The 105,069-nt window shown below is 38.5% G+C and overlaps 1 protein-coding gene across 1 annotated transcript; it reads left to right on the top strand.

Moving 5' to 3' along the window:
* Positions 1-5,925: 5,925 nt before the first annotated feature.
* On the top strand, positions 5,926-70,381 carry HAO1 (hydroxyacid oxidase 1; the record flags this gene model as incomplete). Its single annotated transcript, XM_079945928.1, has 8 exons — positions 5,926-6,062; positions 13,002-13,153; positions 31,627-31,882; positions 40,119-40,294; positions 61,472-61,563; positions 68,051-68,209; positions 68,325-68,394; positions 70,311-70,381. The coding sequence occupies 8 exons, from the start codon at positions 5,926-5,928 to the stop codon at positions 70,379-70,381; spliced, it is 1,113 nt and encodes a 370-aa protein (XP_079802054.1).
* Positions 70,382-105,069: the final 34,688 nt, after the last annotated feature.

The raw sequence follows: 105,069 nt of genomic DNA, 5'->3' as shown, positions 1-105,069 counted from the left end.
AATTTTTATTGACAGGGTTTGGGAAGAAGTAGCATCTGCAAGCCTTTCAAATCTCCACATTTCTGGACTCTCTTTTTGGGAATCTTTTTTTCCCTGTGCATAAATCAGTCAAGTCTTTGTGAGCTTGTTTTTCTTGTAGTAATGCACCCAACACAGCTAAATAGTAGCCAACACATGCTATATATTTGCTTTCCAACTCTTTCCCTTAGGGGTTCATTAAGTAGGTGATCTGCCTTCCAAGTTATTGCTAGTGATATGAATAATAATGGTTTTGCCACTGCATGACATGAAATTTAATCCTTCTTAACTTTAATAGTTTTCCTACTACTCACCCTCTAACCAAATACCCAACATTTTTTTCTTTTTTGTTACTCTTTCTCTAATACTATTTTTAAGTCAGTCAGGGTGTACTGCAGTAGTAAAAAACTTCAAACTGTCAGTCTCTTAAAACAACAAAAGTTTATTCTTGCTCACACTCTGTAACCATTTTGTACTGGCTAGAGGCTATGCTCCATGATGCCCACATTTGGGAACTCAGGCTGCTGGAACAGCCACTATTTGGAAAATTGATGCCGAAAGCTCAGCTTCTCAGTACACCAGTGCCAAATTGAATCTTGGAAACAGAGTTTTGGGTAAAGAAGAAAAGGAAAACTTTGTCACTTTCCCAGGCAAAGGGGGACACAGTGACCTCCTGCCTCAAAAAACTATGTGTCCCCACTTGGAGAGGATAGTGAGAAGTTCTATAGTAATGGTTCAAAGAGGGTGTGATCCACTCATGGACATTCTTCTGATGGGTTGATGGTGAGGTAAGTAGGAGTCAGCATCATCAACCTTCAGGTTCCAACTGGTCTGGGGACTACTTGCTTGTGGGCAGCATACCATTGTTAATCGTTAACTTTTCCCACCTGGAGGGGGTTTCAGCATCTGTAAAACAGCTCAAAGATATTGTTGTGTATATCCTTTGATGGGAAACAAGGACCTTGCCCCAAGGCTGCACTATTGTTTCTCTTGACTGTCTGTTTCTCCCCTATCTTGCATCCCCTCCCTTCCCTAATTAACAACTGCTTGAATTTGCCCCTTGGAACTCAGGGAAGGTCACGGAGGCTGAATGAAGGCTATTTCCAGTAATCAAAGAAAGGGGGGACACAGAAAACCTTTGTGCCCAGGAGCTCCACAGGGCCCTGTCCGGTATTAATACTGTTAGTTATCATGGCAGAGGAAACAACAGGCCCAGAGGGTTTCAGTTCCTATTAAATTCTCTGTCCCAGAATTGACACACTACACTTCCACCCATGATTCTTTGGCCAACAGGTTTTATGACCCAACCATACCACATGTAAATCAGGACATGCAATACTAGGATGAGCCTGGAAGACAAGAGATCTATTTGCTGAAGAGCAATAATGAGTAACACAGTGCACAAGGCATCGGCATCTTCATAAAATAGTAAGGAATAAACAGACCAAAGTTGAATGAGAGCAAGAGCCCAGAGAGGTAAGCAGACCCACTTTTCCTCCAAGGGCATGTGCTGAACCCTTGAATTGGATTTCTATTTTAATTGCTTCATGGACCTTGGGGAACAGAAGACAAACCATATCACTTTCAAGGTGGATACTCAAAAAGATGTTAACCAGTGTAGTGGAGAAGCACAAGAAAACTCTTTGCACATCATCTCCATCTTCAGACCACTGCCAGGGACTGTTACAAAGTCCTGCCTTTTTGCACAGAATGAAAGAGGGAAACTTTCCAGAAGCTTGCAACAGTTGTGCATGCTTTCATTGCAGCTCAAAGCCAGGACCTCAAAGGGCAACACATTTAGTGGATGAACCAGAAAAAAAAAAATTCACCTGGCTAGAGGCAACTTGCCCATTTAGAACTTGACTCTAATTAGAATGAGAGGGATAAAAGAGGAACAAAAGTAAGAGAATGAGGGGGATGAAGAAGAGGAAAGGGAAGAAAAAGAAGAAAAAGAAGAGAAAGAAAATGAAGTTAAAGATGAAGTCAAAGAGAAGGAAGGGGAGAGGGAGAAAGAAAAGGAGGAAAGAAGGAAGAGAAAGAAAATGGAAAATGGGAACTATCTAACCACTTGCCCTCAATCAGGCAGCTTTGAGACTGACATTGGCATTTTGTGTGTGGGAAAAATGTCAAGAACTTAGTAAAAATGTACCTTATATATGTATAACCACAAAAGATGTATCCAAAGTATATAAAGAAATTCTACCTGTCAACAATAAATCTAATATAAAAATTCACCAAAGACATGCGCAAGCATTTCACAAGTTGGGAAACATAAAAAGCCAATAAACAAACATAAAAGGATTATCAAATTCATTAATAATCAGGAAAATGCAAAGTAAAACTGTAGGCAGATAGGGTAGGAGGGTCCCCAAAGGAAAAGACCACATTTGGCTTCTCTTTTTCTGGCATAAAAGAAGCCATTTTGGCCTGAGCCATTTTAGTGATCTAAGCATGGCTGCAATGCTTGCCCTTGAAAAGGTCTCGTAATTAATGATCTCAAGGGAACAAAGGAATGCAGGAACAGAGAAAAGACAGTCAAACAATAGTGCAGTGATAAAGCAGAGTCCTAGTTCCTCCTCAAGGGATATATGTAATAAAGTATCTTTGAATTCTGTAGGAACTAAGCCCCCCTCCCCCCAGGTGGAGGATGGAATGATTAAGTTGACCCTCCTAACTTCAATCAACTAAAACTTGGACTCTGTCGACCTTTGCCCTAATTCTATGCTGAATTCTCTGCTCCAGCTCCTTCATGAATATACATTTACCCTTTGCTTAAAACTTACCCAATTTTTGGGAGATTGGGATTGACATATATACACCAACATGTATAACATGGATAACTAAGAAGAACCTGCTGTATAAAAAAATAAAATAAAATTCCAAAAAAAAACTTCCCCAATTTTGCTGTTAGGGGAGACACTGCTTTGGGAAAGACCCCCTTACTTTCCACAAGTAATAATAAATCTTCCCTTACTTTCTGCAAGTAATAATAAATCCTTCCTTCTCCAGATCGTTGGCTTGATTTTGTCTATTTTATCAACACCCACCAAAAGGCAAACCCAGTTTCCGGCTAACAAACTCACAATGAAATATTTTTTACCCTTATAAGAGGCATTATTCTGCTGAACATTTTATTGGGATGTTAAGAAGCGTTGACACGAATAAAGAAAGTCCAGTGTAAAAAAAAAAAAAAAGCAAAAAACCCCTCTATCTTTTAGCTCAAATCCAGCAGCAGAGGCCATCTCCTGGCCATTTACCATCCTGATTCCCAAACTGGGTGGTCGGCAGCGATGGGCAAGTGCAACCTTTAGCAGCTTGAACAAGCTTCTCACTTCACAGAGGCCTAGAGCGGAGTTTTACAGAATGTATTGTCTCTGAAAAAATGTGAGATATTTAAACAACGTAATTATCACAAATTAACAGAAGCCGTTCTAAACTCCACCCACTTCTTTTAGTTCTCTCCACCAAGAGATTCATGAAATGATTTGGGGACTATATTTAGTTTATCTGCAAAGATGGTTTGTACACCAAATCAGCTGCCGCTGCAATAGTACAGATGAGAGTGGAATTTTTTCTTTTTCTTTTAATTCGAGCTTCTTAAAGTAAATCCTCCTTTACTCTCAATCGAGCCAGAGCAGTGGTTCTCAAACCATACTGTACATCAGAGTCACCTGGAAAGCTTGTTACAGCACAAAAGGCTGTAGAGTTTCTGATTCAGCAGGACAGGGGTGGGGCCTGAGAACTTGCATTTCTAACAAAAGTTTCCAGGTGAGGCTGACATCGCTGGTCTAGGGCCACCCTTTGGGAACCACTGGCCCTTATCTCCTTTAGTTTCTCAAGCACTTGACCTGTTTAAGGTTCATTCTAGAATGATAAATTGCCTCTGCATCAAAATTACTTTAATTGCAAGGTGTTAAAAGTTTTAATATGTCAAAGTTGCAAATAAATGAATATGTATATGTAAATAAAAGGTCTTGCTTTAATATGCAACTTTTGAATCAGTTCTCGCAGCAGGTAAGATCTCAGATCAATTTTCATAATGATTTTGTTAACTGTGCGATGGAGTTACTTCTTTTAGAACTCCCCTAACATATTAACAGAATTTCACATTCCAATAGTATTTTTAGGGTCAATTTAGTTATCACTACACTGAAGCAAAAAGTAAGCATTTGTGAACTTTAGGAATAAACCTATCTATAATTCAAAGTTAATCCTAACAGCTCTTTGATTAAATTAAAGGGTAGGGGAGTGAGATTGTTAGGGGAGTGAGATTGTAAGGGAAGGCAGCCAACACAGGGTGGCTTAGCAACCTACTAACACTTGCGGGCAACTGAAGCCTGCACTGTAGAACACACACCTACGAGTTAACCCCCAGAGGAGTGAGGGATTTGGTATTTATATACCAGTTCCACTAAGCCCTCGGTGGAGGATTATTCCGGGGGCATTGATTCCATAACACTTTAGCATGCCACGTGGATGGAAAAGCAGGCTCCAAATTTAAAAGAGCATTCTCAGAGAGGTGTAGGCAGTTGGAATTCAGCTGCTGGACAGCACGTGAGCAGTTTTAAGTGGGGGCTCCCAGATTGAAAACCAGGTCTAACTGATGTCAAAGCCATTGTTTTCTGAGTCATTTCTTACTAATAGGAATCTGCCCCAGGTGTTCGTTCCATGACTGAGTGAAATTTGGATTGAGATCACATGATCTTTTGGACTGGCACTTGCTTGCATCCTCTCCAGAGCAAGAAAAAGTTCTAAGAATTAACTGTAAATTTGGCCTTAATGTTCCTTGTTAAAGCCAAATGTTTATAATCGGCTGAGTTTCATATTGTGTAGACACCCTGCATTTACTGGATGTGTAAGGGAACCACGGACTGAAACCTCCTGCTTTGGCCAGGCATGATGATAAATGGCTTGCGTGAGCTGTCTCAACAGGAGGTCCTGATAAGGAACACAGTGCTGTTGCCGAACACTAACCAGGAGAATTCGAGAGGGGCCAAAAAGAAGGAGGAGACTCCAGCCCATAATATGTTCTGCCACACTCCCAGAAACCTTGCACTGGAATCTATCTTGGCTGAGAGGTGCGAGCCAAGAAGGCAAGAGGAGAGTTAAGAAGGATGCTGAGTCAGACCAAATATGGGTACAAGCAAGATGACTGGCCAGAGAGTATCTGGAAAGCTAATGAGATTATCATCATCATAAAACGAGACTGAGAGTCACGTGGCAGAGCAGTTCTCCTGGGTTCCCCTTACCCTGCTGCTTTCCCCCTGGGCGCCCTTTCTCAATAAAGTCTTTTGCTTTGTCAGTACGTGTGTCTCCTCAGACAATTCATTTCCAAGTGTTAGACAAGGGTCTACTCTCGGGCCCTGGAAGGGGTCCCCCTTCCAGTAACACATGCCCCATTCATTTCATAAGCTCTTTTTCATATATGTGCATGATGCTAACATGGAATGAAAATGAATGGGCAGCCTATTCCAGTACCAGTTAGGCAGCAAAGGCACATGCCCCGGGGAAGAAGCAGCCTTAGGCAGAACTGAGTTAAAAGTGGCTTTAGGCAAGTACTTCTCTAGGTTTTTAATTTTTACTCATTCTTCTGCCTTTTTTTGTTTGTTTGTTTTTTCTTCTGCCTTTTTAATGTGACAAACACCTAATCCCCTCCTGTTGCCTCCTCCTGTTGCCTCCCCAACCCAACTTCTTGTGGCTTAGGTGTACTACCTGTTCTTTGGCAGACAGCTGCAAATAAAATTTCAAAGTCTAAGCATATGTTTGCTCTCTTAATGTACACAACAGAAAACTAAATCTGAACTTTGGAAAAAGTCTATTAATAATTGACAAATAACAGAATTGTCAGGATGTAGAAAGCAACACAGGGAAAAAAAAGAAAAATATCCCAGGGTTCGCAACAGGAAAATGTTCACCCGGCTTGTTTGCATCAGTGATTATGAACAACATGCTAAATCCATACTTCCAAAGTCTATATATGACTATTATAAATCTGGGGCAAATGATCAGGAAACCTTGGCTGATAATATTGCAGCATTTTCCAGGTAAGAATTTTTTTAAATCATATTTAAAAATTACACAGAGACATTCTATCAAAACAAGATCTTTCAGCTTTAATGTTGATGGTGTGGAATTATTTGTCTAGATATTATGCTTAGTAGAGAGGCGAAATTCATAGCGCTGTGAGAAATGTTGGGCTTTAAACTTGTTTGAACATATTCCAAGCCTGGGAATCTTGAAAAAAGCTAACCCTAACTTTCCTCACTTGGAATTATGTGGATACATACATTTTTATACACTTAACTGTGTATAAAAATGGTGACAAATTCTGATGACTCCATTTCCTTTTTCTCTGAGTATGACAGTGATGGTCTATTTTATGGTGTAGGAAACTATTAATATTAAACATAAGATAACCATCTTATCTGGTCAAACCAGATCGGATGGTTGCCTCAGATGTTCCCATCCTGCTGGCTTTCCACTATCATTCATTTTGATTACCATTGTCTAAATTTTCACCTTAGATTCCAGTTTGTCCATATAGCATTACTCTTTCAACTTTGCTGTTTCATCTCTCCTTCAAAGTGCTTCATCTCTCTTCCCAAATTAGTTTTCCCTTGACTTTCATATTTCAAAGCCCAAGATGGTAGATATCATGGTTTATGTTTTCTATTTGTAATAAAAACAAGAAACAAAATAACTTTGAAGGAGGAAAACCCCTTTTTCTCTCAGCAATTAGGAAATGGTTTATTTGCTGGAGCAGGGGAGGCGAGCCCTCCATATACTATAGTCTTTGGGGCTCATTCATCTTATATAATAGCTTTTAGTGAAGCCAGCAAATGTCGCGGGCACTCATGGAGGATGAAAAATTAAAGAAAACAGGCAAAAAGTATCCAGGGGAAAGAATCTGCCTGCCTTCCTCATTTCTTCTTTAGCCTAGAGCAAAATCACTCAAAATCATTTTTCTATGTGTAAGTTAGGAGAAATGAAATCATTCTAACCAAGGTGGTTCCTGGCAAGCAGCACCGATTCATCTGCAAATCCATACAGGAGCCTGAGAGTGGGGTGAAAGGGGGTGGGGGGCTTCCCAAAGCTCCTTCAAGCCTTGGCTTTGTCTCAGATCTTTTCTGGGACGCTGGGAGAGCTATGGGAAGGGAAAAGCTGGCAAAGAGTGGAGCGGCTTAAAATTCTGCATGATTTTTTCCAACTGTTATGTAATATTTTGAGGTCCCTTCAACATTTTCTGCTCTTGGAAGATGCCCCTTCTTGGGCCCATCTCAACTCATCACCAGGTGATGTGGTTTGCCTATTAGTAGTCTCCTGAAAGCAACACTTGAACACAAATAGGTAACTTTGTTTTTTTTTGTTTTTTTGCGGTACGCGGGCCTCTCACTGTTGTGGCCTCTCCCATTGTGGAGCACAGGCTCTGGACGCGCAGGCCCAGTGGCCATGGCTCACACGCCCAGCCGCTGCGCGGCATGTGGGACCTTCCCGGACCTGGGCACGAACCAGTGTCCCCTGCATCGGCAGGCGGACTCTCAACCACTGTGCCACCAGGGAAGCCCACAAATAGGTAATTTTAACCAAGGAAATTTCAGGGCCTTGACAGGATGATGGAGTTGGTGTCCCTCAGCATTCCTTGGGGCACAATGCTCAGGTGACCACCTACTCCACTTATACACAGCCTTCCTCACCCCTTACCACCCTTCACCCCATGCTAGTTGATTAATTACCTCACACATTAAGACTCTCAATGGGCTCAATTCAGTATTACATGCTGAGGATAGAGCAGTAAGCCAGATGAAGAAAATTCTTGTCCACAGGAGCTTACATTCCAGTGGATGCACATTGACCTTGGGCCTCCATAGTGCTGGTGGGTTGAATTGATGCAAACTGGACCCAAAACAATTGGCCCACTGGAGGCCTTTAAGAGGAAGCAAAGGGGTGTAGCAAAGCAGACAGAACACCTCTTCAACCCTAGAAATTCTAGAAACCCGGTGAGACACAGAAGACTGTGGTGACTTCCAAGATGTGGACTGGAAAAGTACCTCACAACTTCTGTGAATTACCTGGTTCTGCAGTGAGTATTCTCAGCTTACTCAGCCTAAGTACTGAGTAATTTAGGGTCAAGACACAGATAATGAGAATGAGGTTTCAATGCCACCTTTTCCACGAACCTTGATCATTCAATTTTGTTCAGGTTTAAAGAAGGGAAAAATGTATTAATCAACTTTCTCTGGAGGAGAGAGGATTATTATCAACCACCTGAGGAGTTTTTATTGCAGCACACATTGCCTATCTAACATCCCAGCTCCTCCTTTGCTGTGTAACTTGCTGGGTGGCCTTTCAGTCCTCACCCTGTGTCATCAAGCTGATCACGTGGAACTAAAAATAGATGTTCTGCAGAGGTGGTGGTGGCTTTGGCTTGATGGGATGAAGGCAATCAGTCGGAAACGTCTCATTTGATTCAAATGAAGATGGCAAAATAAACAAACTCCAGATAACCCCTTGTGACACAGTGACAGAGTATTTTAAAGACAGTTATGACATTTATACCCCTCCCCATGCCACAAGTGTAGCAAATGGTCATTCACAATGACACCTTTTATCTCTGTACCAGCCCTGACAACCACGATTTGGAGTTCTGGGGACACAGGCCACTTATGTGACCAAATGGTTGCTTGGAGGTATTTCTGGCTAAGACTTGGGGCTCTAATCCTACTGTGTCCACTCCCCACATAAAAAAGGACAAATAAAGTCAAATAGATAGAACCACCCAGAAGAACAGTTTCCTATTGCAATTATAACAGGAACAGAGAAAAATGTCAGCTTGCTAGGTTTCATGGGGCCTGACCTGATTGGAGTTAATTTTCAAAAGAACAGTACTTTGTTTCTCTTACACATTAACTCAGGGTATCTTTCTAAACCGTGATCTGCACATATTTTGCGGCTTCTTGTGAAATTATCATTGACGGAATATAATTCTCTGATTTGGGTATTTAGAAGTCCTGTAATATTAGAAAAGGAAGCTCTCCTCGTCCCTCGCAGATCACTTAGCGACCCGGAAAATTGTGTGGTTTTCTTTCAAATAACAGATGGTAAAAGTGAAATCATTCCCTCTCTTTAATATTTGAGAAGCAATCTACACTTACCAGTGGCACTGGCAGTGTTCTTCTCATAGGTGTAAACGTCACAGGATCATTCAGCTCATTTGCACAGGTAAGTAAGCTGCTTTTTCTCTTGCATTATGAAAAGCAGCTAATTGTCTCTTGTTTTTTGAAGACACACACACACACACACACACACACACACACACACACACACACATATACCATTTCAGGAGATTCACAGGCCTTCTGAAACTTAACTACACACGGAGCCTTTCCAAAAATGGCTTGACTATTTAAATATGTTTACCATACTGTGTTTTCTTCAGACTTAAATTCCTGCCCTCCTTCTTCCTTTACCAGGGTGCCTCAGAGGTTGATAGTAATTCAGTTAAATAATCTTAAAGATCTCTCGATATTACAAATGAATGGTAAAAAGTATGGTTACAAATACTGTGGTGTATTTTATATACATATATACACACATTCTGTAGGTTTATACATATATTTCATGTGTTTTTAATGCTTAGAATAACTAATTTCGAGAAATTAAGATGCAATATGATCATCTTACTGGACTTATTAATTCAGTGTGTTGAGTTGGTGGGATTCAATAACAGCACAGGACTTCAAAGCTGGGTGATGAGCAGGTGTCTTCTTTCATCAGTGTACTCCTCTTGAGGACTGTGTGTATCACCTGATTTATGATAAATTAAAATCAAGGTCCTTGTTGGATGTGAAAATGTTGCAGGAAGGGGGACCCCTTCCAGGGCCCGAGAGTGGGCTCTCGTCTAACACTTGGAAAAGAATTGTCTGAGGAGACAATCATGCTAACAAAGCAAGAGACTTTATTGGGAAGGGGCGCCCGGACGGAGAGCAGCAGGGTAAAGGAAACCAGGAGGACTTTTCTGCCACGTGGCTCGCAGTCTTGGGTTTTACGGTGATGGAATTAGTTTCCGCGTTGTCTCTGGCCAATCATTCTGACTCAGGGTCCTTCCTGGTGGCGCACGCATCACTCAGCGAAGATGGATTCCAGTGAGGAGGATTCTGTGAAGTTGGTAGGACAGATCACTGGAGTCTCCTCTCCTTTCGACTTTTCCTGAATTCTTCCGGTTGATGGTGGCTTGTTAGTTTCGCGTTCCTTACCAGGACCTCCTGTTTAATAAAACTCATGCAAGTGTTTACTATTGGGCCTGGCCAGGGCAGGCTGTTTCAGTCAGTGGTTTCCCTAACAAAATGGATCGCAACTTTTGCCCCACTTATTTTAACTCAGGAAACTATGAAAGAGGTTTATTATTCAATTGGCTCGATTATTTTGTCAATCTTCATAACTTTTTCCAAAGTGGAGGTCCTATAAGAGCAGAGTCCAAGGTTATAGTCAGCTACTGTTTTATGTAAGACTGTGGAAAAAAAATCTCTTAAATTGGGGGATGGGATTGGGTGGGGCTTGGAGAGCTATTGGAATTACCTGACAAGGTTAGTTGTAATCGCTCTTTGGAAGATTTCAAAATATGGAGGACTTTCTAGAGAACATACATTTCCCACTCCATTGATCTCATCTAATTTGGCCTAGGAATTGCATTTTGTGCATTGGTTGACGGGTGTCTGTAATGCCATCCTCAAGGCAGGAAATAACGTGTGTGGGAAGCAAGAACAGTTATTTAAGTGACTGCGCCACCTAGTGGACAAGCCTAAAGCTACTGCCTGGAGATGGAAGTAGCTTGCCTTAAAAGGGGGAACCTTGCCTTAAAAAGGGGAACTGGATATTTGAAAATGTTCTTTCTGCCACACACACACACACACACACACACACACACACACACACACGGCTGATGCCCCGCAGCTCTGTGTGTATGCTTCATAAAAGCTTTCATTGTTTCCTCAGCTCTATGTAAATATTAATGCCTTCCAAGGCCAGCGTGCCAACGGCTGCTATTAAATCTTTTTCTCTCATTCTAATAATACACTTAGAGATGATTGGTAGTAAAAAACTCTCTTCAAGGCTTCTGCCTCTCCCCCATCAGAATGGAGATCAAAGAATTACGCTGTGAGGGTCAGTCGAGAAGAACAGACTTCCAGCAGCAGAGCATGTGGTGTGACAGAAAATCATGACAATTATGATGTTCAAAGGAATTGCAGAGAAATCACAGTTAAACTTCTTTATTATGCTTACAAGGGCTGGATGTTTTTACTTTATTATGTGAGGAAGGGTTATATTACAGACCCTTAGCTATTCCTCAAGGCAGCACGAAGACAGAACTTCTTCTTCTGCTACAGGAAGTAGGCTTCAGTTAAGACTTGGGAGGTCTGATTTATTTTGGTGACTCCCTTACTAAATCACACTTCACTGTATTGATAAAAAAATCTTGATCTATCTAGAAGCAGAGTTAAATCTAGGTCCTGAAAGGTAAGTGCTAGTTAGGTACGTATGTGTGTGTACTCACATGTTTATTGCCTTAGTGCTCATTAGGAATGGGGCTGTATTTTTTTCAGTTTTAATCAGTTACTAATGAGGAGAAAATAATCCTGAACAAATAAGAGATACAAATTTTGCTGAGAGAAAAGAGAACTAGTTTTCCTGTAAAATTTACTAGTTTGATTCTTGGTTTGTTAGTAACTTTCATTGCTACACAAAAGTATTACAGAAAAAGTAACTTAAGATAATGTTCAGGGGTCAAAAATTCAAGCCAAAAACTCGTCTTTGCCAAATAACATTGTTCATGAAAATGCTCAATTAAACTAAAATAAAAACTTCCCTTATCATCATATTTCAATGGATACTGAATTCAGATCAAGGATTCTGAAGAAACCACATCAAATTTTAAAAGTAGTTCCCTGAAGCTACTGTCTGTAAGAAAAAATACTGCTGAAGTAGACATAGGATATCTTCTTAAACTGTAATCTAACCTCCATGCCATTCTATACCATCTTGAAAATGGCTTGGAAGAAGTGAAATGAAAGCTATATTCACACAAAAACCTTTAAGTGAATGTTTATAGTGGCATTATTTATAATCACCCCAAGTTGAAAGATTCCGAATGTCTCTTATCTTGAGAATGGATAAACAAACTGTGCTACCTTCTTACAGTGGAATACTAGTCATCAACCAAAGAGAACAATTATTGATGCATGCAGCAATATGGGTGAATCTCAGAAGCATTAGGCTAAGTGAAAGAAGCCAGACTCAAAAGTCTACATACTAGAGCTGACCTTTGAAAGTGGGTTTGAACTGAGCAGGTGCACATATACAGAGATTTTTTTCACTGAATCGGTGCTACACGATCCATCTTTGCTTGAATCCGTGAATGTGAAACTGGAGATCGGGAGGGTCCGACTGTAAAATTTTTTCACTGTGCAAAGGGCTGACCCCCTCCACCCACCCCGCCCCCCGCCTTGTTCAAGGGTCGACTATATATGATTCCATTTGTATGATATTCTTGCAAAGTAAAACTATAGGGACAAAAAAAGAAAAAGATCAGTGGTTGTTAGGGGATTGGATGGGGGAGAGTTCCACTACAAAAGGAAATGGGGCAAATATTCAGGATGACTGAACTGTTCTAGATCTTGATTGTCTGGTTACACAACTTCATGCGTTTCTCAAAGGGCAAAAAACCATACACTCAAATGGTTTAATTCTATAAAATGTCAATTATACCTACTAAGAATAATGGCTTGAGAAGTTTATTATTCATCTTATTGTTAACTCTCCATCTTAACAACTATTAAGATTTACCGCATTTCCTTGAGCTTTGTAAAGGACTTTGCTTGCTGGGAAAAATAGAAGAATGTTTTCTCTTTCTAACTCAAATGTAATGTCAAAGCTTTGGTTATGCTTTTGAAATTCTAAAACCTTTTTTTCTTTTTCAAACATTCTAGGTGGAAGCTTTATCCACGAATGCTCCGGAACGTTGCTGAAATAGACCTGTCGACTTCTGTTTTAGGGCAGAGAGTCAGCATGCCAATCTGCGTTGGGGCTACTGCCATGCAGCGCATGGCTCACGTGGATGGGGAGCTTGCAACTGTGCGAGGTAGGAACAAGGTTCTCACTCAAAGGGACAGAAATGGGCTAATATTTAGTGACTCCCTTCTCTGTATGCATCAAGCAAACACTTCCCTGGATGTCTTTATACTCACAAAAGTTAAGCTCATTGACTGGCATCAAAATGCCTGTTCTTGCATGTCCTGCTCTTCTACCTTCTAGCTGTACGACTCTAGCAAGATACTCAGTTTTATCAGCTGTAAAATGGAGATAAAAATAGTACCTACCTCCTTGGGTTACTGTGAGGATTAACTGAGTTCACATATATAAAGTATTTAAAACAGTGCCTGGCACAGAGTAGTGGCTCAATGACTTTTAGTCGTATTATGAGTATCAATATCAATATCTCAAAATATCGAGGTCTGAGAAACGGACTCACCCGTGGTCACACAGCTAGGCAGTACAGAGATGGGCTCAACTTCATGGCTACCTAATTTCAAAGCCCTTGCTGCTTCCCCCAAACCACATGATTCTCACCATCAAAGAGCAAATGCAGTGACTTGGTTGTGTTTCCTGCCATGGTTTTGGACCATGATTCATTTACTGATAGGTTATATTCCCAGTAGAGCATTTCCAACTGCCTTAGGAGGGAATGATGAGAAATTCAAATATGATATGCAGAAATTCCTAATTAGGGCTAATTTATTAACTTCCTAGTCCCCTAGCAACTATGAATGTTTGAAAGGATATGTGCAGTGATAAATCTCCCCACATTCTGCTTCAGAAACACATATAAAACTTGGTAATGAAGTCTATCTGATTTTTTTTTTTTTTTTTTTTTTGATGCTGAGCAAGGCAGGAAATTCAGGACCAAAGAGCAGGAACTAAATACTATTTTAAAACATTTTCATTTTAAGAATTAAGGATCTTGTGGATTCGCTTCCCTCCTTGAAATGTCTTTCACAAAACACTGCCTGGACTGTCAGCATGACACAGTGAGGTTGTGCTAGAGAGACTTACGTTAGAGTCTGGAGTCGCTTTAATTGTAGGACCACACACAGATAAGTGTGGCCACAGCCATTTGTCTACAGTAATCCTGAAATATTGAGAAGGAGAGGGAAAAAAGGGAAATGTATCGGTCTATTTAAAGTTAGGATAAGAGAGGACTTTCCAAGAATGCTATAGATAGCAACCAGTGAAACAAAAGCAAACAAATCAGCACACACACAAAAATGGAAATTTCCACACTCTCAAATATCTATAAAAGTTTAAAACAAATGACCAACTAAAATGAATTGAAAAATGAGACTGCAAAGAGTTAATGTCCTTCCTGTGTAAAGAGCTCTTTTATTTGAATAATAAAATAACATATAACCCAAAAATGGAGTAAAAGATGCAATTGAAAAAAGGCAGATAAGACATTCACAAATGGAGGCATAACAATAACAAATAAATGTATGAAAAGCATTCAATTTTTATCCCATCCATAATTATCAAATATAAAATTATAATTTTATTTTCTGAATATCAGATTATTATTTTAAGATTACATAGGGTGATTAGGTTATACGCATGTTGAAAATGTGCATTTTCAAATACTGGTAGGAAGAGTGAAAAATAGAATAATCTTTTTAGAAAATAATTTGACACTATGTATCAAAGCTTTGAAAATATGAATTCCAAGTGATGTTATGAATTCTCTTCTAGGAATGCCAAGGAAATAATTATGATTTTGAGGAATGACATCTTTGCAGGGATTTTCATGCCTGTTATTTTTAATAAGAAAAAAGTCAGGAAAACACTCGAATGTCCCATATTTGGAGATTGGTTGCAAAAAATAGGATGCATAAATATGGGCTAAACACTTAAAAATCATATTATAGAAAGAGTTGAGTGGCATGGAAATATGTTACAATATAATAATTTTTAAAAAGCAGTTACAAACAATAATAAGGTCATATAATATATTTATTTTTGAAGACCAAGAACGTAGACCACACTTTACAAATTTTTATTTATGAGTGATGGGACTATTCCTGACTCTATAGTCTTCTTATTTTGGTCCATGTGTATACAGTTTTCTTTGAATTATTTTGCAAGAAGAGACCAATAAAAGCTAAATTTAAAAGAAGAGAGAAAACTGGAGAAGGAACCATGGAGTGGAAGCTAACGAAAGGAAGTGAAGAAGGCAATAAGCAAAGCTCACTTGGTAAAATGCCCTGGAGCCTGTAAAGTATTTTTACATATATCATTTTATTTGCTATTTGACAGGTGTCACTGTCCCCATTTTATGGGCAAAGAGCTAGTTCCATAGAAAGCAGGTTTTCATAGTTAGTAATTGATAGGACTTACTCTCCAAATCACCTCTGATGGCTCCTTACTTTTTCTGGAGGTGGGGTGGAAAGAAAAATGAGAAGAAAGCTTACTTAGAAACTATAATTTGACAGCCTAGGCAGTACTGTTTTATCTAACATTATTTCCTTCTAGCATTAACCATGAAACATTATTAAATGCCTATTGGAGTCTTATCCCTTTAGATTTATTTATTTATAAAATGATTACCATGTTCCAGGCACTTTTCTAAGCACATTACAAGTATTAAAACATCACATCCGGGCTTCCCTGGTGGCGCAGTGGTTGAGGGTCCGCCTGCCGATGCAGGGGACACGGGTTCGTGCCCCAGTCCGGGAAGATCCCACATGCCACGGAGCGGCTGGGCCTGTGAGCCATGGCTGCTGAGCCTGCGCGTCCGGAGCCTGTGCTCTACAACGGGAGAGGCCACAGAAGTGAGAGGCCCACGTAACCCCCCAAAAAAACAAAAACAAAACATCACATCCCCTGAACAGTCCGAAGAAGTAGGTACTATTATTAAGCCCATTTTATATAGGAGAAACAGAGGCACACGGCAGATGCCCAGGGTCACACAGTTCATAAATGATAGAGATGGGATTCAGACCTAGGCAGTCTGGCTCCAGAGTCTGGGCTCTTAACCACCTTGTGCTGCTTTTAATTTCCAGAAAATCCCATAAGTATCATGAAGGGAAGCCCATGTATCTGTAAATCACATTCCCTAAAAGTAATTAATTTGTCACTTAAGGTGCACGCAGAGCAGACCCCGCCGGGGGAGTGCAGGAGACTGAAATACTTGATAGACATTAGCATAAGGTAGAACAGGCAGAACAAAGAGGATGTGGTGACACTGAGGACGCAGAGGAACTGACAATGAAAGGTTATACACACCAGGTTGGAGAAGCCAAGATCCTGAACACATTCCTGTCAGGGCAGTGACATGACTGTTTATATTCCAGATTTGTGGTAGAATCATCCCTCAAGGATTTCAACATTCTTAAGGTTTTCTTCGACCTTCCAATTACTGTCTATGGATTGATGGTCTTTTTAATATTAAGATTAATCCCCCAAACAGGTGCTGATCCGCTCATAACAAAGAGTATTCCTTGGCTGATACATTTTGATGGCAGGTTACTTGGAAGGAAAGAATGTGTGCCTGGAACAGATGCTATTGGTGCCCAGGATATATTCCCTTATTACTTCGCATTTTTATCAGAACCTGCAGCTTTTTGCCTAACATTTTCTCTGGCAGCAGGAGCTGATGAATGGGGGTGGTGGTTGGAAGTGGGTGAGTGGAAGGGCATCCCTCTGGCTGGTGGATAAATACCTCAGCTCTCTTTGATCAGGATAACTGAAGCATCTTCTAATCCCATCACCCAGGGTTTCCCTAATAAGACTGAGCCCCAGTTGCCTTCAGAAGTTACCTGCCCATTAGCACACCCTTCACTGGCTGCCTCCCATCCCTCTTTCACTTTCCTACTCCGTCAGCTCACCTTGCCATCATTCCCAAATACAAGACTCAGGCTCATAGCATTGTCTCATTGTCAGTTTCTGGAAGAATGCAAACCAAGACAATGACTAACTGAGTATTTGTACAGCCACAGGCAAATTTAAGGAAGAGTGGAGGAACGTACGTATTTGGTAGACACTGCTTTCTTTTCTCAAAACTCAGAAAATCAACATGGAATTATGCAGCTGATATTTGATTTACTCTATCATTTCCAAATATGGAAACTCTCTCAAGCTAGCCTGATCCTTGGGGAAACTGTGAGATCTATGCATGGATGTTGCTGTGGAGGATTTTTTTTCCCCACCCTCCTAATTATCTGGCCCCTAATCAAGTTTTCTTTTTTCCAGGGTCTTTGTCCTTAGCTAGAAGGAGAAACTGGGGCCAAGTTCAGAGGGTAGGGGTTAGTTAGAAGCCATCTCTGGAGAAAGTGTTCCTGTTAGCCTGGTCAGTAAGAGTAGGTGAAATAAAATCCCCAGGGAATGGTCTGGCCTGAATAATTAGAATGAGCATCTAGAAAGTTCTGGAAGTTGCTGTGGTACCATGGTCTTGCCTTCGCAGCTGGTTCTCCAGACTTCTTCATAGAGACTTGCTTCAGGGGTCATTTGGTCTTTCTCCTTACCACTGTAGGACATGTCCGCATTTTGAACTAAGCCCAAGAGCAGAGCTTTCTTCTTTACATGACTGTGTGGTTGTAGAGTGACCAATGGAGCTACTCTTCCTTCATTTTCTAAATGGCAACGAGTATAGGGTTGCCAAATAAAATACAGGGAACTAGTTATAGTTGTATTTCAGATAAAAACCAAATCATTTGTAACTGGTATCCTATGTTTATTTGCTACAGCCGGCAACCCTAGTTAAATGAGAGATCTTACCTCTAGAGGCTCTTGTGAGGGTCACATGAGATAAATACTAGGAAAAGCTTCCCAAAATGGGGCTCAATTTTTATTTGCCCCTGAGATTCCAAGTCCCTAAAATATTTCTCTCCCATACATTAAAAACTCACTTTCAGAAAAGTATACTCCATTTATAATATCTTAGTGGGAGTAAAAAATTGCTCTTTTTACTTTGTTAAAGATGTTTTTGTTTTAAGCTTTATGCAGGAACCTCAAAAAATGACTTTAAGGGCCAGGCTGGTAATGTAAATATCCAAGGAGGGATGAAGTTAAGAAAACAATAATGCAAGCTCAGTGGTGGGGAGGGTACCAAACCTAGATTGCAGGTTCCATCGAAGGAGGGCAGCCACATCTTGGCACTAGCTAACTGATGCCCCATGGGAGTGAGGATGTGGGGTGGTTGCCAAATCTTCAAAAATTTAAGAGAAGCCAGAAATCTTGATTTTAATGTGCAATGTCCTGGTTTTTAAATGTTGGCAAATAAATCAAAATTCTTTAAAACACTGTTTGGAGCAACAATGTGTGGGCCAAGGCAAATACTTTTGTGGGCTACAACTGTCCCCTGGGCTGTCCAGCTGGGGCATCTGATTTATGTGGAAATTCACCACTAACTAGTTTCACTCTCTAGGATTATGTTTCCTCACTGATAAAGTGAGCTGCTTACATGTGATCAGTGGTTCACTTCTGGTGTCGCAAGGAGGCTGGAGTTGTTTCCAATGATCTCAAGGAAGTTAAGTGTGTCACTGAGCACACAGCTACTTGTGTTGCTTGTTGGGACTGAAAAGAACGGTGCTTTAAAGAAAAAGTTCTGCTGCTAAGACAAAAACAAAAAGAATACTCAAAAACATAAAACTCCCAACAGGAGTAGATGATCTTTACAATTTTTTTCAGCATACAAATAACTGGTTTTGTGCCCATTTAAGATGACATCAAATACAAAAAAAGAGACCAAAGTCAAGACCTGCCCCTCCTGACATTGCTGAAATCCCCCCTCTCTCCTTTACTTTCCACTCTATGCCAGCCCTGGAGGATATAGACTGTGGAGTGAGCATCTGCCTACATTGGATTTTCATTTCTCAAAACTGCATTCTTGGGATAGAAGAGAACGATCAGATAATTACTGATCTCTAGATCTCGCTGAAAACAAATAGGTGTTTAATAAATGCTTACATAAATTTTAAAAGTGATACTTCAAAGTCTTGTGGAAAATGATGATAACGACCATTTATTTAGCAATTAATGTGTGCCAGGCAATTTGAATTTATTAACTCATCTATCCCTGACCACTGTCTTAAAATGTGTGAGCCCCAAGCCCTGAGGATCTTTCTCTGACTCCTGTGCATGTGGAAACTGAGGCTTGGAGAGATTAAATACCTTGCTCAAGGTTATTAATCACTTACACAATGCTGTCTATAATACCCTGGTCAGTTGCTGATATTTCCAAATGTCATTAACTGCAGCAAGACCCCTAAGGCAAGCTGTATGCTATAGTCTTGTAATATTTACTATAAGTGTTTTATGTTTTTACAGTTTTATCCTTTTAGTTTTGAGAGTATGGAATAAGCCACAGAATATGAAACTTATTAGGAAATAAGAGCCTTGTGCAAAATTCAGGAGCATAAATAAAGGGGCTTGAATTTTAAACAAATGAAAATTAAAACTCTTTTAAGATGGAAGGAAAATAACCAGAAAACACTCAGTGGAGAGCAGTTTGCTATGCATTGTTTTATGAATAAGAGATTTATTGCAGTGGATGATTTAGTCAACATTTTAATAATTGACAATTATTATAATATTTAAGCAGTCAGATAAATGCCTCTACTTATAATGGCATATCGTTTGAAACTCTACTAGATTGGTTTTTGATTTTTTAAGTTTTATCCTTCACATAAGCCTCAGGGATGAATACAGAATCATTTCTCCAAAATATTTAAAATATTGAAGAAAATAGCAATAATAAACATAAATGCTAGTAGCACATAAGGGAGGTGGTCTCATTAGGTTAAATTTCCATCTTGCAAAATAAGTAGAACATTTCTGATTTCTCAAAGAACCAATTAACAAAATGCTTACTATAGCATTGAGGCTTTTAGGACATTATGGTGAAAATCTCTCTGGTTTTATGCACAGTAGCTGTAATAAAATTTTATTTTGTACTCCATGGAGGTATGCATTAGCTCTTTTGCTCCATTTAATCATGGGAAATCAAAAAGAAAGAGAAAAAAGGAGATTAAATATTTACTTATCCTTTTGCTTCTGACTTGTTATGTGGACAAATGCCACATGAGGGAGTGCTGGGACCTCAAATAGAGAAAAATTAAAACCCACTTAATGCATTCCAGGAATGCTCGGCATATTAGTAAATTCTTATTAAACTGTCAAAAAAAAAAAAAAAGATTTAAAAAAGAAATTCCTGCCCCTGGATGCAATTAGAGGCTACCACACAGAATTTGATGGGTCATAAAACCATTAAGTCTAAACACTTTCTTTTTGAGCCTAAAAGACCAGAACATTCCAAAGTGAAGTTTGGGGACTCAGCTATGACTTGGCCACCTATTAAGGTGCAGGTGGAACAGATTGCAGAGTAACACAAAGACCCCAAAGAACTGAATTAGGGTGTAGGTGAGAGCTTTAGCTGTTGAATTTTCTGGATTTTCCGAGATTAAGTGATCAGCCTTAACACTGAGTGAAAGACCATTCGGCAGGAAAAATTGTCATTTCCTTTACTCCAGACCCAAACGATGTATTTTTGAAAGCTTTATTGATATATTTATGTGTTGTACTAGGTGATCAAGTAGATATACATTTCAGCATACCTACAAGGAAAATATCACCATTATTCTTAATTTTATCTAAATCCAGGAAAAGCACCAGATTTGCTTTAAATGAAATTTTACTCTTTCTGAGGTGAGTGCCTTTTATGCACCAGGTGCTTGGACTTTTCATCCCTATTATTAATCCTCGCAATAGATCTGTGAGGTCATTATTATTTATCATTCTCCTCAGCTGACAGTGGAGGAGAAGGACACCTTTGACCAATGTCTAGTGTTGGTGAGTGGTTAAGATGAGGTTGTTGATCTGTTTCACTCTAGAGTTTAACCCAGTTATTTGTCTTCATCCATTATTTTATCACTTTTACAGAGAAGAAACAAAAGTAGGGAGGAGTAAAGGAGAAAGGATAGTTCACTAAAACTTTGTTCAAATTACATTAGTTAAACATTTGGAAGGGGATATCTCTTTGCATCATTGTAGTAAAAAAAATCAATTCATACCTTTTCTTGCTTTTATTTTCAAACTCTTTTATCTCAGTTTTGTGTTCTGGACCTTCTTTTTCAATAATCAAAAGTCAGTAGGGGCTTCCCTGGTGGCGCAGTGGTTGAGTCCGCCTGCCGATTGCAGGGGACACGGGTTCGTGCCCCGGTCCGGGAGGATCCCACATGCTGCGGAGTGGCTGGGCCCGTTAGCCATGGCCGCTGAGCCTGCGCGTCCGGAGCCTGTGCCCCGCGACGGGAGAGACCACAACAGTGAGAGGCCCGCGTACCGCAAAAAGAAAAAAAAAAAGTCAGTGGACATGCTCTTTCTGTACATACACTCACACATGTTACATCTACATACACATGCATATATATTAATGATTATGGACATCTTATATATGCATATATATAAATGTATAATTCATATATAAAATTTTTCAAAAAGTGATAGATTCAGTGTTGAAATCACTTTGCAATGAGACAAACTTCATTAATCCAAAACAGCTATTAAAAAATTAGACTCCAGCTATCTTAAAGACCAACATCAAATGAAATAATTTCTAGTATTTTGCACCAGAATTTCAGCTATTGATCAGCTTTCTCAAGAGCATGAGAGTGCTTCTTCTCAAATTATTAGTGTGCCTGATGACCTTAAAGATGTGACAGTGAGAAGTCAGAGGCTGACATATATATTCCAATACTGAGGTTGTTAAATTGAGAGAGGTTGATTGAAGTCACCACGTGCAAACCTGATACTCCTTGAAACCATCATTAAAAGGCATCTCACTGTGGTGTCATCTCCATGCCATCAGCCAGTTATGACAGGACCTGACGACTGAATAAAATGACAGAATAATAACCTGGGAATCGGTATAGTAAAGCTACTGTTTTTGTCTATTGCAGAATTCTGCCCCAGAGATAAAGTAGGAGCAAGGAAGGGAGGGCTAAGATGTCATTGGACTAACTGTTCCTTGAAAATATTTCCATACAATGAAAAAGAGTTCTTGAGGTGTAGTGACATTATGACTGCTCAAGGTTACTGTTCCAAATTCAGACAATGAACCATCATGAAAACACTGGTTTCTTGGCCTTTTGGGGCAGTATTTAAATCGGTTAAATTTTCTAAATCATACATGAATATTTGTTTGACCACTTCTAAGTATTTCACTCATGATTATAGTAGAAGTTTTGTTCTTCCCTTAGATGACTGACTTCAGAACATTCTTCTTCTGGGTAATCTCAATGATAACTTTAGACATTAAGACAATAACGTTAATTGTGTCTTTAACAAACCTGTGTAATAATAGTTCCTGTGCAAAGAAAGGCTGACCCACTCACTGGCTGGTAGGGTAAACTGGTAGGATGAGAACACTTCAGTGTGTCAGACCCTGAGTTTAGAACCACACAACTGCTTGGTACTTTGTCATTGCATATTTTCCCCATTACATAATGACTTCCTGTGCAGAGGACAAAATGCGTTTTCTCAGCAAAATTTTCAGCACAGCTGTTTTGGTGACTAAGTTTTGCAGGAGCTTTTTAATCAAATGTACCTAAAAAAAGCCCCTTTGGGCCCTTTCATCATATTATCCCCTTTCCTTTAAATACATAATTTTGGAAGCTTAACTCACTTTTCCCATATAGGAAAGTTATTTTCAAGGAAATAATTTGTACCCAAAGTAGCACATTGCTTAGTTGCTCTGCTCTAATCTGGATATATGACTTATCCCACATGAATTAATGTTCCAAATATCAGACATTGACTCCCATTGATAACTAATAGTTTACATTTTCTCTGTTGTTGTTTTTCTTTTTTTTTTTTTTTGTGGTAGTGAATAAACATCGTTCTCAAATATATTATAATTCTCTCCCTTGTCAAGCCTAGCATGATGATCTTTAGTTTTATTTGATGATTCAGCAGCTTATTTATATGTGTAAGGTTGTTGGTGCTGACATTAAACATTTGGAAGCTATTTTATATTGGTAAATTGTGCCTTCTTAACTTTGAGAAACATCTTCTTTTTCCTCTTCTTCTGTCATTTTATTTTTATTCTGTTGCTTAATTTTGCCTTGAATTTGAAATCTAGGAAGCTAGGAAAATCTTGGATAAGCAAGGTTATAAAATATGTCTGATAATGGTTAAGTGTGCTGAGAGGTTGTTACTGTAATGCAATTTAGTTCCTTGACTTTAAATCTAGCAAAAGATGAATGCATAAGAAAATGTTGCAAAGGTACCTGCGCCCCTCTCCAGAGGGACAACAATGGAGAAGAAAGATTCAGCAGTATGTGGCTGGCAACTGACAAGACAGGAGCCAGCTGCTATCCCCCGCCCCCCTCCCGCCCCCCCGTAACACCACTGGTCAGTTTCTCCCTCCTGTTTCCTATAAGGTCCTGTCATTACTCAGGCCATCAGATATATCCAATTAACTTGCATGAGTCCTTGTGAAAGAAGATATCTACTTCATTCTTCTTAAAGTATAGTCCATGAAACAAGCATCAGCATCACTCGGGAGCTTGTTAGAAATATAGAATCTAAGTCCTATCCCAGACCTATTGAGTCAGAATCTGAATTTTATCAACATCCCCATGTGATTCCTGTGTATGTCGAAGCTTGAGAAGCCCTGGACAAAGACTTGGAATGAAAGTTTGTGGTGGTTCCCAGCCAAAGGCATAACTTAAATCCTCGAAGATGAAACAATTTTGGGTGTAGCATGAATATCATTTCCATCCGAAGATCCTCTAAGACCTTCTGAGAGCCAGCTGATTTCGTGATGACTGCCTGCAATGAGCAGGAACTGCGAAGCAGACTCTAAGATACACAAGAGAGACGTGTACAAAGCAGTTTTCAATTAAAGAATTGGGACAGGCAGACTTAGCATCCCTAAAATTTAAGGCCATGATAGGTTTCCTGTCTTCTCTACTTCACATCCAGATTACCTGGATTAGAAATAAATGTTGTCATTAGGCTTGATGTAAAATGAAACCTTGGCAAAATTTAGAAGTACAATTGCATTCCGTAGCCACAGGGAGGATTTTGCCAGCTCGTGCTGCTTTGCAAAGCTATTTACCTGTTCTAGCCCAGCCAAATCGCTAAACATCGGAGTTTAGCATTTGCATCAACCCCAGGGGTGGCTGAATTCATATCTAATATGAAGTGATGTAAACCTTGGTAGTTGATTACAGGTTTCATAGTGTAGGAAACTGAGTTATTTCTATTGAATGGTGGTCTGGGGAGGAAGAATTAACTTGATCTTATGCCAGATTATTGCAAACCCTGAAGCATTTCCCCAGCCTAGGGCATGTGATTTAATTCTAATAAGAAACTTCATTTGGATAGGTCTGAGGATAACTTTTATTCTGTTAAACACAATGCACCAACATTTCCCACTAGCCCATAGCCCACTTTGGGGTTGGGGGAGGGGTTATAGCTGATAATAAACAATGATGCTAATCTCATTATTTCCATATCATTATATTTGCAGTTGTATTGCAAATAAAAGAGGAGAGAAACCAAAAAGTGTAGGGAGAATTTGAAACCATTGCTTCTAGGTATTACTGCTTGATGGCTGGACTTAGCAAAAGCTGGCAGCCACATAGATTTACCACACAGTTCTCTCCATGGAAGTCTGTAGGCAAATAAAGGGTAGGCATGAGGAGTGGGGAAATGCATGTTTTTGTTACACCTCTTAGATTATTTGCTTTTGTTTTGTCCCTGACTTTCCAAAAAGATGTACACCCTCGGAATGTATTAATGGAAATGATCGGCCCTAGCCCAGAATTCCTTGGCCTGGAGAAATTTCCTCTCTCCCTTAAGTGCTTTCTTGCTTCAGGTAGTGAGAATTTGCCCATATATTTGCAAGGATAAATGAGTGTCTTACACATCAAAACCATTGCAGAGGAAAGCTGTGTGTTGAGAAGATTGTGAATAATGAGGAGAAATCCAGGTCCTCGGCAAAATTCGGAAAATTTAAAAAGCTATCTAGAACTTCTTTTCCCAAATAGTATTAGACATTCTCTCACTTAACCCTTTACAATTGTTTAGCTTTAGAGTTTACCAGAAAACATCCACAAACATTGTCTCAGTGGACCATCTGACAACACTATGAAGTGGGCAGGGCAGCAGCTGTGGTTAGACAAACTTTGCAGATGAAATGTGCCTCAGTTGGCAAAGCTGGGACTGTAGCCCAGGCCTTCTGACTCTCAATCCATTGGATCTTGTCTTTCTGAGAGATAGATGTTATCACGTAGGTCATTTATAGGGTTTTATCTTTGATGTTTCAAGGTCCAAAACCTTACTAGTGTCTCATTTAGTGGTGTGTGTGTGTGTGTGTGAGTGATATGCATTTTTTAATAGCAATGGCATAATGTATTCCTATTGCCTCTAAATAAAGAAGAAAAAGAAATGTCAAATATAAACAAAGTCTGAATATATCTAGAGCATTTAAAGTTTAGGTGTCTATCCTTGAAGATATATCTTAGGGATGATGAAACAAAGAGCTTGTGGAAGTAAGGAAATAGTCATATGGGATCAATGTTTACTTAATGGTGTAGCCTCCTGGGTACGTTGTTTCTAGGATACCCTCACTATTATGAAAGCCAAGATTTTTAGACTTGGATAAATACTGGGGATCCTCATCATGGGCAAGAGCCAGGCCTTGCCTTTACAATAATATCACCTCAGAGATGATCTCCATTTTGCCAGGTGTTGGGAAAAGGCGACATGCTTTGGAGTTTTCTGTTGCTGCACCACATTTTGGGAATGGAGGTCTATGAAAGTTGACCCCTGCCCTTTCTAAAATGAAATCTGACAGTTGCTACTTTTGAGAGCAGGTGAGAGTTTCTTTGTGGAAAATGAATAGGGAGAGAAAATGGACTTCAACCATTTTGAGCTTTTGACGCTAGACTAGGATAACTCGAATTAGAATTTCTCAACAAAATCTGACTATGCTAGGTGGTTTACAAAATTCAAAAGCTTATAATTTTTGCCCCCCAAAGAATAATATGAGCTGGAAGGACACATGTTTATCTCTGAGGCCAAGGTGATATTTGAAATATTTAGCAACCTGTAGAGCAAAGACTTTGACCAATTGCAAGAGATGCTCAGATGTTTTTCTCTAGTGCTCTAATGGTGGTCTGGATGTACCCAGCTCTGCCACGCACCAGCCTTTAAATTGCTGGATTGTGTGGGTGTGTGGAGATTGGGGAATCCAGAGACTCCTTAGTGAGAGAAAAGAGAGATGTCACATTGAAGGGACTCAGGAAGAGGGGTCATTTACTTTGGAGCCATGGTTATTTACAAACAGGAATGGAAGTATTTCAATATTTCAACAAGCTGAATTGTCATGCTGGTATGTACCAACGGAATCTTAGATCTGTCCTTAGTGGAGGTAGGAAAATTTTTGACTGTCTCTGTGAGTGGTCCTTGCAAATCCCAGGCTCCCTTATCTCCTTCTAACATAAAACTGTGTTGAAAACAGTGGATGTAATTCATCAATGTTTTTTCTTTTTTTAAACATGTTTAATGGAGTATAGTTGCTTTACAATGTTGTATTAGTTTCTGCTGTATAACAAAGTGAATCAGCTATATGTATACATATATCCCCATATCCCCTCCCTCTTGCATCTCCCTCTCACCCTCCCTATCCCACCCCTCTAGGTGGTCACAAAGCACCGAGCTGATGTCTCTGTGCTATGCAGCTTCTTCCCACTAGCTATCTGTTTTACATTTGGTAGTGTATATATGTCCATGTCACTCTCTCACTCGTCCCAGCTTACCTTTGCCCCTCCCTGTGTCCTCAAGTCCATTCTCTATGTCTGCATCTTTATTCCTATCCTGCCCCTAGGTTCTTCAGAACCTTTATTTTTTTAGATTCCATATATATGTGTTAGCATATGGTATTTGTTTTTCTGACTTCACTGTCTATGACAGACTCTAGGTCCATCTACCTCGCTACAAATAACTCAATTTCATTTCTTTTTATGGCTGAGTAATATTCCATTGTATATATGTGCCACATCTTCTTTAATCATTTATCTGTTGATGGACACTTAGGTTGCTTCCATGTCCTGGTTATTGTAAATAGTGCTGAAATGAACATTGGGATACATGACTCTTTGAATTATGGTTTTCTCAGGGTATATGCCCAGTAGTGGGATTGCTGGGTCATATAGTAGTTCTATTTTTAGGTTTTTAAGGAACCTCCATACTGTTCTCCATAGTGGCTGTATCAATTTACATTCCCACCAACAGTGCAAGAGGGTTCCCTTTTCTCCACACCCTCTCCAGCATTTATTGTTTCTAGATTTTTTGATGATGGACATTCTGACCAGTGTGAGGTAATACCTCATTGTAGTTTTGATTTGCATTTCTCTAATGATTAGTGATGTTGAACATCCTTTCATGTGTTTGTTGGCAAACTGTATATCTTCTCTGGAGAAATGTCTATTTAGGTCTTCTGCCCATTTTTGGATTGGGTTGTTTGTTTTTTTGATATTGAGCTGCATGAGCTGCTTATAAATTTTGGAGATTAATCCTTTGTCAGTTGCTACATTTGCAAATATTTTCTCCCATTCTGAGGGCTGTCTTGTTTATGGTTTCCTTTCCTGTGCAAAAGCTTTTAAGTTTCATTAGGTCCCTTTTGTTTATTTTTGTTTTTATTTCTATTTCTCTTGGAGGTGGGTCAAAAAGGATCTAGCTGTGATTTATGTCATAGAGTGTTCTGCCTGTGTTTTCCTCTAAGAGTTTTACAGTGTCTGACCTTACATTTAGGTCTTTAATCCATTTTGAGTTTATTTTTGTGTATGGTGTTAGGAAGTGTTCTAATTTCATTCTTTTACATGTAGCTGTCCAGTTTTCCCAGCACCACTTACTGAAGAGGCTGTCTTTTCTCCATTGTATAGTCTTGCCTCCTTTGTCAAAGATAAGGTAACCATATGTGAATGGGTTTATCTCTGAGCTTTCTTTTATTTTTTGGTATGCGGGCCTCTCACTGTTGTGGCCTCTCCCGTTGAGGAGCACAGGATCCAGACGTGCAGGCTCAGCGGCCATGGCTCTCAGGCCCAGCCTCTCTGTGGCATGTGGGATCTTCCCGGACTGGGGCACGAACCCGTGTCCCCTGCATCGGCAGGTGGACTCTCAATAACTGCACCACCAGGGAAGCCCTATCTCTGAGCTTTCTATCCTGTTCCATTGACCTATATTTCTGTTTTTGTGCCAGTACCATAATGTCTTGATTACTGTAGCTTTGTAGTATAGTCTGAAGTCAAGGGAGCCTGATTCCTCCGCTCTGTTTTTCTTTCTCAGGATTGCTTTGGCTATTCAGAGTAATGTTTTTCTTTATCACAGCAAATAATCACAAGCTAATGGGGATCATAGCACATTGGTAATATATGTTCCAAGAAACATGGAGCTGTCTCAGTTTTGCTCCTGTTCTCTCTTGGGAGTAGCATCTTAGCCTCAACTCATAATATGTCAGCACAGACTCTGATATTCCCCCTGCATCCAGGAGACTGTCTTGGAGTAAACCTATTAATTTACCAAGTATTTACTGAATGCCTATACCTGGAAACAATGGTAACTTAGAATTTGGGAGGACCCTGATTCAAAATTTCAGTCCTGTATGATTTAATCTTGGAAAATGAACCTCAAGCACCAATAGCATCAGGAACCATTAGTATCAAAGCCAGAAGACTCAGGAACCAGATGGCACAGACTGGCCTTACCTTACTCCAGACATGCTTACCCAAGGGAAATGGGCAAAATACTTGTTAAGGCTGAAGCCTCCTGCTAATTTAATAGTTTAAGTAAAGTAAATATTATTGGTGTATTGGTTTGTAGCGTTTTAACAATCTGTGTGGAATGTCTGTAGATATTTCTTATGAATTCAAGGAGATCTGTTTGAGGATTTTTGATCCTTATTAGCAGAGCTGCTGTTGCCTGCATGATGCTTTTTCATAAACTACAAAAAGGTGCCTTATCATGTGCTAGTCCTCTTAGCTGGACCACTTTGTGCAGCCACAGTCTGCACCTGGAAACCAATGGCAGGCCTTACCCACTGGTTTCCAAGTTCCCATGCTTTCACAGAACTCTGGCCATGGTATTGTCCCTCAGGCATATGGAAAACTGTGGGTGTCCCTTGGGTGTCATGGCCCTGAAGGATTGGAGGAGTACATTTATCCATATTTGATACCAGGGGAGTCTTCTGAGCATCTGGGAATTCTAGGAAAATCATTGCCTTGCAGGAGTGGTCAGACATGCTGGATTCTTGTTTCACTCAGTTGCCCATCTCTCTGTGACCTTACTTAGGCCACATCCTCTTCAGGACACATTTTCTTTGTGGTAAATTGATGGTTAGGAGATTCTGATCCCAGCAATCATTGTCCTCTAGTGTTTGTTCCAAACAGCACTGGATGACCTAGAGTTATTTTCCATATTTACAACTCAATGAAAATAACACTATGGTTCAGGATGTTCATACATATCACTACTTATTATTACTTACTTAAAATGTGGTATTTTTGGACAATATTTTGCAAATCATGAGTCCTTATGAGAGAAATTCTCAAAGGAACACTTGGGGGAAACAGATTAGTGACCCATAGATAATATAATCTCCAGCTTAAGTCTTCTTTATTTGACCTGTGACCTGAAAAATAGGGATGAAAAACACCTTCAATGACATAGGAAAAGTAACATTTATCAAAAACAAAATCCACTTTGTTACCAGGTGAACTTAGAGTTTTACTATCAAATGACAATGCTATTTAAATGTCAAAGTGTGGTCCAGGGACTGGCAGCATCAGTACCGCCTGGAAGCTGGTTAGAAAGGCAAATTCTTGGGCCCCATCTCAGACCGACTGAATCTGAAACTCTAGGGGTGTTTTTCACAACCTGTGTTTTCACAAATACTCCAGGGGATTTGGTTGCCTGCTAAAGTTCAAGAAGCATGAAAGCATTTTAACCTCTCAGAGTAGCTTTATAAACAGCATGTCATCTAATTCTTATCATCACCCTGTAAGTGTCACTTGGATGACTTTTACTCACAATTGATATATGGCAGGGACACAGGTAAGTCGAATGACCCAGGGTCACACAGTCAGTTTTATATATTTATTATTTATCTCTTGGTATGTTTGGCATTTGGCATACAAACATTTTATCAGTTTCTCCTGCACTAAAGCTGACCCCAATTTGACTACCTATTTTTGGAAAAAAGCCTGTCACTCATGTTCTTTCAAGTTCTCTAAGACAATAAGTTACATGATTTTATCTAATTTTTCAGTTATTTGCTCATTTTTTGATATCTTGTTTAAAAGATTGTGAGGTAACTGATTTCTGTTTGAAATGTCTAACATATGAATTGTATAAAATTTTAAAAGACAACATAAATGGTAGATGCACCTTTAACAAAAGCTTAAAAGATAACATTTAAAAAGTTAAAAAGGAAGAAAAATTAAACTTCCCCACCTATAATTAACAATTAGTTTGTTTAGGTTCATACACCAATAATCACATTTGTACAAATCATGTTATATATGTTATTTTGGAGGATTTTTGCTTTCTTTTTCTTTCTTTCTTTCTTCTTCTTTTTTTGGGGGGGGGGCTGTGCCATGTGGATCTTAGTTCCCCGACCAAGGATTGAACCTGGGCCCCAGCAGTGAGAGCGCAGAGTACTAACCACTGGACTGCCAGGGAATTCCCTGCTTTCTTAATATACCTTGAAAAACTGTCTATGTCTGTCAATGTTATTCTTTTGTAACTGTCATAGTCAGAAAAAGAAGAGGGGTGGAATGAAAGGGGGATTGTGCGTGCGCGCACGAGAGAGAGAGAGAGAGACAGAGAGAGAGACAGAGAGAGAGATTTAAGGAATTGGCTCATACAGTTGTATAGACTGGTAAGTCCAAAATCTATGGCTGGCATGTTAGAGACCCCAGGAATAGCTGAGCTGGTGTTGAGTCTGGAGGCAGTCTGCTGACAGTATTCCCTCTTCCTCAAGAACAATCAATCTTTTTCTTAAGGCCTTCAACTTATTAGATGAGGCCCATTCACATTATGGAGAGTAATCTGCTTTACTTAAAGTCCACTGATTTAAATGCTAACCTCCTTTAAAAAAATATCTTCACAGCAACATCCTGGACATATTTGAGCAAATATCTGGCACAATTGCTTAGCCAAGCTGACACATAAAATTAACCATCACAAAAATATTACTTTCCATGGGTGTGTATATTTCATTTTATTTATGAACTATAGGTTATCTAATCCCCTAAAGTTGGAGATTCAAGTTGCTTCCAATTTTTTTATCCAAATACATAGCACATCTTTGGCTATTTGAGTCATTTTTGTCTTCAAGATCGGTTCACAGAGTGAGGAAAAGAATGCATATTTCTTACTTTTAAAGACTTAACTTCTTATTTCCAAATTGCCCTTGTAGATGGCTTTACCCCTGGAACCATAACTTGAAGACTTTGGAGTAGGGAAAATGCCAGACTGACCTTGATCTTCTCCTTTCTTCCCAAGCTTGCAGGTCACTGGGAACGGGCATGTTGTTGAGCTCCTGGGCCACCTCCTCAATTGAAGAAGTGGCAGAAGCTGGTCCTGAGGCACTTCGCTGGCTGCAGCTGTACATCTACAAGGACCGTGAGGTTACCAAGCAGCTGGTGCGGCGGGCTGAGTGGATGGGCTACAAGGCCATATTTGTGACGGTGGACACACCTTACTTGGGCAACCGCTTCGATGATGTGCGTAACAGGTTCAAACTGCCACCCCAACTCAGGTAATAATGGGTCTCTGATCACTGGGTCCCTGAGCTGGTTTTCTAATTCTCTTTGCTCTTGTCATGATCCAACTCTAAAGACTTTCTCCAGTTTCTACGTGGGTGCCCTGGGGAATTAGATCTTCACAAAATGTTGGTGCCAAAGTATGGTTGACTGGGATTTGTCTAGCGATGATAAGGTCTGGATTCTAGAGATGGTGCCATTGTCCAATATCCACATAATCCTCAGCAAATCACACCCCTTATATGGGTGTCACGTACTTGAGCTATAAAAACAGAGATAGGAATTGCCGTATACTTGTAAAAGTCAAAAAAAAATTATGTCTCAGAGTGCATTAAGGGCTTTGAGTAAGATGAATTTCCATATAGACAGAAGATATTTAATTTAAACTAAACAACAGCTTGTTATTGTGATCCTAATACCCTATTTCTTTGTCTGCTGAAATAAAAAAGCACCCTTTTAATTTTATTTTTATTGTATTTGGAACAACTCTGGCAAGGAAGATTGAAGAAAGCTAAAAGAATGGAGACAAAAGAAGCCACACATTTGCTCCTTCATCTACTACTTCTTCTTTCAGCAATATTCCTCTTTTGTTGTGGTTCACCCATGGATCAAGATTCATTAACTTATTCACTGGTTCATTCATTCTTTGATCCATTTACTCATTCATTCATCTTAGCAAAAACAATGTATCTAGTAATCTAAAACTAAACTGTGAGCCCATCCATCAGCAGGGAATTGTTGTCCTTTTCTCTGTAAAAGATTAGAATCATCTTGAGTTAAAATTAGAAACTCAATGGAGTTTATTGAGAAAGACCCCCAACCTCCTTAAGCTACAGATCTCCCCTCCCCTTCGTTTTTACCTTCCCTCAGTTCCCACCAAAATCTGCCCTTATGTTTTTCATAGGGCTAAAACTCTTTGACCAGGAACTCAAATCTTAGTTTTAATGGAGGACATTTTGATGATGGGATTTCAAAGCATCCATCAGAGTACAGGAAATGAGGGATGCCTTCTTTGGAATCCTAGACCTCACTTCAAACGGACTGTTGCTTATTTTGTCTACATATAAAGTTAATCCTTTTAAAAGATCCAAAATCTAAAAGATTCAAAATCAAATCAGCATTCCACATAAGGACAATGATTGTTGGAAGCCAGGAATTCCATATGTATTAGAGAATGGGATGTCTCTCATGCATCACATAAGTCCATAGCCTTATGTAAGTGTCACATAACTGTCATATAGCTCTGCTGTATGTAAACTTATTTAAGTATAAGCTACTGTGCATAAAATCTTGCTGTTAAACCATAAGTAAATGAGCTGTGTGATGTTATCTCCGTGACACTTCTAGGTAGGTTTAAGATATTATTTCTGTATGGGATACTGTCAATGGCCCAATGACAAAGTGCTCCCCCGACAGCTGTCAATCACCCCGCTCCATGCATCCCAGACACTGAATTGCACAAACATCCTGTCTTTCTAAGAGAACAAAAACAAAAACAAACGTCCCTGACATATTCCTACTTCTTGCCAAATTCGTCAGAAAGTAGATGGTTTCAAATTTCCTTAATATGAAACCTGTATTCACATTATTTCTCTATTTTGGTTGCTTTCATTTTTAGATTTTCTAAAATAATTAGTTTCCCAGTATTTAGGCTTCTGACAGGAAGTGTCCCTCATTGTTTTGCTTTGGCCGTTTAAAAAGGAATTTACTATTCCTTTTCCTCCTCCTCTTACCACTTCTACTAGCAAGAACAACAATAATAAATAATACAGTAGGTTTTCTTTAAGCTTAGGAAACAGTTTCTTGCTCAGGATAACAAGTGGTTCAGAGCGGTATCTACTTAGATGGGGGATGACATGTGTTAATTCTGGCCGGTATCTCTTGCTCCTGGGTGCCAGGGCCATTTAGCCAGGAATGGGAAGGCTGCTTTGCTTTTTCCCCCTTTTTGCTCCCAGGCTCCTGCCCAGATGACGTGAGGGACTGGGAGACAAAGGCCCTTTTCAGCTGTCAATGTGCACAGGAGTGGCCACGGCTCCCCAGCTTGTCACATCTCCCGTCTGAAGATGATCAAATAATGAGCCACACATCCAGGCTACGGGGAACACAGGAAACACCCCTTGCTGGTGCCCTGGCCCCCAGTGCATACACTGGCCCTGCTTGTCCCTGTGGGCTTCAGGGGGGCAGCACCCTGGGGCCCACATTCAGCAGTGAAGGCAGAGCACATGATGGGAGGCCCAGGCTTCCGCTGGAGGCCACATGCTACCAAAAAGCTCATCTGTTACAGCCTGATATGAAATCAGGTTTCTTTCCTCAACTGACCTGACTCACAGAAGGTGAAGCCGGGCTGTTCAGAATGAGGTTTGGCAGGCAAGGGAGGCAGGAAATCCAGAGGAGAATGAGTCTGTAAAGCGGCGGCTCCTTCCAACCCTCACGGCTTCCTCTGCCTGGAGGGGAGGGGGCGGGACCTGACTCCTGGCGTCTGGGACCAGCCAGAGTTCAGGAGTTTGGTAATCTCTGCTTGGTCCATATGCAAAACACACATATGTGTGCAGTATAAGTGGCCCAGAGGTCCCCGAAACTCAGGGGGAGTAAAGCGAATTCTCGTCTGCTCTCGGCAGAGGAGAGGATTGAAGCCAATTCACCAGGCTGGTTCCTGAGGCTCTGAGGCAGGGACCTTCTTCCATCTCCATGCCCCACAGAGGTGGCTCATTTATCCCGGGTTAAGATTTGGCTCTTCAGTGCAGCATCAAGGCAGTTAAAAGGAAAGAAATTTCCAATCATCGACTAAGATCAAGGTAAATCATAACACCTACACTTTTGATGATTTGCCCAGGGACATGCTTCCTTATGCCCTGAAATGATGTATTCATCACAACAGCCAGAGCACAGCCCACAAAAAGAGATCAGAATGCACTGTCTTCCCCGGTCTCTCTGGATAAAAGTGGCCAGTGAGTGTCCCCCTTGCTTCTCTGATCTCATTGCCCAGCTCCCTCAACTTCATTCACTCTTCCTAGAACCTCTGGCTTTCCTACTGTTCTTTCAACATGCCAAAGACACCTGCCCCTTAGAGCCTCAGAATTGACTCTTCCCTCTGCCTGTAAAGTTCTTTCCCCAAATCAATGCATAACTAACTTCACTTCCTTTACATTTTGACATCAGAGGTGACTCTACATGTCTTTATGTTGGGAAACAAAAATAAAAACTAAACAGTAGAGATCAGAATAGAGACACAATATGTGTGGGGATCCTGGGTTGTGGAGGTGGAGAGGAGAAAAGGATTTGAAGGAGGACTTTGTACATGACCCAACAGCCTCTGAATTATTTGGTTAGGAAAATGTTCACAGTATAATTCACATAATATTAAGCAGAATAATGACCTCCCAAAGATGTCCATGTTTTGATCCCTAGAACCTGTGAATATGTTATTAATATTTTACATGGCAAAATGGACTTTGCAGATGTGATTAAGTCAAGGACCTCAAGATGGGCTAATTATTCTGGATTATCACAGTAATGGAAAGCATTCTTATAAGAGCAAAGCAGGAGGGTCAAAGTCAGAGAAGGAAATGCAATGAGAGAAGCAGAGATATGAGTGATAGCATCGGGAATCAGGGACTGTAGGTGGTTTCTAGAAGCTAGACAAGGAAAGGAAATGGATTCTCCCCTACAGCTTCTGGAAGGAAAACAGCCCTAACGACACCTTGAGTTTAGTCCAATGAGATACATTTTGGACTTCTGACCTCCAGAACTGTAATATGATAAATTTGTGTCACTTTAAAGCCTCTAGGTATGTGTGTGTTATAGCGGCAACAGGACACAACTACAAAAGCACAGATCTGCCAATTTCCTCTATATCTTCTCATTGAGACCATGTTTACCATATTTAAACTTTCAAGTTAAGCATCTACCAGATTGCATTCCTCTTATTCTGCTCTTTTTTTTTCCTTTCTTTTGTATAGCACTTATATTCTAACATGCTCCATAAATTACTTATTATGTTCCTTGTTTAGTTTCTGTCTCCCTTGCTTAGAATATCAACCCTAGGTGGCCAGGCATTTTTGACCATTTTACTAAAACACTGGCACATAGTAGGTGCTAAATAAGTAAGGTTGAATCAGTCAATAAAAATGTGCTAAATCATAAGAGATTTACCCAATAAAGCAAGAAGTTGAACAAGGGTTTGGGCTCATACTTAAAATCCTTGACCTGAACCTTTCTTCCAACTGCCCAGCCACATTGAAGAAGAAATTAGCAGGGCTATGCAATCAATAGAGATGTTTTCCTAACCACAGAATTAAATGCTAGTATTCCATGCACCAATTTCTATAATGTATCATGAATGTCCCTCTCTCATATTGTGTTGATACCGTGTGTTATACCGTTTGTTATTTTATAGTTTGTTTCCCACAGTGGAGACATATGGCTTTATCTTTATATCTTTAATGTCACATTATCAATACTTACAATGCAAAATATTGTATATTTCTCAGTAATAGTCATCTTTATCAACGTTACAACTGGTTATTTAATAAAGTTAACTTTCTTTAGTAGTTGTTACCTTTTTATAATACTAACTTACTAAAAACTAAGATCATTTTTATATTAGATTAAAAAGCATATTTGGGGGCCATTCAAGGCACAATGAGTCTCTTACAAAGAAGAAATACTATCCCTTGCCTTTGGATCATTAAACAGATTGGGATTTGGAGAATTAAGTCCCAAGTAATCATGTTATTATTTTGATGTTGCCCTTTTCCTTCCTTATGAAATGGAGTACTTTGGTTATCAGAAGCCGCTTTAAGTGTTTTTCTGTGTATATGTCATAATTCTAATAAAAATAGCATTCATGGAGGTTTCCTTCAGAGCCATGGGTAAAACACTCCATCGTGGGTCTCTGTCAAGATATCTGAAAACTTTTTCTTGGCTTCTGGCTTTGAACAACGTTTTAGAGTAACAACAAGGCTTCATTGTGCCCTGAAATTTCTGTAAGGCAACATTCATTCAAGTGTTGATCTGCATTTCACCATCCAAGAATAACAACAGTTATTTATATAATTTTATCCATGTTTCTGTTTTTTCCTATCCATTTCACCCTTTCACCCCACCCCTGCTGAAACACTGCAGCTTGTTTGGGATGGGGGTGGGGTGCTATGCAGAGAATATACACATACAGATATTATTCTTATTTTTCCCCCTGGTTTTGCTATAGGATAGACAGACTGGACCTTTTTCTTATTAACAATATTATTTAGGAGTTTGGCATTTAATATCACTTAATATCATTTCTAAGTAATGGAATAGCTCTCCATAGTAAGGGTATGTTTATTGATCAGAAGGTTAGCTTAATTAAAGTTAGGATGACCACAGAAGACCAAAGTCTTTGATAAAATGTACAACCATAAGTGGGTTGATTAAAAAAAAAACCAAGTATTTCAGCTAAAATCCAAACCAAAACTCAGCAAATAGATGGATACCAGTATGACTCTCATGGAGTTGGAATTTTCTGTGATATTTAATGGCCACCTGAGTCAATGAAATTATTAGACTAACTATTCAATCCTTATTGAGAAAACTTTGCCAGTGGTTGAAAAGAGTTACTTGGGATATGAATGTTCATGTCCTTATGTTAATAGATGCCACCCAAGCTACACAACCAGCTATTTTAGCTGAAAGCACACTAAAAGCATTAAACCTAATTTTGTATTGAAGTCTTATGATTCACTCTCTTTTTTTTTTTTTTTTTTGGCTGCACAGTGCAGCATGCGGGATCTTAATTTCCCAACCAGGGATTGAACCCATGCTCCCTGCAGTGGAAGCATGGAGTCTTAACCACGGGACCGCCAGGGAAGTCCTGAAGTCTTATGATTCTCTTAAAAAATTTAAAAATAGTGTGCCTATGTGCTTCTAAGTTTATATAAAAATTGCTATAGCCTTGGCTCCAAGATCCTTTCTGTGTTCAGTGGCAGAGCCAGTGGAAGGGAATAAAAACCTATGACTAAGCGAGAGATACAGTTGTACTTTTATGCAAAGAAGACATTTGCTAGCATGGTAATTTATAATGTGCAGAACAACAAGGTGAGTCCAGATCATTGTCATCATTCAAAATCAGCTTTTTAGAGAAATGAAGTAGGTAATTGGATTTGGGTCTGTAGGGCAGGTAAGTCACATGGATGGTGCCATTGTGTATCCAGATGGCCATCAATCCAGTTAGTGGTCAGAGGTGCAGGCAGGAAAGACTTTATCCCTAGCTTGGAGAACTGCCAAAATCTAGTCAAGATATCAGTATATTAGACTAAGAGAAAAGACTTCAGGTATAGAGTAAGCCAGTAGCAGAGTCTTACAGGTGAATTAGAAAAATACTGTTCTAAGCTGGGTTAACAAAATTAGACATAGGAGAAGGCAGCAACTCAATGGGGTGTGTCTCAGTTTGGGTTCCTTTAGGAGCAGAGTGAAAGGCACTGTTTTAAGTACAAGTAGTTCTTTTGGAAGATGAAAGGAATAAGGAAGAGGTGCAAGGGAGGGGAGGTAGTGAACAATGGGCATGTTTTCAAGACAGCTACAGCTATGGGCAACTAAAATTTAACCCTGCTGGGAAACTCTGGGAGATCTTGTAGAATACTTCTCAGAGTTAGTCTGCCTATGTGTGAAGAAGCTGGGGTATTTATATACCAACACCCTTGACAAGTTGAGTCCTCTGCGTAGATGGTGACTCAGGCTCCAAGAGCAAGAAAAAGTCATATGTATTAGTCAGGTTCTCCAGAGAAACAGAACCAATAGGATATCCATATCTATATATTAGTATCTGTATCTATAGAAAGATTTAGTATGAGGGATTGGCTCACACAATTATGGAGGCTAAGAAATCCCACAATCTACTATCTACACGCTGGAGGCCCAGGAAAGTCAGAGTAGTTCAAGTCCAAATCCGAAAGCCTGAGAACTAGGGGAGCCAATGGTATAAGTCCCAGTCTGAGTGTGAAGGCCCAAGAACTGGGGGCCCATAGTGTAAGTCCTGGTCAAGCCAGAAGGTTTGACAACCAATAGCTCCAATGTGCAAGAGCAGGAGATGATGGACGTCCCAGCTCAAACTGAGAGAATGAATTTGTCCTCCCTCTACCTTTTTGTTCTATTTGGGGCCTCAACAGATTGTAAGATGCCCACCCACATCTTTCCTCAGTCTACTGATTTAAATGCTAATCTCACAGACACACCCAGAAATAATGTTCTACCCAGTTACCTAGGCATCCCTTAGCCCAGTCAAGCTGACAAAACTAACCATCACATCACAGGCAAAGTAAGGAAGGTCTTGATAATTGGAAAACTCATGTCTTGTTCAGGATTTTCTGGAAGATTTGGGAGTCTGAGTCAGCAGGGAGAGAGCCTCAGAGAAAGCAACTAAATGGCGGAGGGAAAAGCAAGAGCTGACAACTCATTTGCTGGGAAACACTTCCCAATTCTCCCTATGCCCACCACCACCACCACCACGCTAATAGTAGGACAGGGAAAAGAGTCTACAGCAACAACAGATAGAAGTTGTTAACACATGTTACTGCAGTTCCAGTCTCCTCTAGAATTTTCCACAAGGACTTTGAAAGATTTCTGAAGTCAAATGCAATTGCCAGAATGCAATTGAGATCTGAGTGAAGAAAATGTAATTAGGAGTCAAGAGACCCAGTTTGGAACTCAAATGCTGCCTTAGCTAGTTTTATACTTGGGGGCATCTCATTCTGCAGCTCTGGTTTTATTTTCTACATAAAATAGGAATTATAGAGTATCAATTTTATTTTCCAGAAGCTTTTAAAATTGTGGCTATACGAATGCCCTTTGTAAATTGAGATGCGCCAAGCAAGTGTTCATCTTTATGCTTAGTATGCACTGCTGGCTGAAAATAGCATCAAATTTATTGTTTATATTCATAAAGTGGCTTAAAAATGTAGAGATATTTAAACTTGGCCCAACATTTCTCCTTTAAACTGATTTATTTATGTAAAAAACCTAAGATGTAAAATAAACTGTAAGTGACCAATTAAGTCCACTCGATTGTCACATTTAGCCTGGAATCATCCACCAAAACATGGAAAATGTAAATGCAATCAATCTGTAGATGGTTGAAGAGTGAACAGCCCATTGATTTGAAAAGGGAACCCTGTTTTTTTTTTTCATTGAATGAGTCATTGTAACGATATCTTTAACTTTGGGAAATATCTCATTTTATGCAATTCTTTATTTCAGAATGAAAAATTTTGAAACCAATGATTTAGCATTTTCTCCCAAGGAAAATTTTGGAGACAACAGTGGACTTGCTGCATATGTGGCTAAAGCAATAGACCCATCTATCAGCTGGGAGGATATTAAATGGCTGAGAAGACTGACATCCCTGCCCATTGTTGCAAAAGGCATTTTGAGAGGTTTGTTTATTTCTCTACTTGAGTTCACCATGATTTTATGATTCTTTATGGATATGATCATAATACTTTTTCAGGGAAAATAATCAGGAAAAATAAGTATGGAAATAGAGACATCTTATCTCTCAATTCTCCCTTTTGGTGTTAGTGAGTAAATATTTCCTTCTTCTTAGGTAGTATTCTGAAGGAGAACAGGATTCTCATGAATTAAGAAGTTACCTTTTCTAAAGAATTGGGATGCCATTGCCTTATTTCGGAACTGTCATCAAATCACAGAGCTTGGCAAAATCTAGGTAGAAGGTCTTGAGTTCATTGCTTTGGTTGAAAGCTGCCAACAGCTGCTCTAAGACAACAAAAAGCCCCAAGGATGATATTATGACAGCCAGACCTTTTTAAAGAACATTTTCTAGTTTTGTCCTGTTCCCTCCCAGTACCAATGACTAGAACTGACTTTCTGAGTGTGGTGAATCCCACATCACCTCCCTTTAAAGAAAGGCTGACAAGAACATTAAAATCCTCAAATATCAAGCCATAAGTATTAAGGAACTTGACCACTTCCCCAGTATCCACATGTATGCAAATCCCGCAGGGAGGTACCAATGACTATAATAATTTGGAGTGTAAATGTGTTCACCCACAAAAATGTTTTCTTGCCTTTGAAAACATTCCTTAAGTACTGTTATATGAATAACTGCCCCAAACATATTATTTTAAATGGAAATGTTTAAGTTAGTGTCTCTGGGTTGAGAGATTCTATTAACTTATCTCAGGGTTAACAACGACATAGAATCAAAACTTTTTCATAGGCTTTACTTGAATATGTATGAGTCCCATAGCCCCTATTTATAAAACTCTATGCATGTCCTCGACTTTATTTAATATTCTGTACACAAAAATAAGCTAATACAAGTAAAAGAATGGACCTAATGAAGCTTTTAAGTAGTGGAGATATGTTTAAATCCAGATCTGTCTTAATCTGTGATTTTAAAACAAAATTGTCACATTATTTCCTGTTGACCATTGTCTTAGTTTAAAATTTCTGTGGATTATACTTCATTGAGCATACCCTGATATTACAGACACCTTTAAACAACAGTTTCACTGACCTTGCTTGCATCCATATTGTAGTCCATGATTGTTAGTGCTACTTCCTGTAGCTATATTCAACTGTAGATACTAAAGTATTAACCTGAAGATCTGCCCCATTCTTCATTCATCCATTCAATTATTCACTCACTTATTCATTTCACAAACATTTATCATGCTTACTGTGTGCTAAAATAAAATAATTTGAGGTCCTTGGCCTAAAGGACACCCCATTCTTGTGAGAGACAGACATAAAAGCAAGAATTTGGGTTCAATAAGATGTTAACAGGTGCTGAGATTGAAATCTATGCAGCATAAGGGTGAGGGTGAAAATAGGGTTTAGACAATTATAAAAGTGAGTTAGGGAAGGTTTCATTACAGAATGAAAGCTGATCCTTGAGTTTTGCCATGATATCAGGTCAAAAGACTCTTTTTCAGACTTCAATCGTGACAAAACACAGCAGTCACAAGTTAACAATGTTAAAACATATAAGCCATATTAGAGAACGTAGACTTTAAGATTGTTGAGGACCACTAAGAATACTGACCAGGGAAGCCGCCTCATCAGATTAGCATCTTAGAAAAATCATGCTTTGTGTCATGGACCTTCTCAATGGAGGTGGCAAAGCTGTGGTCAAGGAGGCTATTTAGGAAACTGCTGTTGCCCAGACAAGAGATGATTGTGGCTGACCTCCAGTAATGGCAGTGAGGAATCTGAGAGAGTGTAGTTATTTTACAAAATTAGTTCTGTTTCAAGTATTTAATTCACTCTCATCACAGAAGCTGGCTTAAAAACACCAAGGTCATTTAATTTTTTTAACCAACTTTTCAATTTTGGATTCCCAGTATATATAATTTTCTACAACTTTGTCCTCTAGGATATGACATAAATCTATTGAATTAGACTTTACTATCATGTGTTATTTTAAAAAAATACTTTGGGGCTTCCCTGGTGGCGCAGTGGTTGAGAGTCTGCCTGCTGATGCAGGGGACATGGGTTTGTGCCCCAGTCCGGGAAGATCCCACATGCTGCAGAGCAGCTGGGCCCGTGAGCCATGGCCGCTGAGCCTGCGCGTCTGGAGCCTGTGCTCCACAATGGGAGAGGCCACAGCAGTGAGAGGCCCGTGTACCGCAAAAAATAATAATAATAATAAAAAATAAATACTTTGGCTTCTAGAACTTCATTCTATGGTCATTTTTACCAAGGACCACCACCACCACCATCACCTCTCTTTTTTCTTCTTATCCATATGTATTATTTACTTGCTTGTCATATTTTCATTATGTTTTGCACCCAGTACACAGTCCAAATGTTTGTTAAGTAAAATCCTCAGTGAAAACTGCATGAATGTCTGTAATTAGAGAGAGCACAAAAGCAAGAGAAGGAGAGATAGGGCATTTGGCATTTGAAAGGAAATAACTTATCTATACATGTACAGTTTACATTGTCTAGTTTCTCTGTAACTATTCATTTCATTTATTTAACAAACAAGGATCATCACTATGACAACAGCTACATCAGGTGGTACACATGCTCAATCTGGGTGGAGGGGAGACAGGTGTGGCAAGGCCAGTTGTGGGAAATCCAGGTGTCAATATTTCACAGATCTTCATCCAGAAGTCACATGGACTGACTGAGAGTCATCTATCCTCCTTCATTTCCATTTTCCCAGAAAGACACAGATTATATTTGTAGGAACATGAAATCATGGGCAACTGAGAAGATCTCAGTGAAACATCCCCCCTTACCACCATTTTAAGAATTGCATTCTAATGAATGCAAATTGGACTGCAAGATGTAATCTCTTGCTGTGGTTAAACTCTGCCTTTGGAAAACTAACACAGACTCCAAACATGTACTTGAAGCAGGATTAGGTCTTTGCCAGAACTCACACTAACAAATGGCATTTGAGCAGACATATGCTTTTTAGAGTTGTGGGTTTTTTTAATTAAAAAAAAATTAAACTAGGCTGTCTCACTTCGGTAGTGGATTTTGGTCTCTCAGAAACTTCTCTAACTCATTATTTTCCTATCTACAGTTTTTAAAGACATTTTCAAAGAATATTCAGTGTTCCTGGATTGTGTTTAAAGCTGCTGCCATGGAGCTAGGATTTAGTTACTAAACTCCTGTTGAGATAGCACAGAGTCCTGAGTTAGAAACTCCAAGGGCTTGAGGGTAAATCTTGAGTACTTACATTTCACTTTGGTATTTTAGATTAAGTATGGAAATAATGTGTTAATAAGATAGGAAATAGTGCTGTTCACTATTGACTATTGTGTTTGTCGCTCAATTAGTGTATTAACTGGCAAATCAACAAATGTGGAATGGCATACCAGTAAACTCTAGGGATTAATGAAAATATCAAGGATTCATCAACATTTTGCTAAAGCCATTTTGACTCTCTCATTAAGGAAACATTTTTTCTCTCTGGGTTAAAATAAAATGTAAAACTATGGACAAGATTTCATAAGCAAGTAGTGAAAGGGGCTCGTATCTGGTCCTAAATGATTACTTTCTTTTTTTCTCTAGATACTCATGATCCTATCTTCTGAGCAAATCACTCTGTCATTTCTCCCTACATTCCCAGCATTGCCTGGAAGGACACAGAAAACCACTTGAAATGATAGAAAACAACAAACTATGACTTAAGTAGCACTTACTTCAAAATGAAAGGCTCATAATAACCATAATCCTCACTAGGATGAAAATTTATTGTTATAAACAAAACTCAAACAAACTTGCCAAAAGTATCCAGCAAATGAATCTTCTTCTATCTACTCATCTTCTTAGTTAACGCTCCCTGCACCATCAGATGAAAATAATAATAATAATAGTGCATATTCATCTGAGTGCTCAACATGTGTCAGGCACTTTCGAAGTATTCATTCAACTCCTTTAATCCACAAACCAATCTTATGTGCATCTTTATACCCATTTTGTAATTTAGTATACTGATGCACAAGAAAAAGTTAAATAACTTGCCACTTACACGGCAAGCAAGTAGCAGATACAGGATTCAAATATAAGTGGTCTTATTACAAAGCCTAAAGTGTAATCTCTTTTTCATACTGTGTAGGATCAGTTTATTGACAGTATTCAATATCTCAAAACACAGGTTATAGCTACATGGTGGCAGGTATCTGCATATACATAGGAGGATTTCGTACATCTTCAATCACGGGGTTCATATATAGTTCATATATTTTGATTTTTTAACTTTTGATTTTATGTTTGGTATCACATACACAACTAGATAACCAGGGCAATTCCAAATACATTTTACATTGTTCATTAAGGTTACTTATGGTTATATCTAGACTTTTAGAAAAATACCACACTACATCTCTTTATCAGAGTAGTAAACTCATGCAGACATTAAAGCTGAGCTAGCCAATATGGCAGCCACTAGCCAAATGTGGCCATTCAAGTTAATTAAAATTAAATAAAGGTAAAATTCCAGTTTCTCACTTACACTGCCACACTCCCATTACTCTATGGCTACATGTGCTATTTTATGGAATCACACAGATCTGGAACATTTCTATCATCACAGCAAAGTTTGATTGGACTGCACTGTATTAAGGCTGTGTCTTTAGAGAACCATTTTCCAAACATGTTTTAAATGATAGTATATTGGGCTTTTGGTTCAAAAAACTCTTACCAAAACTAAGACCCCACTGAAATTAAAGTATAGAAGTCCAAAAATACATAACACTTATGACAAAAAAGCAAAGGAAAATAAGAGGCACAAACAGCAGAGAAACCTCAAGAAATTTATGAAAGAAACAAAATGTAAGAGGTCGGGTTGACAGGAGGAAAATGAAAAGAAAACTACCTCTGCAGGTAGTCTTTATGGGAACCCTGACAGCAGGAGCAAGTCATATAATGGGATGCCTCAAGGGGCTCTGGGTGTCTAGTGTGACAGAGATGGGGGATGAAAAGTGGAAACTGAAAAGCAAGGGGATTAATTGGACTTCTGTTTGTGAAGCTCACATACCAGCCAATAATCCTGTCCCCCTAGTGCAATAATAGGCAACTTGGCATAGTAGCTTGCTCCTTTTTAATGAACTAAATGGGTGCTGGGACAACCTATGGGTGGATGACCTTCACAACATGCCATGATACTGTCCTTATTCTGACACTGAAGTTCACAGTCCAGTAGCCCCTCAGTTGACTTTCCTTGTCTTGTCCCACATGGAGTTCCAAGAATTTCTTCTCCAGGCAAAGACTTGGCAGGAATAAAATTGATTTGCAAAACAGCTCCAGAAGACTATATTAGCTCCCTAGTCTTTCTTCTTTGTATATAAGTGGAAAGTTTAACATCACAAGGCATTTCAGAATGCCTTGATTTAATATACAATATTTGTTTTTCTCTTTCTAACTTACTTCACTCAGTATGACAGTCTCTAGGTCCATCCATGTCTCTACAAATGATCCAATTTCATTCTTTTTTATGGCTGAGTAATATTCCATTGTATATATGTACCACATCTTCTTTATCTACTTGTCTGTCAATGGGCATTTAGGTTGCTTCCATGACCTGGCTATTGTAAATAGTGCTGCAATGAGAATTGGGATGCATGTGGCCTTTTGAATTATGGTTTTCTCTAGGTATATGCTCAGTAGTGGGATTGTTGGGTCATATGGTAATTCTATTTTTAGTTTTTTAAGGAAGCTCCATACTCTTCTCCATAGTGGCTGTATCAATTTACATTCCCACCAACAGTGCAAGAGGGTTCCCTTTTCTCCACACCATCTCCAGCATTTGTTGTTTGTAGATTTTCTGATGATGCCCATTCTAACTAGTGTGAGGTGATACCACATTGTAGTTTTGATTTGCATTTCTCTAATAATTAGTGATGTTGAGCACTTTTTAATGTGCTTCTTGGCCATCTGTAGGTCTTCTTTGGAGAAATGTCTATTTAGGTCTTCTGCCCATTTTTGGATTGGGTTGTTTGTGTTTTTTTAATATTGAACTGCATGAAATGCTTGTATATTTTGGAGATTAATCTTTGTCCGTTAATTCGTTTGCAAATATTTTCTCCCAATTTGAGGGTTGTCTTTTCGTCTTGTTTATAGTTTCCTTTGCTGTGCAAAAACTTTTAGGTACCATTAGGTTCCATTTATTTTTTCTCTGTTTTTATTTCCATTACTTTAGGAGGTGGGTCAAAAGATATCTTGCTGTGATTTATGTCAAAGAGTGTTTTTCCTATGTTTTTCTCTAAGAGTTTTATAGCATCTGGCCTTATATTTAGGTCTTTAATCAATTTTGAGTTTATTTTTGTGTATGGTGTTAGGGAATGTCCTAAGTTCATTCTTTTACATGTAGCTGTCCAGTTTTCCCAGCACCACTTATTAAAGAGACTGTCTTTTCTCCATTGTATATCCTTGCCTCCTTTGTCATAGATTAGTTGACCATAGTTGTGTGTGGGTTTATCTCTGGGCTTTCCATCCTGTTCCACTGATCTATATTTCAGTTTTTGTGCCAGTACCATATTGTCTTGATGACTGTAGCTTTGTAATTTAGTTTGGACTCAGGGAGTCTGATTCCTCCACCTCTGTTTTTTCCCCTCAGAAAATATTGCTTTGACTATTGCTTTGACTATTCGGGGTCTTTTGTGTCTCCATACAAATTTTAAGAGTTTTTGTTCTAGTTCTGTAAAAAATGTCATTGGTAATTTGAAAGGGATTTCACTGAATCTGTAGATTACTTTGGGTAGTATAGTCATTTTCACAATATTGATTCTTCCAATCCAAGAACATGGTATATCTCCCGATCTGTTTTTTGTTTGTTTTGTTTTGTTGTTTGTTTGGTTTTTTTTAACGTCTTTATTGGAGTATCATTGCTTTACAATGGTGTGTTAGTTTCTGCTTTATAACAAACTGAATCAGCTATACATAAACATATACCCCCATATCTCCTCCCTCTTGCATCTCCCTCCCACCCTCCCTATCCCACCTCTCTAAGGGGACACAAAGCACCAAGCTGATGTCCCTGTGCTATGCAGCTGCTTCCCACTAGCTATTTATTTTACACTTGGTAGTGTGTATGTCCATGCCACTCTCTCACTTAGTCCCAGCTTACCCTTCCCCCTCCCCATGTCCTCAAGTCCATTCTCTACATCTGAGTCTTTATTCTTGTCCTGCTCCTAGGTACATCAGGAACAATTTTTTTTTTAGATTCCATATATATATGTGTTAGCATATGATATTTCTTTTTCTCTTTCTGACTTACTTCACTCAGTATGACAGAATCTAGGTCCATCCACCTCACTACAAATAACTCATTTTCATTTCCTTTTATGGCTGAGTAATATTCCATTGTATATATGTGCCATATCTTCTTTATCAATTCATCTGTCGATGGACACTGAGGTTGCTTCCATGTCCCGGCTATTGTAAATAGTGCTTCAATGAACACTGGGATACATGACTCTTTTTGACTTATGGTTTTCTCGGGGTATATGCCCAATAGTGGGATGCTGGGTTGTATGGTAGTTCTATTTTTAGTTTTTTTAAGGAACCTCCATACTGTTCTCCTTAGTGGATGTACCAATTTACATTCCCATCAACAGTGCAAGAGGGTTTCCTTTTCTCCACACCTCTCCAGCATTTATTGTTTGTAGAATTTTTGATGGTGGCCATTCTGACCAGTGTGAGATGATACCTCATTGTAGTTTTGACTTGCATTTCTCTAATGATTAGTGATGTTGAGCATCCTTTCATGTGCTTGTTGGCAAACTGTATATCTTCTTTGGAGAAATGTCTATTTAAGTCTTCTGCCCATTTTTGTATTATGTTGTTTGTTTTTTTGATATTGAGCTGCATGAACTGTTTGTATATTTTGGAGATTAATCCTTTGTCAGTCACTTCGTTTGCAAATATTTTCTCCCATTCTGAGTTTTGTCTTTTCATCATGTTTATAGTTTCCTTTGCTGTGCAAAAGCTTTTAAGTTTCATTAGGTCCTATTTGGGTTCTTTTTGTTTTTACTTCCATAACCTAGGAGGTGGGTCAAAAAGGAAATTGCTGTGATGTAAGTCATACAGTGTTCTGCCTATGTTTTCCTCTAAGAGTTTTATAGTGTCTGGTTTTACATTTAGGTCTCTAATGCATTTTGAGTTTATTTTTGTGTTCCGTGTTATGGAGTGTTCTAATTTCATTCTTTTACATGTAGCTGTCCAGTTGTCCCAGACCACTTATTGAAGAGGTTGTCTTTTCTCCACTGTATATTCTTGCCTCCTTTATCAAAGATAAGGTGACCATATGTGTGTGGGTTTACCACTGGGCTTTATATTCTGTTCTACTGATCTATAGTCCTGTTTTTGTGCCAAAAACCATACTGTCTTGATTACTGTAGCTTTGTAGTATAGTCTGAAGTCTGGGAGCCTGATTCCTCCAGCTCCGTTTTTCTTTCTCAAGATTTCTTTGCCTATTTGGGGTTTTTTGGGTTTCCATAAAAATTGTGAAATTTTTTGTTCTTGTTCTGTGAAAAATGCCATTTGTAGTTTGATAGGGATTTCATTGAATCTGTAGATTGCTTTGGGTAGTATAGTATTTTCACAATACTGATTCTTCAAATCCAAGAACATGGTATATCACTCCATCTTTTTGTGTCACCTTTAATTTCTGTCATCAGTGTCTTACAGTTTTCTGCATACAGGTCTTTTGTCTCCTTAGGTAGGTTTATTCCTAGGTATTTTATTATTTTTGCTACAATGATGAAATGGATTGTTTCCTTAATTTCTCTTTCTGATCTTTTGTTGTTAGTGTATAGGAATGCAAGAGACTTCTGTGCATTAATATTGTATCCTGCAACTTTACCAAATTCATTGATTAGCTCTAGTAGTTTTCTGGTGACATCTTTAGGATAATCTATGCATAGCGTCATGTCATCTGCAAACAGTGACAGTTTTACTTTTTCTTTTCTGATTTGGATTACTTTTATTTCTTTTTCTTTTCTCATTGCCGTGACTAGGACTTCCAGAACTATGTTGAATAATGGTGGTGAGAATGGACAACCTTGTCTTCTTTCTGATCTTAGAGGAAATGCTTTTAGTTTTTCACCATTGAGAATGATGTTTGCTGTGAGTTTGCCGTATATGGCCTTTATTATGCTGAGGTAGGTTCCTTCTATGCACACTTTCTGGAGAGTTTTTATCATAAATTGGTGTTGAATTTTGTCAGAAGCTTTTCTGCATCTATTGAAATGATCGTATGGTTTTTATTCTTCAATTTGTTAACATGGTGTATCACATTGTTTTATTTGCATATATTGAAGAATCCTTGCACCCCTGCGATAAATCCCACTTGATCATGATGTATGATCCTTTTAATGTATTGTTGGATTCTGTATGCTATTATTTTGTTGAGGATTTTTGCATCTATTTTCATCAGTGATATTACTCTGTAATTTTCTTTTCTTGTATTATCTTTGTCTGGTTTTTATGTCAGGGTGATGGTGGCCTCGTAGAATGAATTTGGGAGGGGTCCTCCCCCCACAATTTTTTGGAAGAGTTTGAGAAGGATGGGTGTTAGCTCTTCTCTAAATTTTGAAAAATTCACCTGTGAAGCCATCTGGTCCTTGACTTTTGTTTGTTGGAAGATTTTTAATCACAGTTTCAATTTCATTACTTGTGATTGGTCTGTTCATATTTTCTATTTCTTCATGGTTCAGTCTTGGAAGGTTATATTTTTCTAAGAATTTTTCTATTTCTTCCAGGTTGTCCATTTTATTGGCATAGAGTTGCTTGCAGTAGTCTCTTAGGATGCTTTGCCAGTTGTAACTTCTTTTTCTAATTTATTGATTTGAGTCCTCTCTCTCTTTATCTTGCTGAGTCTTGTTAAAGGTTTATCAATTTTGTTTAACTTCTCAAAGAACCAGCTTTTAGTTTTATTGATCTTTGCTATTATTTTCTTTGTTTCTATTTCATTTTTTTCTGCTCTGATCTTTGTGATTTCTTTCCTTATACTAACTTTGGGTTTTGCTTGTTCTTCTTTCTCTAGTTCCTTTAGCTGTAAAGGTTGTTTGTTTATTTGAGATATTTCTTGTTTCTTGAGGTAGGAATGTATTGCTATAAACTTCCCTCTTGGAATTGCTTTTGCTGCATCCCATAGATTTGAATCATCTTGTTTTCATTGTCATTTGTCTCTAGGTACTTTTTTATTTCCTCTTTGATTTCTTCAGTGATCCATTGGTTATTTTGTAATGTATTGTTTAACCTCCATGTGTTTGTGTGTTTTACGTTTTTTCACCTGTAATTTATTTCTAATCTCATAGCATTGTTGTCGGAAGAGATGCTTGATATGATTTCAATTTTCTTAAATTTACCAAGCCTTGATTTGTGACCAAGATGTGATCTATCCTGGAGAATGTTCCACGTGCATTTGAGAAGAAAGTGTATTCTGCAATTTTCAGATGGTGCGTCCTATAAATATCAATTAAATCTATCTGGTCTACTGTGTCATGTAAAGCTGTGTCTCCTTATTAATTTTCTGTCTGGAAGATCTCTCCATTGGTGTAAGTGAGGTGCTAACGTCCCCCACTATTATTGTGTTATTGCTGATTTCCTCTTTTATATTTGTTAGCAGTCGCCATATGTAGTGTGGTGCTCCTATGTTGGGTGCATATATATTTATAATTGTTATATGTTCTTCTTGGATTGGTCCCTTGATCATTATGGAGTGCCCTTCCTTGTGTTTTGTATCATTCTTTATTTTAAGGTCTATTTTATATGATATGAGTATTGCTACTCCAGCTTTCTTTTGATTTCCATTTACATGGAATATCTTTTTCCATCCTCTCACCTTCAGTCTGTATGTGTCCCTAGGTCTGAACTGGGCCTCTTGTAGACAGCATATATATGGGTCTTGCTTTTGTATCCATTCAGCAAGCCTGTGTCTTTTGGTTGGAGCATTTAATCCATTCACTTTTAAGCAATTATCGATATGTATGTCCTTATTACCATTTTCTTAATTGTTTTGGGATTGTTTTTGTAGGTCCCTTTCTTCTCTTGTGTTTCCCACTTAGAGAAGTTCCTTTAACCTTTGTTGTAGAGCTGGTTTTGTGGTGCTGAATTCTTTTAGCTTTTGCTTGTCTGTAAAGCTTTTCATTTTTCTGTTGAACCAGAATAAGATCCTTGCTGGGTAGAATAATCTGGGTTGTAGGTTCTTCCCTTACATCACTTTAAATATATCATGCCACTTCCTTCTGGCTTATAGAGTTTCTGCGGAGAAATCAGCTGTTAACCTTATGGGAGTTCCCTTGTATTTTTGTTTATTTATTTATTTATTTTTACATCTTGATTGGAGTATAATTGCTTTACAATGGTGTGTTAGTTTCTGCTTTATAACAAAGTGAATCAGTTATACATATACATATGTTCCCATATCTCTTCCCTCTTGCGTCTCCCTCCCTCCCACCCTACCTATCCCACCCCTCCAGGCAGTCACAAAGCTGATCTCCCTGTGCTATGTGGCTCCTTACCACTAGCTATCTATATTGTGTTGGGTAGTGTATATGTGTCCATGCCACTCTCTCGCTTTGTCACAGCTTACCCTTCATCCTCCCAATATCCTCAAGTCCATTCTCTAGTAGGTCTTTGTCTTTATTCCTGTCTTACTTCAAGGTTCTTCATGACATTTTTTTTCTTAAATTGCATATATATGTGTTAGCATACGGTATTTCACTTTCTCTTTCTGACTTACTTCACTCTATATGAAAGACTCTAGGTCCATCCACCTCATTACAAATAGCTCAATTTCATTTCTTTTTATGGCTGAGTAATATTACATTGTATATATGTGCCACATCTTCTTTATCCATTTATCCAATGATGGACACTTAGGCTGTTTCTATCTCCAGGCTACTGTAAATAGAGCTGCATTGAATATTTTGGTACATGACTCTTTTTGAATTATGGTTTTCTCAGGGTATATGCCCAGTAGTGGTATTGCTGGATCATATGGTAGTTCTATTTGTAGTTTTTTAAGGAACCTCCATACTGTTCTCCACAGTGGCTGTACCAACGCACATTCACACCAGCAGTGCAAGAGTGTTCCCTTTCTTCACACCTGCCCAGCATTTATTGTTCCTAGATGTTTTGATGATGGCCATTCTGACTGGTGTGAGATGATATCTCATTGTGGTTTTGATTTGCATTTCTCTAATGATTAATGATGTTAAGCATTCTTTCATGTGTTTGTTGGCAAACTGTATATCTTCTTTGGAGAAATGTCTATTTATGTCTTCTGCCCATTTTTGGCTTGGGTTTTTTTTTTTTTTTTTTATTGAGCTGCATGAGCTGCTTGTAAATTTTGGAGATTAATCCTTTGTCAGTTGCTTCATTTGCAAATATTTTCTCCCATTCTGAGGGTTGTCTTTTGGTCTTGTTTATGGCTTCCTTTGCTGTGCAAAAGGTTTGAAGTTTCATTAGTTCCCAATTGTTTATTTTTGTTTTCATTTCCATTTCTCTCGGAGGTGGGTCAAAAAGGATCTTGCTGTGATTTATGTCATAGAGTGTTCTGCCTATGTTTTCCTCTAAGAGTTTGATAGCTTCTGGCCTTACATTTAGGTCTTTAATCCATTTTGAGGTTATTTTTGTGTATGGTGTTAGGGAGTGATCTCACCTCATACTTTAAAATGTAGCAGTCCAGTTTTCCCAGCACCAGTTATTGAAAAGGCTGTCCTTTCTCCACTGTACATTCCTGCCTACTTTATGAAAGATAAGGTGACCATATGTGCGTGGGCTTATCTCTGGGCTTTCTCTCCAGTTCCATTGATCTATCTTTCTGTTTTTGTGCCAGTACCACACTGTCTTGATTACTGTAACTTTGTAGTATAATCTGAAGTCAGGAAGCCTGATTCTTCCAGCTCTGTTTTTCGTTCCCAAGGTTGCTTTGGCTATTCGGGGTCTTTTGTGTTTCCCTACAAATTGTGAAATTTTTTTTCTAGTTCTGTGAAAAATGCCAGTGGTAGTTTGATAGGGATTTCATTGACTCTGTAGATTGCTTTGGATAGTAGAGTCATTTTCACAGTGCTGTTTCTTCCAATCCAAGAACATGTTATATATCTCCATCTATTCGTATCATCTTTAATTTTTTCATCAGTGTCTTTTAATTTTCTGCATACAGGTCTTTTGTCTCCTTAGGTAGGTTTATTCCTAGATGTTTTATTCTTTTTGTTGCCGTGGTAAATGGGAGTGTTTTCTTGATTTCACTTTCAGATTTTTCATCATTAATGCATAGGAATGCCAGAGATATCTGTGCATTAATTTTGTATCCTGATACTTTACTTAATTTATTGATTAGCTCTAGTAGTTTTCTGGTAGCATCTTTAGGATTCTCTATGTATAATATCATGTCATCTGCAAACAGTGATAGCTTTACTTCTTCTTTTCTGATTTGGATTCCTGTTATTTCCTTTTCTTCTCTGATTGCTGTGGCTAAAACTTCCAAAACTATGTTGAATAAGAGTGGTGACAATGGGCAACCTTGTCTTGTTCCTGATCTTAGTGGAAATGCTTTCAGTTTTTCACCATTGAGGATAACGTTGGCTTTCGGTTTGTCATATATTGCCTTTATTATGTTGAGGAAAGTTCCCTCTATGCCTACTTTCTGCAGGGTTTTTATCATAAATAGGTGTTGAATTTTGTCAAAAGCTTTCTCTGCATCTATTGAGATGATCATATGGTTCTTCTCCTTCAGTTTGTTAATATGGTGTATCACGTTGATTGATTTGCGTATATTGAAGAATCCTTGCATTCCTGGAATAAATCCCACTTGATCATGGTGTATGATCCGTTTAATGTGCTGTTGGATTCTGTTTGCTAGTATTTTGTTGAAGATTTTTGCATCTATGTTCATCAGTGATATTGGCCTGTAGTTTTCTTTCTTTGTGACATCCTTGTCTGGTTTTGGTATCAGGGTGATGGTGGCCTTATAGAATGAGTTTGGGAGTGTTCCTCCCTCTGCTATATTTTGGAAGAATTTGAGGATAGGTGTTAGCTCTTCTCTAAATGTTTGATAGAATTCACCTAGGAAGCCATCTTGTTCTGGGCTTTTGTATGTTAGAAGATAGTTAATCACAGTTTCAATTTCAGTGCTTGTGATTTGTCTGTTCATATTTTCTATTTCTTCCTGATTCAGTCTTAGCAAGTTGTACATTTCTAAGAATTTGTCCATTTCTTCCAGGTTGTCCATTTTATTGGCATAAAGTTACTTGTAGTAATCTCTCATGATCCTTTGTATTTCTGCAGTATCAGGTTTTACTTCCCCTTTTTCATTTCTAATTCTATTGATTTGAGTCTTCTCTCTTTCTTTCTTGATGAGTCTGGCTAATGGTTTATCAATTTTGTTTATCTTCTCAAAGAACCAGCTTTTAGTTTTATTGATCTTTGCTATCATTTCCTTCATTTCTTTTTCATTTATTTCTGATCTTTTATGATTTCTTTCCTTCTGCTAACTTTGGTTTTTTTTGTTGTTGTTGTTCTTTCTCTAATTGCTTTAGGTGCAAGATTATGTTGTTTATTCAAGATGTTTCCTGTTTCTTAAGGTAGGATTGTACTGCTATAAACTTCCCTCTTAGAACTGCTTTTGCTGCATCCCATAGATTTTGGGTCATTGTGTCTCCATTGTCATTTGTTTCCAGGTATTTTTTAATTTCCTCTTTGATTTCTTCAGTTATCACTTCGTCATTAAGTAGTGTATTGTTTAGCCTCCATGTGTTTGTTTTTTTTTTGCAGATCTTCTCCTGTAATTGATATCTAGTCTCAAAGCATTGTGGTCGGAAAAGATACTTGATACAATTTCAATTTTCTTAAATTTACCAAGGCTTGATTTGTGACCCAAGATATGATCTATCCTGGAGAATGTTCCATGAGCACTTGAGATAAATGTGTATTCTGTTGTTTTTGGATGGAATGTCCTATAAATATCAATTAAGTCCATCTTTTTTAATGTATCATTTAAAGTTTGTGTTTCCTTATTTCTTTTCATTTTGGATGATTTGTCCAATGGTGAAAGTGAGGTGATAAAGTCCCCTACTATGAATGTGTTACTGTCGATTTCCCCTTTTATGGCTGTTAGTATTTGCCTTATGTATTGAGGTGCTCCTATATTGGGTGCATAAACATTTACAAATGTTATAGCTTCTTCCTGGATTGATCCCTTGATCATTATGTAGTGTCCATCTTTGTCACTTCTAATAGTCTTTATTTTAAAGTATATTTTGTCTGATATGAGAATTGCTACTCCAGCTTTCTTTTGGTTTCCATTTGCATGGAATATCTTTTTCCATCCTTTTACTTTCAGTCTGTATGTGTCTCTAGGTCTGAAGTGGGTCTCTTTTTGACAGCATATATATGGGTCTTGTTTTTGTTTCCATTTAGCCAGTCTGTGTCTTTTGGTGGGATCATTTAATCCATTTACATTTAAGGTAATTATCAATATGTATGTTCCTATTCCCATTTTCCTAATTGTATTGGGTTTGTTATTTTAGGTCTTTTCCTTCTCTTGTGTTTCTTGCCTAGAGAAGTTCCTTTATCATTTGTTGTAAAGCTGGTTTGGTGGTGCTGAACTCTCTCAGCTTTTGCTTCTCTGTAAATGTTTCAATTTCTCCTTCAAATCTGAATGAGATCCTTGCTGGGTAGAGTAATCTTGTTTGTAGGTTTTTCTCCTTCATACTTTAAATATGTCCTGCCAGTCCCTTCTTGCTTACAGAGTTTCTGCTGAAAGATCAGCTGTTAACCTTATGGGGATTCCCTTGTGTGTTATTTGTTGTTTTTCCCTTGCTGCTTTCAATATGTTTTCTTAGTATTTAATTTTTGACAGTTTGATTAATATGTGTCTTGGTGTATTTCTCCTTGGATTTATCCTGTATGGGACTCTCTGTGCTTCCTGGACTTGATTAACTATTTCCTTTCCCATATTAGGGAAGTTTTCAACTATAATCTCTTCAAATATTTTCTCAGTCCCTTTCTTTTTCTCTTCTTCTCCTGGGACCCCTATAATTCGAATGTTGGTGCATTTAATGTTGTCCCAGAGGTCTCTGAGACTGTCCTCAGATCTTTTCATTCTTTTTTCTTTATTCTGCTCTTCAGTAGTTATTTCCACTATTTTATCTTCCAGGTCACTTATCCGTTCTTCTGCCTCAGTTTTTCTGCTATTCATCCCATCTAGAGTATTTTTAATTTCACTTATTGTGTTGTTCATCATTGCTTGTTTCATCTTTAGTTCTTCTAGTTCCTTGTTAAATGTTTCTTGCATTTTGTCTATTCTATTTCCAAGATTTTGGATCATCTTTACTATCATTATTCTGAATTCTTTTTCAGGGAGACTGCCTATTTCCTCTTCATTTCTTAGGGCTGGTAGGTTTTTTTCTTGCTCCTTCATCTGCTGTGTGTTTTTCTGTCTTCTCATTTTGCTTATATAACTGTGTTTTGGGTCTCCATTTTGCAGGCTACAGGTCCGTAGTTCCTGTTGTTTTTGGTGTCTGTCCCTATTGGCTAAAGTTGGTTCAGTGGGTTGTGTAGGCTTCCTGGTGGGGGGAACTAGTGCCTGTATTCTGGTGGATGAGGCTAGATCTTGTCTTTCTGGTGGGCAGTTCAACGTCCAGTGGTATGTTTTGGGGTGTCTGTGGGCTTATTAGGATTTTAGGCAGCCTCTCTGCTAATAGGTGGGGTTGTGTTCCTGTCTTGCTAGTTGTTTGCCATAGGATATCCAGCACTGTAGCTTGCTGGTCGTGGAGTGAAGCTGGGAGCTGGTGTTGAGATGGAGATCTCTGGGAGATTTTCACCATTTGGTATTATGTGGACATGGGAGGTCTCTTGTGGACCAGTTCCTGAAGTTGGCTCTCCCACCTCAGAGGTACAGCACTGACTCCTGGTTGCAGCACCAAGAGACTTTCATCCACATGGCTCAGAAGAAAAGGAAGAAAAAGTAGAAATAAATAAAGAAAGAAAGAAAGAAAGAAAGAAAGGAGGGAGGGAAGGAGGAAGATGAGAAGGAAGAAAGGTAGGAAGAAAGAGATAAAATAATATAAATTAAAGTAAGATAAAATAAAATAATTAAAATAAAGAGTAATTATTCAGAAAAAATTTTTAAAAACCCCCAAAAAACAAAACAAAACAAAAAAAAAACACGGACGGATAGAACCCTAAGACAAATGGTGGAAGCAAAGCTATACAGACAAAATCTCACACAGAAGCCTACACATGCACACTCACAAAAAGACGAAAAGGGGAAAAAATAATAAATCTTGCTCTCAAAGTCCACCTCTTCAATTTGGGATGATTCACTGTATATTCATGTATTCCACAGGTGCAGGCAGGGTACATCAAGTTGATTGTGGAGCTTTAATCCACTGCTTCTGGGGCTGCTGGGAGAGATTTCCCTTTCTCTTCTTTGTTCTCACTGTTCCCAGGGCTCAGTTTTGGATTTGGCCCCGCCTCTGCATGTAGGTCTGTTCTTCGCTCAGAGAGGACGGGGTTAGAGGAGCAGCTGCTTCGGGAACTCTGGCTCACTCAGGCCAGGGGGATTGAGTGGTACGGAGTGCAGGGCGAGCCTGCGGTGACAGAGGCTGGTGGGACATTGCACCAGCCTGAGGCGTGCCATGCGTTCTCCCGTGGAAGTTGTCCCCCCTGGATCCCGGGACCCTGACAGTGGTGGGCTGCACAGGCTCCCTGGAAGCGGGGTGTGGATAGTGACCTGTGCTCGCACACTGGCTTCTTGGTGGCGGCGGCAGCAGCCTTAGCGTCTCATGCCCTTCTCTGGGGTCTGCGCTGTTAGCTGCGGCTCGCGCCCGTCTCTGGAGCTCCTTTAAGGAGCACTCTTAATCCCCTCTCCTTGCACACGAGGAAACAAAGAGGGAAGAAAAAGTCTCTTGCCTCTTCAGCAGGTCAGGACTTTTCCCCGGACTCCCTCCCGGCTACCCATGGTGCACTAATCCCCTGCAGGCTGTGTTCACGCTGCCAACCCCAGTCCTCTCCCTGCGCTCCGACCGAAGCCAGAGCCTCAGCTCCCAGCCCCGCCCGCCCTGGCAGGTGAGACAACAAGCCTCTCGGGCTGGTGAGTGCCAGTCGGCACCGATCCTCTGTGCAGGAATCTCTCCGCTTTGCCCTCCGCAGCCCTGTTGCTGTGCTCTCCTCCATAGCTCCGAAGCTTTCCCTCTCCACCACCCGCAGTCTCTGCCCGCGAAGGTGCTTCCTAGTGTGTGGAAACCTCTCCTCCTTTACGGCTCCCTCCCACTGGTGCAGGTCCCGTCCCTATCCTTTTGTCTCTGTTTATTCTTTTTTCTTTTGCCCTACCCAGGTACGTGGGGACTTTCTTGCCTTTTGGGAGGTCTGAGGTCTTCTGCCAGCATTCAGTAGGTGTTCTGTAGGAGTTGTTCCACAAGTAAATGTATTTCTTGTGTATCTGTGGGGAGGAAGGTGATCTCTGCGTCTTACTCTTCTGCCATCATCCTGTTCAGCCTCTTCCCTTGTATTTTGTTTGTCATTTTTCACTTGTTGCTTTTAATAATTTTTCTTTGTCTTTAATTTGATTACTTTGTGTCTCGGTGTGTTTCTCCTTGGGTTTACCCTGCCTGGGACTCTCTACACCTCCTGGACTTGGGTGACTATTTCCTTTCCCATGTTATGGAAGTTGTCAACTATAATCTCTTCAAATATTTTCTTGGGTCCTTTCTCTCTCTCTTCTGCTTCTGGGACCCCTATAATGTGAATGTTGGTTCGTTTAATGCTGTCCCAGAGGTCTCTTAGGCTGTCTTCATTTCTTTTCATTCTTTTTCTTTATTCTGTTCTATGGCAGTGAATTCCACCATTCTGTCTTCCAGGCCACTTATCCATTCTTCTACTTCAGTTATTCTGCTATTGATTCCTTCTAGTGTATTTTTCATTTCAGTTATTGTATTGTTCCTCTCTGTTTGTTTGTTCTTTAATTCTTCTAGGTCTTTGTTAAACATTTCTGGCATCTTCTGAACCTTTGCCTCCATTCTTTTTCCAAGGTTTTGGATCACCTTCATTATCATTATTCTCAATTCTTTTCTGGAAGGTTGCCTATCTCCACTGCATTTAGTTGTTTTTCTGGAGTTTTATCTTGTTCCCTCATGTGGTACATAGTCCTCTGCCTTTTCATTTTGTCTATCTTTCTGTGAATATGGTTTTTGTTCCACAGGCTGCAGGATTGTCGTTCTTCTTGCTTCTGCTGTCTGATCTCTAGTGGATGAGGCTGTCTAAGTGGCTTATGCCAGCTTCCTGATGGAAGGGACTGGTGGTGGGTTCAGCTGGGCATTGCTCTTGTGTGCAGAGCTCAATATAACTTTAATCTGCTGGTCTGCTGATGGGTGGGGCTGAGTTCCCCCCTGTTGGTTGTTCAGTCTGAGATGACTCAGCACTGGAGCCTACAGACCCTTTGGTGGGGCTAATGGTGGACTCTGGGAGGGCTCACACCAAGGAGTGCTTCCTAGTACTTCTGCTGCCAGTGTCCATGTCCCTGTGGTGAGCCACAGCCGCCCCCTGCCTCTGCAGAAGACCCTCCAACACAAGCAGGTAGGTCTGATCCAGTCTCCTATAGGGTCAGTGTTCCTTCCCCCTGTGTCCTGATGTGCACTCTACTTTGTGTGTGCCCTCCATGAGTGGAGTCTCTGTTTCCCCCAGACCTGTCAAAGTCCTGCCATCTAATCCCAGTTAACTTCAAAGCCTGCTTCTCTGGGAATTCCTCCTCCCATGGTTGGGAAGCCTGACATGGGGCTCAGAACCTTCACTCCTGTGGGTGGACTTCTATGGTATAATTGTTTTTCTGTTTGTGAGTCAACCACCCAGAAGTTATGGGATTTGATTTTATTGTGATTGCACCCTTCCTACCATCTTCTGGTGGCTTCTCCTTTGTCCTTGTATGTGGAGTATTTTTTTGGTGAGTTCCAGTGTCTTCCTGTCGATGATTGTTCAGCAGTTAGTTGTGATTCTGGTCCTCTCACAAAGGGGAGTGAATGCACATCCTTCTACTCTGCTATCTTGGACCAATCTAGAACATGTGAATTTTTAAGGACACAAATATTCAGTCTATACCACATGGGTTTACATTTCCATGTACCTATAATTTTAGAAGAAAAATATTTCTAGCATTATTTTGAAAAATGGGAACATTTAAAAAGCAGTATTCCATGAAACACAGTTTGGAAGATGGTGATTTAGCATAAAACTTTCAAACAACCAGAATTATAAATTCTCCTGTGAATCTTTTTTTATTATTCTTGTCAGGTCTGCCTTTGATCTCCATTGCTGAATTTATGAATATATACAATGTTCTGTATCTATCTGCTTAAGTTTCCAAAATCTGATTTCACTACAACCTTGGACTATCTTTGAGTGTTAAATTGGAGAACCAGTGTTATTTTTGTAATTCTGTTAGAGAATGTTTTTTATTGGGAGAATATTGAAAATAATAGTTAAAATATAAAGTATAAAAAAAGTTGGAAACTGATTTAAGAAAATGTTAATCTATTATTTAACTATATTTTCAGAAACCAATATATTTTGAAGCATGATTAGAGGTGTAGCATATAATTTTAATATTACATTTTTGTATATTTCAATGGGAAAAATACATTTAATTATAGAACACTATTACTTAAAATAATTATTAAAGTTATATCTTTATATTAAGGAATGTTTTGGAAATAGACTTGTTCATCACCTGTTGTACTGAAAGTGCTTGCTACTTGGATGTTCTTTTATGTTATTAAATTGTAGAGGAATATTTATATTAAATGCTAAATAATATGATCTTGTTAATAACAAAATTACTTAGCAAGAGTATTTACTTTTCAGGATAAATACATTTTTAACTGCATGTCAATTTTCTGTCTATTGATAATTCTATTTTATCATTAAATTGTTCTAAGTGTTAACCTTTTTTGGCCAAAGAAGCCATCACTATAATTCCAGATTTAACCCTTGAGTGTATTTCTGTGTTAAAATTTCCAAGCAAGATACGTATGTATGAGGTCAGGCTCCCTTTGACTGGGATGCTTTGGCCTCAGAACTCAAGCCTTTATTAAGTTGCCTTTTCCATACAATGGTTGTCTTGCTCTTTCTAGGTGATGATGCCAGGGAGGCAGTTAAACATGGTTTGGACGGGATCTTGGTGTCAAATCATGGGGGTCGACAGCTCGACGGGGTGCCAGCCACTGTGAGTTTTGGCAAATGCCTCAACTGGTATTCCCATTTCTATCCCACTTTTGGCTATCTCTATGACTGCCTTTCCTTGTGTATATATTTTTGTGTGAATACTCAAGGTAAAATATGTATGAATATAGGTAAGAGCTCAGATTTTAAGTTTAGTGGCAAGTAACTACCTAAATTAGATCACTATTCGGTCTATTTATTTGTAAACTTATAAAAGTCTGTGTTAAATACCAAGCCATTAGTAGGCAGGGATTATTCCTGTTTTCATAAATATACCAATAAGTATATTATAAATTGGAGTATGAAAGAAAATATTATGCCATGAGTTTCCTGGAGGTGGGAGTTGAAGAACTGCAGAGTGAGGGCAGGTGGGGAAAGGAGGTAGAAATCCTGTGGTCCAGGTGAGGAGATGTCTGCTGCAAACAAGCTACTCTGTTGGAGCTGTGAACTACCTTGGCTGCATATTGGAATCACCTGGGAAACTGTAAAGAATCCTAATTCCCAGGCTGCACCCTAGATCCATCCATCAGAATCTTGCAGGACCAGGGGAGGCAGAGGCACTAGTATTTTTGACAGCTACCCAGGAGATCCAATGTGAATCTATGTTTTGTATACACTGTACACACTATGCTAGGCAAATAAGAGTCCAGAATCCAGATATAAAAGTAAACTAAGCTGGTTGGAATGATTTGGGATGGAGTTAAAACTGTAAAGGAGAGCAATTATCTCCAAAAAGGCCAAGAGCCAAGGAGTCCAACCAGGGGTTGATTTTAAGATCAAGGATTGGTGGGCCCAGAAGTGGACCAAAAGTCATGGAAGCAGACACATATCTAGGGGTGGATTTCATGGATCCATGATCTAGAATGGAGGCCAGAAGCTGTAGGTGGAGTGGGGTGGGGTCCCCTTACAGGCTGTCCACTTGTGGGAACATGACCAAGATTCTTTTAGATGAGGCAATGGGACTGCAGTTGCCTTTCACCTCTGCTCTGTTCTCATGTGGACCCCTGTTTTTACGAGTGTGAGTCTAAAAGTGGAATGGGAAAGAGTGAGATGTGTTTGGGGAATACCAAGGAATCCATTTTGTTTGCACTACCTGGTGGGAGTCGGGAGTCCTGGGAAATACACCTGCTAGGAGAGGTCTGGGAGGAGGTCCTTTAATATTATGTCATTGAATATGCAATAGCAAAGCCCTGAGTTAGCAGCAACGAGTATCACAAATTGGACTGTGGCATTACAGGGGACAGGAAGATCAATGAGGTGGCCCACATAATTATGAGAGCCAAGGAAAGAGAGAAGGGCCTGACCTGCTATGGGGCAGAAGGACTCAATAGTCCCTCCGAATTTCAGTTTTTTCATCTTTTAAAGTTTAAAAATCAATTAGATTACTTCTTTGGTGCCTTTAAACTTTAGTGTTCTATAATCTCAATTATCTATCATAGGCAAAGTAAGCTAGCATCATGTAACAAAACTTAAATAAATATGTATCTACAAAATAATGTGAATGGACTTCCTAGGCCATCATTTCTGAGCTGGATCATCATATGCATTTCCCCCTTTTGTCAGAACCATTTAGTCATAGTTAATAGTGGATGGCTTTAATTGGGATGAATATTTGAATTTATTCAAATAATTTAGTAAAGTAGTAGTGGAATACTGTTGCATTAAACTAGCAGGCTGATTTAGCTAAAGCCACGGATGCTGTGTAGGTTAGGGCAGATTGAATGATGACAGGGAGCTATTGGGTATACGCATTTGCACTCAGACTTTTTCGTGAAGCACTAATGGGCTAATGATAGGAATGAATCAAGTCTTTGCACGCAGTCAATAATTAAAATCATAAAATTGGAAGTTGTCAGCTCTTTCCAATTCAGCATTACTTATAAAGACCCATCTTTTTAGGTGATATTAAACATTACCTGCAGTGGAGGGTGAAGAGCTCCTTTGGGCAGGGAGAAGATGGTCACAGTTCAAGGCTTTTCCGCTGATTTATGACTCTCTTTTGTATGAAGATGTAGACTTAGTGTGCAGGCCAAATTCAGTTTGTTTTCTAAAAATAAAATTTAAATCTACTGAAATCAAATCTAACTAGATTTTAAGGGGAAAATATCTAAATGGTGTGATTTATTTCCTTCTGGCTGAGGGAATATGGAAACTTATCTAAAAGAGTTTTTTGAGTTGTGGTCTCAGAGACTATTTTAAGAAAAACAATTACCCTCTCCTTTGCATGATGTGTACATGAGAGGAGATGCTTGCTTGAGTTTTGCCTCCTACTTTAGAGCAAATTTAAGGTGCATGACAATGAGAGGAATGTGAAACAGTATTGAGTTTATAGTGAAGGTGCTTTTCTCTCAGTATGGTGATTTTGAGGTGTGTGGCAAAAGGCTTGGAGGATGCTGTGGTGTAGAACTTTTCAGTAGATACACAGAAGGACTTGCTCTCCTGCACATTCTGTGACATCATAATTCAGAGCCAAAGAGGCAACATGATTTCACTGGCAGAGCATTGAAATGAACCCAGAGTTTTGGGTTCAAGTCCTTGTCTTGCCTCCTCTGAGGGGTGAGAGCTGGGTGAGCAAGTTGCTCAAACTTTTCAGCCTGAGCCTCTTCATAACGTTGTGTTGGTTGCAAAAATAGAACATCTGGATTATATGATTTCTACATTTCTATAAATCACAGAGTTTCTTTGTATGGAGAAATACTTATCATTAGGAGTCCTAGAACAGGAGTTTGACTTAAGTCCATCTTAATGCAACGCTACCAAGAACCACTGCCAGACCCCTGCTACAGCAAAGAGTTTAAAAATAAGTTCATGTTAAGATCCTTACCCTGAAGGTAATAATGTGGCCAAGACTTGTCTTGGAGTAATTAGCGAATGATATGGCAGAATCAAATCAATTTCCAAAATCCACAGTACTGGAACATCTCAAACTGGGGTCTAAAGACAAATTCTCTGGAGTCTTTGAACCCTAGGAGAATTCTTTTTTCATTTTTGTTTTGATGCTAACTGGACCCAAAATACCTTAAACTTAAAAATATGACATTCCTTTCTAGTCAAAATTCTCAACTGTAAAACCTTTTCAGAAAATAAACTTTGAGTTGTTAAATCAGTGTTTCTAAAGTTGAGTCCTTGGGCATATTCTATGAGATCTTTCATTTTTCCTTCTGAAAGGAATTCATGAAATTCTACCTCTGAGAGACACTTGATATATCAGTTAGCTTTTGCTGTGTAACAAACCACTCTGAAATTTACTGGCTAAAATCCAACAGCCATTTATTCATGTCACAACTTTGTGTGTTGGCAATTTGAGCTGATATCCACTGGGAGGTTTTTCTGGTCCTGGCTGGGCTCACTCATATGCGTATGTGGTCCATTGCTGGGTCTACTAGGGCAGACTAGTGTAGGATGACATCAGCAGGGATGACTCTGCATCGTCTCACATCTAGCATATTAGGTGGCCTGGTTTCCTAGAGAGCAAGTGGAAATATGCAAAGCCTCTTGAGCTCTAGGCTTAGAACAGGCACACTGTCACTTCTCTCTTGTTCTATTGGTGAAAGCAAGTCACAAGGCTGGTTTAGATTCAAGGGGTGAGGAAGTAGACTCTTCTGGCCCCATTTCTCCCTCATGATGGGAGAAGCGGAAATGTCATGTTGCAAGGAAATGGAGATAGGGAAGGAAATAGTTGCAGTCATTTTTACAGTTGCAAACAATCGCCAGACCTATATGGACCAGTGATTTTCTAAACGTGCTTAGTAGAACTCACATCCCCACCCCCAGGCAGGGCTGCCTGGTGAAGCGTGATGGGTAGAGAGTCAGAGGAGGACTCGTGGGCAATGGCCTGGAATCTGTCTCCTTCACTGTTAACTAAAGCACCTCTGGCTTTTCTGTTTTTGTTTGTGCTCAACTGCTTTGGTTTGGAAATCAAGAGTATAGGACTGGATGCTATAAGAATGTAGAAAGATGGAAGCCCCCTGTGAGTGGAAGTTTTGTGGGACAGGGGGGACCTGGAAGTGTGTACCTTGAGCAGGAACAGGAAAGAGGGGAGCTCTTTGGGAGTCAGATCCCTGTGGGATTCATTTTGGATTCCTTAAACTGCCTGGCATAATGCCTGGAATCTGCCAGGTAATCAATAAAGTGTTTGATAAATCAATGAATGAGATATATGTATATGTATAGCTGATTCACTTCATTATAAAGCAGAAAATAATACACCATTGTAAAGCAATTATACTCCAATAAAGATGTTAAAAAAAAATCAATGAATGGATGGATGAGTGAGTAGTAGTACATTGGAATCTTACCGTATTTTCCTGTAGATTAACTCTGCTGGAGATAAGCCTAAAATTAGTTGTCTAAAGAACCTTTAAGGAAAGAAAAGCTGAAATGAATTGTCTCTTAGATGTGTAGCAAGCTGAAAAAAAGGGAAACAGAACAGTCATAAAATAGTGGATTTTTCTACTACATTTACTTATTTAATCTGCTCTGATCAGAATTATTCTGCATAATATATACACAGTAAAACTGCAGCTCCAGAAAGAAGAAAGGGAGGATAGAAATGCTCAGCTATGGATAGAACATCCTTGTCCAAGGACACAGGAAACACCAATCTGGACTAAATTTTATAACCCAGGATTCACATTTTAAGTACCTTATTAGTTTATTTTTTAGGCTAGTTTGGGCATTGGAAATATCCTAAACAGACTTGATTTGCGTGACTGTGAAAATGTGTATTGAACCCAAGCTAGCTAATATTTTTCTTTGGTTTTGGTTTCAAATGGGGAAATATGCTTAATTATAGCTTGCATCATCACTTGGAAATTGTAGCATTTATATGTTGATGTAACTTGCCTGACTGTAAAAAGAGGACTATGTATAGGTAAAGGGACGTATGTAAATGGATCCAAAGCATGTTTGGCCAGGCAGAAAAGCCAAAAGGAAAAGGGGAAAATCACACTACCTGCCAAACGTTTTAGGGGCCCTGCTCCAACTGTTGCCTTCACTTCCTCCAAATCTGTAGTCAGGTTTGGTCTTCAACCTTTTACACAAAACTCTCTTTAAGTTGAGCCTCTAAAATTTTAGGGGAGAAGTGGGAAAGCTTTTGAGTGATTTCAGCACAATTATTTCTAGAAAAACTGCACTTGAATGTATGGACTTAATTTTATATTTAAATACTTGGGGATGAAAGTGGATAATTTCTACAGATTTTGATCTACAGGTCACCTTGAGGATTGTTTCCACCCTCAAGTGCAAAGATTCACATCAAAGTAGCCAATTGTATCAGTTACTAGCTATTAAAATTGTTGGCTATTAGCCAACGTTATGAGCTAGAAAACAAAGATTAAAAACTCAGTGATTTAAATCAACAGAGTCTTTATTCCCATGAATCTTTGTGTCAACTGGGGGTCTGCCGATCTAGATTTGGTACTGGTTAGATGGCTGTGCTCCAAGTTTCAGGTCCAGCTGGGCTTGGATGGGGCAGCTCTGCTTGCTGAATATTTTCTCTGGGTCTAGCTAAAGGGAAAGCACTGCCTGGGGGATTCTCCTCCCATGCAAGGTGCAGGAGAAAATTGAAATGCACGAGGTCTCTTAAGGCTTATGCCCAGAAACGGCACTCTGCCACCTCTGCTCAAGTGTCATTGGCCAAAGTAGTTGCAAGGCCAAGGCCACTGTCGAGTAGTGGCAAGTGCACTCTGTTTCTTTTAGTAGGAAACACTGCCAAGTGGTCTTGGAAAAAGTGGGTTCAAAGTGGTGTGAAGAATTAAGAACAATAGTGCAATATACCAGATCGACCTCAATGAGGATCTTATATTCTCTAGTGCTGATATAAGCCTATCATCAATTGCCAATCAAGATGAGGATCTTCAAGTTTCATGTGGTCATTTTCCTTAAAGGCAAGAAAAATGTTATCAGGGAGAATTCTCTAATGTACAGCTGGATGTTTCCTATATTATTATATATATTTGCTACATTATTGTACATATTCCCGTATTTTGGATGGGAAAATCAGAGACTAAGATTTTCTGTGACTGGTGGTGTTTGCATTTTTATATACCATTTCTTCTACCACAACCTGAGTATGAATTTTAACAACTCATTTTTCAATGAGTAAATAATGTTCAGAATAATTTATATGAGCAAGATAATTCATTTATATTTATGTGTTTAATGAAAAAACAGCTCTGTGTCTTTTAAGATCATTACGTGCTTTTAAATTGTGTTTATATATTTTTTGGATCATGATATTTGAATTTGAATATCAGGAATAGAATAAAACCCTTGGATTTTGATAGAAAAATAAGTCAGTTCCAAATTTAGTTGGTTTTTTATTACTAGCATTTGCACCTCTTATTTTAGGAGGGAATAGCTTTACTGTTGATTCTAAACCTAGCCTCTTTCACTCTAAGCCCTGTCAGGTGGTTGGTGGCCTGAGGAAGTTGAATTGGAGAACAATTCAGCATGCATAGTATCACTTTACTGACCTCTTGTCTCCACAGATTGACGTTCTGCCAGAAATTGTGGAGGCTGTGGAAGGGAAGGTGGAAGTCTTCCTGGATGGGGGTGTACGGAAGGGGACCGATATTCTGAAAGCTCTGGCCCTGGGAGCCAAGGCTGTGTTTGTGGGGAGACCGATCATTTGGGGCCTGGCTTTGCAGGTAATGAGAGGACAAAGCAATAAATATATAAAACAGGATGACTCAACTGTGAAATAAATCTGTGAAACCATTCAGACTGACTTACTCAAAAGATCTGTGTCTTCTATTTGCTTAGGGAGAGAAAGGCGTTCAGGATGTCCTTGAGATACTGAAGGAAGAATTCTGGTTGGCCATGGCTCTGAGTGGTAAGGCTTGGTACTCTCATTTACAACTTCTTTTCTTCTGGGTGTCTTTAGGCCAGGCTCCTTGGTGGAGAGAAGTGAATTTGAAGGGGAAGAGGATGGAATCATTTGGAGTGTAATTCAATTTAACGTTGGCTGCATACTCACAGCTGTAGTGCAGAGTGCTCTCTGGACGGAGAAACTCCACAGTGTGTGCTGTCTGGAGTGGTCACTTAGCCTTTGACAGTCTTCTCAGGGATATTTTGGTGAGTCTTACTAGTACCTTAATGGTGAACACTACATTGAACCCTTCCTCCTCTCTTAACACATGAATGAGAAATCTAACTGGCTAGTCAACAGCTCCATCTGGATGTCTAAGGGGCATCTCAAAGTCTACCTGTCTAAAACTAAACTGCCAACTTTCCCCTTTAAACCTGCTCTACCTTCCAACTCTCCAGTCTCAGTTCATGTTAATACTATTATCTCAGTTGCTCAGATCAAAAATCTTAAGTCACTCTTGACTCCTTTTGTCTCTCATACCCTCACATCCACAGAGGTGCTTTCTGTAAAAGAGACCTACTCACCACCTCCTCTGCCACCAGCCTGTCTGGAGCCTTCATGATCTTTCTTCATCTTGGATATTGTGATGGTCTTCCTGTGTATCCTTCCCATCGTTGTCTCTCTTTCCTAGGGAATTTCGGGTCAGCCTGTCTATCGTTGCTTCCATCCCTGTCCCAGTCTATTCTGATCACAGCATCAGGACTATCCTTTTAAACATGAACTCAGGTCATATCACTCTTCTGATCAGAACTCTCCAATGGCTCTCAATTTATTCAGAGTAAATGCTGAAGTCTTTACGATGGTCTACGAGGTCTTATGTGATTGACCTCTGTCACCTCTCTGACTTCAGCTCCTCCCACTCTCACTCTTGCTTATTCCACCCAGGCCACATTTGCCTCCTTGATTATCCTTGACCATGTCAGACATATTTCAGCCTTAGGGCTTTGGCCTTGGCCGCGCCTCCTACCTGGACGCTCATTCCCCAGATATCTACGTGGCTAACTCTCCCATGTCCTTCAAGTCTCACTTACATCCTACTTTCTCACAGTGTCCCATCCAGACCACCGTATTTAAAATGGCAATTTGTCCTCCACCCACTCAACTTCCAGTTTTTTTCCCTGTTACTATTTCATTATTTTTCCATAACACCTAACACCTTCTATAGATAATCTATCACATAATTAATTTTTTAATTACATGCATTATGTATTTTCTGTTTCCTCTCTGGAAGTAAGAACCCTGAGGCAGGGATCTTTGTTATCTTTACTGCAGTATCCCCAGTGTCTAGAGCCGTGCATAGCACGTAAATAATAAGTATTTGCTGAAGGAACGAACAAGTAAATAATCACCATTATTCCTAGTGACTGAATTTGACTCAGAATGGACCTCTAGATGCAAAGAATCACCATGAGTCAATTATCACCTCCCCCACTTCTGAAAGTAATGAGGGCTTCCTTTTCTGTGATTCGTGTCACTCAGATTGTCCCCACAGATAGAATTCTGGAGATCAGTGGTCTACACTCTCCTGAGCTGAGGCTGTGTGGACACAGCATCAGTGAGAAGAACGCCATTCTCTGAATCCTCACTCTGCATTTTAATTTGCTACAGACATATCCTAAAAGAGAGCTTTCAGCCACTGACTCTCTATTAAATGTGGCAGAAAAGAATATACTCTTTGTGTTAATAAAAATATGTGCCAGTCATTTTGTGTTAAGGACTGTTTAGGTAATAAAAATGGTCTCATGCCACATAAGATTTGGCAAGCTTACCTTGAATCATAAACCTTACATTTGTCAAGTTTTACATTCCTTGGGAAAACGATTACCTGCCTGATTATTATTGCATTCATTTCATATTAAATGTATGCATTATTTTTTCAGGGTGCCAGAATGTGAAAGTCATCGACAAGACATTGGTGAGGAAAAATCTTTTGGCCGTTTCCAAGATCTGACAGTGCACAATATTTTCCCATCTGTATTATTTTTTTTTTTGGCGTGTATTACTTGACAAAGAGACACTGTGCAGAGGGTGACCACAGTCTGTAATTCCCCACTTCGATACAAAGGGTGTCGTTCTTCTCCAACAAAATAGCAATCCCTTGCTATTTTAAGTTCATTGCTTTTGACTTTTCAATGAGTGTCCTAGGAACCTTTTAGAAAGAAATGGACTAGCATCCTGGAAATATATTAACTGTTAAAAAGAAAACATTGAAAATGGATTTAGACAACGTCATCCCCTGGCAGCCTCACGTGCTACAAAACAAAAGATATCCTTGGGTGAAATTGGACGTAGCTAGTGCAGAGGTAAAAAGATAATGATCTCCCTGTTTATTAACCTGCATTGTGTGTGGATATCCCTAAAACTGTGTTCTTAAAATCTAAGCGCAGGTTCAGAAGGCTGGATGTGCCTGGAGAAACAGGAGATTTGAATTCACAACACTAAGGAGATAGCACTTGAGAGAATTAGGATAAGTTGGTGGTAATTTGTGTTTTTTCTAGATACTTTTTAACACCCTGGGCTATTCTACTTCTTTGAATGTAGATTTCCATTCACAGCTTTAGTATCAGAATATATGAGTATTTTATGATATAGATTGCTTCTTATTCAGAGAGAAATAAAGCATTTTTTGAAAAGAAGATATCGGGTCAATTTGTAACTGTGGAATTCAACTATTTTAATCTCTGAGCCCGAACTACCTCTCTGTTCCCTGTGCATACCCATTCATTCTCTTATACCTCCTAGTTCCTCTTCTTTACTCGTTTGCTTCTTTCCACTCATAGTCATGTACCGGGCCAGCTACATGCTTTGTGAGGGCCATGTCAAGTGAAGATGTGGGCCCCCTGTTCAAAAAAGCAGGAAAAAGGCCTTTTCCTTTCTTTCAAGGTTTTTCTCTTAACCTGTCAAGGTCTCTTTTCTTTGCTATTTAATGTCATGTTTCCTTGGGCACGGGGATCCTCACCGGTGCCTGAATACCACCCTGTGATCTGTCCCAACTCCTGCTGGGGGTGGATGGCGGCACTGCCACTGGGCCGGTGGTTCAGCCAGCAGCCAAGGACTCGTTCAGGAAATGTGGGGAGGTGGTGGCAGGGTGGTAGGGTGGAGGGGGTGCGGGGTGGGGATAATGTGTGATTCTAGACTCCCAGGCCCCAGCACGTGTTCCATGGTCCCATCATCCTTTATTATAAAACACAAACTTAAAGATAAGATTATTAAGAATTTCAAGCCAACAACAGAACACTAAACTTACGCTTGAGGCCCCCTTTGGAGCCTGGAGTCCTGTGTGACTGTATTGGCGAACTGTCCAGGAAGCCCTTGTCACGTGACTTTTACATTTATTCCCCAACCAGGTATTTGACAGATTATAGGTAAACTTGGTAATCAAGGTGAGTCTGAAATTGTCTTTTCACCATCTCTCTGGTTGTTCATTTAGTGTGAAGTACTGAATGAAACAATTGAGAGAATCACTACCTTGAAATATGACCATGATATTATGTCTTCTTGTTTTATTATACTGTTTGATCATTCTCAGATCTCTCTCTTTGTCTCTCTCTCTCTGTGTCTGTCTCTTTCTCCTTTCTTCCCTCCTTCTCTCTTTTCCTTTAAATGCTAAGATATTTGTAAATACTATGATGGACACAAACATATATCTTTCTTTTTGAACTTATATCTAGGTCTGATAAAGAAGAATCATTTAGCAACTTCCCTGGTGGTCCAGTGGTTAAGATTCCATGCTTTCACTGCAGGGGCCACGGGTTCGATCCCTGGTTGGGGAACTAAGATTCCACATGCTGCATGGCATGGTCAAAAATATAAAAAATAAAATACAATAAAAAATTTAAAAATAAATTTTAAAAAAAGTTAAAAAAGAATCATTTTATCTGATAAAAAGAAATTAAATTTTTCTCCAAATACTAAGAAAGAATATGACTGTCATATCACGTAATTGTTTTGTGCTTTTCCAATTAATATTGATCAGTTAATAGGTCTATAATAAGCACTTCTTTGATCCCACCAACTGATTCAGAAGTGCCTTTGCTGTTTGCAAAGAATGTCCACTTTGGCTACATTATAGTTTGTGGCTGCTAAAAACTTGATAGCTTTCTCAGCAAATGGAGATCTTCACAATGGCATTTTAAGTGAGTCTTATGAGAACGATGATGAATGATCTTTTTTTTTCCTAAATTTATTTATTTATGGCTGTGTTGGGTCTTTGTTTCTGTGCGAGGGCTTTCTCTAGTTGTGGCAAGCGAGGGCCACTCTTCATCGCGGTGCACGGGTCTCTCACTATCGCGGCCTCTCTTGTTGGGGAGCACAGGCTCCAGACGCGCAGGCTCAGTAATTGTGGCTCACACGCCCAATTGCTCCGTGGCATGTGTGATCTTCCGAGACCAGGGCTCGAACCCGTGTCCCCTGCATTGGCAGGCGGATTCTCAACCACTGTGCCCTCAGGGAAGCCCCTGAATGGTCTTAATTTGTGAATTTCTAAACACTTTTATGACCCCCCAGATCCACACTACCTCCTTCAACGTAGATATCCATTTTTTCTTCAGAGTCATAATACAACTAAATGCTTCATGATGAGTGTTGTTTCCATAATCAGGAAGACATAAAGCTGTTTTTACATTGTTTTGAGAGTGTCTCCAGTCCAGTTGTAACAACGTTAAAACCAAATCTGTCTGATGTCTGAGACAAAAAGGGGGGCGTGTTTGTTGCACATCCCTTGCTGGGTATTTTCTCACTTGAACTTGAAAGAAGTTCTTTGAGGAAGACAACTGATTTTTCTGTTCCTGAGTTTCTTAAAATATGTTGAGGGAGGGGATAATAGAGAACAGATAGCTTAATATAGGCCAAGTCTGCTTTTCTTGTGTGTTTAATGTATATGGTGCCCTAAAGAAGTACTTCTCAAGCTGGAGAGTGTATTATAATCACCTGGAGGGCTTGTTAAAACAGATTGCTGGGGCCACACTCATAGATTCTGATTCAGCAGGTCTGGGGTGTGGCCTGGGAATCTTCATTTCTAACATGCTCCCAGGTGAGGCTGATACCACTCTTGTAGACACACACTTTGAGAACCACCGGTCTTGTCTAGAGCAAGAAGCATCAATTCCTATTTGCCAAGCAGATCATGTAATGAGCCGGCTGTTGCATATGGATGACACCCCACCTAAAAAGGCCACCTTTTCTTCAGCCAATTGATTCTTCTTGTTGAAATTTATTTCTTATAGAGGCACAAAGTACTTACAGTGATGTGTGTTACGTGCTCAAATTTGTCAGAGGTTTAAACATTTTACACATACACTCATGTGACCATCAGCACCCAGATCAAGATTTGGAGCTTCTCCATCATCCCCAAATGACCCCCTCTACCAGAAATAAACTTATGTTAACTTCCATCCCCATTGGTTAGTTCTGGCTGTTCTTGAACTTCATATGTGGGATCATACAGTATGTACTACTGTTTTTGTTTTGTATGTGAAGTCCATTCATGTTGTTGAGTATATCAGTAATTAGTTCTGTTTATTCAATGCATGAACATGCCACAATTTATTGATTCATTCTCCTATGGTTACATGTTTGGGTTGTTTTTTCTGCTGGAAGCTGATTCCCACTGATTTTAGTGAAAATGCAAGTTCAGTGTTATTTTCTGATTTTTCAAGAAAAGCTAGACATCAACATTGTTATGTGAAGATTTTAAGGCTGGCAAATATTTAACAATCTAAACATGGAGCGGGTCATATTAAACATGGGCATGGCCGATGTCTGGTGCATGAGGCACGAGTTCTCAACTCTTGTAACATCTTGGCCTCACAGATCTTTCCCTCACGGCTAAAATCACTCTTATGCCCCTACACAGAATCATGACTGAGATATGTAGCAGTAATGGGTGCCTGCTAACAGAATTAATCAGACTCTTTTTTGTTTAAGCTTGCTTATATTCTGCTATGTGGAAGAACGTGGGTGTGAAATAAACTTCCTTGTCTCCACCAGGCTTGGGGAGCCCAGAATCCCAGGCCTGTAGGAATAAATCAAGTAGTATGGATGCTTCTTATCCTGCAGTTTGCAAACTGCATCTATGTCATTGCTGTGTTATTCATTCGTTTATCTTGCCAAAACATTAACATTTGTGAAACAGCTTTAGAGGGCTGTGGTGGATTAGTATAGCATGAAAGGAAGTGGTGGCTTGTTCTCAAATAAGGAGAAAAGATCTTTCATTGTAAAATCCATAATTTATTTATTGTCTGATGAACTGTACTGCATGTCCATTGCATAGCAACAAAATAAAGTTTGTCTGTTTAGGAAAGACTGAAGTTTTCTTATAACATAAAGATAGAGGATGCTTTCTGAACTTATATTTTCTTCAATGTGTGCTCTGTCACATGCCAGTTATAGAAGAACATCAGGTTGAGAGTTTATTTTAGATAATACAAATGTTAACACAAATGACAGAAGGGTATTATTATATGTTTGTGTGATGGGAAATCTTACCTATTTAAAAAGATGTAATTTCCTGTCCTTATCCAAATCTAACTTGAGCAATCAGTATCTTATTTCCTCACTAATAGTTGTTTGGGGGAAATAAGAAAGCTTATTTTTATCCAGTTATCTGTTTGTTTTTCTACTGATATTTTCCTGAATATCATTTTAGATAATGAGCATAGGTTCAACTAAAAATTTTCCAGGATCTTCTGAAAACCAAGAATTGTGTTATCCTGAATAATGTCAATGCAAGGGCTGGAATTCAAGTGAGCAATAAATTTGATTTTGTTTGTTCATTTGATTCAGCCTCATTGGGGAAAAGACTCTGGCTCAGTTTCCTACCTGTGTCCTCTGGTTAGATCATCTGTCTTTAAAGCTGATTTGTTTTCCATTATAGTCAAACTCCTGAGTCTAACAGTATGGGGATCTTCTTATTGATGGACTAGTTTATAGCAATATGCTTTTCATTATATATTAAAGCTTTATTACCAACTTCACTAAATGAAGTTGAAAGCCAACTCACCCCAAAGCACTGGGTTAGGATCCTGAAGATCTGAGTAACTAGCTATGTGAAGCATTATTTAACCTTCGCACCCTCAGATTCTCAGCCGTGAAATGAGAACACAGCATGGTGAAATATGTGAGAATGTATCGTGAATTATAAGTTGAGATTCAAAGTCTTATTCATAATAATTATTATCAGGAGAAATAAGTTCAAATACATATTTTGTTTTTATATTACTTATTTCAAAACTTTGACTTTTTGTGAAAATGTTAAGTATTCCAAGCAATTCAACAGAGTAAAAAAAAATCACATATTTTACCACATAGAGATAATTATTATTTATATTAGATGAATACCATTTCAGACATTGCTATATATATATATATATATATAATAAATAGCAGCTGGATACATAGATAGAAATGGCTTTGCTGAAATAGAACTACACAATAAATGTTACATTTAAGTAAAATATTCAATTTAGTGTTACTTGAATTTAGTAGAAGGGAAAGAGAAATTGAAGGAATTCTTAAAATTAAGGTAAATGATCGTCCAAAAAGAAATATAGCATATAAGTTTTTGTTCATTGCATTTTGAAAATTATTTAAAACTTAAGAGGTTGGAGTAATTTGTTATTTCTGGCATATACATATTTCAATTTCAGACAGTATCAATTAACTCATCACTGTAAAAAATGAAGAAATTAGCCCTTACACCTAGTCTCTTTTCTTTTTTCTCCCTTTCTCTCCCAATTTTCTTAATATCTGTCTACTATCAAAGTATAAAGCATCTTCCTCTGTAACAATAATTTCCAAAATTGTTTACTATTAGTTTTCATTGAAATAGGTTTAGTACTTACAATAGTCTTCAGAGCTTCTCTATTCCTTGGTTCTTAACTTCGATTTCATTGGTAAATTATATTTTCAAAATTAACTGTATTCCTTGAGTTTCTGCATGTTTGAAAATTGGCCTGATGTGTTTATATTTGAATGGTAGCTGAGATGAGTATAATACTTTGGGGTCACACTTGCCTTTGTCAGACATTTTGCATTGCCATCTGGCATCTGGCAAAATCCAGACTGGCGTGCTTTCTTCCTCTTGCTAACACCACCCACCAAAAAAACAAAAACAAATACAAAAACCTGATGCCTGAAAAATGATTTCTTTATCTCTGAATTTCAACACCTTCAGCTGAGGTAATGCTACATGCCCCATGACTCACAATTTAAAAACAGGACTATGCTTAGCACATTGCTTTAATTTTAATTTAAATATGAAAAAAAGTCCCAACTTAATTAGTATATGTCTCATATGAATTATTATATATTATTAACATTGTCCTCTATTTTCTATGTTAGCCTTACTAACAATGTTATAACAATAGTAACATCAGTGGTTATTATAAATTTTGGTACATTTGTTCTGTTAAAACAAACATTTAAAGATTCTTATTATCTAGACCAGCACTACCCCATGAATGTTTTGTGATGATGAAAATATTGTATTTCTGTGCCATCTGATATAGTAGCCACTACTTACATATGGCTATTGGGCACTTGAAATGTGCCCAGCATTGAATGCTTAACTTCATTTAATTCTAATTATTCTAAATTTAAGTAGTTGCATGTGGCCACTTGGTATAGTCCTGGGTAACCCAAATGTAGACATGCAGAACAATCTTAGGCCGAGAAGAAACTTTATTTAATAGACTCAAGACCAACCTTGCTACATGGTTACCCTGGGCAAGTGATGTAAAGTCTTTTCAATGTAGTCCAATTTAAAGAATAAAATGTTATAGCAGCTCTTATCTGTATTGTAGGCACTTCAATTACAGTAATAAATGTAATAATGTCTACAATTATTTGGAAGAAAATACTATATTGATCTAAAGCAGCTTTGGTTTTTGTTTGTGTTTCTTGTTAATCTTTTCATTTATGATTTACTGGGAAGATCCCAGAAATTTTGTCTGAAGTCTTGAGTTCATGGCTCAGACTAGCCATGGACTGAACACAACATCGTGAGAAAATAATCTTGAACATAAATTTTCATCCTTTAGGTGGAATAGTCATAACACTATTTAGTAGTATGTACTAATGAGTAGTGATGCTCTTTTAAACTAAGAAATGATGTATGCGTAAGCTATTATATAAATACTTGTAATAAAAATATTTGGCATGTAGTGTAATGACTGACATCTTGGAAATCTGAAAATAATGAGCAAAGTTTGTTAGACAGAGTGAAATAATGTCCTTTTGAGTAGATAAAATCCTGTATCCTAAATAGCCAACTGGCACCAATAAGGGGCCTTTCTCTAAGGAACTTTGGCATTTCTTTGATCCAGTAGCGCAGATTTCTTTACCAAATGAACACGTAGCATTGCCCAAGTCAAGAACACACTTTTGGTTGAGATTTTCCTTTATTGTTGATATCATGTTATCTGGTTTTAATATTAATGAACACACCTCTCAGATTTTTAAAAAGTTTCTGAATAATAGTAGACAATAATTTTGCCCTAGTCAAGAATATATTTTTAGTTTGAATATTAGTTGTTATAACCATGCTATCCAGTTGAATTTTTTTTTTTTTTCAGTATGCGGGCCTCTCACTGTTGTGGCCTCTCCCGCTGCGGAGCACAGGCTCCGGATGCGCAGGCTCAGCGGCCATGGCTCACGGGCCCAGCCGCTCTGCTGCATGTGGAATCTTCCCGGACCGGGGCATGACCCCGTGTCCCCTGCATCAGCAGGTGGACTCTCAACCACTGCCCCACCAGGGAAGCCCCTAGTTGAAATATTAATGAGCAATATAACTCCAAATTTTTGGAGAATTTATGAATAACAGTAATTTAATATAATGTGTTATGACATGAACATTTCTGTCTTAAGTAGTGATTTTTAAAAAAGAATCCACTAAAAAGTAGTGAGAAAGAAACTCTGTTAAACAATTCTTCAATAAACTAACTGAATAAAGTTAAAATTCACTGTTTCCAACACTCCCAATCATATAGCTACGAAAAAAAATGCAACAATAAAACAAGCCAACAAAAATATTTGAAGATTGAGATTTTAGTAAACTGTTAATCTACCCAAAAAAAGAAAAAATAATAATTTATGCAACTGTTAGATATTCATGATTATGGGCATGGCAGTGTATATGAAAGGCAGAATCCATAAATTTGAAAATGCAATTATTGGATCAACTGGTGGTTTTGTCTACACAACTGCATAAACAATTTGCCTACTTTCCACTAACTTGACCAGATGCTTTGTTGTCATGTAAACACAATCTAAATGAAATCCACATATTTCCCCCCAAACCTTATTTTAGCTAAATGCTTCTTGGCTAATCTTATTCCAGGTCTGTTAACAATTTATCCAGATGATTTGATTGCCTTTCAACTCTTTTGCCATTTCTTGCTCATCCTTTATTGGGCAGGCAAATGATGGAGAAAATGATGCAAGGGCAAGCAAATAAACATAGAAAGAAAGGTCTTTGGAAAGCAAGACACTCCCCACAGTTGTTGGATCTTTCTCAGGAAGGGGGTGGTTAAGAGGGCACAGGAGGTTAATGCTCAAATTGCCTCTCCATCTGAGATGCCTCCTCCCAGGAGTTCAAGAAAGAAAAGCTCTTCCCCCTCTACTAAATACCCTCTCTGCTAACACTTGTACTTCCAAAGTTCTTCAAAGGCTTCAGGTAAGTTAAAAAATAGTTAATTTGAAAAGATGTATGATAACTTAATTAAAAATTTTCAACTGTAATAACTTTTATAAAATTTTCCATTTTTGTTGCTTATCCAAAACTTCCTGATGATGAAGGTTCATGTGGTCCTCCAAATTTTTTACCTTTCCCAATAGAAGGAAATGAGAGATGATAGATAAGACTCACATCTTCCAAGAATCCATCTTTTCCTATCCATTTCAGTTTATTTCATGGACTGCTGACCTTTTGGAGTTTTTGACACTCATTCAGAAACAAAACATAAATTAGGTATTCTAAGCATTCCAATCCGGTGTAAAAGCCAAGGTGATTTCCTAGTCTAGATTCATTTATAGTTTTGCTTCCACCAAACGAAGGGTTAAGAATGAAACTGAGAAATATCAGACCCTGTTGGAAAATGCTCATAATCAGCCCTTGTCTGCACTACTGAAGCAGCTCAGTAATGAATGAAAATTTGTCATGGATATTATAGAAAATTTTAAGAATGAACTCTAACATTCTATGCTTGACATCAAAATATAGCAAATACTTAAAGCATTCCATTAAAAAATTTAAATCACAATATCTGATGGAATATTCTAAGAACAATGATTTTTTTAAATTTTTATTTATTTTTAACATCTTTATTGGAATATTATTGCTTTACAATGGTGTGTTACTTTCTGCTTTATAACAAAGTGAATCAGCTATACATATACATATATCCCCATATCTCTTCCCTCTTGTTTTTCCCTCCCACCCTCCCTATCCCACCTCTCTTGGTGGTCACAAAGCACTGAGCTGATCTCCCTGTGCTATGTGGCTGCTTCCCACTAGCTATCTATTTTTCATTTGGTAGTACATATAAGTCCATTCCACTCTCTCACTTTGTCCCAGCTTACCCTTCCCCCTCCCTGTGTCCTCAAGTCCATTCTCTACGTCTGCATCTTTATTCTTGTTCTACCCCTATGTAGTTCAGAATTATTATTATTATTATTTTTAGACTCCAATATATGTGTTAGCATATGGTATTGTTTTTTCTCTTTCTGACTTACTTCACTCTGTATGACAGTCTCTAGGTCCATCCACCTCACTACAAATAACTCAATTTCATTTCCTTTTATGGCTGAGTAATATTCCATTGTATATATGTGCCACATCTTCTTTATCCATTCATCTGTCGATGGACACTTAGGTTGTGTCCACAACCTGGCTATTGTAAATAGAGCTGCAATGAACATTGTGATACATGACTCTTTTTGAATTATGGTTTTCTCAGGGTATATGCCCAGTAGTGGGATTGCTGGGTCATATGGTAATTCTATTTGCAGTTTTTTAAGGAATCTCCATACTGTTCTCCATAGTGGCTGTATCAATTTACATTCCCACCAACAGTGCAAGAGGGTTCCCTTTTCTCCACATCCTCTCCAGCATTTATTGTTTGTAGATTTTTTGATGATGGCCATTCTGACCAGTGCGAGGTGATACCTCATTGTAGCTTTGATTTGCAGTTCTTTAATGATTAATGATGTTGAGCATCCTTTCATGTGTTTGTTGGCAATCTGTATATCTTCTTTGGAGAAATGTTTATTTAGGTCTTCTGCCCATTTTTGGATTGGGTTGTTTGTTTTTTTGATATTGAGCTGCATGAGCTTCTTGTAAATTTTGGAGGTTAATCCTTTGTCGGTTCCTTCATTTGCAAATATTTTCTCCCATTCTGAGGGTTGTCTTGTTTATGGTTTCCTTTGCTGTGCAACAGCTTTTAAGTATCATTAGTTCTCTTTTGTTTGTTTTTGTTTTTATTTCTGTTTCTCTTGAAGGTGGGTCAAAAAGGATTTTGCTGTGATGTATGTCATAGAGTGTTCTACCTATGTTTTCCTCTAAGAGTTTTATAGTGTCTGGTTTTACATTTAGGTCTGTAATGCATTTTGAGTTTATTTTTGTGTTCTGTGTTATGGAGTGTTCTAATTTTATTCTTTTACATGTAGCTGTCCAGTTGTCCCAGCACCACTTATTGAAGAGGCTGTCTTTTCTCCATTGTATATTCTTGCCTCCTTTATCAAAGATAAGGTGACCATATATGTGTGGGTTTATCTCTGGGCTTCCCATTGTGTTCCATTGATCTATATTTCTGTTTTTGTGCCAGTACCATACTGTTTTGATTACTGTAGTTTTGTAGTATAGTCTGAAGTCCAGGAGCCTGATTCCTCCAGCTCCATTTTTCTTTCTCAAGATTGCTTTGAAAATTTGGGGTCTTTTGAGAACACTGATTTTATACATGAGCATTTTATGATCATAAATTGCTATTGTGAAATGGTTTGATTTTCAAAACAGAAATGAAAAGGGGAATTATTAAAATATTAAGAAGTATAATTTTCTCACGGATAGATTTTGTCATGTAAAAATTTCTTTTTTGTGAGTTACAAAGTTCATTTTAATATAATTAATTATAGAAACTATAAAATAGGCCTTGGTTATCAATATTTTTTAATTTTATTTTATATTAGAGTATAGTTGCATAACAATTTTAGGTTCATTTCAGGTGTACAGCAAAGTGATTTGGTTATAAATATACATGTATTTATTCTTTTTTCAATTCTTTTTCTATTTAGATTATTACAGAATATTGAGCAGAGTTCCCTGTACTATACAGTAGGTCATTATTGGTTGTCTATTTTAAATATAGCTGAGGAGGAACCATGATGGTGGAGTAGAAGGATGTGCTCTCACTCCCTCTTGTGAGAACACCAGAATCACAACTAGCTGCTGGACAATCATCAACAGAAAGACACTGGAAATCACCAAATAAGATACCCCACATCCAAACAGAAAGGAGAAGCCACAATGAGATGGTAGGAGGGGCACAATCACAGTCAAATCAAATCCCATAACTGGTGGGTGTGTGACTCACAGACTGGCAAACACATATACCACAGAAGTCCACCCACTGGAGTGAAGGTTCTGAGTCCAACATCAGGCTTCCCAACTTGGGGGTCTGGAAATGGGAGGAGGAATTCCTAGAGAATCAGACTTTGAAGCCTAGTGGGAATTGACTGCAGGACTTCAACAGGACTGGGGGAAACAGAGACTCCAATCTTGGAGGACACACACAAAGTAGTGTGCATATCGGGAGCCAGGGGAAGGAGCACTGACCCCAGGGGAGACTGAACCAGACCTACCTACTGGTGTTGGAGGGTCTCCTGAAGAGGTGGGGCTGGGGGCCTATGGGCTCACTGTGGGGACAAGGACACTGGCAGCAGAAGTTCTGGGGAGTACTCCTTAGCATGAGCCCTCCCAGAGTCCTTCATTACCCCAAACAAAGGGCCCAGGTAGGCTCCAGTGTTGGGTTGCCTCAGGCTAAACAACCAACAGGGAGGGAACACAGCCCCACCCATCAACAGTCAAGTGGAATAAAGTTTAACTGAGCTCTGCCCACCAGAGAAACAGTCAGCTCTACCCACCACCAGTCCCTCCCATCAAGCCTCTTAGATAGTCTCATCCACCAGAGGGCAGACAGCAGAAGAAAGAAGAACTACAATCCTGCAGCCTGTGGAGCAAAAACCACATTCACAGAAAGATAGACAAGATGAAAAGACAGAGGGCTATATACCAGATGAAGGAAAAAGATAAAACCCCAGAAAAACAGCTAAATGAAGAGAGATAGGCAACCTTCCAGAAAAGAATTCAAAATAATGATAGTGAAGATGATTCAGGACCTCGGAAAAAGAATGGAGGCAAAGATCGAAAAGATGCAAGAAATGTTCAACAAAGACCTAGAAGAATTAAAGAACAAAAAAACAGAGATGAACAATACAATAACTGAAATGAAAAATACACTAGAAGGAATCAATAGCAGAATAACTGAGGCAGAAGATTGGATAAGTGACCTGGAAGACATGATGGTGGAATTCACTGCTGTGGAACAGAATAAAGAAAAAGAATGAAAAGAAATGAAGATAGCCTAAGAGACCTCTGGGACAACATTAAACACAACAACATTCACACTATAGGGGTCCCAGAAGGAGAAGAGAGAGAGAAAGGACCTGAGAAAATATTTGAAGAGATTATAGTCAAAAACTTCCCTAACATGGGAAAGGAAATAGCCACAGAAGTCCTGGAAGCTCAGTGAGTCCCATACAGGATAAACCCAAGCAAAGACACAACGAGACACATAGTAATCAAATTGGCAAAAATTAAAGACAAAGAAAAATTATTGAAAGCAGCAAGGGAAAAATGACAACATACAAGGGAACTCCCATAAGGTTAAGAGCTGATTTCTCAGTATAAACTCTACAAGCCAGAAGGGAGTGGCATGATATACTTAAAGTTATGATAGGGAAGAACCTACAAACAAGATTACTCTGCACGGCAAGGATCTCATTCAGATTTGATGGGGAAATCAAAAGCTTTACAGACAAGCAAAACCTAAGAGAATTCAGAACCACCAAACCAGGTCTACAACAAACGCTAAAGGAACTTCTCTAAGTGGGAAACACAAGAGAAGAAAAAGACCTACAAAAACAAACCCAAAACAATTAAGAAAATGGTCATAGGAACATACATATCGATAATTACCTTAAGCGTGAATGGATTAACTGCTCCAAGCAAAAGACACAGGCTTGCTGAATGGATACAAAAGCAAGACCCATATATATGCTGTCTACAAGAGACCCATGTCAGACCTAAGGACACATACAGACTGAAAGTGAGGGGATGGAAAAAGATATTCCTTGCAAATGGAAATCAAAAGAAAGCTGGAGTAGCAATACTGATATCAGATAAAACAGACTTTAAAATAAAGAATGTTACAAGAGACAAGGAAGGACACTACATAATGATCAAGGGATCAATCCAATAAGAAGATATAATAATTATAAATATATATGCATGCAACATAGGAGCACCTGAATACACAAGGCAACTGCTAACAGCTGTAAAAAGGAAATCGACAGTAACACAATAATAGTGGGGGACTTTAACACCTCACTTACACCAATGGACATATCATCCAAAATGACAATTAATAAACAGAAGCTTTAAACGATGCAATAGATGAGATAGATTTAATTGATACTTACAGGACATTCCATTCAAAAACAGCAGTTTACACTTTCTTCTCAAGTGCGCATGGAACACTCTCCAGGATAGATCACATCTTGGTTCACAAATCTACCCTCAGTAAATGTAAGAAAATTGAAATCATATCAAGCATCTTTTCTGACCACAACACTATGAGATAGAAATGAATTACAGGGAAATAAAGTAAAAAACACAAACACATGGTGCTAAACAATACGTTACTAAATAACCAAGAGATCACTGAAGAAATCAAAGAGTAAATCAAAAAGTACCTAGAGACAAATGACAATGAAAACATGACAATCCAAAACGTATGGGATGCAGCAAAAGCAGTTCTAAGAGGGAAGTTGATAGCTCTACAAGCCTACCTCAAGAAACAAGAAAAATCTCAAGTAAACAATCTATCCTTACACCTAAAGGAACTAGAGAAAGAAGAACAAACAAAACCCAAAGTTAGCAGAAGGAAAGAAATCATAAAGATCAGAGCAGAAATAAATGAAATAGAAACAAAGAAACAATAGCAAAGATCAATAAAACTAAAAGCTGGTTCTTTGAGAAGATAAACAAAATTGATAAACCATTAGCCAGACTCATCAAGAAAAAGAGGGAGAGGACTCAAGTCAATAAAATTAGAAATGGAAAAGGAGAAGTTACAACAGATGCTGCAGAAATGCTTTAATACAAAGCATCCTAAGAGACTACTACAAGCAACTCTATGCAAATAAAATGGACAACCTGGAAGAAATGGACAAATTCTTAGAAAAGTATAACCTTCCAAGACTGAACCAGGAAGAAACAGAAAATATGTACAGACAAATCACAAGTAATGAAATTGAAACTGTGATTAAAACTCTTCCAACAAACAGAAGTCCAGGACCAGATGGCTTCACAGGTGAATTCTATCAAACATTTAGAGAAGAGTTAACACCCATCCTTCTCAAACTCTTCCAAAAAATTGTGGAGGAAGGAACACTCCCAAACTGATTCTATGAGGTCACCATCACCATCACTCTGATACCAAAACCAAAGATACTGCAAAAAAAAGAAAATTACAGACTGATATCACTGATGAGTATAGATGCAAAAATCCTCAACAAAATACTAGCAAATAGAATCCAACAACACATTAAAAGAATCATACACCACAATCAAGTGGGATTTATCCCAGGGATGCAAGGATTCTTCAATATATGCAAATCAATCAACGTGATACACCATATTAACAAAGTGAAGAATAAAAAGCATATGATCATCTCAATAGATGCAGAAAATCTTTTGACAAAATTCAACACCCATTTATGATAAAAACTCTCCAGAAAGTGGGCACAGAGGGAACGTACCTCAACATAGGCCATATATGACAAACCCACAGCAAACCTCATTCTCAATGGTGAAAAACTGAAAGCATTTCCTCTAAGATCAGGAATGAGACAAGGATGTCCACTCTCACCACTATTATTCAACATAGTTTTGGAAGCCCTAGCCATGGCAATCAGAGAAAATAAGAAATAACAGGAACACTAATTGGAAAAGAAGAAGTAAAACTGTCACTGCTTGCTGATGACATGATGCTATAAATAGAAAATCCTAAAAATGCCACCTGAAAACTATTAGAACTAATCAATGAATTTGGTAAAGTTGGAGGATACAATATTAATGCACAGAAATCTCTCACATTCCTATACACTAATGATGAAAAATCTGAAAGTATGGAAACACTCCCATTTACCATTGCAACAAAAAGAATAAAAAACCTAGGAATAAACCCACCTAGGGAGACAAAAGACCTGTATGCAGAAAATTATAAGACATTGATGAAAGAAATTAAAGATGATACCAACAGATGGATAGATATACCATGTTCTTGGAGTGGAAGAATCAATATTGTGAAAATGACTATACTACCAAAAGCAATCTACAGATTCAATGCAATCCCTATCAAATAACCAATGGCAATTTTTATGGAACTAGAACAAATCATCTTAAAACTTGTATGGAAACACAAAACCGCAAATAGTCAAAGTAGTCTTGAGGAAAACAAACGGAGCTGGAGGAATCAGACTCCCTGAGTTCAGACTATACTACAAAGCTACAGTAATCAAGACAATATGGTACTGGCACAAAAAACAGAAACATAGATCAATGGAACAAGATAGAAAGCCCAGAGATAAACCCATGCACCTATGGTCAACTAATCTATGACAAAGGAGGCAAGGATATAAAATGGAGAAAAGACAGTCTCTTTAATAAGTGGTGCTGGGAAACCTGGACAGCTACATGTAAAGGAATGGAATTAGAGCACTCCCTAACACCATATACAAAAATAACTCAAAATGGATTAGAGACCTAAATGTAAGACCGGACACTATAAAACTCTTAGAGGAAAACATAGCAAGAACATTCTCTGACATAAATCACAGCAAGATATTTTTTGATCCACCTCCTAGAGTAATGGAAACAAAACCAAAAATAAACAAATGGGACCTAATGAAAGATAAAAGCTTTTGCACAGCAAATGAAACCATAAACAAGACAAAAAGACAACCCTCAGAATGGGAGAAAATATTTGCAAACAAATCAATGAACAAAGGATTAATCTGCAAAATATATAAACAGCTCATGCAGCTCAATATTAAAGAAACAAACAACCAAATCCAAAAATGGGCATAAGACCTAAATAGACATTTCTCCAAAGAAGACATACAGATGGCCAAGAAGCCCATGAAAAGCTGCTCAACATCACTAATTATTAGAGAAATGCAAATCAAAACTACAATGAGGTATCACCTCACACCAGTTAGAATGGGCATCATCAGAAAATCCACAAACAACAAATGCTGGAGAGGGTGTGGAGAGAAAGGAACCCTCTTGCACTGTTGGTGGGAATGTAAATTGATACAGCTACTATGGAGAACAGTATGGAGGTTCCTTGAAAAATGAAAAATAGAATTACCATATGATCCAGCAATCCCACTGTTGGGCATATACGCAGAGAAAACCATAATTCAAAAAGACACATGCACCCCAATGTTCATTGCAGCACTATTGATAATAGCCAGGTCATGGAAGCAACCTAAATGCCCATCGACAGACAAATGGATAAAGAAGAAGTGGTACATATATACAATGGAATATTACTCAGCCATAAAAAGGAACGAAATTGAGTCATTTGTTGAGACGTGGATGGATCTGGAGATTGTCATACAGAGTGAAGGAAGTCAGAAAGAGAAAAATGAATATCGTATATTAATACATATATGTGGAACCTAGAAAAATGGTACAGATGAAACGGTTTGCAGGGCAGAAACTGAGACACAGATGTAGAGAACAAACGTATGGACCCCAAGGGGGAAAAATTGCAGTGGGGTGGGGATGGTGGTGTGCTGAATTGCGCGATTGGGATTGACACATATACACTGATGTGTATAAAATTGATGACTAATAAGAACCTGCAGTATAAACAAACAAACAAAAAAACAGCTAATACTAAACTTTCTTTGGGTTATTTGTATGGAAATATGTTAATATAAGTGTTTCAGAGATTACATGGAATTTCTAAAAAATAAATAAATAAAAAGATCCTAAAATAAATAAATAAATAAATATAGCTGTGTTTACATGTCAATCCCAAACTCCCAGTCTATCCCTCCCCCCACCCTTTCCCCTTGTAACCATAAGTTTGTTCTCTAAGAATGTGAGTCTGTTTTTGTTTTGTAAGTTCATTTGTATCATTTTTTTTTAGATTCAGCATATAAGTGATATCATATGATATTTGTCTTTGTCTGACTTACTTCACTTAGTCTGATAATCTACAGGTCCATCCATGTTGCTGCAAATGGCATTATTTCATTCCTTTTAATGGCTGAGTAATATTCCATGGTATATATGTACCACATCTTCTTTATCCATTCATCTGTCGATGGACATTTAGGTTGCTCCCATGTCTTTGCTATTTGTAAACAGCACTGTTTCTTTGATTACGTTTCTGTAGCAAATAACTACCAAGTTGAGTAAGAGAAATTGTTGAAATGTCACCAAGTCATAGAATTTTAGAGTTGCTTGGAATATGTTAGACCATGTGGCCAAATACTACTCACATGTGTACTATGGGCAAGCCCTATGATGCACTCCCTGCATAATCAGTCTTGGCCACACAAATTTGGTGTTGTGGGTATGCCACATCTCAATTACACAATAGTCCATCCGTAAAAAGGGTAATTAATATTTCTTTAGTTCTTCTGAGAAAATTAATTTTTGCTTAAGCATCCTAAACAATGTCCCATTAAGATTTTATAGCTCATGACGTTTCGTTGGAAAGGAAAAACACAATTTGAATTAGGTCAAGCAATAGGAGGGGTTTTTAAGTATCTCACTAAATCACAGGAAGCATTGAACCGCCAAGCCTCAGGAAGAATATGAATGCAGTTGGGACTTAAGAAACTTGGTTCCAGGGAATTAAAATTTCCAAGGACTTGTTTTGCTTTTTTCTCCCTTTGGTTCTCCCAGAATGTTGGCTTCACTACTTTCTCACTGCAGATGGGCAACTTCATCTTGGTAGGTCACACGGCTACCAGCAGCCCCTTGGATTCACATCCCCTGGCTCTGCCACCAAGAATTCATGTTCTAGTTCCAGTTCAAGATTATCGGAAAGCAGAATGCTAACTTGTGCACCCCTTGATCAATTGAACACAGTCAGGGAGAAAAGGTACAATATGAATATGGGGATGCTGTGAATCCTAAATATGGTAGTGTGGAAAAGAGGGAAGGGAAAGAGTGCTGCTGCTTCCAGAGTAAGAAATTTTGAGGAATTTTGGTGGCTACAAAACAATAGGTGTTCCTTGTAGAAACAACAAATGCATTTGTTGTTGTTGTTACTATAAGTATACCCCGTACATTTGGGACATACTTATCCTAAAAAAAATGTGTTCTTTATCTGATATTCAAATTTAACTTGGCATTCTATATATTTTTTGTATGTGTGTGTGCTATTTTGTGGGCCTCCTTACAAATTAACTAATGTTTTCTGGAGATATTTTTACTAAAAAAGAAACTTAGGAAACGTATGAGTTCTTTGACCTTAATCTTATAACACCTGAAGGGTATAGCATCACTTGGCAACTGGGAAATTTGAAACTGCCCAGGGAATTACCTTGAATCCCACTGTGCGTAGTGTCTTACTTTCTTTGCTTGACCACACATCAGTGATCCAGAAACATACTGTCAGTTTCAGACCACAGAATGTTTGATGGAAGTTTAACATGTTATTCCAAGGCTAGTGTGTTCATTCTTGCAAATTTAACTTCTTGATTGCTTTATTATTGAAGTGCATAAATTAATCATAGTAATTTAAAGTTGTCCTGTGGTTTGATAAGACACATCTGCTTATTAATGTATCTCAAATCTTATATTAAAGAAATCTACTTACCTTTATTAAATCAGGTATTTTCCATAAATACTTCGGGTATGTCTACAATTAATATAATATGGAACTAAAGTTCTATGGAATGCAATGTAAGAAATGCTAAAAATCCAACTTATTCATCTTTAGTTTCGGAAACAGACCAAGAAGGTTATGACTTACCCAAGTCCAGTCAACTAATAGTGGCAGAACTGGAGATAATTGATAAAGTTTTAATAACAAAATAAATCAAAATTAAATGGTAAGAAATTTAAAAAAAAACTTGTTTAATACAAATTCTTGTCAGAACACTCCTCATCCATTTAAATAGCATCTGTAGACTTCAGGTAATTATTACTTCAAAAAATTATGAACTTTGAAGTGGTGCAATTTTATTTTCCACATTGCAATACTTATGGAACTTTATGAAGCAAAAGAGGTACAATGGTTCATCACGATCACCAAAGAGTAAAAGGAATTCACCACAGAGGAGCTGGAAATAAGTGGGCATCACGAAGCCCTTAAGCCAAAACCAATGTGTTGGAGTTGCTATTCCTCCAAAGTGCTCTTCTCTAACATCCGTGGACACTGAGCCCATGGAAATAGTCTGATACCCCTTTGTAAATTAATTATCTGTATCCTACTATTAGGAGCTGAGGGTACTTCAGTGTAGAGAATCAACAGTAGGTTATCCAGTATCCACCAAGTAATCTCTCAGAAACAAGAGAAATCAGCAATCTAATCTTATTTTTCTTGGGATAGTACTTGTCCTACATACAGACAGGTGCACAGTTGTTTAAGGGATATGCTTTAGAAATCATTAAAACCATCAACGGAAAGAAAGAAGGAAGATGACATCTCCCAAAGCAACTTCAATAGGATGTAGGTTGAGTAAGGTATACTGATGATAATTTGGAATAGCAGCCAAATAAAGTGACATTAAATCTCCTAATAGGAAAATAAATCATTATCCAGAGAACAAAAGTGGAAACTGAAGCTAAAAGTAGAGAGAAGCAACCAGAAGTCTCCATGTATAGGGTGATTATATGCTCCTGTTTGCCCACAGCAGTCCCGGTTTTATATTCATTCTCCCAGTGTAAATGCCCCATTTACTCCCAAATTCTCCCAATTTGGAATATAAATTACATGGGTCTCTCTGATGGAACAATATGGACTGATGAAGACACTTTGATGTGCCTTGACTAACCTGAAGTTGTCTTGTACTGTTGAAAATTCTAAGTATGTACTTAAACAGATGAGGTATTGGTGGGAAAAATGCAGTGTTCCTGGAGAGGCCAGGGGGAAGAAAGGAAAGCTAGAACTCAGGAAGTGGCCTTTAACTGGTAAATAGTCCTTTAAAACCATAGAAAAATACTCAAGCAAATATCTCTGGTTGCTTGTGCTCAAGATCAAAATATAGAGTCACTTGTACACAAGATTTTACAGGCTGAATTGTTGAATAAGGGTATTCTCTTCTGTGATAAGAGTAACAAGTTTCTAATTGGAATTCTTTCTGACATTGCAATCCAATGTGCTTTGAAAAAGAGTTTCATAGAGAGGGATCAACATCTAATTGTCCCTTCTGCTACTTCCAGATCAGAATGCTCAGTACTGGGAAAGGATGAGAGGAGAAGAAATGCTTTCTTGCCTGCTCTAACTCATCTGACCTCCCAAATGTCTCTGCGCATGTATGACAATCCATCGTTCCTGTCTACTGTCTAGTTTTTCCTGCAGAAGGTCATTGCCTTTGATTCTCTCCAATAACTCTTCATCAGGTCTTATTCTGCTGAGGGTTGAAGCCAGGGAGAATACAGTTGTGCACTTGCTTCTGGCTCCCATTCTAGTCCTGGCAAGGCTGGACTCCAGGATGAAGATGGAGATGGGAATCCAGCCATGAATATCTGTTCCAGTCAGATTTCTCACCAGGTGGGGATCTGGTCCTTATTGGAACACCTGAGTTCCTGCTCTTCTATCTTCCATCTCTATGGTTTTGTGGTTTAGACAATTATTTCCACTGTCAAGAATGTCATCTTATCCTAGATGGCTGAACCTGGAAACCTACAGAAAAGTGATGGTAGGAGATTTTGATCTGCAATTGTTATTTAACATTCAGAAATACAGTACATTCCCAAGTAGATTCTTCCAAGTATGGCTCTTGGAGTAATACTTCTTAAAAATGATCCTCATGTCCTAGAATCACCCAGCTAACTCATACATGTAGGGAACATTTCTAAAGAGACAAGGACAGACCAAATGTTGGGTTTTTAATAAAACACTCTGGTAAGCAAAATCAAAAAATAATATTGAACATCAACATCATTTATCCTGTACCCATAAAAACATGTTTTACTTATGTTTATTAGCCATTGGGGGTTGATTCATCAATTGGCTCTTTGCTATTGCACAGTCTCTCGTTACCATTTACAACTCTCTTTCTACTTAGGTTTTTTTTGAGTGAGAGGCCCGGGAAAATTAAAAAAAAAAAAAGTCCAGACTCTAAAGGGCTGATTTATGGGAAATCTGGATTACAAGAAGATTAGCTCCATTCTGGGCTGTATGACAGGCACAGGTTTTATATTTTTATGTCTCAACATCAAGCACCTATTTGAAGTTGCCTTATTCAAAAGTGTTTTCCAACATCTCTCTCCAACACCTGCCCAGGTGACTAACAAAGCAACAGAAACAGATCAAAGCTGTGATTATTTTCCCTGTTCATCACACAATAAATGCCTCAGCTACCTGTCTGGCGTTTAATATAAAAAGAAAACTTGCAACCATCATAACCATTGATATATGCCACCAATATTTTGAGCTACTAACACATTTGCCTGTTATGTCAAGGCATCTGAAAGTTTAAAACTTGGCAAAGTAGTGTTTTTCTTTTTCTTCTTCTATAATCCCAGGGTAAATATTAAGCAGACAGCATTTATGCTTTCAGCATTAAAGAAAAAAGAAAAAAAGACTGAATTTGAAAAGCCTACTAGTACACTTTGGGGATTTCGGAAAGTGTCCTTTGGCTGGAAGCTGAGTGGAGAAGCTGCCATTCTGTAGATGGGACAAGAGGGAAGCCGCATGGCCTCATTCATAACTTCACAGCTACTGCAAATATCAGCTGATGAATATTTATGTTATCCCTGGCTTAGACCCGAAAGACAAACAGGGAAAAAAAAATGAAAGTTAGGAAAAGGTCGTCTGAACTCTGTGGGATTTTTTACCAGCACTTTCCATGCACGAGCAGTAGCCCTGAATGAAGTCATTCTGTTCAGGGGCCCGGCACAGGAAGAGTCTGTTCATTAGCACCCCGCACTTTGTTTGAACCTTGTACATTCATAGGCTCCTGAAAGGAAAACGCTTTTCCTTAAATCAAACACACAGGATATAGAGCTACCTTATTATTCTTTATATTTATTTATTTATTTTGGTAAATTATTGCAAATTGCTCCTCATCATATAGTAACTTCAACGGTTCAAAGAAAGAGCAGGTCAGAGACCAAGAACTTTTAAACACAAAAAAAGACAGTGCCAGGCCAGGTTAATATTTTATTGAGTTATGGTTTCAGAAGAATATCTGTAAGTATACATAAATGATAGAATTACATAACTCTACTAATATCCTAGTAGAGAAAATTATTTTTTTATAATGTGCTAGAGGTTTTAGTTTTATTTCAGAAAAAATGCCCCTTGAGCCCCACTAAATAATAAATAATCAAATTAATCACTTGGAGTTGATTATTTAAATTGTGTCTCTCTCCTTTTAACTGTTTCTTTGCCCATCAGAGCCACCTTTACCCTCTGCTGCCATTTCTGCCATCTTTACCACTTTCAAGTTGACCACAGTTGTGGAAACAAGAAAAGGAGACTCACCAAGATGATATAAGCTTTCCACCTGCTCATAATTCTATTATCAATTTTTTTTTTTTTTTTTTTTTTTTTGCGGTACACGGGCCTCTCACTGTTGTGGCCTCTCCCTTTGCGGAGCACAGGCTCCGGATGCACAGGCTCAGCGGCCATGGCTCACAGGCCCAGCTGCTCCGCGACATGTGGGATCTTCCCGGACCGGGGCACGAACCCGTGTCCCCTGCATAGGTAGGCGGACTCTCAACCACTGCACCACCAGGGAAGCCCTCTAAAATCAATTTTAATTAAGGAGAGGAAGCTCAAAAATTTGGCTGAAGTTAAATTTGTGACTGCCTTGTGGATTTCAACAACAGATACATCCTGTGATTTTCTCACACTCACAGAAAGGCAGGTGACTTCAGTGGGGATATCCAGAAGTGCTTCACTGAGATGAGGATGGGGTACAAATGATTTATGAAGGAAGTGCTTCTAGGAGACATGGGGAAGTGACAGAGGAAAGACAAGATACAGAAGGGAAGATGCCAAGTAAGGGAAATTTTAGCCTCAGCTGGATCTTGCAAGGAGCTCTGGAACATAATTGTACCTGAATGTTTGTCCCAACTTGAGACAAGGGAATTGGGCTTTCACACTCCTGCATTAGTCAGAAAATTAACTAAGGACTGCCTGCTAGTGATGACAGGGTGTTTTGGGTGACCAACCATTTCAGCTTGCCTGGGACTGTCCTGCTTTTAGCACTGAAAATCCCACATCTTGGGAAACACTTCAGTATCCAGCAAACTGGGCTGGTGGGACACCCTTGGAAGATGCAAATTCCCAGGTACTTCTGGCTCTCAGGGCAGCAAAGTGGCTCCAATAGTCCAAGGTCAGCCTTCTGAAGGAAGTCACAGGTGCAGGCTGTAGGAATCAAGGCCCACCAAAGCTGTGGATGGGCACATAGACAGGGCATAGGGAATTCAAGGGCCTCTGGATGGAGCTCAGCTGTGTCCCCTATAGCAGCCACTTCCTATAACCAGTTCTCTAAGGAATAACTAGGTGTTGGTAGAGATTATTTTAGATGTGAGATTGAGGACTAGAATTTCAATTAAGGTATTTATTTCATCCTCCACATAAAGCTCTTAGTTGTAGCGAGACTTCAGGGTTATGGCATGTAGGTTCAGCACTAGTGAAGACTTACAATCAGATTTTATGAAGAGAGTACTAACACTTGAATGAAATCAGGTACCAAACCATGTGTTAGACATTAACAGAGGGAATTTGAACAAAATATCTGCAGATACCATGTGGGTAGGGGACAATAAGCAACTACCCTTTGTCAGTTTCCTTCAACATTGGCAACAATCAATTGCTTCCAATGATGCTGTGACATCTAATTCTGAAAGTGCATCGCATGTAGGAAGTGAAGACAGAGACTGAATATTCTCCAGCACTGCCCAAGATTGATGGAATCCTGTATTTCTTTTGATTTAACTTCTAAGAGTTAATAATGACTGCCCCAAAGTAAGAGTAAATAATCTGCAAAATTCACTTTTTTCCTCTCTTGGGTTAAAAAATAAAAGTGAGAATTGTTCTTCTTGTGTTCCTCTCTTGGTTTATAAAAATAAAAAAGGGTGAGTGAGAAGTTGGTCGATTTACCAAGCATATCTTGGGCAGGTGTGTGCTTTTAACTCCATGTGTTGTCGGTGACAATGGCCTCAAATTTCACACTTGGTTCTTTGCTTTTCTCCACTTTTCAAGACCCTTATAAAACAGTCCCACCCAGAGGATTTATTATAGGAGTGCTTCCTTCTGCCTGCAGCAATACCGTATCCACATGAAAGCATGCCTTAGACAGTCCACCTTGTATCACCGCTTAGGAGAAACAGGGATTCAAAGAAATATTTTCCAGCTAAATAGCTGAAAAAGTATGTCGCAGACTATTATAGGGGTATGTGAAGAAGAGAAATCTATCTGCCATTGCTCAGTTCATTGAGAAAATCATCGAGGTGCTGGCTTCTTGGTTATTCTTAAACTCTTTCTAAATTGATATGTAAACACTACTGTATAAAATAGGTAACCATCAAGGACCTACTGTGTAGCACAGGGAACTCTGCTCAATATTCTGTAATAACCTAAATGGGAAAATAATTTGAAAAAGAACAGATACATGTATATGTATAACTGAATCACTTTTGCTGTATACCTGAAACTAACACAACATTGTTAATCAACTATGCTCCTATATATATATATATATATATATATATATATATATATATATATATATATATATATATATATATATATATATACATATAAAGTCAGCCAGGTTGCTGTTTGGTCTTAAGTTTCAACTATGCTCCATATATATATATATATATATATATATATATATATATATATATATATATATACATATAAAGTCAGCCAGGTTGCTGTTTGGTCTTAAGTTTCAACTATCATGGGCCCCTTCAAAATTATTACCTTTTGCTAAGTTACCACCACAATTAAACATCAGAATGCTCTTTGGATAATGGGGATAGAATGAGACCTAAAATAAAGAAGAGGGAAAAATCCAGGAAAACTAAGGGCGTGCTATTTCTGGATTATTTATTATGAATATTTTGGGAGGGTAAAGACTGATGGTTGAGTATGGACAAATTCACTAAAACTGAGAACAATAAAACTATGAACAAGCTTTTTAAGCTATAGAGAAATGAATTTATGGCATGCTAAAAGAATGTTTATTGAAACTCTATACTAAAAAATGGTACAGATCAAAAATATGGCTAGGTTTGTGACATGTTAGCCTTCATTTTACTATTGGTTTTGAGGTTTGAGGGAAAGCTTACCTAAGGATTTAAGCTACTGGTTAAGTAATTTTATGTGCATTTTCAGACTTATATATGACCGATGTGAACTCAAGTGCATAATACAAATGAGGATTCTCAGTCATGACATATTGTGGGCACCAGATAAAGATTTGTTGGATTGAATGAACATTTTCTCTATGAATGATAAGCTTCTATACAAAGAAATAGTAAAAGTAAATGTGCAAGATATTTGTGTTGCAGGAAATGCATAAAAATTAAGAGATTACTACCTATTTCTAAAATGAAATCTATCAGAAATCAGTCTGGTCACAGTCTACCTCCAAGTGCACAGAGTTTCAGAACTAGAAAGGGTTAGGCTGACTAATACACTTTGCTTTTTTATGCAACTGAGAATGTTCTATGAGAATTTGGTCATCTAGCATAAGCCACCCTAATGCCAAAATGTTTTCCCCAACTAAAGACAAATTAATGATATTATTTGGGGATGGAATTTTCTCTAGATTAGATTTGCTCCCTCTGTTTACACTTAGCATCAATTGGGTTACTTCAATTAGATATCTACAAATCAATTAAGGAGAAGTTGGTGGGTTTTTTTTACAGTTTTATTGAGTCTTTATATTTTCTAAGCATATTTTTTCATGTGGTAAAACTTTAATTACATGATTATATAAGGTTATAGACTTGTAAGCCTTTAGAGCTTTGCTGTGATTGTCTCCTCTTACTGCTTATATTCCCCAATCCACCTGGTTAATAGTCATCAAATAGGTTAATGTTCCTGACCTCATAATTTTTTTCATTACTAACTATGCCTCCCTGGTTTGGACCCCTGCTTTGAGGCATTTGCCTTCCTCCCCTGAACTCCTCAGATTCCATGACAACTCTGATCCTAATGTGCCATCATTTCTGACTTAATGCATCTACATTCTCCCAAAGATGGTGACCTGTCTTAGGACAGGTCCTTTGTCTTTCTGTTGGCTACCACATCCCAAGTTTGTTTCTGGTACCTACAAGAAATAATTATCAGACCTATGAGAAATAATTGTTAAATAAATAAATTTTGTATAGCCCCAAAATCATGTTAGTGGAAGAAACATCGAAAGAGCAGTGATCAAACCACTGATGAAATGAATATTAGTTTGGCAAAATGGCCTTCGATGCTATGAGAGTTTTAGTGTTTTTTCTCCCTCCTCCCCTTCCTCCTTTGGTTGACCCTTACTTTTGGCAGCATAAATCCAACACAATAAATGTTCTGCCTATAGATGGCTACCTTTGAACTCTTCTCTTTGGGGCTGAGAAGTCACCTGGGTTGTAAGAACAAAAGTATGACTCCAGGAAGGCTGATAAGATATAATCTGGAGCTTGAAAAGAAAGGGACAGCTTTCAGAACTATGTAGTGATTTCTTTGTATAATGTAAGCTACCAGAAAGAATTTCTGAAGGAAAAACATTCAGGTTAAAAGTGTAGTCAAAGATTGCATTAAATGCCAGTATAATCCACTCTCTATAATACATTTAGATCATTAAAAGTAGATGATGTAACTGTTCATGTTACACTAAAAACTTACTAATTCATATTCTATTATTTTTAAATGTAGGGTATTTTAGACAGGAGCCAGGATTAGTTTTTGTTTAGCAAGTGCTTTCTTTTAAGAATAAATTAATGAGTTTAAACAAATAGTGTATGAGAGTAGAAAATACTTTTAATTCCATCTTTTTTTTTCAATATAAGTAACATATTAGACTAAGGTTAATTACTTTTTACATTTTTATTAAGGTATCATTTACATACAGTAAAATCCACTCTTTCTATTTTACAGTTCTGAGAGTTTTGACAAATAAGTATGTAATCACCAGCTCAATCAAGATATAAAATAGTTTCATCACCCCCCAAATTCCTCTATGCCCTTCATAGTCACTCTCTCTTCCTATCCCAGCAACCACAGATATATTTTCTGGCCATAGAGTTTTCACTATTCCAGAATGCCACTAAATGAAGTAATGCAGTAGGTAGTCCTTTGAGACTGGCTTATTTCACTTACATAATGCATTTGAGATTCATACGTGTTATTAGGTAAATCAGTAGTTCCTTCATTGTTTTTCTCCCCCAGTGCTATGCCGTGTTGTGAATAATTATGTAAGATTTTTCTTCTAGTATATATATATATATATATATATATATTTTTTTTTTTTTTTTTTTTTTTTTTTTTTTTGCAATACGTGGGCCTCTCACTGTTGTGGCCTCTCCCGTTGCGGAGCACAGGCTCCGGACGCGCAGGCTCAGCGGCCATGGCTCCTCACGGGCCCAGCCGCTCCGCGGCATGTGCGATCTTCCCGGACCAGGGCACGAACCCATGTGCCCTGCATCGGCAGGCGGACTCTCAACCACTGCACCACCAGGGAAGCCCTCTTCTAGTATTTTTTTTTTTTTTTTAATTTATGTCTAGTATAAAGTACAATACTCAGTTCTAAGGCAGGGATTCTTTTTTTTTTTTTTTTTTTTTTTTTTTTTTTGCGGTACGCGGGCCTTTCACTGTTGTAGCCTTTCCTGCTGCGGAGCACAGGCTCCGGACGCGCAGGCCCAGCGGCCATGGCTCACGGGCCCAGCCACTACGTGGCATGTGGGATCCTCCCGGACCGGGGCACGAACCCGTGTCCGCTGCATCGACAAGCAGACTCTCAACCACTGCGCCACCAGGGAAGCCCCTCTTCTAGTATTTTTAAAAGACTTAATTTTTAGAGAACTTTTAGGTTCATACCAAAGTTAATAGGAAGGCACAGAGGTATCCCATATACCCCATGCCCAACACATGCATAGCCTCCCCAACTATCAACATCCCCACTAGAGTGGTTCATTTGTTATAAATGATGAACCTACACTGACACATCATAATCATCCAAAGTCCATAGTTTACATTATGGTTCACCCTTGGTGTTGTATAGTCTGTGGGCTTTGACAAATGTATAATGACATGTATCCATCACTATGGTACCATACAGAGTATTTTTACTGCCCTAAAAATCCTTTCTGCTCACCTATTCATCCTCCCCACCTAATCCCTTGGCAACCACTGATCTTTTACTGTCGACATAGTTTTTCCTTTTCCATAATGCCATATAGTTGGAATAACACAGTTTGTAGCCTTTTCAGATTGGCTCCTTTCACCTAGTAATGTACATTAAAGTTCTTCCATGTGTTTTGATGGCTTACTTGCTCATTTCTTTTTAGTACTAAGTAAAATCCAATTGTCTGGATGTACCACAGTTTATTTATTCATTCACCTTCTGAATGACATTTTGGTTGATTTCAAGTTTTGGCGATTAAGAATAAAGCTGCTATAAACTTCCATGTACAAGGTTTTGAGTGGACATAAGTTTTACCAACTTCTTTGGGTTAATACCGACGAACATGATGGCTGTATCATATGGTAAGAATGTTTATTTTCTTTTGTAAAAATCTGTTAAGATATCTTCCAAAATGGCGGTACCATTTTTCTTTCCCATCATCAATGAACGAGAGTTCCTGTTGCTTCACATCTTTGCCAGCATATGGTGTCATCCGGGTTTCAGATTTTGGCATTCTATTAGGTATGTAGTGGTACCTTGTTTTAATTTGCTTTTCTGTGGTGACATATGGTGTGGACCATCTTTTTGTATGCCTTTTGCCATATGTCTTCTTCTTTGGTGAGGCATCTGTTAAGGTATTTGGCCCACTTTTTAATATAGTTGTTCATGTTCTTCTTATTTATTTATTTGGTTGTTAAATTTCTTAGAGCTGAATTCGAAGACTCTATATATTTTGGATAAGAATTCTTTATCAGATGTGTCTTTTGCAAATATGTTTTCCCAATCCATAACTTGTCTTCTCATTTTCTGGACATTGTCTTTTGGAAGTCAGATGTTTTTAATTTTAAGGAAGCCTAACTTAGTAATCACTTCTTCCATGGATTGTGCCTTTGATATTTTATCTAAAAAGTCATCACCACTCCCAAAGTCATTTAGATTTTTCTCCTATATTATTTTTTCAGAATTTCATAGCTCTGCTTTTTATACTTATGTCTGTGGTTCATTTTGAGTTAATTTTTGTAAAGGGTGTAAGAGTTGTTTCTAGATTTTTTTTTTTATTTTAATAGCGAAGTTCAGTCTTGCTTTGCACCTTTGTCAAAGATCAGTCAACTATATTTGTGAGTCTATTTTTGGGCTTTCTATTTTGTTCCATTGATCTATTTCTCTGTTCTTTCACCAACACCATGCTGTCTTGATTATTGTTACTTTATAGTAATTTTGAAGTCTTGTAGTGTCAGTCCTCCAACTTTGTTCTCCTTCAATATCGTGTTGGCTATTCTGAGTCTTTTGCCTCTCCATATAGACTTTAGAATCAGTTTGTCAATATCTATAAAGTCAACTTGTTGGCATTTGGATTTCAATTGAATTAAATCTGTAGGTCAAGTTTGGAAGAACAGACATTGTGACAATACTGAGTCTTCCTACCCATGAACATGGAATGTCTCCCCATTTATTCAGTTCTACTTTGATTTTGTTCATCAGTTTTATAATTTTCTTCATGTAGACTTGTACATATTTTGTTATATTTTTACCTAAGTATTTCATTTCTGAGGTGCTAATATAAATGGCATTGTGCTTTTAATTTCAAATTCTACTTCTGATGGTATGTAGAAAAGCAGTTGACTTTTGTATATTAACCTTGTATCCTTCAGTCTTGCCATATTTGCTTACTAGTTCCAGAAGTTTTTTATTGATTCTTTAAGATTTTCTACATAGATGATCATTTCATCTACAATGTTTTATTTCTTTTTTCCCAATCTGTATTTTTTTTTTTGTTTCCTTTTCTTATATTATTATGTTAGTTAGAACTCACAGTATGATGTTGAAAATGAGTGGTGAGAGGGGACATCCTTAACTTGTTCTGGCCATAGTGGAAAAGCTTTCTGCTTTATCACCATCAAGTATGATGTTAGCTGTAGGTTTTTGTAGATATTCTTTATCAAGCTGAGGAAGTTCCCCTCTATTCCTAGTTTACTGAGAGTTTTTTTTTTATCATAAAAGAGTGTTGGATTCTGTAAATGCTTTTCCTATATCTATTGATATGATGGTGTAGCTTTTCTTTTTTAGTTTGTTGATGTGATGTATTACACTAGCTGATTATCAAATGTTTAACTGGTCTTTCATACCTGGGATAAATTCTGGGTATGAAAGTTTAGTCTAACATTTGAAAATGTTTTATTCAGACTTATAATCCATATTCAGTTAATTTTTATATAAGGTGATAGGTATGGGTTGAGGTTGCACATGTTTTGTATAATTGTTTCAGCACAATTTGTTGAAAAGACTATCATTTCTCCATTGAATTGTCTTTGTACCTTTGTAGAAAAATAATAGACTCAATGTGTGAGTTTACTTCTGGATTCTTCATTCTATTCCTTTGAGTTATATATGTATTCATTTGCCAATACTACACCAAGCTAATTATTTTTTAAAACTTGAAGATGTGAAAATAATTTTTCTTATAAACAGACAACCTGAGAGTCTTTTACACCCTTGGTGAATTCAACTAAACTTTCTGAAGTCAGTTTCTGTACATATGGAATGAGGATTTGCCTTAGTGGATTAGCAGAAATCCAAAGTCCTTTTTCTTCTTTCCCTTCTCTTCCCTTACTTTTCCTCCTTTCTTTTCTTCTTCTTTCCCCTTTTCCCTTCCTCTCTAGCCTTCTTATTCTTTCTCACCCCCTTTCTATGCCCGTATCTTCTTGTCTTCTTTTTCTCTCTCCTATGTTCTTTCCCTATCTGGTCAGTAGATGGTGCTGTGCTGCAACACATGTATTTGCTGATTTCCTAAAACTTGTAAATATTGTATGATGTCATCTGTTAATTCTAAGCCTTCACTTTGAGAACTGATTGCTAAATTGTTAATGGAACAATGATGTTCACACTCCTCCGCCTTTGAGAAATGAAACCCCGGGCATGGATCAGATCATTTAAACTGGTCACTGGAAAAGTTGTCAGGAGATAAAAGCTTTTAATTAAGAAGAATATTTTTTAAAAAGCAGTAGTGGGTAGTGGCCATGAAAACCCACAATATGGCTCAGACTTGTGTGACATTTGAGTTGGTGTTTGTTTATCCAAGAGCAAAAATATGGATGGCCACTAAGAACATAGGATAGGAAGCCCCTTTGCTCAAAATAAAATCCCAAGGTTAATTTGTTTGTGAATCACAGAACCAGCTGGCTGCCTTGGCCCAGCTATGACTTTTGTGGTGACAGCTGTTTCTACCAAGATTTGATGGGTGGGGGCAAGGGCAGAGCTGGTGGTTGCAAGATGGGATGGAAGTGGGAGATGGATTGAAAGAATGGACTATGGTTACTTTAGAAAGGAAATCCATGGGTTTCAGATATTCTTGATTGAACTCATATTGCCTCTAGCTGTACATAAGAAGAGGTGGGGGTGGATGGTCAGTTGTTACTTCAGATTCCCTTAGGTTATGATTTAATGGTGGGTGTTTAATTTTCCAAAAGTTTAGCTAACTGTGAAGGTTTCCAGAAAAGGCACTGTATTTGCTTGCAAATAACCCAGCTTGTACTTCTCTGGCCCCACAACCCTGAGGGGCTATGGACTCTTGCGTGTTTCCTAAAGCCTGCTTTTCCAAAGGCCAAATAAAAGGCCCTTTTTGGGTCTGATGGCATCTTCCTGGAGTTTCCACGTATAAACTGTAATAGCTTACACTTTAGAGTACTTTATGGTTTCACAAAGCAATTTTACTCACATATGTAATTATCCCTTTTCTTAGAAAATAGAGGTTCGGATTAAGGCATTGGAGGTCCAAGCCAGAGAGATTGGTGAGGAAGAAATGTATTGGTTAATAATGACCTCTAACCTCATTTAGATCTCCATTTGGGTGTTTCAGCTTAACAGAGCCAAAACTGAGCTTCTGATATCCATCCCCCATCTGCTTAATTTCCTGTCTTCTCTGTCTTGGTGAAATCACAAAGTCATCATTTCCGTTCTCAGCTTCAAACTTTGGAGTCGCTCTTGACTCCCTCTTTCTTACCCTATACCTGATCTACAAGCAAAACCTGTTGACTCTACCTTTAAAGTATGTTCAGAATCTGCCTTCATTTCACCACCTCCCTTACTACATACACCCTGGCCTGACCCACCATCATCTCTTGTGTGAATTAGGACATCAGTTTTCTAACAGGTTTCCCTGTTTCAACTCTTGTCCCTACTTCAGTGTAATCTCAGCACAGTAGCCATAGTGGGGCTATTAAAAGGCAAGTCAGACCTTTGCCTAGAGCCCCCTCACCCATGGAGGAGGAGACCTTTTCCCAGACCCCATCACCCATCATCCATGCATGGCTCCCATCACCCATAGAGGAGGGGCAAACACCTTACAGTGACCTGAAAAGTGATGTGGCCCTTTCTAACCTCTGGGACCCTGGTTTGTGTCACTTATCCTCTCACTCACCCATTGCCTTCTGCCTGTTTCTCAAACCTGATAGGAATGCTCCTGCCTTGGGGTCTGTTCACTTCTTCTTTTCCTGAAAACTCCTTGCCCAGATACCATACTTAATCTCTTGTCCTTCAGATCTTTACTCAGTGTCACCTTCTCACTGTGGTCTTCCCTGGTAACGCTATTTAAAATTGAACTCCTCTATAATCAAGTCCTATTCCTTTCCTGGTTTAATTTTTTTCAACACTTATTAGAAACATATTACAATCTGTATTTACATATCATGCTTATCATCACCCCCTAATTTCCTAGAATAAAAACTGTATGAGGGCAGGGATCCTTATCTGTTCTCTTCCCTACAGTAACCCCAAAGCCTAGACTAGTGTTGACACATAGGGAACCCTCAATAACTGTGACTGAAGGAATGAATGCATGAATGATGTTCTCCAACTCACTTCCATGGTCTAAGGTCCTGGCAGAACCACCAAAAGAAAGTACTACAGCTCAACTAGTTTCCTGGGATTGGAAGATTTCCTGGTTAGAAGGACTGGAACATGGAAATCAATGCCCCATAATCACCTTGTGAAAAATACAGTTTCATGGTCTTACTCCTGGGTACTCGGATTCAATAGGTCTAGAATACATACTTTTATGTGTTCCCCAAGTGATTTTAATTCTTAAACAGATTTGGAAACTCACTGTCCTAGAGAACAGTTTCCCATTAATTCAACAAATATTAATTGAGCATATTCTATATCCCAGAAATTATACCAGGGAGTGGCCCCAGGCTGACATCTGGTAGGAGAGATGGGTGTTTAAAATGATACTTGGAGTGTAATTAATGCTTTCCTGAGGCATTTATTAATTTCAGGGGTTACAGAAGACAAAAGGACACATGGGGAGTGGCCAGGGAAGAATTACCAGAGGAAATGACTCCTAGTGAAGAGAAGGGGTAAAGGTAGGTGAAGGACAAGGACGCTGTGGACAGGAATACAGCTTGGCCTCTGAGTTCAAGGCAATTGATAGGTTTCTGATACCTGTTTAGATTATATCAGAGTCCAGAGCTGCACCGTACCTAGCAAAGGGGGCAGTTATGCGGCTTTCCATTTTTCCAAGAAGTACCTACATTTCTTTTTATAGTCCTCTCTTCCAGGTATCTAGGATCTAATTGTCTCTGAGATCATAAAAAATATATTTCTGACTTGCTTATCTAGTTTTCTTTTCCAAAGGGTATAATAATGTCCTTCTTAATATGGAGTAACTGATGATTTTTGACGTACTCTTTTCTGGAATGTTTGCACTGAGACAATAATAAGGCAGCCTTTAATAATAATAACAACAACAACAAAAAAATC

Source organism: Stenella coeruleoalba (assembly GCF_951394435.1).
Source record: "Stenella coeruleoalba genome assembly, chromosome: 15".
NCBI classification, from domain to species: Eukaryota; Metazoa; Chordata; class Mammalia; order Artiodactyla; family Delphinidae; genus Stenella; species Stenella coeruleoalba.
Note: the sequence above shows the minus strand (reverse complement) of the source record. Positions and strands in the feature narration are given on the sequence as shown.